Source organism: Urocampus carinirostris, chromosome 7, assembly GCF_059441175.1.
Source record: "Urocampus carinirostris isolate Australia breed hairy pipefish chromosome 7, RoL_Ucar_1.0, whole genome shotgun sequence".
Taxonomy (NCBI): Eukaryota; Metazoa; Chordata; class Actinopteri; order Syngnathiformes; family Syngnathidae; genus Urocampus; species Urocampus carinirostris.
The window spans coordinates 27,922,851-28,056,542 of record NC_142355.1 but is presented as its reverse complement, the minus strand read 5'-3'; the positions used below and the strand labels follow the sequence as shown (position 1 = coordinate 28,056,542).

General features: G+C 40.3%; 1 protein-coding gene and 1 long non-coding RNA gene across 3 annotated transcripts; both read right to left on the bottom strand.

Annotated features, from left to right (window-relative positions):
- Nucleotides 1-6,840: 6,840 nt before the first annotated feature.
- LOC148362863 (uncharacterized) lies at nt 6,841-41,328 on the bottom strand. Of its 2 annotated transcripts, XR_015850828.1 has the most exons (5): nt 41,271-41,328; nt 35,399-35,506; nt 17,428-17,595; nt 16,271-16,308; nt 6,841-6,926 (listed from the first exon to the last, which is right to left on the bottom strand). It is a non-coding gene; the product is annotated as an uncharacterized LOC148362863 (long non-coding RNA). The 2 variants fall into 2 exon arrangements; XR_015850827.1 differs by lacking the exons at nt 6,841-6,926; nt 16,271-16,308; nt 17,428-17,595 and adding an exon at nt 26,117-26,362.
- A 19,335-nt stretch (nt 41,329-60,663) lies between these two features.
- Nucleotides 60,664-118,210, bottom strand: kitlga (kit ligand a). The gene is made up of 10 exons (XM_088340438.1): nt 117,939-118,210; nt 80,168-80,278; nt 78,341-78,397; nt 77,088-77,240; nt 75,806-75,983; nt 72,885-72,944; nt 68,150-68,247; nt 67,881-67,990; nt 67,746-67,799; nt 60,664-62,505 (listed from the first exon to the last, which is right to left on the bottom strand). The coding sequence occupies exons 1-9, from the start codon at nt 117,951-117,953 to the stop codon at nt 67,769-67,771; spliced, it is 813 nt and encodes a 270-aa protein (XP_088196564.1). The 5' UTR covers nt 117,954-118,210; the 3' UTR covers nt 60,664-62,505; nt 67,746-67,768.
- Between the last annotated feature and the right edge of the window lie 15,482 nt (nt 118,211-133,692).

Below are 133,692 nucleotides of genomic sequence, written 5' to 3'. Positions count from 1 at the left end.
GGTTAATCTGAGAAATACTGCAGCCTACTAAGCTTTAAATAGATTAATGCAGTAAAATATCCATCCTTTATCTGCACCGCTTATCCTCAGTATGGCCACGGGGGTGCTGGAGCCCATCCCAGCTATCTTCGGCCAGTGGGCAGGGGACACCCTGAACTGGTTGCCAGTCACAGGGCACACAGAGACGGACAACTCACTCATTCACACCTAAAGACAATTTAGACTGGCCAATTAGCCTGACATGCATATTTTGGGAAGGACAATTAAAACTGAATAAAAATAACATCTTAAGAACTCTATTAAGAAACCAAAGTTAAAGATGCGTAATAATAAGCCTACTAATAATCACAAAGAACTCAAACAAGAAAAAAAAAACACTATCATGTTTAAATAAAAAGCAAGAGCTCAGTGTAATACAATACATTTCAAACATAAGGAAAAAAAATAAAAGTTAACACATTTTTGCGAAACAGAAAATAAAAGCGTTGACTCTGCTGCCTTGCCGATGGTTTGCAAATTGCGGCCTCGTTTCCTGGTCCTAATTCCAGTGAATTTAAGGAAATTAAGTGTCTATCCAGTGTCTATTACCTCACAATTCTGAATATAACCCACAATAAGAGACAAGAGACATTAACATACTGCTCATGAGGAGATGGTCAGTTATCAGCCTAATTCTCATCTGACCAGAACCTCAGCAGCACCTCCTATTTAATTACAAATCACAAAGCGGTTGGGGGAGGAGAGTTTCACATATCAAGGAGACACCATCGTAAAACAAGGAACATCATAAAACCTAGAGTAAAACAAACATGCAAATGCAGCAGTTCTCCTCAGGCAAATAGTTGAGTGGTTGACAAGGTTCTAATATTCTTTGAAGAGAGGAAATACTAAACTGTATGGGTCTCTGTAATGCTCAATACTTGTAGCTACTGCATTATAAATTTACAATGATCTTATTACTCAGACAATAGTTAAAACCGCAATTTCAAAAGCAGGATATTATTAACGCTGTTCAAGTCGCCATGCAGGAACAAGATGGCGTCTACCGAGCAAGGTTTAAGTGACGTTTTCTGCTGATTTATCGCACGATAAAAACTCACTCACTTCTGCTGCTGGTTGCGGGTATGCACAGCACAGATTTTACTAACTTTGCAAATTTGGGGTAAAATGGACAGTTATTTCTCCTGCGTGGATTTAAAGATCATCTTGAGAGCAGCGGTGGATAAAAAAAAAAAAAAAAAAGGGGGGGGGGGGTAGGGAAACAGCGCTGCAGCGAAAAAGAAGCCTGGCCGAAAGCTTGGACTATTGATTGACTGTTCAGGCCTGACCGGTCAGGATTCAGGTTTAAGATCTCACCTCTAAATTGAACTATTAGGTCATTGGTCAGCAAGCTATGGCTATTTTTATGAGTGCATTTTGCTCGGCGATAAAATAAAACCTTTTTACTGTAGCTATTTTTACTGGTGTAGCCGAATGTAGCACGTGCGAGAGAAAACTGAGACAACTCAACGTTTGGTTTAGTTTATTTAATGCACAATCTCAAGTACAGTTTACAGTCAAGGTGTCACACAAACAGACCCTGTTTTGGATGTACATTGATAAATACATATTTTATACGGAAGCTCATTAAACAATTTAGGTTCACTGTTGGGACACTTTTAGATGGAAACCCACAGAACAAACTGGAAACACCTCAAAACTCTAGCAAATTTCATTGGGTGAGCAGTAGGAATAGGCAGAGCTATACCGTATACCCGTTTGTAGTATTTTGTGTTTTTACAAAAGAACTTTGCTTGTACCTTGGTTTGAAACCGTTATTTAGGTCAAAATGAGACTCAACACTCTTAAGATTCAGATCCAGATATACTTTATTGTCATTCTTGTACACGTGTATACAGAACGAAATGTCGATACATCTGACCTGCACAGTTTTCTTGAATGTACAGATATAAATAAATGTTGTTCTGAGTTAGAGTTTTGAAGTACTGATAATATGCTAAATAATTTATAGCTATGTATAGTATTATACAGTAGTGCAAAGAGTGCAAGAGGAGCAGCTAACCAGATGTGCAAAATGGGCAGTCAGGTAAACAAGTCAATATACAATAACAATAACACTGGAGTACGATAGTGCAGAGGAGAACAGATGTGCAAGAGGAGCAGCTAACCAGATGTGCAAAATGGGAAGTTACTGGGGACTAATTTTAATTGCTATATTGATATGGGACACAAGTTCTGGCATTTCTATTATTTTACAGATTTCATCAAACGTCACACAGTGAAATAAAATGAAGAAAAGAATTAGCTTTTGTCTGGGGAGCAGGTTTAGCGGGTTTGTTAAATGTTGTCTTAAAATAAATGGTACTTTGCTTTTGTGGCTTTTTGAGTGAAAAAGTTCCCAACCACTCTATTAGGTTGTGCATTTTGTGAATCTCACTTTTTACTAAACATTTTCTAGATGTGAGAATACGTTTTTCGAACTCTAAGGTGCTCCTAAAACCCCTAAATTGGCCAGAAGTTTAAAATGGTGCCTTATAACCCGATGTGTCTTATATACTGGAAATACAGATAGATACTTTATTCATCCCCGAAGGGAAATTCACATTTCCAGCAGCATCCCTGAGCTTAGAACAATACAATAATAAAGCATAATAATACAATATACAAATACCCAGTGTGACGTGCAAATGCCCACTGTAGCGTGCTATATAGAACAACTAAATAGTGCTACACAGAATACATATTGCAATAAAATTCGGTAATATGCAATGTAGGTGGTGTGGTTTAATGTGGGCTTTTAATCTGCCTGGTAGATTTAAAGAGCCTCATGGTATGAGGAAGAAAAGATCTCTTCAGTCTGTCCGTAGTACAAGACAGTGACAGCAGTCTGTCGCTGAAACTGCTCTTCTGTCTGGAGATAATGCTGTGTAGTGGATGCGATGGATTGTCCATGATTGACCGCAGCTTTTCCAGTGCCCGTCTCTCAGCTACTGTTGTTAGGCTGTCCAGCTCTTTGCCCACAACAAAGCTCGCTTTCCTAGCCAGTTTAGTGAGACGAGAGGCATCCTTCTTCATGACGCTGCCTCCCCAACACGCTGTCGCATAGAAGAGGGCGCTTGCCACTACTGTCTCATGGAATATTTTCAGGAGCTTTTTGCAGATTTTGAAGGAGGCCAGCCTTCTGAGGAAGTCAAGTCGGCTTTGCCCTTTCCTACATAGAGCTTCTGTGTTGGCAGTCCAGTCCAGTTTGTTGTCCAGCTGCACACCCAGGTATTTGTAGGTCTGGACAAATTCTACTCATTCTCCTTTGATGGTTACAGGAACCGGGTGAGTTCTGGTTCTCCTGAAGTCCACCACCATCTCCCTGGTCTTGGTGGTGTTCAGGTGCAGGTGGTTTGCGTCGCTCCATCGGACAAAGTCCTGAAACAATTTCCTGTACTCCTCCTCCTGCCCATTTCTGATACATCCCACGATTGCAGTGTCGTCGGCAAACTTTTGCACATGGCAGGACTCAGAGTTGTACTTAAAGTCCGATTTATATAGAGTGAATAGGAACGGAGAGAGCACGGTCCCCTGCGGAGATCCTGTGCTTCTAACCACAGTGTCCGATGTACAGCCCCCTGTTTCACATACTGGGGTCTGCCTGTCAAGTAGTCAGTAATCCATTCTATAAGGTGTGAGCTAACTCCCATCTCTGTCAGTTTCCTACTCAGTAGCAGGGGCTGTATGGTATATAAGGCACTGGAGAAGTCCAAAAATGTAATCCTCACAGCCCCCTTAGCCCTATCCAGGTGAGAGAGGGATCGGTGTAACATGTATACTATAGCATCCTCCACTCCCACTTTCTCCTGGTAAGCAAATTGCAGTGGGTCGATGGCGTGACGGACCTGTAGCCTCAGGTGGTGCAGCAGCAACCGCTCCATGGTTTTCATCACATGTGATGTCAGGGCGACCGGCCTGAAGTCATTGAGTTCCTCAGGTCTTGATTTCTTTGGGACTGGGATGATGCAGGATGTTTTCCACAGCTGAGGGACCCTCCCCTGTTCAAGGCTCAGGTTGAAGATGCGCTGTAGAGGGTCATTGGAAATGCATTTAGTATTGATTAGTGTGCGTTACTACTCAGGGTTTTAAGGTGTACTATTGTATTCGTGTGATGAAAAATAAAACATTGCTGAACATAATCACAACGGGAATCGGACAAGACTCAGCATTCATAATAGGCACGCTCTGAAGGCTGTGCAATTGGGCGAATACTTCAAAGGGGTGTGTTCAAAAGAATAGCAGTGTGGCAACCAATCTCTGAGTCATCAATTATGGGGAAAAGTCAGAAGCAGGTATGAATAAGGCGTGAATCGGATGGCGCCAGCACAGGCTGAACATGCGTTTAAGGAAAGTGGGTCTGTTCCGAGGAACGGCATTCTTTGATTAAAAAGTTGATTCGAGAGGGAAGAACCAATAAAAATGACAAAACATTGTTATCTCTTCAGGTAAAAAAAAAAGGCACGAGAGTCAAACGGCAAGAAATCATGAATGGAACGAACAAGCTCTTGAGGTTCTGTTGCCATAGCGACAACAGTATTACAGATTTCTGTCCAGGAACAGTAAACGTGTTTACATCTTTGGGTCCATTGCTTTCTATAGGGTAAACGTATTTTCATGTGTTCAATTTGCCACTGAAGCAGACATTTTTGCATGTTTTTGGAATGTGGGAGGAAACTGGAGTGCCTGGAGGAAACCCACGCAAGCACGGGGAGAACACGCAGACTCCACACAGGAGGTGCGATCTCATGACCTCAGAACTATGCCGCACACGCGCTAACCACTGCGCCGCCGTGCTGCCCCTACAAGGCAGTTCAGTCTTAATTTAATGTAGTATGTACTGGTCAGTACTACTATGAACGTCAGCATTGGTTTGGCTTTGCATGCACTACAATAGGCCTGGCTCACTCGTGTTTAGAACATGGAGAAAATTTAAATAGAATCAATTTATTCTCAGGGCCAGACGTACTCATGAAGAGCCACATATGGCCCACGAGCCGTAGGATACCGACGCCTGAGATACACCAAAGAGTTTTGCTTTGTTGCATTTTTTATATCATCCAGGACGATTTTAAGTTTTCTCCATTCTCTAACATTCGTCTCTGGTATTGTGAAAAAGAAATAGTGGGATATTGAGATAAAATCAGATGCTTGTTACAAACAAATATACAGACACTCCGTAAACTTACGACCATTTGACTTAGGTAAATCATTTTTTACGGGATGTCGAAAAATATCCGAACATTGCTGTAAGTTAGATTTTGTATCGTTTGCTTTTTGTGGCGCTTTGAGAGGTCACCCAACATCAACCTGGAAGTAAAAAAAATCTGCTTCCTCTTCCTCGTACATGTGTAAACATTCTATACTCTCTATATCTATACTTTCTCCAGCGTGCAGAGAACTTTGACATTTTTACTGTTTAATATCTCGTGCATCCATTCAATAAGTTTGGTGTAAGGAAGAGGCGAGCAGTTTCATTTGAAATAAAAGTGGAATAAGAAAGCGTGATGAGGTTGAGAAAATGGTTAGGTCGATTTTATTTCAGCCACTTTCCACCACGGGGGAGGAAGCCGCCTAACTCTTGAAGCTCATCTTCCAAAAGTAAGTTCAACTTAACTTTATAGAGCATATTCTATCGTGAAATGTTTATTTTTTTAATACAACACAATACAGGTTACTTATACAGCCTTAAAGATACATATATAAACCTTAAACATACAAAATATAGCACTGAAGCAACATACAAACGAATACAACTTACGAACGATCACCTGGAACCTATCTCGTTCGTAAGTCAGGCAGCGTCTGTATGCGGTATTCCCGCCCATGCAAACTACACTGATTTGAATTCAAACGCATCACTCCAAACGTCCGATTCAATCTGGGGAATCTCACACTAATCCCACCCAACTCCAAAGATTAATCCGCTGCGCCTTATTGTACAGAAAATACGATTGAGTCTTGTTCAAACTAAGGTGAAAACTCAACCTGTTGTTTTCTTCTTTCGTCACAGTGACGGCCAAGTGGGGAGTAATATGAAAGGAATACTTTTTTTGTTATGGTGTGTTTGCCTGGCAACCCCAGGGAGGCCTGATGAAAGGGACATTGAAGGCAGCAGATGGTAAACACGCATCGAGCAACTTTAACAGGACGGCTTTTTCTTTCTGAGCTTTGAGCAAACCTGACCCCTTGAGGTGGCGCCTCGGGAGCCCGGTCGGAGCTCAGGCGCTAAACGTAACGTTGACGCGCCAAAAAGGACGTGGGCCAAAAAGCTGACAAATTGCTACGTTTCGCAGACGGATGACTGCAATATGCTTCGTAGCGCTTTGTTACGAGAGAAAGAAAAAAAAAACGAGGGCCCAGTCGTGAAAAATGAGAGCCCTATATTTGAAAGCGCTAATGCTGTTGACATTCGTGGACGCAGCACCACTGACTCGTTGGCGAACGATACGGCTCTAAAAACCGGCTCTTAGAAGTGAAAAAGGGGAGCTGGCTTCCCACCCTTTAACAGCTGTGTGCTGCCCCTCGATATATGTTCGAATATACTTCAGCAGTACGCTAAGCTCCTTTGTCTCACCAAAACTCTGAGGATTGTGCAGTGTTGGTCCACAGGTTCAATGATTTGAAAAAGGTGTAAAACTACTTGTTTTTACAATCTGTCCTCCATTTGTTTGACTTATTCCTCAATCAATGAGCGCGACACACATACACACAAAATGTGCGACACACAAAATGCATGAAAATACCAATCCCCAAAACACAAACAAAGCAAAAAGGGATTCCATACAGACCTGTAGACGTCTCTGCCCAGTCAGGAGGAAATTGCTGGCCTGCTGCGTATTTACCAAGGACTCCTCTCATTCCAAGCCACCACCTCTTTGCCCAGTCTGGAGAACAATAATGGCTCGGCTTACCGCAACGAAGTCAACAACTTTACTAACAATACTCGGACCACCTCGGCAGACGCTACGCATCCTTGAAAAACAGAACAGGCTCAGAGACCATTTCTAGGGCCATTATAACCCCAAACAAGCACAAAAAAAACAGAAAGGAAAAAAATCCTTCACACGTATGGAACATTTATATACAGCATCACAGTGTGGTATTCTGGCGAAGGGGCAGCAGATAGAATTACCTTACAGAGATCCATGTGCACCGGCCAGAAAATCATCAGCTACTGTCCACCCAGTCTAGACGACTTTGCTGACTGTTTTAGCACAATCTTGCTGCTACCTGTCATAGCCCTTTTCTCATTGTATTAATGATGCTGTCAGGCGGGACGGAAGGAAAACCGAGATCACTTGCACTCGTTTCTTGGTTTTTATTGGAAGGAAGGAATGACAAGACGTGAATCTTCGATCCGTTGTTTGACGGATTGTCGAGACTTGAGAGGCGGGTGAAGGCTTGGCGGGAATGGTCGCGGACAGGCGTAGTCGTCGTGTTGTTGGTTGGGGCTGGAGAAGAAGGGCGTCGTTGTGTTCGGAAGAGAGATCAGGAGTCAGGGGGGCAGGGCAGGTCGTAGGCAAATTCGGAAACGGGTCGGCAACGGAGATCAGGTAGAAAAACAGGAGGCAGGCAAAGAGTCGGAGGTACGGGCTTTCTAAGCGGAATGCAACAGATCGCATAGTACAATCGGATAAAAGTGTTACCGGAAGCTGGGGATTTAAATGTACAGGGTGCACCAATCAGCTGTCCTGGCTGTTGGCGCCAAATCCTGAACACAGGTGTTCCCGATCCGGGTGATTGTGACAGATGCACTTAAAAACATTCACCAAAAACTCACTGCAAAAACATGCACTTTGTTAAGCTGAGCGAAACTGCAAAGCCTGCAAGGCCAACAAAACACATCCATACGATCACTCAAGGCCTTAAGAAAAAGGGCGTTTCAATCAAGTTCCTCAAAGATGTGTCTTAAAAACTAAGCTGACCCTAATTCCGCACCTTGGACCTGCAGGTCCTTGAGTTGAAGAAACCTTCGTGTACCTGTGGTGCAACGTGTTTTCTTTCACATCAGGTTTCACATCAGTTCACATCAGTTTCACATCAGGTTCACACAAGGGAAAGTATTTTTCTTTGGGGCAGAAATGTCAGCGAAGCTCTCAGAGCGATTCACTCTCTGTGTTGTCACACATCTGCAACATTCCAAATGCCAAAAGCGTTCGTTGTGCTCTGACTTGTAGTCCAACTATAGTCTCTTGGCAGTGGGTTTCTTATTGAAGTTCGCTTGATCAATATTAAGGTTGCTTTGTTTTCCTATGAATGTATGATATGGTAACAATCTTGGGGTCGATTCGTACCATTAAACGTTTTGACGGGGTCTTTTTCGAATAGAATACAAAAGAATAGTCTTGATTATCATTGATAGTGAACATTGTTTGCAACCTGATTAAACATGGCACTCCAGGATAACCAAGATAAATATGTAATCAATTATTTTCCTAACAAACACAATTAGAGCAGCTCCCCGGGTTATGAAATTATTCCGTTTCGAGGTATTGCAATGGATGTTGCAATAACAAAACATATATTGTCAAAATAAAAAATCTAGGTTATTCGTGTGTTTTAAGCTTAGATTTAAACATTTCCACTGAGGTTGCAGATCGAATCTCAGCATTCCACAGCACCGGGGCCCGAATGGAGAACGCTCTCGAACCTGCGGATCCCTTCGTGGCACTTGGGATCACGAGTAGACCAGCATTTTCAGAGCGAAGGCTCCGGACCGGAACATAGGGGGGAATTAGATCTGAAAGATATGAGGGAGCAAGTCCATGCATGATTTTGTATACTACCTACAGAACCTTAAAATCACATCTCAAGTTAACAATGTTCTGAACTCACGGTACCCCAGGTAAAAACTTTAAGAACTGTATCCATGTAAAACATCAATAATACAGGTATATACATTGCATCCGGAAAGTATTCACAGCGCTTCACTTTTTCCACATTTTGTTATGTTACAGCCTCATTCCAAATTGTATTAATTTAATCTCTTATCTCAAAATTCTACACAAAATATTCCATTATGACAATGTGAAAAACTTTTATTTTGACTTTTTTTGAATTTATTAAAAATAGAAAACTAAGAAATCACATTTACATAAGTATTCACAGCCTTTGCTTAATACTTTGTTGATCCACCTTTGGCAGCAAATACAGCCTCATGTCTTTTTGAAAATGATCCCACAGGTTTAGCACACCTATCTTTAGGCAGTTTTGCCCATTCTTCTTTGCAATAAGTCTCAAGCTCAGTCAGGTTGGATGGGAGACTTTTGTGCACAGCCATTTTCAGATCTCTCCAGAGATGTTCGATCGGACTCTGGCTGGGCCACTCCAGGACATTCACGGAGTGTTTCTGAAGCCAATCTTTTGAGATCTTGGCTGTGTGCTTTGGGTCGTTGTCCTGCTGAAAAATGAACCTTTGCCCCAGCCTGAGGTCAAGAGTGCTCTGGAGCAGGTTTTCATCCAGGATATCTGTATATATTGCTGCATTGATTTTTCCTTCTATCCTGACTAGTCTGCCAGTTCCTGCTTCTGAAAAACATCCCCACAGCATGATGCTGCCACCACCATGCTTCACTGTAGGGATGGTATTGGCCTGGTGATGAGCGGTGCCTGGTTTCCTCCAAACATGGCGCCTGGCATTCACACCAAAGAGTTCAATCTTTGTCTCATCAGACCAGAGAATTTTGTTTCTCATGGTCTGAGAGTCATTCAGGTGCTTTTTGGCAAATTCCAGACGGGCTTCCATGTTCCTTTTACTAAGCAATGGCTTTCGTCTGGCCGCTCTACCATACAGGCCTGATTGGTGGATTGCTGCAGAGATGGTTGTCCTTCTGGAGGGCTCTCCTCTCTCCACAGAGGAACGCTGGAGCTCTGACAGAGTGACCATCGGGTTCTGACTAAGGCCCTTCTTCCCCGATCGCTCAGTTTAGAAGGGCAGCCAGCTCTAGGAAGAGTCCTGGTGGTTCCAAATGTCTTCCATTTACGAGTAATGGAGGCCACTGTGCTCATTGGGACCTTCAAAGCAGCAGAATTTTTTCTGTATCCTTCCCCAGATTTGTGCCTCAAGACAATCCTGTCTCGCAGGTCTACAGACAGTTCTTTTGACTTCATGCTTGGTGTTTGTGCTCTGACATGCACACTCAACTGTGGGACCTTATATGGACAGGTGTGTGCCTTTCCAAATCATGTCCAATCAACTGAATTTACTGCAGGTGGACTTCAATTAAGCTGTAGAAAGATCTCAAGGATGATCAGTGGAAAAAAGATGCACCTGAGCTCAATTTTGAGCTTCATGGCAAAGGCTGTGAATACTTATGTAAATGTGATTTCTTAGTTTTCTATTTTTAATAAATTCAAAAAAAGTAAAAAAAAAACGTTTTCACATTGTCATAATGGAGTATTTTGTGTAGAATTTAAGAGAGAGAGATTAAATTAATACAATTTGGAATGAGGCTGTAACATAACAAAATGTGGAAAAAGTGAAGCGCTGTGAATACTTTCCGGATGCACTGTATTAAGTATTACATTGGTGTATATAAATATTATAAATATGAGGGGGGAATTAAACTTACATGTGAGGTGCCTTGAGTTGTCATGGTTGTGATGGCGCCCAGCTGGCCCCGCCCCTTGACACCTGCTGACCTGCATTTCCTGATTACTCCTATGGGTACTTAAACTGCCTTTTGGAACTGCCCTGGGCCAGATCGTTGTTTACCCTTGTTGAAAACCTGTTCATGCCTTTTTGATACCTGTTTATTCTTGTTGTGCTTGTTGGACTTTGTTGCACTTCGGTGTAACATTCTGAGAGATTCCTACAAGTTCTGTTTGATCCCATTAAATGCCTAGTCTGTAGTTTTGCCAGCATTTGAGCCTGCTTTGTTTTGTTTTTGGTCCGTTTGCGTGTTGGACAATTTTTTTTTCTCAATTAAAGTGACAGATCATCTACGCAAATGAGTTCCAACTTCCTGCTTCCCGACCCGTTTCGTGACAGAACGATCTGGGCATCAAATGAGAACTCAGAACGATCCCAACACAATTTGGGGGGAGCTGGAGACTCCCTACGCTCTCCAGCAGTTGGACCGGACAGAGGGCACTGTCCGGCGATTGTCCAGTGGCGTCGCCACCCTTCAAATGCTGTCCCAGAAAAATCTACAAAGCATGCGGCGCCAGCAGGAGCAATTAGATCAGCTGATTGAGCTCCTGTAGCGTCAGCTGTAGGCAATGGCCCCGTCTCTCGGGGCTCCTTCTCCTGCCTTGTTGTCATCTTTCCTGCCCACTCTAACCACAGCCCGCACGTCGTGGCAATTGCTGTGCTGCGAATGGGGTTTCCTGAAAGACTTGGCGACGAGCTGTCCGAGGTCCCCGTCGACTTCTACGGCAGCCTGTCTCGACGTCTGTCCGTCCGCCTGCCTTCCCACCGGTCTCGAGGTCCGTCCTTCCGCCTGTCTCGACGGCCGCCCGTCCGCCTGCCAACCCACCAGTCTCGAGATCCGTCCGTCCGCCTGTCCCGATGTCCGCCTGCCATGCCTTACTGATATGGGTGACTATTACAGGTGACTATTACAGTTCCTTGTCTGAACATTGCCAAAATACTGAATAATGGCCTAAATTTTTGGAAAGATAAAATTGGGCAAATTCCAGCGGCACACTAGACAAGGTCTCACGGCACAACAGTGTGCCCCGGCACACTGGTTGAAAAACACTGCTATAACTGACCAATTTATCTTCCACTATTCTTGTTCATCTATCAACTAAAAAAATGAATGTGAGTAAAAAGTGAAAAGGCCTGTAGCCATCCATGACTTCAACGTTTTGCCACAAGAATGAACCAGAATCAACCATTCTTCATTGACAATGAACTACAATCAAAAAACAAGTGCTATGGACAGCTACCATACCATTCATCAATGATATCTTGATATCAAAACTTGAAATAACAGCAGCAAAGCAAAAGGCACGCGCACACACACCCTTCTTAAAAATATTCGCCATCAGTCAATGGTTTTCCGTGCTTTGCTATGCAGTGAGCAATGGCGTTTTTAGCAGTGACAAAGGACTTTAGGGTCCGTGTTTGTTTGCCGTACCTGGACGCTGCACGTTTTAATGTCTCCGCCTTGTCGGACTCATCCTTGAATTCATGTTTACAGGACTGTCTCAGAAAATTAGAATATTGTAATAAAGTTCTTTATTTTCTGTTATGCAATTAAAAAAACAAAAATTTCATACATTCTGGATTCATTACACATCAACTGAACTATTTCAAGCCTTTTATTATTTTAATATTGCTGAATTTGGCTTACAGCTTAAGAAAACTAAAAAATCCTATCTCAAAATATTAGAATATCATGAAAAAGTAAACAAGTAGGCTATTCAACTAATCACCTGAATCATCTAATTAACTCGAAACACCTTGCGAGGGTTTCCTGAGCCTTAAAAACACTCAGCTTGGTTCAGTAAACTAAATCACAAGTATGGGGAAGACTGCTGATCTGACTGCTGTCCAGAGGACCATCATTGATACCCTCCATCAGGAGGGTAAGACACAAAGATACATTTCTCAAAGAGCAGGCTGTTCACAGAGTGCAGTTTCAAAGCATATCCACAAAAAGTCTGTTGGAAGGGAAAAATGTGGCCGGAAACGCAGCACAACCAAGAGAGATGACCGCAGCCTTAACAAAATTGTGAAGAAGAGCCGCTTCCAGAATTTGGGGGAGCTTCAAAGACAGTGGGCTGAAGCTGGAGTCCAGGTATCAAAAGCCACAGTTCACAGACGTGTCCGGGAAATGGGCTACAATAGCCGTATTCCCGTGGTCAAGCCACTTCTGAACTCAAGACAACGGAAGAAGCGTCTGACTTGGGCTATGGAGAAGAAGCACTGAACAGTTGCAGAGTGGTCCAAAGTCCTCTTTTCAGACGAAAGCAAGTTTTGCATTTTATTTGGAAGTCAAGGCGTCAGAGTCTGGAGAAAGGCTGGAGAGGAGCAAAATCCAAGTTGCTTGAAATCCAGTGTGAAGTTCCCACAGTCAGCAATGGTTTGGGGAGCCATGTCAGCTGCTGGTGTTGGTCCACTGTTTTTCATCAAGTCCAGAGTAAATGCAACTGTGTACCAAGAGATTTTAGAGCACTACATGCTTCCATCTGCTGAAAAGCTTTATGGAGATGAGGATTTCATTTTCCAGCATGATCTGGCACCTGCCCACAGTGCCAAAACCACCAGTAACTGGTGCACTGACCATGGCATCACTGTCCTTGATTGGCCTGCTAATTCCCCTGACCTGAACCCCATCGAGAATTTGTGGGGTATAGTTAAGAAGAAGATGAAAGTCACCAGACCTACAAATGCAAATGAGCTGAAGGCCGCTATCGAAGCATCCTGGGCATCAATAACACCTCAGCAATGCCACAGGCTGATTGCCTCCATGCCACGCCGGATTGATGCAGTAATCCGTGCAAAAGGATTCCCAACCGTACTGAGTGCATCAATGGACAAATGTTTGATTTAGTTTTGCTGTCATAAAATTATTTTTTTACTTGGTCTGAGGAAGTATTCTAATATTTTGAGATAGGATTTTTGAGTTTTTTTCAGCTGTAAGCCAAAATCAGCAATATTCAAATAATAAAAGGCTTGAAATAGTTCAGTTGATGTGTAATGAATCCAGAATGTATGACATTTTTGTTTTTTTAATTGCATTACAGAAAATAAAGAACTTTATCACAATATTCTAATTTTCTGAGACAGTCCTGTATGTTTTGTCTCGTAATGACGTTTATCACTTGCTCGAGGTACAACGCTCTCGAGGCATAATGCACGAAACAGCACGGTCATTTTTTGCACAAAGCCTCATTCGTCTGTCCACGCTGGCTGGAAAGAACGAGATGTTTTCGCTCGACGAGCCGTCATGATTCGTTCATTTATCGCGCGCATGTTTCGTTGGCTGGGTTAGAACACGGCTCTCTCCTCTTCTGCGAGGCACGGCGCAGACCCGCACTGACACACGAAGAAGAGGGGCGCGACCGTAAACACGGCACGCAACTGAAAATGTCAAAATTTTAGATAAAAATGCGCATTTTAAAAATATACCTTAATCATTATTACTTTGCCGTGCGCTTGCGTGCCACTGGTTAACTGCTGGCACGTGTGTCATAGGTTGCCGACCCCTGACCTACAGTATATTTCATGTTGACGATGCCAGTGAATTGCAACATCCAGCAGCCTAGTCATCCTAGAAGGGGGATTACCTCAGGTGCCGTCCTTTCTCAAGGTTTCTTCAGTTTCCTCATGCTGAGGTTTCGGGATTTTCCTTGCCCTCACGTAGGTTTTAGATCAGGGGATGGTGCAATAATAGCCTGTACAGCCCTTTGAGACTTCTTGTGATTAAGGGTGTCACAAATAAATGAGACTTGACTCTAAATTGTCTTTCAAGATGACATTTATGATTTAGGTGTTGGATATTATTGAAAGATTTACCCCCAAAAATGTGACTTATACTCTAGGAGCAACTTATTTGTATTTTTCCTTCTTAATTATAGTCCGGAAATAAACGGACCAATTATTTCCCTATTTTCAAAATAAAAAATCATCGTCTGATCGAAAACATTTACCCGGACTACGAGCTGACGTCGGTTGCTACATTCTGCTTGTCATTGCCAGGCCGTCTAATTTTCTCTAACACGAGCTACAGAGACGTTGGGACATGTACAAAAACGTGTTCCAGGGCAAAATGTTTTCAATAGCATTCTTGGGTTCCAATTGTGCGAAGGGGAACGCATTAACACGCCTGCCAAATAAATATTGCTGGTGGCAGCAATTCAGAAAAAAGGAAGTAGCCTCTGCAACGTTTATTTTTTCCCTCGAAGGCATTTCGAAGTTAACGTCACAAGTCTCATAAAACTTTTATGACACGATGGAAACACGTTAATTGCCACTTTTGATAACTATTGTTCAAAAACATTTTGAAAGTTGGGCAGAGTGAGCCCAAACGTGTAATTTTTGGTGCGCACGGTTTATTTGCCAAGTTCAGCCAGAATGTACTAGGATCCTCGCCTACTTGATTTTTGCCAGCAGAGCAACCCGCCACACACAGTAGTGCCTCAAATTTCAACCCAAAATACATTCCTGAGACATGGTCATAAAACCTTTTCAAGGTCCACTAGCACATGTTAACCGGGTCAACTCTTTTGAAAATGACAAATGGAGCGATTTTCGGGTTTTCTCTTCTTTGCTTGAGGTAAAAGAAGTGCTTTCAAAAACAAGTACTTAAATTCCAATGAGTTTTGCTTGAGGTAAAAGAAGTGCTTTCAAAAACAAGTACTTAAATTCCAATGAGTGCTTGTAAAACCGCAAGAAAAACAAAGCTAATAAATAAATCATCACACTAAGTGCAATTATTGGTATATGAACTGTACAGTAGGGGATACGACATTTATCCGTTTTGAGGTGGGGATCGTAAAAGTGAAATTGCCATGTAGAGGGGGATAAAAATCCAAGGTGATTAGAAATAGAATATAGTAAGTACAAATAACTGCATAAATGCTGTAACCCACAACTGTCCGGACCACAACGGAAACAGGACTCACTCGCGTAAAGTTTTATGGAAGGAACGAGGAAGGGGTGCGCCACGATCCGGTGTTCGCTCTCGTACTCGGCTCGTGATCCGAACACGGAAGTGGATCTGCCGTAGCGAGCGATGGCGGTGTCAGGGGCGGAAAACTGGTTGGTAGCCGGGACTGGGAGAACAAGGTGTGGACGGGGTCGGAAATGAGTCGTAAGCCAGGACTGGAGCACAGACGTGGTCGGAATCAAAAAACGGATCGTAATTCGGGATGGGAGAGCAGACGTGGTCGAGATCAAAACAGGTCGTAGCGGGAAACAAACAGGAGTAAAAAAACGGGACAGGCAAGAGTCAGGGTCAAAAAATGGCTTGCCTTGTATCACGGAGATTCGCAGACGGACTGACAACAGGGGACTGACAGGACAGGGTTTAAATAGTAGGGAAGCAGATCTGTCAACAAGCTGCAGCTGGCGCCACACGGGCGGGGCCAATTGGGCGCTATGGCAACCGTGACAACAACACAACACACTTTGTTTACACTCAGCCGCACTTTGGTGCTCATATACAACAACACCAAATATATACGATTTTATTTTCACTATACTTATTTTATCAACATCGATAATCTTGAATCTTAAATAAATATAAACATAAAGGGAAAACAAAATTGTCTTTACCTTTTGTGTGACATGACTTGAGCTGGTACAGTTGAGTACTGGGTAGATGCAGAGGAGGCAGGGGGGTCAGCAACAGCAGATTAAATATGAAACAGATTTTTCAAAACTCCCACTTGCGAGGATTGTCAAGCCCCAAGAACAGACCTGGGCACTCCGGTCCTCAAGGGCCGCATTTTTTTAGGTTTCTCCTCCCCAATGCCGGTGATTCCAATCACCCGGATTGTTAATATGCTCGCTAATAAGATAATAATTTATATCATCTGAGTTGAAGAAAGAGAACCTCCACAGTCATGTAGGAGGTGCAGCAAACAAGGACCGGGGTGCCCAGGTCTGCGTTAGAAATTGTCTTTGCTTTAACCGGCACCTTATTTTCAATAATAGTCCCTGCTGTCGATTGGTTACGGCCATGCAACTTAGCGAGGGTAGCCAGTTGTGTGACTTCTTTGCAGTTCTTGCTAATCGCAAGCTTTGTTTCTCCATCACCGCAACCTTTAGCGCCCATAGTGAATGCAGTATTGGTTCTCATGTCCTTATGAAACATGCCAAATTCGAAACTAAAGGAAGAGAAAGGCATCGTGGGAGGTAGTTCAGCCCATGATGTTTCCACGTTTGAGTGACGCTAAATAATTAGTTGTTGATGTCGAATAGCGAGGAGCAGAAACACATCTCATTCTACAACGTAGAGTGAAAAAATGTAAGGTAGGATCGCCCTACTTTACAAACATGATTTTATTTCTGTGTTGCGTCAAGAGTTTTTTTGACCGGCAGCCATCTCCATTCCACTTGCGGTAGTTGACAGACTTAACCTGGCAGAGCATGCCGTACGGTGTGGTTTGATGGTTTTGCAGCTCTCAGCTGGCTTTTTGGCTTTCTTTTGATTCCCTGCAGATCAGTGCACATTTTCAGGAAGCTCCTGGCTCGCTGCTCAGGAAGTTGCAAAACGTTTGGATTATCTCACTGCGGTTTGATGCATGACAACAATGTTTTGGTCGGACGAGGAAGTCGATTGAGTTAAGAGGGGAAGGAAGATGGAGAAGTGAGTTTTTATTTCGAGCGGGGGTATAAGTAGGAGTTGGAAGTTGAATAAGTGTTTTAATCACTGACTCCTCCCTAAGGGGAGGGGTTATATGGGTCACACAGGCCAAGAGTGTACTCACAGACTGTCTGGTCCCTGTATTTCATCCAAAGAAAGCCTTGACAGAACATAATGGGGCCCCATCAGAACGAGCTAGACACGGAGGGAATGTCTTGGCATCAAGTCGGCAGGCCCTGACACAGAGCCTTTCAGCTTTTGAGACTCAGCAACGTCTACATGCCAAGGAATTCTAAAACACAAGGAGACAATAAGATTTGAATAAGGACAAGAATAAAATAGCCTACTTACAGTATGTTCTAGCCTAGTGATCATCCGCCCTCCTGCCCCCTTCGATGTTGCCTTCAAGTCCTGAAACTGAACACCAAACGATTTAACCTTCTGCTTGCGTAACTTTTAACCAATCCAAAGAGTCGCATTAGAGAACACACAGCCATGTTGAGAGGATGGCCTCAGACGGAAGAACTTTACAGTGAGTCACCGACAGAATGTAAAAAGAAATCATTGGCTAGTCTCTGCCCAATCGAGAGAACATTGCAGTGTTTTGCACAATGCTGCTGCTAATGTCATGGCACTATTATAATTGCATTTTTTTGATGGACTTACAACCTAAGCTAGTCTACATGTCAGGACCAGAACGGAAACAGGACCCAATTGCGTTACGTTTCTAACAAGTTTTATTGAAGGAAAGAGGAAGGGCTGGGCCTACGATCCGGTGTTTGCTGGACGTGGGAAACAAGTCCCTCTCGTACTCGGATTGTGATCCGAACACGGAAGTGGATCTTCCGTAGCGAGCAATGGCGGTGTCAGGGACGGAAAAACTGGTCGGTAGCCGGGACTCTGAGAGCGTGGTCGGGGTCGGAAACGGGTCATAAGCCAGAACGGGAGAGTAGACGTAGTCGGGGACAAAAGAAGTCGTAAGCCGGGACGGGAGAGCAGACGTGGTCAGGATTAAAACAGGTTGTAGCCAGACACAAACGGGAGCAAAAACGGGAGAGGTGGGAGTCAGGGTCGAAAAAGGCTTGTACACTGAGATTTGCAGACGAACTGAGAACAGGGGACTGACAGGACTGGGTTCAAATAGTGACAGGGAGCCAATCAGAACCCGCGACAGTTGGCGCGGGCACAGGTGCTTCACATCAGTAATCATGACACTACAGGCATTGCCTTAGAAATATTGTCTATCATATTTTTAAAAAATATTTTACTACATGTGTAATCTTATAAACTATGTTCATTACATTTTGTCATTGACCATAAAGACCATCCATGCTTAGAGCCCCCCCCCAAAAAATGGATTGAACCAGAGTATAAACATCACTTTGTTTAGAGGTCTGTAGCATATAGCCCAATTAATATGTTCAGAAGCATTAAAGGGGCACCTTGTAAACTTTGACCACTAGATGGCGCTGTATTGTGTAGAACACACAAAGTTCACCAAAGCACAAGGAAGAATACAAACTACAGCGACTCAAAGTGACCAAACTTCATAATTTTTCTACTCATTTTATTGCCTAGCCTTTCACAGGGTCTTTGGGGGTCCCTGTAGCAGCAAGATAATTGACAGGTGAGCCTCATGTTATGTAAAAAATAAAAATTATCTAGAGCTATGAGTATCTAAAAAAATTGCACATCAACATGTTAGTCAACAAAATGACTATTCCAATGAGTATTTTTATTCTTAACAAATAAAGTGTGTTTTTTTTTTACCGCTTGATGGCGCTAAATAATAACGTCCCGTCAAATTATCAGTAAGAAGACGTTGAGAAGTTTAACACAGAAAAAAGAAACACTTGTAAGCTGAAATCTGATTGGACGAAAAACCTATAACCAACAGATGTTAAAAATAACGACGTAACTATATCTTATACATGTATCCAAAGTTGAATTTAAAGGTTTAATCACGTTTAAACCTCCATAATCGGCTTTGAAGGGCCCTAGCAGCAAACAGCGCTCCACTTGGTGCCATTAAAACATCGCCACGGGGTTGCAATACAGTTATTACTCCATACTCCAATGGAGCATTCTTGGGGCTTGTTCTCCAGCAGGAGTCTCCTATATATAAGCAGCAGAAAAACCACAATGTTATCGTTCGCTGCGGTGCCGGGTGCCATAGTTAAAAATTGACATTTGTCAGTTCCACAACACACAGTAAATCTGAAAACGTTTTCTACTGGAGTCCACAGACTCAAAATACTCATAAGTCATTCACTACCCGCACACTAAAAACAGATCCTGGACTTCTATGGCCTAAATATTTACAATTCCTTTCCGAAGACATAGAGAAATGTACACATTTTTACTGCTATTGTGGACAGATTCTGCAACCGCGCCCGTATATCCTGGCGAAAATTTGAGACACTTCACCCCTGATCACTGAAAGAAAAACGTACTTCTTACTTAGATGTTTCCTCAAAAGTATCTTACAATGATTTTTGGTAGAACCAAATCAAATGGAGCGATATTTCAATCGTGTTTCTTTGTGCAAAAACACATTCTTGATGGTCCAAATCTGCTATAAAATCCCTCCCCAGAGCTTTTTCTCAATATTAAATCTTCCAGACCAGGAATCAACATGTACAACACGTAATTTGGCAAGCTATGCGTACGCGTTAAACCGCAATGTTACTGAAGCACAGGTAGAAGAAGCGAAGAGACTGTTTAGCCAATCAGAATGCAGAACACAAACGCAAATCGGTGAAGTAGCAACACTGTGAAAAAAGAACAGCTTTGTAACAAAAGTTCACGGTGAACACATCTATGAGAATAACACCAACAAACAAGATGTGAGACGGCGACAAAGTTTATCAGGTGCTATAGATTCTGTGCCCGATTCAACATGTCTAAATAAAAACATATTAGCGTCATGATTGATACGAGTTAAGCGTTGCGCAGTGACAAACATTGTGTTTTTACATTGTTTGTCGCATGCGGTGCGTATCGTAAAAGACAATTGTCCGTTCCCGTCTTCATTCCTGATGTGCGCCTCTGTCAACAAGTGCTACGAGTTGCGCATGTGTTTGGAATTAGCGTCCTGCTCATCATTTTGATACTGCGTGTTTGTGTTCCATAAAAGATGGTGTCCATGTGGGAAGAAGGCGGCGCTCCCGTATGATTGGACGCAGTGATTGGTTGCCCCTCCGGCATCTGGTCCGGGATTTGCGAGTGCCAGCGAAAGAAAAAAAACATGAGATATGTGAAATATCATTTGAGTCCTTCCCGCCGTCCAAAAATATTTGTCGCTCGCACGCTACATACAATGCTCACTTTATCCCAGTTCAGAAAAGTTCCAGGACTGGCGTGGAAAACTTACCAAGTACAATAGCTCTGAGAACTACACCTTTAGTCTGATGAACATTCCCAGCGTTTTCTACTAGGGGCCGGCAGATCGATCCAAGTATCAATATTATCAATACTAAGCAAGTACCTTGATCGGATAGATTTGATCGTCCTCGGACCAATACCTTACCCCTACACCAGTTTCAAGTCAAGTCTGTTCAAGAGCAGGGCTTGACAGCTTTCACTGGTTTACCCCTGTCGTATCATACAGGTGCCCGCGTCCAAAGATCCCACTATCCTTTCACAACACCTCTCCACTCATTCATATCACCAACAAGAGCTCTAGCTTTGACTACATTTAGACCTCTTTCCTCCAGTGCACTCATCACACCATCCATCCACGTAAATCGCGGTCATGTTTGCATAGCCCTCAATCACAAGGACTCTCAAAGGGCTGCACAGAATACTGCAAACCACAGACTTATGACGCCACCCCCTGATCTAAAACCTACCGAGGGCAAGGGAAAAACTCAACCTCAACATGAGGAAAATGAAGAAACCTTGAGATTTAAATAGCGCAGCCCTTCGCTATCTCACCCAGTACCCTTGGCAACTCTAGTTTATGCTTCTTTGTGTGACTGATGGACCTGACCTGATTGCACGTGGCCTGCTGCTGCATGTTGCCTGTCAGGCAATGGAAAAGGGCCAAGTTTACACGCGGACCTTATCAGAAGCTACATGTGAAATGGGAAGTGCAGCGCAGTGGAGTTTTTAACAACAGAAAAGGACAATACTGGTGTCATGGAGCAGCACGGCGACGCAGAGGTTAGCGCATGTGCAGCACAGTTCTGAGACCTTGAGATCAAACCTCCTATGTGAAGTTTGCATGTTCTCCCCCTGCTTGCGTGGGTTTTCCTCCGGGTATTCCCACATTCCAAAACATGCAGGTTAGGTTAATTGGCAGGTCCAAATCGTCCCTAGGTGTGAATGAGCGAGCGAAATGTCTGTCTCTGTGACCCCTGCGACTGGCTGGTGACCAGTTCAGGGTGTCCCCTGCCCACTGCCTGAAGATAGCTGAGATGGGCTCTAGCACCCCTGCAACCCTACTGAGGATAAGCGGTGCAGATAATGGATGGATGGTGTCATGGATGGCCAAAAATTCTTCGTCTGCGGCAAATTTCATTAACACTTGATAAGACGTTTACCCTATAGAAAGCAATGAGCTGCAACCAAAAATGGAAACATGTTACTGTTCCTGAACAGAAATCTGTAATACCGTTGTCACTATGGCAACAGAGCCTCAAGACCTTGTTCGTTACATTGATGATGTTTTTCCTTTTTTAATATCAAGTTTGTTTAGTCTATTATTTGCATATCTGCACTGCTTATCTTCAGTAGGGTCGTGGGGGTGCTGGAGCCCATCCCAGCTATCTTCGGGCAGTGGGCAGGGGACACCCTCAACTGGTTGCCAGCCAGTCGCAGTATTTGCATGTTATGGTCTTGAAATAATCGAAATGAATTGAAACTCATTCAGTTATGTTCGTGAAATATTGAGGTATTACTGATAAGTTTTCAACAGGTAACTGTATCACATTACATATCCCAAGTAACCCAACCCTGCCGGTATTCCACACAGGCTGTGCAAATTCTTCAAGACAAGTTCTCCGCATTGAATTTCCCAAGACGCGAGTCTCGATCAAGTCACTAGATTTTCCACCGGTTTGGAAAAAGTCGTCTCCTGTAGCCTCGCAATAACCCCATCATGGACCCGCACCGGTTTTCCCTGTGGGTCGGCGTCCGCCGGCCATCACGAGCGGCGTTGCAAACAGAAGTTGATCGCTTCGCTCGCTCGCCTGCAGCTGCTTTCAATGACGCGAGGCAGGCAAACCGGCGTGCAGATGGAAGCCATCAGTGTCGTGAAAGTATATTTTACGCTAATGCCGCTTTTGAAGACGAGTAGTTCTTCTTTGCCTGATTTATCCCCAAACGTGAAAGATACATGAGGCGATGGAGATGCACGCCAGCTACTGTTTGTGCTCCACTTAGCAAATCTGCTGCTTTGTATTTAAGTAAATATGCCTTTTTTTTGGCGGCGGTATTTTCTTTTTGGTCGCTGGGGTTCATCCAAATGCGTTCGATGCATTTTTCAACATGAAAAGACGTTTACATTTACGGACTCTATCATTAATCAATGAAGTACAAAGTATTAATGTCATAATTTAATGGATGCTGATACGGAGCATGTGATCTGCTACAATCTATCATGTGGATAGCTGTGGTTCACATATGATGTCACCACGTTTACAACGTCCATATGTTGAAGTTACAATTTATTATGTGTGTTGTCTGGTTAAAAAAAATGTTTTCACAACGAGTTCCATGCGGCCGCTCTATTCTGGGCAATATTTCGATAAATGCCGCATGTGTGTACAAATAAAGCGGCAAAATCCGCCCCTTTTCCAACCATCGCACCGTCAGCCGAAAATGACATCATAGGTGCTTGCTTTTGGATAATGACCAATCAAGGCTCAGCTCGCACGCGTCACATGACCTACCGAGGGCCATTTAACTCTGGTGTGGCAACATGGCTGACTGAAGTGGACAAGAAAAGTGTATTTTCTATTAACTGTGTATGTAGAACCCCTAGCAAAAAGAATGGAATCACCAGTCTTGGGCAAACCTTCACTGAGACGTTTTATTCTGTAGAAGAAACTCGATCACAAACATGAAACAATTGCAAGGTCGTTCCAAAGTGCAAACATATTGCCATTCAAAAACACTCAAAGAAATTAAGAAAAAACATTGCAATGGTCAGTAAATGTTACTTTTATAGAGCAAGTGCAGGGAAATAAATATGTTGTGACATGACCTATGCTGGTACAGTGGAGTTACCGGGCGAATGCAGAATACACCAGATAAAAAATGAACTAATTTTAAAACTTCCGCTTGAAAAATGTCCTTACTTTAATTTCCTCCTTATTCTTAATATTTGTCCTGATTGTCCATTGGTAATTTCCATATTCCTTAGCGGAGTGATTGGTGTTTTTGTCGTACTTCTTGATGATCGCAAACTTGGTTTCCATGGGACTTGAAGGCATCAAAAATTGTACAGAAGTACAGTATTGTATCGCTGACTAAGTCTTAAGATTTTGAACTGAATTAAGAGGCAGGCATAATGGGAAGTAGTTCAACCAACAGCGCAAATCAATAGCTTCATATGACCAATAGTGGATAGGCCTCCTACAGATGTACTCATCATGCACTAACACTGCAAAGTTTAGAATTTTAATAAGTGAAAACTGTTAGTCGGGGTTGCCGTATCCTAGATTTTATCATCTGAAATGCGTCTAAAGCATTATGTGTTCTAATATTATTGAATTGTTTTGATGCACCATGTGATCTGAACAGCTTAGCCTTATTATAAGTGAACTTGTTTTTGTTGCCTGGGGGTCTTTAACATCACACTGCATAATGACGATCATCATTTTTTCTACTCTCACTTTACAGAGCGGGGCTGTGCTCTTTGATCAACAAAAAAATTATTTTTTCTCACTCTTGCAGCCCGGCCAAATATTTTGATTGAATTAAGACTTGAAAGACACAAATGCGCTATGAATTTCAAACAAAAGAAAACAATGTCAGCAACGATTGGATCAAAGTGTTGAGTGGAATTTAGCTTTTATGCTAGAGTTATTGATAGCTGACTTATAATAAAATAAATGTGACAGGGTTTACTTTTAACAGCGCTTAAATTCTTTCAACATCTTTACACGGAAAAAATGAAACCTTAAGGCACATCAGCCGCAAAACTGTCTGGATCGATAAAGATCTAATAATGATTGTCGCGTCCATAGAAAATAAACAACTAGTCTAAATCCAGAGCAATCTAATCCTCGCTTTTCTGCCCTGATGGTTCAGTCAACTTGAAAATATTTACGTTTACAAAAAAGTGGTAGCAAAGTTCATACGGCAAACCCTCCAGGGATATGTTCTGAGCTAGGGATTGCAAAGTGAACATACCATATGGTAGGGGATGGAAACCTATGGCAACACGTAGCTAACGTGTTCCAAACCCATTCTTGTCATGATTACTCATTGCACTCACCTGTGGCCGCTCGTTTGGTGTCAGCTGCTCCTGGTTACCTGATTGGTTCCCCCTCCTATTTAAGCTCAGTGCTCTCAGTCACCCTTTGTCAGTCTGTCAGCAAACCTCTGATTATGCAAGGCAAGGACTTTGACTCTGGCTCCCGTCGGTCCCGTTTTTTCATCCGTATCCCACTCGTCTGTTCCCGATTTCCCGTTTGTCTCCGGCTACGACCCGTTTTTGACCACCGGCCACGTTCTGATCTCCCGTCCCGGCTACGACCCGTATTTGAATGAACCACGCTAGAATCTCCTGTTCCGGGAGATTCAATCCAACATTCCGAACACGCTCCGATCCCGTGAGCGGCTTGCTTCCCTCGTCCAGCGAGCACCGGATCGCTGGCGTTGGTTTTTTCTCTATATCTCAAACTTGTGAGTAAACGTTATGCATCTGGGTCCTCTTCCTGTTCTGGTCCTGACAATTTTACCCTAGATAAAAACATAAATTTAACTAAAAAATATTGAGTAAGTGCTACTTATGTGTAACATATGTTTATATGATTTAATAATATTATAATTATGCATGCAAAGAAAATTTGAAATGTAATCTAACGTTAGTATGACGTGACTTGAGGTGGTCGAGTGGAGTAACGGGCGGATGCAGAGGTCAAGGGTCAAAGTAAAATATAAATATATTCTCATTTAAAATATTTTAATTATGAAAATAATACGGGGTTTATATTATATAATTGTTATTTATTGTATAAACAGGGAATATTACATTATTTTTCTATTGTTTTATTATTAATTATTATTTTACAAAAAACGTTTAAAACAATAAAAGAAAATACTAACGAAATATGCAAATGTATCTTATATAGGAGATCGTAGATACATTTGATCATTGTAAGAATTTAGAATGAAAACTTATTCTGATTTTAGGTAGTTTTTTTTTTTATTGGACAAGAAAAGGAAAAATATAGTAGTATAAGTTTGAAATATAGTAAATAAGAAAAGTATAAATTTGTATGATTAAAATTGTCTGCCACAGGTGTGTATACTTTATCCATCGACTAGAACTACGTCTCTTCGTCTTTTTATCACCAAAAATCAAAACGTAAAGAGGCCAAGTTATTTCAAATGTTTAAATATCCGATCGACAAACACAAATAACATTACACTTCAAACATGAAAGTTTTCGTAATACCAAAGACAAATGACATCTTTTGAGGAAATTAATTTTGTAAATAACAACTTTAATTAACCAATTTTAAAGACACGGTGCAGCTCATAGTTCTTTTTTTTTTTTTAACACAAAACTTATGTGAGCTTTTTTTACACACATCAAAAGCAGATTTCAGCTAACCCGCTGCCCTTAAAACGACCCGAAGACCGAGCTTTAGAAAAAAGCACTGACAGACATCGGCGACATGCCAAGCGAATTTTCCGCACACTTTGCCGCTCGTCCCGCCGTTGACGGTCGGTCGATCGGCCTCCTCTGATGAACCTTGGCTGAGACGGACCTCGGGGCTCCTGGCAAACCCTGGGGTTTGTGTAGGCCCCTAAGGATTTTCCACAACGGTAGCTGTGGCTAAAGCTAGTTGGGCGCGCTCCTCAAAGCGTGGTCATGCGCTAACCTAGCAAACAAACAAGCGTTCAACTTTTTTTAGTGGTGTGCTGTGAGGGCCTGCAACGCCTGCTCTGATGGCTTAAGAAGATCTGAATCATGTGTTATATTTTGTCCATCAATACTTGTTAATTAATGATTGATACGTTTTTTTTGGTGTGTTGGACCTGAATACAGCCACAAATGATAAATACAGTTATTTCAAATTGTCTGCCTGCTTCCATTTATTGCTCCTCCCCTGCTTACACTGCTTCCAAACGTGTGCTTTCATATCCAAAGCTTTTAACCAATCAAATTTCAGGCTTACTTGTTGCTAGGCTCAGAAATAGGCTCATAGGCCTACGATAATTAAGTTACAGGCGTCCTGCAGCCAAACATACCTGTGATATGGCTGATTGTTTGGATGACCAAATTTTGATATTAGTTCAACTCAGCCTGCTGGAAGGCCCGGAGAAACATTACTGCTTTCACAAACTAGGAGGCAGTAATTCACCAGAATGATTATGCCAACTGTCCGCTGTTAACCCACTGCATAAGTAAATACTGTACACTACATTGTGTTGATTAAACGGTTGGATTGATTCAGACCGGTTTCTCTTGCTTTATTCCATATACCAACAATTATTATATAAAATTATTCATGAAATGACTTGGAAAAAGGGAGAAATCAAGCAAAAAGATAAAAGAAGAAAAATCTAAAAGAAAAAACAGGAAAGGGGAAAACGAAAAAAAAAATAGGTTTTTGGGGGTCTTCTTTATCAGTATACAGTGATAATGTAATATTATGTCATGGCACCTCCAATAAATACCACCAAAATAGTTAAGCATCAGCTTATGTATACAAGTGGCTATATCGCGTTTTTTTCTCGCCGGATTTGACGTACACCGTGTTCTGCATTCTTATTGGCATCAACCTTTTTTAATTTCGAGTCAAAAAACACTCTGGAAACACAAAAGCACCAAGAGGCTGAGAGAGATGTTTTCTATCGCCAACAAATGTGGACTCCTTGACACACTAAAGGAAAGTAAAATCCATTTTCCATAACGTCCACATGATGGCAACAAAATCTGCTCTGAATTAGAAATGTACTGTTGGAAAATCATTTTTGCCCATTAGTGCAATACAGCAACAAGATTATTTTTTCAAACTTATAATTAGACAGTACACACGTTATTGGTAAGTAAATTCAAAAAAGAAATACTTTTAAAAAAATGCTTGAGCCGGTAAATGGGGTTTGTTCTTTGGGTTCACTGTATAATAGAGTATTTTAACAACTAAATAAAGGTTTCTTCTTCACGGATTTTGACTGTCGCAGGGCCTTTATGGAACACATCTGCTGCAAACAACGAGGGAATACTGTACAGTGACATTTTGATTTTGGACCATAACATGTTCAGTATTAGCGTTCAAACTCTGAATTGTTTGGATACCGAAAAACGTTTTCTCGTGCAAAGTCACATTTTTTTTAAGTTACCTTTGAATTCAGAAATATCCGAAATGTTAACAAAACGTGTACTTAAACAAATATTAATACCCAAAATATAAATCAGACCTGTACCTAAAAGACAATAAATCATTTAGAAGGACTGTCTGTATTTTGGCACATCCATCCACCCATCCATCATCTTTCACTTAACCGGGGTCGGTCCACAGGGGAAGCAGCCTCAGCAGGGAAGCCCAGACCTCCCTATTCCCAACCACTTCATCCGACGGAATCCCGAGGCATTCCTAGGACAGCCTAAAGATGTAGTCTCTCCAGCGTGTCCAGGGTTGGGTAAGGTTACTTTAACTTGATTACTTTTGGATTACTCCAATACCAAATATGCTAATAAAAGAAGAAATAAACTAAATATAAATAAAATTAATAAATTTTGTCCAGGCTTGGGGAGTAACGGAATACATGGAACGGCAAAAATGATGTTGACAGGCTGTTTGGATTTATTTTCATTTTGTTTCTGTCGCATTTTATGTTAGTTTTGCCAGAGATCAAAGCCAGGAGAGAAAGCTTACCACGTGAGTCATAATTTTGTTATATTAAGTTTTCTTTTGTCTTTTATTTGCATATTTGGTATTGGAGTAATCCAAAAGTCATTGAAAGTAATCAAGTTAAAGTAACCCTACCCAACCCTGAGCGTGTCCTGGGTCGACCCAGGGACTTCCTGCCATTGGGACATGCCCGAATCGCCTCCTGAGGAAGGCGTCCAGGAGGGATACTTATCAAATGCCCAAGCCACCTCAGCTGGCTCCTCACAACTGGGAGAAGCGGCTCTACACTCGGGAAAACTGAGCTCGTCACCCTCTCTCTAAAAGAAAGCTTATTAAAAATTGTAGATATTGATTTGAATAATTAAAAAAATAACTGCATTTTTTGCCGTAGGTCAAGAAATTTGTATGTATTTCACATAGCATTAACCTCCCCTAGAGGAGGCTGACATAATTGTAATTGACATATCTTGTAAAAACAAAAACCTCACGAAAGGCTGGGCAAAAATTGCTAGTAATACCTGGGGAGCCAAGGGGGCGCCAGCCTGCAAAAATTTGGGAACCATTGATGTAACTTATTTGTTGTTGGTCTGTTGGGATGGGATTTGTACCTTTTGTACTAGTTAATTCCAGGAAGTGGTGAAAAAGTAATTGGACTGTTGGACATGTGAGCAGTTTGTAGGTTTTTTCGATCCATTTCGGTTTTTGTAATCAGCCAACTAAAGGTGGTTTTGATTTTTTTTTTTTTTGTCTATTTGAGATAAATCCGTTTTTCAAAGTCCGGTTTCATGGGTTTGGTTATTCCCTTATTTGAAGTGGACTTGAGTCTAGGAGGGTGGTTGGGAATTTGTCGGTTTTAGTCCGTCACTGTTTTGTGTCGTATCTAGGACAGATGGTTTTATTATAGAAGAAAGTTGCAGTTAGCTTTGCGGTTTTGGTCTTTTTGTTCTTGGAGGCGGCTTTTGGTATGCTGCCAGACATTCTTTCAATTCAACTGGTTGCTTGGTTCTATGAAGGGGGCTTTTGGTTCAAAATGTCGCTTATCATCCTTTGTAGAAAATATTGGTCTGTTACAGGTGCAGTAGAGGATTTCGTAGTTTCTTGGCCGGTTTTAAGGATCTTTTGATCTGAAGCAGATGGTTTTGTCATGCCGTGTTCCAAATCCGAGCATGTGGTAACTTCCAGGCTAGGACAAGCATCCGTGTCAGGCGCCTTAGTGTTTTTCTTGGATTGGCTCAATGTTCCATTTGCATTTTACATTACCTTCAGGGCACGCAATTCACATGTTTGGATTTGCAACAATAAGCATCAGCAGTACATACAAGCACACAAAAACTTGAAGTTACGGTACTACTTCAGATTGCGCATTTTAATAAACATGTGTGGTCTGCTCATTTGAGATGTTTTGGAGGGACACTATTGACTGCTACATTATAGTTTCACGTGGCTTTACATCTTGGTATTTTTGGGTAATAAATAATGTCTGTTGCGGGGAATTTTTTATGATGTTTGGACTGGTTCAGTTGTAAGTAGGTGGTTTTGATCCTAGGTCTGTTGCAAATTGTTTTGTGGTTCCGGTTCCTAGGTTTTGCACATGGTTATCATTAATTTTATTGTTTGGACTCACTGAAGGTGTGTTTGTGTTGTTTTCAGACGTGAGAGGGCTGGGGTACTTATTGGTTTGTCAAGGACTGTGTTAAATTTAGAAAGCTGTTCTGGCCCTTCCGTTGTTTTTTTGTCCTTGGTAAACTTGCAAGTGGGTCTGATCTTAGGCATTTAATGTTAGCCCGTGAGAAGTATTCATTAGACACCCAGCGAAAATTTTGTTTTATGACGACGTAAATAATAAAAGTATTACTGGAATGTGGTAAATATGGGTTGTTGTCAACTGGTTGAGATCATAATCAAGAGAAAAATATTGTTTCGGGTCTGAAGATAAACATTTTAAGGATACCTCAGCAATCTTCTATCCTGGAATGTAATTCCTTTGCTACTTCACACTTTGTACTTTACGCCCTAAGTACATTGCGCATAGAAAAATATTCTTTGATCAATTACGTCCAGCGTTTTGCTACGATTGGGGGCAGGCACAGCACATTTTTCGTCAGGACAGGTACCCTTTTTTTATTGTTCTGTCCTCTAAAAAGTGAACTGCACTCGTGCAGCCGCAATATGATCGTATATTGCTCAAAGTGGAGATCGGCAGAGAGCATTTTTATCGAGCCTGGCATTTCCTTTTTTCTTTTCTGTCCACCAAAAAGTGGACTGCTCTTGTGTGGCCGCGATTTCTTATTCCTGATCCTGTATTGCTGCGAGCGGAGACCGCCCGAGTCCACTTTTGTCTGGCCAGGTGGATTATTCTTTGCCCTTACGGTATTTCCGCCTAAAATTAAATTCATTTGTGTGGCCGCGATCCATTATCTGCAATCTCATACCACGAGCGGGGATAGGAAAAAGGAAGTTTTGCCGGGAGGCTTGGCGTTTTGGCTCCCCTAAAATGAAATGCACTGTTGTGACCGTATTCCATTATTCCCAGTCAGGAGCTAATAATGTTCTGCGTGACACCCGTTTTTTTTTTCCTTCATTCCATCTAAGTTGAACAGCACCCATGCAAACGCGATCAATTATCTCCAAATTCATGATGCAAGTAGGGACAGGTAGAATGCACTTTCGTCTGAAGGCTACTTTGGAAATTATTGCATATCGGTGGAGGGGTTCTGGTCTCCATTAGACCCAATGAAAGAGGGATTACAGAAATTACACTTTAAGCATCTGAACATTAGCTTCTGTCGACATTAACTGAATTTTGATGGCAAAGTAATAATTCATCTAAAATGTATTTTACCACCCGTGGAGCCTTTCCATCACTATAATAATTTCTGTTATAAGAATTATTTTTATAATTTTATATTATCAATATTATTTTCATGATCATTATTATAAGCACTGATAAATCTGGTGTTCCCCATTTTTATTTGCTTGCCCTGAATGATAATTATCATTCGCTGGAAATAAACAAAAGCAAGTTCCTTTACTGATTTTGAGTAGATGGGCTGCATTGTCTTAGTAGTTGCTGGTTGTTTAAATATTTGCAAAGCGATTGAAAGCACTTTTGATTTTATAACCTGAGAAAATTATATTATTATAGTATGACACATCATTATTTATTATACTATTGAATATAAATAATGTACTCCTCCAGTAAACAAGCCCAAATGGAATAAAAAAAAAAATCTGAGCTGATCCGTCTCATAGCAGCAAACAGCAGTGACTATTGGAGGCGCTATCACCACGTTTTCATTTAAATGCAAACGATTTTGATGCTATTTTAGTCCAACACAAAATGCACATCTGTTTCCTGTCATGCTGTAGAGACGCAATAAATTTGATATTCTACACTACAGTGCACTAGTTTGATTCTACTAGGAGACATCCCATAGCATCAGATTAAATGAAGCTCACATAGATACATACATTTTTAGCAGAATGACGTCATAGACAGATAAATACTTTATTCATCCCCGTAGGGAAATTTACATTTCCAGTAGTATCCTTGCGTTAAAAATAAAACAAGAGATATAGAATACAAAAATACCCAATATAACGTGTGGAATCAAGAGCATTTAAGTAGTGTTACGAAAAAAAAGACACTGTAATAAAAATAGGGTAATATGCAAATGTGGGATTGGGGTTTAATTTGGGTTTTTACTCCCCCGGGTGGAGTTAAAGAGCCTCATGGCATAAGGGAGAAATTATCTCCTCGGTCTGTCTGTGGAACAAAACTGTGACAGTCTGTCGCTGAAGCTGCTCTTCTGTCTGGAGATGATGCTGTGTAGTGGATGTAATGAATTGTCCATGATTGACAGTAGAGCTAAGATTCATGGCCCGAGCCCGAACCCGAACCCGAGGCAATTTCGGGCCGGGTCGGGCCTGAAATGTCAGTCATACGGTCGGGTCGGGTCGGGTTCGGTCCTGTTTTTTTTTTTTTTTTTTTAAATTAATTAATAATTATAAATATATGTTCATTAAAAATATATACTTAAACTATGTATGGATACTAGACCAAGGAATACTTGTTATAAAATAAATAATTTGGATAAAACGGAGAAGGAGCTGTAATTGCTTTTAACGGAGCCAGAGCATGCTCTGTGCACGTGACGTGACGTGAAAGCTGTCCTCTTAATAATCTTCCCCTCCGCAAATTCGCGTGATTTTGGCCTGGTATCCCCGATATGGAGTCGGACCAACAAGAAGTTAAGGATAAACTCAAGAGAGGAGAACTGACGAGGAAAACGCACTCTGGTAAGAGTTTTAATAAGCGTTTTATATAGAATACGATCGCTTTTGTCGGAAGTGTACATTGACGTTGGTGACATTTTCATCCGCGTTAAAAAACGCAATTTGCAGAATAAAATCACGCTTTATTGTTTAAATAAATGCGTTATATAGACTAGGATCTCCCAATTATTATAATTAGCTCGCTTTATTGTTTTAATAAGCGTTTTATATAGAATACGATCGGGGGGGGGGGGGGGGGGGGGATTTGCATAGGAGTCGGAAAAGGGCACAACACGTCAACACCCCCTCAATGATAGTGCCGCGCTAAAATCTTAAGGACGTACTACTACTGCTGCTGTGGATTATGGCCCAATGATCAAGTCGTCAAAATGACGGACGCCCTTAAATGTTTTCGCTACCTCAAAAAAAAAAAACCCGTCAATGACAGATTGTCGCTTAATGTAACATCTGCAGTGCAGACACAGAAATATAAAAGATGTAAATGTTTATACAGTTTTATTTAACTTAGGCCTAGATGTTGTAACAAAAGGCAGAGTTTAATTTGTTATCATAAATCACCCCTCTTTATAAATAAAATATGTAATTTCGGGCCCCCTCGGGCCGGGCCAGCAAATCCAGTTAATTAGTCGAGCTCGGTCCGGGTCGGGTTTAATACCCCTCGGGCCTGCGTCGGGCTCGGGTGCTTTTTTTGGGCCCGATCTTACCTCTAATTGACAGCAGCTTGTTCAGTGCCCGTCTCTCAGCTACAGTTGTCAGGCTGTCTAGCTCTATGCCCACAACAGAGCCCGCCTTCCACACCGGTTTATTAAGACGAGAGGCATCCTTCTTTTTAGTGCTGCCTCCCCAACACACTGCCTTATAGAAGAGGGTGCTTGCCACAACAGTCTGATAGAACATCTGCAGCTTTTCGCAGATGAGAAGGATGCCAGCCTTCTGAGGAAGTACTGTCGGCTTTGTCCTTTCCTGCACAGCGCTTCTGTGTTGGCAGTCCAGTCCAGTTTATTGTCCAGCTGCACGCCCAGGTATTTGTTGGTCTGGAGAAACTCTACACATTCTCCTTTGATGGTTCCAGGTTTCAGGTGAGGTTTAGTCCTCCTGAAATCCACCACCATCTCCCTGGTCTTGGTGGTGTTCAGGTGCAGGTGGTTAGCGTCGCTACATTAGACAAAGTCCTGGATCAATTTCCTGTACTCCTCCTCCTGCCCACTTCTGGTAATCCTACGTTAGCAGTGCCATCAGCAAACTCTGCACGTGGCAGGACACAAGAGTTGTACTGAAAGTCCGACGTATACAGGGTGAACAGGACCGGAGAGAGCAATGTCCCCTGCGGCGCTCCCATGCTGCTGACCACAGTGCTCCTGTGCATAGAATCCATTGGTTGTGTCCGACTATTGATGAATTACAGCGCGACTGAGTTCAATTTCAGAACCATAGGAAATCCTTTATGAGTGAAAAGGAGAAAGTAAAAAAATATATCTTCTGAACATAGAAACATTAGAAAACTACACTCCATTTTTCTTGAATATTTTTTCATAATGCAGCAGGTAAATGTCATTGTTTTATTTTTTATTACGCTATTTTCTGATGCACTTACAACTTAGGCCAGTTTACAAGCAATATCTAATTATAATTATATAATTCGGTGGGGAGTTTTACTTGTTTGTTGTATGTTTATCCTGGAGAATTACATTTAATCCTGTGAACTACGTACACTACGCCGATGACAGTAAAGGCTATCCTCTAGTATTTTCAATTTGCAGTACGAACATGATTTCTAAAATAAGTCAGAAAATTTCGTGTAGAGTACCACAAAACAGGTCAACCACAAATTTGTTGTTTGCAGGCAGGTTTTTGCTAATTTTAGATGAATCGCTGTTCTGAGTCCAAAAATCACATTGGTTTTGCTCAGTCAGGTCAAGTCTTTTTAGATATGGTCACATGTCATCTTTTTAGGTTTTGTTTACATGTACACATCAAGGTTCTTGCACTTGTATGGCCAAATTCAAGCACTTTCAAGAACTTTTGAAGCCAGTTTGGCAATTTCTACAGTACCATTCAAAGATGAATTCTTGTGTGAATCATATATTTTGCAGATCCACATGCATATCTGTGATTTACATATGCTATTTTTAATCTTTCTGAAGATCTGGAGTAAACTGCAAATATATTTATGGATCTAACAAATGGGAGGGTGAGTATTTTTGAGAAAAATCTTTCCCATTATAGATGTTGGGTAAAAATTACATCTTCAGTTGCACCAAGTACTTCCCATTACAATTTGCCACTAGAAAACACTACCTTAATTTTTTTGCATGGCCCATTATAAATGTCCTTAATTGATACTTAATCCTTGCACTAATGCACATTTCATAGTACCCTGTTCAGGTGTAGCATTTACATATGCTCTGGGGCGTAACCCCAAGGAGGTTAGGATGCTTCATAGAACAATGCCATACAAACTAATGCCAGCTGCTGTTAATGACGAGGGAAGAAGAAATGTAATGACAAAGCAAAGTCCCCTAAGAGCGGTCTCTGTGTAATTTTTAAACAGACTCGTTGAGAAAAACATGGCAACAATTCCAAGCATGAACAAGCAATTCACCCAAAATCCAATAATTTTCAATCCTTGAAACATTAAAATTCTGACATCTAAGGATTTCAAGCCCCTGTGTACTAACCGTGAAACATGTTTGGAGCATTTTAGAAGAACTTCTGAAGTTTGAACAATGGTGAAACAACATGAAAGTTACTACTTTAACTTACCTATATCAATGTCCAGAGTTCAATAATCGATGTTTCCATCAGGTAAACGTTGTACAGTGGGACCTCGCTACTTAGCGGTTCGACGTTTGCGGCTTCAGAGCTTGCGGTCTGTAATGGTTAAAAAAAAAAAAAATTACCGTATTTTCCGCACTATATGGCGCACCGTGTTATTATAAGGCGCACCTTCAATGAATGATATATTTTAAAACTTTTGCCATACATAAGACGCACCCCATTATAAGGCGCTATAAGTGCATGCTGGTTTAAGATCAGGTAATTGTGCAATTTTGTAATTGTAATCCTGTGCAGTCCTTCGAGACATTTTTGTGATTAAGGGCTATTTACGGTAAATAAATGTGACTTGACTTGACTACAGTAGAGAATGTAGTTACGTTATGCAACCTCTAGATGTTGCCACGCTAAAGGGAATGTCAACAAAACATTCAAAATGGTCAAACTTTATTGTTAACAAACAAGCTTTCCACAACTCCATTCACTCCCAAAATAAATAAACAGCCGTTTTATTATTTTCTCTGAGGTAAAGCATTTTCGTGACACATCTTTAACATCTTTGAACAACATCAAGGCATATCATTTTACTTTTCCTCCATTTAGTCAACACGCAAAAAAAAAACCCGTCTGATACTGTTATTTTAAATGAAACGTTAGTGCAATCGCAATAAAGTGACACTCGTAATGTGCAAAAACAACAAGTGCAAAACAATAACAATAAAGCAATAACATAATAACTGTAAAATGTAAAACGTAAACACACAAAAGAAAAACAAAGATCACTCTATAAGCTCCTCATCGACGAATTCTCGAATTCTTCTTCTGCAGTGTTCGAATTGACCATCTCGGTGAATGGGCCATCCAACACGTCCGGCTCCGTTTCATCAAGGTCGTCATTAATTGAGTCAGTGTCGCTGATGTTGTCTGGCTGTTCGGGGACAATTCCCGTCTTCTTGAAAGCTCGGACCACAGTTGAGACTGATATATCAGCCCATGCATTTACGATCCACTGACAGATGGTGGCGTATGTCGCCCGGCGCTGTCTCCCCGCACGTATGAAAGAGAATCGTTGTTTAATATTTCCCAGTATGCACAGCGCGAAAAATGGAGTCGGCGGCTGTTTCTCGTAGTTGCGAGACCTTGCGAATTTAATATTGAGCCATATATAAGGCGCACTGTGTTATAAGGCGCATGGTCAGCTTTTGAAAAATTTTTAGACTTTTAGGTGCGCCTTATAGTCCGGAAAATACGGTATATATTATATATATTTTTTTTTTAACGGGGGTCGCTACTTCGCAGATTTTCACTTTTTGGGTTTTTTTTCAGCGGAACGTCAGCGGACGCGGGACAAGGCTGGATGGGACGGGACGGTGGGGGTGGGGTCGCGGCGGGGGTCACTCCCGGGCAGCGCGACGGAGCAAGTTCGGCGGATGCGGCGTCACACGGTGCGACGCAAGAAAAGGCGGCGGGCGTGATCGGGCTACCCCTGTTACTGGGGGGAGCCCGCTTGTCCGACGACCCCAGTAGCGCGGTGCGACGACAGGCGGCAGACGTGCGTGGGACCCCCGTAACTGTGTCGGTGTCGTGCGTATCGCGCCCGAAAGTACCCCCGTTGCAGGTTAGGGGCTCGCTCGCAGGAGCGACCGAACGGCACCCGTGGTAAAAACCCTGTGGTGAATTTGTCTCCGATCGTCCCGGGCGGACGTAAAATCGCCCAGCTGTACGACTCTTAGGGCCTGGTCACACAGCCGTTTGCGTCTGTATCGCGGGTAAAATTTTGCGTTATTTTTTTGCCTGTGGTTGCCCGCGATGGAAAATGCGCAAAATTGGCCAACCCGCTGTTCATCGGTGTTATGCCCGCAAAACAGACGCCGGCGACTGTTCCGCTTCCTCATCGCGTCATTTCCGCGTCATTTTCTCGTGTGGACCACGTGTATAAAAGCTCCTGAGCCGGTGTTGTGCCCAAATCCGACACCTACGCAAAATCCCCCCCCCTCGCGTGAACGCGCATTCTGCTGCGATCGCTTTTGTTGGAAGCGTGCATTGACGTTGGTGACTTTTTCATGCGTGTTAACAAACGCATTTTGTAGAATACGATCGCACTTTATTGTTTAAATAAACGCGTTATATGGACTAGGATCTCCCAATTGTTATAATTAGCTCGCTTTATTGTTTTAATAAGCGTTTTATATAGAATACGATCGCTTTTGTTGGAAGCGCAGCAGAATGCGCGTTCACGCGAGGGGGAGGATTTTATATACGGTGTGCATTACCGTTCCATTACGTTCAAAACAAAGACGGAATGCTTTAAGTTGTATTACATTCCCAACAAATGCAAGACGAAGTGGTTTTGGTTATATGTTCGCCATTACATTCCCTAAAAGTGATACAAAAGTGAGATAAAACGAGGTAAAAGTGGTTGTAGTAGCGAGGGGATGCAAATCTCGGCAGGGATGCATTTCTCGGCATAACACCGGGCTGTAGAAATCATAACCGCTCAAGACACAGTCCCGTGAAGATCAAGATTTCAAGCTATGGCACCGAAGAAGCCAATATGTTATTATTGTAATAGTTTTTCATTTTTATTTTATTATCTTGTTATGAAATGAAAATAAATGTCAAGAAATAAAAATGGATTAAGACGAGGTCACTACGGTGACAGGGATCCATTTCCACCCCTTGACGTCTCGAGCACAACTGACGTGTGCTCGGCAAATCGCGCTGTATATACACGGAGAAAGGCGTTTGACCGTCACACGCGTAACACGCTAATTTCACGTAATAACACCGCAATACAGGCGCAGAACATGCTATTACCATGCTCCACCCACGATAATCGGTGAAATTTCCCGTCCTACCCATGTGTAACCACGCCCTGGCCGCGGCCAGAGCACGTCGTTCCGCGTTTTTTCCGCGTCATTACCTCGTGTGCCGCCCACGGTTAACACGTGCTCAAAATTTTGAGCAGCTCAAAACTTTTTCGCGCTGACACCCGCTCGTTAATTTCCGACCGCGAGTTAAGCACTGCTGTATCTCGTCTGTATGGCGGTCTCAAAGCGTCCAATAGCGTCCGCCTCACAGGCAGAAATTTCTGGCCGTGATTCAGCCGCAAACGGCTGTGTGACCGGGCCCTTAGCGGTGGATCACTTGGCTCGTGCGTCGATGAAGAACGCAGCTAGCTGCGAGAACTAATGTGAATTGCAGCTGCGATTGGCTGGCAACCAGTTCAGGGTGTCCCCTGCCCACTGGCTGGGATGGGCTCCAGCCCCCCGCGACCCTAATAAGGATAAGCGGTGCAGATAATGAGATGATATGAGATTTTTCTTTTTTTTTTCTTTTTGAAGGGTCGTCGCTACTTCGCAGATTTTCACTTTTTGCGGGTGGTTTTGTTCCCCATTAACCGGGTCTAAAAAAATAATTATTTAAAAAAAAAAAAAAAATCAGTGATGTCAAAACATCTCCTGAACAGGCGTTTTGTATAATTTTTTGAAAGTTTGGGATGACTTGTTGGTCCAGGGGATGGAGGATAGTGGTGGTGTTGGGTGGGAGGTACAGCACCTTAATAAACAAAAACTCCAGGATATCATCTTCAAGTCTAAGCGGTGGGCAGGAGTATTGTCAAGAATAAGGAGACACTTGTAGGGGAAATAGTTCACTTCGCTGCTCACTTTTCCAAATGGCGTTCTTGGGATCCATCATTAATGTTTCGTAGCGCTAGCATATAGTAGAGTACAGTACTGTTTACAGAGTGGGAATGACACCGGCAGAATAAGCGGTAGACACAAGAGCATGCCGGCGCTCACGCATCTGATCAGGGTTGCCAGGTACTGTACTGCGGAACACTGAAGAGCAGCGCACATGGTACTGTTCTGTTTATTCGTATCCTGAAAAAAGGTTTGTACCTAGAGGTAATTTGTTTGCTCGTAACCTGAAAAATGCATATGTAGAGAAATGACTGCATATAATTTCTTTTGATATACTAATTATCAGCGCATGAGATATCACAGTATATTTAAGAACTTGTTTTGTAAGATTTCACAGGAAGATTTTTTTAACATAGCCTAAATGAAGTAAAAATATCGCTGATCCTATTTAAAAGAAAAAAACATGAAAAAAAATGTGTTTTTTTTTAATCTATCGGCAGGTAATTTTTGCTTATTTTAAATATTATTCATGGGATTTTTTTGCCCTAAAAAAAAAAAAAAAAAAAAAAAAAAAAAAAAAAAAAAAAAAAGATCTGGAAAGACAGGTCTAAAGTATAGCAAAATCCCAAATTACAGCAAATTTATTAACCAAAATATCCAATCTGTACTACCCCTGAGCCACAGAGACCACAAATGATAAAAACCTATGCTGTCAATTGGATTAATAATAAATGAATAATAAATGGACTTGGTTTTCAAACATTTTTGACAGTGTGACTTAAGATTCAATAAAAGGTGGTGTGCGCAACTTTAAATTTTGCTACTCTCCGGGCCATCTCCTGACTTAGAGCCAGCCTATTCTAAGTACTGAAAGAGGCCTTTTCATAATAATAATAATAATAATAATAATAATTTCCTTTGTATTGTCATTCTTTGTAACAATGTACACAGAACGAAATGTCGATACACCTGACCCGTTGTAGCGAGTCGATGCAGCCGCAGCCAACAGAGGGCGCCGCCATTATACCAATTAGGTATGTCTCGGTCGAGGCGCGAACCAGCGACCTCCCAGTCTCAAAGCGGGCACACTACCATCTAGGCTACTGAGCTGGTAATAGTACCATTTTCAGGCTACACTAACAGAAACCTGGAAACGAGCATCAAATCACTCTCCATCCCTCCTCCCAGCTTACTAATGTAACGCGAGTCCTGGAACAACGGTGTTGAAAGTAAAATAAAAGCAGATAGGTGCTGCGGAAAAAAACATTATGAAAGCACTTTAAACTCAGTTAGCTATTTATAACAAATAGTTGATAGAGAAAATATTCTTATCGGCCTGCTATTACAAGATCCCCTGATCTAAAACTTCCATAAGGGCAAGGAAAAACTCAAACCCTTAGCATCAATAAAATAAAAAACCTTGATTAACATGAGTTAATCACCAGGCTGCAATGGATCTAGCAAGGGTATCAACAAACGATACACAGAGATTGTCAACATAAAACATAGGTCATTCATACGTAGTAAGATAAAAGTGTGTTTTAAGCCTGGATTTAAATATCCCACTAAGGTTGCAGATTGAATCTTAGAGGGCAGAGATACTGCTTTTGGAGATACCGTGTCCCATTTTGGGATTTTTGAACTTTGTCATGTATAATATATGACATTAAGACAATTATATTTATGATTATTATTATGACTATTATTATTTACAGCAAAGTTTTGACCATTGTTGGTTCAACTTCAATTTTAAAAGGAGTGGTACGGAATTTTGAACTTGGAGGGAGGTCATTTAGTGTAGAACCGCCATTGGAAGCAACCTACCTTCAAGTTTCTAGTGCTAGGCTAGCGCACCTGTTACTGGCTAGCACCAATCACCTAATGTTAAGCTATAGGATGACATGAAAAAACAACAACAAAACTAACAATAAATTTGAAAGAACTCGTCCCCGATGTCACGCTTATCTAAAGGACGCGGCCCTGCTTTTGTTGGCGTCGCTCTCCCTTTCAACGCTATCATCTTTCTCCTCCATTTTCGACGTGGGAGTGAAAACGGAGGCGGCTTCTTCCGCCATTGAAAAGTGGAGACAAAAAGTGACAATACACCCACGACGACATTAACAACTTCTTTTTCGGTGCTGCCCTTTTATCTTTTTTTTTTTTTATAATGAGGGCTAAGATGAAAGTCACGTAACAAACCCATTTGAGTGACTCACCCGTGAGTGGAGCTGTAGGGGCGACATGACGTTGGGGTGAAAGTGAGCGATGGGTCGTTTGCGAACGAAAGGACTCTGTGAGCTGGTTCTTTGAAGTAAACGACATGAGCCGATGTTCTGACGAGACGTCTTACCAAAGCCTAATGCGCATGCGCAAAAGGCTGATTGCGATCAGTTCTTAGAAATTCCGTTTTGATGTAGTCTTATTTGATTCTTTTACTTCTTCAAAATAGTGTTTGATGACGTAGCTTTTAAACCTGACGTGTTTTTCTGTGGTCGCTTTTTAGCACGGTGTTTGTTGACTCAAGCTAAGTTTCAGTGTTTCTAGATAGATACTTTATTCATCCCAATAGGGAAATTCACACTTTCAGCAGTCTCCCTTGTTGTTTATTAACAGATTAACATGATCCCCTCGGGGTGCTTGTTGTAGTTTAGCGGAGTGGATGACATCACACGCTAGTCCAAAAGTTCGACGTCCCTGCAGCAGATGGAAATCTTTGTGCCCAGGGATACACCACCTCGTGTTAGCGAGTCCACCTCCTCTCCGCTAACCGCAGACTTTCGTGTCTCTAACAGCGCTGAAGCCGGGTTGCTCCGGGTAGCCCCGGGTAGCCCAATGTTAGCGTCCGGGATGCTAGACGTGAGCCACGTTTCCGTAAAACACAGCAAACTGCACTCCCTGTGCGCTTTGATATTTTTCACCAGCACAGCCAGTTCATCTGTCTTATTTGGTATAGAGTTCATATTTACCATGATTATGGACGGTACCAAAGACTTATAACGTCGCTAGCCGCTTAGCTAGCTCCGGCTCTCCATCCACGATAGGGCCCCCTCCTCACGCCGGCACAAGAATTCTTCAGGGCAAGGAGTTGATTCCTCGAATGAACGCATTTTTGTGCGTTAAAACCCATAACGATCGGATAGAAAGTAATCCAAAGTGTAGTTGTCAAACGGGACGAAAAACACCGAAGATAGAAGCAGACAATAAAACAATAAATCACAAAAAGTGCAAGATAACAGGGGAGCTGCTGGAAAGGCTGCCGCTCAGCGACGGTTTTTAAGAAAAAAAATATTTGGCTGTCAGATTAATCCACCCGAGGGACGTCTCAGAGAAGTAGAACACCGGTGTTGTGTCCCGACGTTCAATGTCCCCACTCGCGCAAGCGTTACTAAAACGACTTTGTAAGTAATATTTAGTGGGAATGTAATAGAACAGTAAATATATTGCGCCTTATATTGGTTGGTTGGTTGGTTGGTTGGATCCCACAATTTCCTGTGGCGTGTCTTGGGCAAGTACAGCCTGGTGGTGCCCATCTCTCTCCAGGCCACCATATGATCCACCCGGTCTTGGACCGGGGAGCTTTCGCGTGGTAGGCGATTCATTGTTGGTGGAACACTTTCGAATCACCCTGATTCCCTCTTTCTCTCTCCCTTACTTTCACCCTCTCTTTCTTCCTCTCTATATTTCCCATTTGCTCTATATATATCCCTCTTTTGTTCTCTCTATCCTTCTTTCTCTTCGTTTCCCTTTCTTTTTTTGTCTCTCTTTGTTTCTCTCATGCTTTGTCATCTTTATTTTTTTTTCTCTCTTTCTTCCTCTTCGCCCCTCTCAACTTCTCTATGTTTCTTTCTTTATTTCTTTATTTCTGTCCCCAACCTCTTTCCCTGTGTCTCTCTCCCTCTCTTTCTCTCTCTGTCTCGCTTTCTCTTTCTCCCAGCCCTGTCTCTTTTGGCCCTCTCTCTCCCTCTCACTCTCTCTTTCTCACTCTCTCTGTGTCTATCTCTTTCTCTCCCTCTCATTCTGCCCTGCCTCTCACTCTCTCTCTCTGAATCTCTCTCTCTCTCACTATCTCTTTCTGCCCCCCCTTTCCTTCTCTCTCTCTCTCTCTCTCTCTCTTTCTCTTCCTCTATTTACCTCTCTTTCCTTCTCTTTCTTCCCCCCTCTCTTGCTCTCTCTCTCTCTGGCTCTCTCTCTCTCTCTCTGAGTCTCCCTCTCTTTCTCTCTCTCTCTCTCTCTGAGTCTCCCTCTCTCTCTCTCTCTCTCTCTCTGAGTCTCCCTCTCTCTCTCTCATCCTCTCTCTCTATCCCCCTGTCTCTTTCTACCCCCCTCTCTGTCTCTCTCTCTCTCTCTCTCTCTCTCTCTCTCTCTCTCTCCCTCTTCCTCTCTCTCTATCCCCCTGTGTCTTTCTTCCCCCCCTCTCTGGCTCTCTCTCTCTCTCTGGCTCTCTCTCTCGGAGTGTCCCTCTCTCTCTCTCTTCTTCTCTCTCTATCCCCCTGTCTCTTTCTGCCCTCTTCTCTCTCTCTTTATCTCTCTCTGAGTCTCTCGCCGTCTCTGCACCCCCTCTCCCCCTCTCTCTTTCTGCCTCACTCCTCTCTCTCCCCTTATCTCTCTCTGCTATCCCCCCCCTCTCACTCTATCTCACTGTCTCTGAGTCTATTTCTCTCTCTCTCTCTATTTCTTTCAACCATCTACACCCCCCCTCTCTGACTGATCTATATAAATGGTTGTTTGCTCAGTATAAACAATTTAAAATGGGAAAAAGTTCGCTATTAAAATATAGTAGCCTAACACATGTTCAAAATACAGCGCTTTAGTGCAAAATGTTTCATTATTATTGGTGATGTATCATCGACAAAAGAAGAAATCTGAAGAACCGTTTGAAACGAAATGTCCATTCCGAGTGAGAGTGATTTTTGCGTGAGTGCGTAGGGGAGGGGTTTGGAAAGAAGAGTAGGGGTCCACTTAGTCACGGCTGACCTGGGATCAGATGACCGGCCTCGCGCGCATGCTTGACGGGGTGATTTATCCAAGTGCCACCAGACCCCCAAGGCTCTCCTCCGCTTCCTCCCTTCGCCTTCCTCTCGTCCTCCGCCCGCGCCCCACTCGACCTCCCACGCCGGCGACTTTATGCCCTGCCGCCTGCGTGTTGCCGTCGCTCCTGTTTAAAAGCACAAGAAATCACACCAGTCAATGCAGTCGAGTCCCCGGGATACGACATCAATCTGTTCTAAGGTTGGGATCCCAAATTTAAATTGCTGTATGGAAACCTATGCTAATTAGCCAGGCTAATTTTCCGAACCCCTGGTACTAACATCGTGAAAATTATCACAAAATGGTATTTCGTAAGCATGCAAATAAACATACATATACATAATTTAAAAAAAATGTTACTTTTGGTGTGGCAACTTGAGCTGGTAGAGGGAAGTAGCGGGTGGATGCACAGGGGGTATTGTGCCCGAGTTAAGATGAATTTAAAACTTCCGCTTGCAAGAATTGTCGTGCCCTGAGAACAGTGATTCTTAAACCCTGATAAAGCTACCGAACCCCACCAGTTTCATGTGTACATTCACCAAACCCTACCGTAGTGTACAATAAAATAGACAAAAAAAAAAAAATCCAATACATATAGTTTTTCACCAGGTGGTCAAAATGAACCGTGCGAAAAAACAACAACATAGTGTATGGATTTACAATAAATCACAGAACTGTGAATTAGTGTGACCTCTGCAGTTGCCTTTGAGAGACCATTTCAATACCCTAGCAAAGTCTGTTCCTTTGTTTGATGGGCTTATTTGGCAACACAACCTCAACTTACGAATTCGTTCTGGGAGTAACCTGAAACATTTGTAAGTAGGGACACATTTTGAATGTAAATGAGCTAATCTGTTCCAAGCCCCTCAGAAGAGTGATTTTTTTTTCACAAATCACAAAAGAGCATTAGAAATTTAACAAATACATATTAAATTAGATTACTGCACAATAAACATAAAACAAGAAGTACATCATGTGAAAAACTAAGTATGCAAATTTTTATTTACCTATTAAATGGCCTCTTTGTTTACTGGTCCTCAGCAATGTTTTTTGTCTTGTGTTTCTTGAAAAACTGATCCAGGGACGTCTGCTTTTGCCAGCTTTTGACAATCCGGCAGAAATGTGAATTTTTGCCAAAATTACTTTAGTTTGGGCTAATGGAGTAGTGGCTCCATCCTCCTCCTCCTCGTCTCTGAACTCCTACTGCACAGTGGTGTGTGTCTTCATATCTCTTACATGTATCTCTCTTACCTTTCTATAGTCTCTTCCTATTCTTTTCTCCTTGTCCACTTTTCTACAGTAGTAATACTATGATAGAAAAATATTAATTCAGAAATATTATAAAAGAAATACTACAAAAATAAAACTACAGTAATATTAAAAAAATACCAAAGAAATACTACAAAGACTACTACAAAATACTATGGAAATACTTCAAAATACTTCTGCAAAACTTCTAAAAAATTGCCACGACAGTAACACTATAATACAAAAATACTGCTACATAAATATTACAACTGAAATATTTCAAAAATGCTTCTACAGAAATATTATGATAGAAATACCTCAAAAATATCTCATCTCATCTCATTAGCTGCACCGCTTATCCTCAGTAGGGTCGCGGGGGTGCTGGAGCCCATCCCAGCAATCATCGGGCAGTGGGCAGGGGACACCCTGAACTGGTTGCCAGCCAATCGCAGGGCACACAGGGACAGACAACTCGCTCGCTCATTCACACCTAGGGACAATTTGGACCAGCCAATCCACCTGAAATGCATGTCTTTGGAATGTGGGAGGAAACTGGAGTACCCGGAGGAAACCCACGCAAGCACGGGGGAGAACATACAAACTCCGCACAGGAAGCTGGATTTGAACCCGCACAGGAGGTTCCCAAGACCTTACAACTGTGCCGCACACGCGCTAACCACTGCGCCGCCGTGCGGCCCACCTCAAAAATATATCTACAATAATTCTACAAAAATACAACAGATATTGCAAAAATTGTAGTAATACAAGAATATAAAAATACAACTGTAGAAATACTACAAAATACTTTAAAATAAAGAGTAGAGTAATACTCTAAAACACTACAGAAATACTACAAAAATCTGACTACAAAAATACCACACAAACACAACCAAAGTAATACTATGAAAATACTACAGCTATAATACAAAGATTCTACTATGGAAATACAGCAAAAATACAACTGACAAATTACGACAAAAATAAAACTACAGTAATACTACAGCAAGAATACAAAAATTATGTCTACAGAAATACAACAAAAATACAACTACAGTAATACCAATAAAATTAGACAGATATTACAAACATTAGACTATGAAAATCCTACAAAAATACTACTGTAGAAATACTTTAAAATAAAATTAGAGTAATACGATACTACAAAAATACCACAAAAACACAACAAAAGTAATACTACAGATATACCACCAAGATTGTACTATAAAAATAGCACATAAATACAACTGCAAAAGTACTACAAAAATACTACAAAAATAAAACTGCTGTAATACTAGAGCAATACTACTGTACAAAATTATGATAACAGAAATACCACCAAAATACAACTACAGTAATACCACTAAAATACTACATATACTATAAAAATATACTATAGAAATACTAAAAAAATACTACTGTAGAAAAACTACAAAATACATTAAATTAAAAGTATTATAATACTATAAAATACTAGAGAAATACTGCAGAAATACAACAAAAATACCACAAAAATACGATGAAAGTAATACTACAGATATATGACAAAGATTTTACTATAAAATACCACATAAACACAACTGCCAAAATACTACAAAAATACTACAAAAATAAAACTGCAGTAATACTAGAGCAATGCAATTATGATTAAGAAATACTACAAAACTACAACTACAGTAATACCACAAAAATACTACAGATATAACAAAAAATATACCATGGAAATTCTACAAAAATACTACTGTAGAAATACTACAAAATACTTTAAAATAAAAGTAGAGTAATACTATAAAAATGCTACAGAAATACGACAGAGATCTGACTGCTGAAAACTACAAAAATACCACAAAAATACAACAAAAGTAATACTACAGATATACCGCAAAGATTCTACTATAAAAACACGACATAAATACAACTGCCAAAATACTACAAAAAGAAAACTGCTGTAATACTACAGCAATACTTAAAAAAACAACGACAATAATACCACAGATATATTACAAACAACCTACTTTGGAAGTACTACAACAATACTACTGCTGAAATGCTACGGTGTGATGCGAGGACTCAAATAGACCCAACCATTTCAAGGCGCTGTGCTGTTCACGTTTTTGTTTTGTTTTACTTGTTTTTAATCTTGTGTGCTTCATCATATTGAAATCTTTCCTCTCCTTTCTTAAGCAAAAAAGTTTTGAAAATCTATGGTTGAATTTGGGGGTGCTCAAGCTCCCTCGGAAACTCCGTTCTAAGATTTTGCCATGGAATTGGAACGCCAGGAATGGAAAAGCCTCAACGTCGACTGGAGTCTTTGGGACGGGTTTAGGCTCCCTCCTGCCCGCCAGTGTCACCACTGGGAGGCGGCCTGGCGGGCCTTTCACAGGAGTATTACAGCACAGTCCAACGCGCCGATAAGATTCTTGTTACGGCCTCTCGGGACGGGGGCGGACAGGGTAGGACGGGGGCGGCGTATTCTCCCGTGGCTTGCGGGGAAGAGCAGGATAATGGCCGGGATGCATCATCGCGACGGCAAACTGAGAAGGCCTGACCTGTGACTGCGCTACTGTGCTCATTCCCACACGCCTTCGGCGCAACGCATAATGACACTTTTTGTTAGACGCAAAGAGAGAGACCGAAAGAAAGAGACGGTGAGGGACAGACAGTCTTGTCTTACTTTAATTCGTAAATGAAGATTTGTTTTTCTAAATAAAAGTATAAATAGATATGAAACAAGTCAATGCAGTGAGGAAAACAATGAGTGCAAGGCTTGACTTGCTGTGAGTTTGATATTTTTGCTGCCTTTGACACAGTGCACCAAAATATCATACTTGCCCGGCTGGAAACATGGATTGGTCTACCAGGAACCGTCCTGCTATGGTTCAGATCCTACTTCTCAGATAGGACGCATTGAGTTAAATATGGTGAAATGACATCTGAGCCCTTAAGTGTTACCTGTGGCGTTCCACAGGGCTCAGTACTTGTTCCCCTGCTTTTCAGGATTTATATGCTTCCGTTCGGTGATATTTCTCGCAAGTATGATATCAGTTTCAATTGCTACGCAGATGACACTCAATCATCTCTTCCGATGGAAGAATCTGCCAGACTAAACTGTAGAAATTTGGAGGCCTGCCTCACAGAGATAAAAAGATGGATGTCACTCAACTTATTGCGCTTTAACTCTGAAAAGACTGAAATGTTCGTTATTGGTCCTTTTAAATGCCGTGATTTGTTCTCAAAAAAGAATATTACTAGAACAGCTTTTTTCCATCTTTGCAACATTGCTAAAATTCGCCCTACGCTGTCTCAGTCGGATGCAGAGATTATAATTCATGCGTTTGTTTCCTCCCGTCTCGATTACTGTAATGTACTACTCTCGGCCTCGCAATGTCCAAAATCAAGAGCCTTCAGCTGGTACAAAATGCTGCAGCGAGGCTTTTAATTAAGACAAGAAACTTTGGTCACGTTACTCCTATTTTTAGCTAATCTGCATTGGCTCCCTGTTAGCTCAAGATGTGATTCTAAGGTTCTGTTGGTAGTATACATATCTTTATGGGTCAGAACGGGAGTTGGGCAGAGTAATCAATGTCGGAGCAAACGGGGACTATATTGACATACATCTTCAAAACAGGGCACAACAACAATATTACGTTGCTATCTTTCTAACCAGTAAAAGGGACAGTGCAACTTCAAAACGTGTCCCACTGAAACTCTCTACTCAACAACAGTGTTCCGTGGGGGAATTGATGTAAACCCTTGACAGAATACTGACGAACCATACATACCGCGTTTTTCAGAATATCTGACAATGTTTAAGGTTTCATGTGAAAATATCTTTCTTCTTCATGCCACTCTGATCGTTACAGTAATGTATAATCTATATATTTTCTTCTAACGTCCGGTCCTCTCGACACCTCTTCTTCACCGACGCTTAGCTTAGTCTCCTTCAGTGTTGTTTTGCACGAATAGATCACAACTTGAATCGAAGAACAATGAGATAGTCAGTCAGTGATAACCGTCTAGGGAAGACGTCCCACAAGGACAAAGCCATAGAGAAAAACATTTGTCTATGGACAAAAAGATGGCGTACACTTTCCTGGAAAGTAGCGTCATCCAGCCTTTTCCGAGAAGACGCTGCAAAGACGCCGTGTCGACTTGGAATACGACTCCCGAATAGGCATGGCAGCGCATACAATGGATGCTGCGGCTCGATGCGCTCCAGCAAATCTTGTATTTAGTGCCGTTCTCTTGTCTTTTTTGCTTTCTTTTCTGGACACATGCATGGCCAATAAGACTTACAGTCGGGACGAACTTATTCGATTGGGTGGGCGTTTAAATTTCGACTTTTCGGGCACTTTTTACACCGCCTATGATATCCCGAACGAGCTTCAAAGAGATCGGGCATCTTTGTGGACAACTATTCCTCCTACTAAACGACGACAAAGACGCCGTAAAGACAGGAAACAGAAGCGTGGTTGCCGTGCGGGTAAATGTGTGGAGCGTGCGAAGTCGAAGACCGAAATGTTAGTCATTGGTCCATCTAAATGCCGCGACTTATTCTCAAAAACTGCTGTGAACATTGACAAATGTCACATCACACAGAGTGACTCAGTTAAAAATGTAGGTGTCATATTTGACCCTGATCTATCCTTTGAAACGCATGTAAAGAAAATTACTAGAACCTCTTTCTTCCATCTTCGTAACATTGCTAAAATTCGTCCTATACTGTCTCAGTATGCGGAAATTATAATACATGCGTTTGTTACCTCCCGTCTCGATTACTGTAATGCACGACTCTCCGGTCTCCCGAAGTCCAGAATCAAGTCCCTTCAGCTGGTACAAAATGCCGCAGCGAGGCTTTTAACTCGGACAAAAAAGTCCGATCACATCACACCGATTTTGGCTAACCTGCATTGGCTCCCAGTTAGCCTTAGGTGGGATTTCAAGGTTCTCCTAGTATTATATAAAATCATACATGGACTTGCTCCCTCTTATCTTTCAGATCTGATTTCCGCCTATGTCCCGGGCCGTAGCCTACGTTCTGAGAGTGCCGGTCTTCTGGTGATCCCAAGAGCAAAGAAGTGTTCTGCTGGTTCGGGAGTGTTCTCCATCCGGGCACCGGTGCTGTGGAATGCTGTTCCCCCTGAGATCTGATCTGCAACCTCAGTGGAAATGTTTAAATCTAAGTTTAAAACTCACTTTTACTCTATAGCATATGAATAACCTACTCTTCTCGTCGGCTCCAGAGCAGGGGAATGTATAATAATAATCTGAAAAATAGTCTGTGTAATAACCTGTGAAGCCCTTTGAGACTCTTTGTGATTTAGGGCTATACAAAAATAAAATGACTTGACTTGACTTGACATGGCAAAATGCATAGGAATGGATCGAAAGGACTAGGATTTTGATCAGTATTATAATCTGTAATATGCATGGATTTTTTTTTTGGTAAGAAACACATTAGAAATCATGCAGACCAAACTTTTTATCTGGCTTTTGCGAATATGCGGATAAACCAAATCCAGATTAACTGAATTTTACTGTATTTCCAAGCCTTGAGGATGGGAGTGTAATACCGTGTTTTTACCACTAGCGAGAGGAGCGCTGTAGCACTTTTTTTTACTTTTAATGACACAGTGTATCCTAGTGGTACAAAAAAACTTTCATTCAGTAAGAAAAACAATGACATTGATTTGAATACAGTGGTACCTCTATGTACAAATGGCTCTGTATACAAAAGTTTCAGATTACAAAGTATCTGAACAGGAAAATTGATATTGCCTCTAGTTACAAAGGCGTTTCTGGATACAAAGTCAAAAACACGGTACTTTACGCGCTGCCATTCGCCGCTCTTATAGTTCTACCTGGCAACTGATGCGTATGCGTGAGTTCTGGCAAGCTCTTTGTGTCCCAAAACAAAGTGAAAAGGTAATGATTATGTTTATTATTTCCTTAATTCTTTGTTTTTTACGTTTTGTGCCTTTCGTTTTATGTTTATTGTGCGGTAATCGATTTTTATCATGTATTTGATTAATGTTCTGATTCTCTTTTATGATTTATTAAAAAATATATCATAATTTGGCGGGATGCAGAACGAATTACTGCATTTACACTTATAAGGCGTCTCTACTTACAAATGTTTCAGGTAACAAAGCTACAACCAGAAAGAATTAACTTTTTAAATAGAGTTACAACGCAAAGATACACTAACTATCATACCAATGTTACTTTTTATGAAAAACATAGGTCGAACAATTTCGTAGTGATATCCCTCCAAAAAGTCGCTGCCATGTTTGTCTGGCATCTTTGCTATCACGGCTTTTACAATCGTATTTCCAGTGTGTAAAATCTCACATAAAATTAAACTTTATTAAGTAAAGACAGATATTTCAAAGCCTTATACACTCTTAGTTCCTGATTCTATGGGTAAAATAGCATCCGGTGTTCGTATCAATGACCATCGCGAGTAGTGATACATTAATATACAGAGTATACATTCAGTTTTAGGGCACCTTTTACTTTATTCTTGATCTTTTGGAATACGTAGGAACTTAGAAAAAAAATACTATTACTTCCTATAGAAAAAAACAAACGATTCGGTGTTCAAACACCGATCCCGAGCAGAATATGGTCGTGTACAGATGTACCACTGTCACGGTTGCCATGGCGCCCAATTGGCCCTGCCCGTGTGGTGCCAGCTGCTGCTCGTTGACGGATTGGCTTTCTTTCTATTTAAGATCAGTGCTCTTACGCTTTCTTTGTCAGTCCGTCAACGAACTTCTGCCCCGCAAGACAAGGGTTTCCTGTTGGTATTTCCTGTCCGGTATTTTTCACGTTTATTTTGTCCTGTTTAATATCGGTTTCCAGTTTCGTTCCCCTCTAGTTTGCCCTGTTTAATTTCGATATCCTGTTTTTGTTCTCATTTATTTTGTCCTGTTTAATATTGGTTTCCAGTTTCGTCCCCGTCTAGTTTGTCCTGTTTCATTTCGATATCATGTTTTGTTATCACTCCTGTCTGTCCCGTCCTGTCCGGTATCGACCCCATCCGTCCAATATCTGCTAAGGCAGTTGGTATCGATCTCGTCGGCCTCTGGCTTCCTGTCTTTCCTCGCCAGGCTGCTGCCTAACGTGCATGACTCCCCATTTCCCGTAAAATAAAAGCTTGTGTGAGAAACGTCACGCGTTTGGGTCTTGGGGGGTGGCAGTAGCTCAGGAGGTAGAGCGCTCGTCTTGGGATCAAGGGATCCCAGTTCGAATCCCGGCTCGTCCGTGTCGAAGTGTCCTTGGGTAAGACACTGAACCCCTAATACCCCCAATAAGCAGGTTAGCGCCTTACATGGCTGCAAGGCCGCTATTGGGAAATGTGGAGCACATTGTAAAGCGCTTTGGGAAGTCATTGACTTGAATAGCGCTATATAAATGCAGATCATTTCATTTCATTTCATTGATCCTGTTCCGGTTCATGACAATCACTGTACGTGTTGCTTCCCCTTATCCTGACTGATCATGAAATACGTGCATGGTGCAAGGCTTAGGCTGTAAACTGTCCACTGAAAAATGTCAGCTTCAACCTTTGAAGTGAATCGCAGGCCCTTGAACTGAGATTATACAGACACAGAGAATGATTGTTTTGCAACGCAACACAAAAATCAGGAGTAATCACTAATGATGTCATTACAATTACTGGAATTTTTTTTCCCAAGACATTAACGTCCCACTGCTTTTCGGGAATCTTCTCCCCCAACAGCTTTTGCAAAGCATTTTCATCTCCCTTGGATTGAGCCTGGAACCATTTCATGTCCATCCTACATTAAAAAAAAACAAAAGTAGCAAAATGTCTGAACATCAGTATACAGACGCACAAACGAGATAGGTTCCGGACGATCTTTCGTAAGTTAAGTTTGTTCGTGCTATATTTTGTATGTTTAAGAATTATGTTTATGGCTTGTATAAGTAACCTGTATTGTTTTGTACCAAAAAAATTAACTTTTCATAAAATAATATGCTTCATAAAGATAAATACAGGTAAATTGAACTTACTTTTGGAAGATGAGCTTCAAGTGTTAGGCGACTTCTTCCTCCGTGGTAGAAAGTGGATAAAAAAAAAGCGAGCCAACTATTTTCTCAACCGCATCAAGCTTTCTTATTCCACTATCATTTCAAACAAACGGCTCACCTCTTCTTTAGGGCCCGGTCACACAGCCGTTTGCGTCTGTATCGCGGGTAATATTTTGCGATTGTTTTTTTTGCCTGTGGTTGCCCGCGGTGGAAAATGCGCAAAATTGGCCAACCCGCTGTTCATCCGTGGTATGCCCGCGAAACAGACGCCGGCGGCTGTTCCGCTTCCTCATCGCGTCAGTTCCACGTCCTTTCCGCGTGTGGACCACGGGTATAAAAGCTGCCGAGCCGGGCTGTAGAAATCATAACCGCTCAAGACACAGTCCCGTGAAGATCAAGATTTCAAGCTATGGCACCGAAGAAGCCAATATGTTATTATTGTAATAGTTTTTCATTTATATTTTATTATCTTGTTATGAAATGAAAAGAAATGTCAAGAAATAAAAATGGATTAAGACGAGGTCACTACGGTGACGGGGATCCATGTTCATCCCTTGACGTCTCGAGCACAACTGACGTGTGCTCGGCAAATCGCGCTGTATATACGCGGAGAAAGGCGTTTGACCGTCACACGCGTTACACACGCTAATTCACGTGATTCAGCCGCGATACAGACGCAGAACAAACGTGCTATGACTGTGCTCCACCCGCGATTACCCGCTAAAATTCCGCGTCCTACCCGCGTGTAACCGCGCCCTGGCCGCGGCCGTAGCACGTCGTTCCGCGCCTGTACCGCGTCATATCCGCGTGTGTACCACGTGTGCCGCCCGCGGTTACCCGTGGTCTAAAGTTTTGAGCAGCGCAAAACTTTTTAGCGCGGCCAACCGCGTGTGAATTTCTTGCCGTGTGTAAAGCACGGCTGTATCTCGTCTGTATCGCGATCTCAAAGCGTCCAACAGCGTCTGCTTGACGGGCAGAAATTTCAGGTCGTGATTCAGCCGCGATACAGACGCAAACGGCTGTGTGACCGGGCCCTTACACTTTACCAAAGATATTGAATGGATGCACAAACAATAAACAAATAAAAATAATTAGTGTGCTGGAGTATAGACATAGACAGTAGAATATGTCCACACGAAATAGGAAGAGGAAGTGGATTTCTTCTTTGGGTGGATGCTAGGTGACCTCTCACAGCGCCACCACGTGCCGGTAGCGGCGGAAAGAAGCACAACAGTAATGTCCTGTACTCGGAAAAAGGTGCACAATACAAAATCTAACAGCAATATCCGGATATTTTTGACATCTTTGTAGAGCATATTATTTTTTTAAATGTTTATTTTTAGTACAAAACGCGTTACTTATACAAGCCTTCACGATCATCCGGAACCTCGTTCCTGAGGGGCCGGTCACACAGACATTTGCGGCTGAATCACGGCCAGAAATTTCTGCCTTTGAGGCGGACGCCATTGGACGCACTAAGATCGCCATTCAGACGAGATACAGTGGTGCTCAACACGCAGTCGAAAATTCGCGCGCAGGTGGCAGCGCGAAATTATTTGTCACTGCTCTAATTTTCAGAGCGCGGGCACACAGCCTTTCATGAGCGCACTGAGGCTGAACCTCGGCCAGAAATTTCTAGCCGTGAAGCAGATGCCATTGAGCGCTGTTGGACGTTTAGAGACCGCCATATTGACGAGATAGAGCAGTGCTTTACTCGCGGTCGGAAATGTTCACGTGGTTGGCCGCGTTCAAAACTTTTGAGCTGCTCAAAAGTTTGAGCACGTGTTAAACCGCGTGCCGCACACGCGGTCAACAAGAGGAAATGACGCGGAAATGACGTGCAAACGACGTGCTCTGGCCGCGGCCAGGGCGTGCTTACACATGGGTAGGACGGGAAATTTCAGCAGGTAATCGTGGGTGGAGCATGATAATAGCATGTTTTGCGCCTGTATCGCGGTGTTATTACGTGAAATTAGCGTGTTACGCGTGTGACAGTCAAACGCCTTTCTCCGCGTATAAACAGCGCGAATGCCGAGCATCAGTTGTGCTCGTGACGTCAAGGGGGTGAACATGGATCCCCGTCAGCGTAGTTTCTCTTCATTTCGAATAAATCTTTCGGTGCATTCGCAATGGTCGCAACAAGGCTATGAAGCCTGGACCTTAACTTGGCCTTTTGGCCGAGAGTAACAAGGCTTTAGGGCTAGGACCTTAGCTTAGCCTTTTGGCTGAGAGTAAGTGTCCCGGCTCCTAGGCTTTTTAGCGTATAATGAACTGACCGATAACGGATAATGGATAATGAATAACGAAGATAGAACAATAACCCTTAAAAACCCCAAAACCCCTTTTGGCCGAGAGTAAGAATCCCGGCTCTTAAGCTTTGTAGCGTATTATGAAATGATCGATAATAGATAGTGATTAAAGAAGATAAACCAACTATACCTAGACCTCAGCACCCCCCCCCCCCCACCCGTCAGCGTAGTGTCCTCGTCTTAATCCAATTTCATTTCTTGACATTTCTTTTCAAGATAACAAAATAAAGATGATGCTATTGCCTGAAAACTTGATTATCACGGGACTGTGTCTTGTGTATTATGATTTTTACAGCCCGGTGCTGAGATTTGCATACCCTCGCTACTACAAACACGTTTACCTCGTTTCATCTCACTTTTAGGGAAAGTAAAGGCGAACATAAAACTAAAACCACTTCGTCTTGCATTTGTTGGAAATGAAATACAACTTAAACCATTCCGTTTTTGTTGTGAACGTAATCGAACCATAAATTCTCCCCCCCTTGCATGAACGCGCATTCTGCTGCGCTTCCAACGGAAGCGATCGTATTCTATATGAAACGCTTATTAAAACTATAATGCGAGCTAATTATAACAATTGGGAGATCCTTGTCTATATAACGCGTTTATTTAAACAATAAAGTGCGATCGTATTCTACAAAATGAAAAAGTCACCAACGTCAATGCACGCTTCCAACAGAAGCGATCGCAGCAGAATGCGCGTTCACGCGAGGGGGTGGGGGGGTGGATGTCTTGCGTAGGAGTCGGATTTGGGCACAACACCGGCTCCACACGAGAAAATGACGCAGAAATGACGCGATGAGGAAGCGGAACAGTCGCCGGCGTCTTTTTTCCGGCCATACCACAGATGAACGGCGGGTTGGCCAAATTTGCGCATTTTCCATCCCGGGCAACCACGGGCAAAAAAAAAACGCAAAATTTTAGCCGTGATTCAGCCGCAAATGTCTGTGTGACCGGCCCCTGAGTAGGGCAGTGTCTGTATTGATTTTTTTTTTTTTTAATATTCTGGAGATAGATTGTGTTTCGCGCGTAACCATAGAATGTGCAATAACATCTACTACTTTAAACTGTCAAAATTTTGGCGTTCTATGCGTCAGGAGAGAAACGTATGCACACCACATCAGGATACATGTACTTTATTTATATACTTTATTATATTGAATGTTTACATTTATACAAAATACAGTAGAGTTCTCACCCAGCAACTGGGCATTCATCATCATAATAGTAATAATAATGACCATAATATCACTATCTGCTTTTATTTGTGGGCCCACCAGCACTTCTTCTTTTTACTTACTGGTCTGGATGTTTTTTTAAAAAATGACGTTAAGGACCAGTAGGAACAAGCGCACCACCGCCATGTTTTCATTCATTCACAGCTTTCGGCAAAAGTCAACATTTTATTTTCGGGGGGACGAAAGGGAGGTCAACTCACAGGAATAACCACAAACGTGCCAGGGGTCGGAAAGCAAGCAAGGGGATGGACAAAGAGGTCGGATGTAATTGTCCCTTTGCTCACAATCGCTTGAAACGGGAGTTCAGAACATGATCAGCGTCCGTCCCATCCGACAAAAGGCACGAGGGGGCTTCCATTCAAAGTCACTGAAAGAGAACTTGATCTGTTTGATAACAGAGTGGACACTGTTGGGAGGAAATAAAACTCTTTGCGGTAAAGGGAATGCCTCCATGATACTTTTTTATAAATAAGACCTATTTAGGAATGTTTGAATTGAATGCAACCTGATGTTTTAGAATAATACCTGAGACGAACATGCTCTATTTTGAGTTCAATTATATTTTTTAAACTGTGTTATCACGACTAGAACGAGCAAACAAAAGTACTCCATTTTCTTCTAAATGCGCAGCGCGTCCTGTGTGTGTGTTGTTGTTGTAAGGCTGACGTAGTTGAGAACACTGTGAGAACGTCTAAGGGGGAAGTATGAGCCTGGATCGTACTGTAATACCTCATTTATCACAGAAAATTAGGACCCGAAGCCTATGCGAAATGCGTAAATTCTGCGAAGTAGGCCTATCGCATTCACAGCATACACTCTGCTGGCCCCAACTCACAGCAATAATCAACCAGGGATAATGGACTGCACAGGTGCTGTTCATTATAGGCAGAAATGAGAAAAAAAGAGAGCCGGGCAAAACACAAATTTGCATTCGGTGCCCTCTCTCAGTGATAGTAAACTGGGGATACTGGATCGCAGCCGCACAGCTGAAAAAAAATGGGAAAAAAGAGCCCCCACGCATGACACAAATTTGCTCGGACAGTCTCTACTCTCTGCAATATTCCACCGAGGATAACGGATTGCGGCCACAACGGTACATTTAATTTTAGGCGGGCCACAATTGTAAGATTCAGAGGCCCAAAAAGAAAAAAAGAATTGCACTCTTCCGCCGCTGCTCTCAGCAATAGTCGACCGAGGATAATAGATCATGGCCACACCCATGCATTTCATTTTAGGTGGGCCAGACCGGCACGCCACTGGACCAAAGTGCCTTTTGCCAGACAACGCTTGCAGCAATATTCAACCGGGCATAATGGATCACAGCTGCACAAGTACAGTTCATTTTAGACGGAAAAAATAAGAGCCCCCAGGCATTACACAAATTTGCTCTCTAGGCCGCCCGCTCTCAGCAATAATTGACTGGGTATAACGAATCCCAGCCACAATCTTAGATTTCGTTATAGCTGGTTAAATGGCACGCTTAAGCAGCTTGAGCCGGAAGAAAGGCCCCTGCTTAAGGCAATGGTCGAAACAGGATAATGGATTGAAGTCACGACCAGGCATTTAATTTTAATTGGGCCGGAACAGCACGCCTCCCGTGCCTTTTGCCGGTCTTGGTTCGCAGCAATACGGGATTGAGGATAATGGATTGCAGGCACATGAGTAAAGTTTATTTTAGACAGGAATGACGGCGAGAAAAATCGCCAACAGGACCGACATAAATGTACTGTACTCTGCCTGCCCCCGCTCAAAGAAATGGGTAACCGTGGATATTGGATTGCGGCCAGAGTGCAGTTCATTTTAGAAGGGCCACTTGAGAAAAATGCAATGTGCGATCATGCGTCCAGTCCACTTTGTAAGTGAATAAAGTGAACCTGGCACATTCAATTCGGAAACAAAGGACACGGATTTGGATGGGTCTGATTGATGATTAGCGTTAAAAATAAAAGATTTGTTCCTGTTCCATATTGGTGGCGGTTTTATCTTAGTGTGTCAAAATGCCCATTTATGATTCAGATAAATGTTAGTACTTTGTCACCAGGGAATACTTAAATAAAGAAAAAACAAAGTAAGCCAGTTTTGCTCCTGTGACAAATATTTCTTATCGTTACTGGCCAACTTGCAAAACAAAAAATGATTAAAATCACTATTTTTATTTTGTTTAATTAAACTAAACCAAGTACCTGGCACCATCACGGACCATTTCTTTAGAATATATTTAAATCATTTTCTGTTCAAAGTTATTTACACACAAGTTGAGGTAGCTTATATAGTTACCTTATATGAATCAATTGACGGTAGACACGATCGATATCTTTAGGAACAATTTTGATTTCAAAGTTTTTCGTTGACAATTTCTCTAAATTGTTTCAATTCAAATTTAAATTACGGTGATATCTCGGTATTTGAATATATCTGTATTCAAATAAATCGGTATCGGACTAAAAATTTTGAGTCATTTTTGCTTCGGTATTCGATCGGGACTCAAACAAACGGCCATCTTGGCTACTTTTGCCGGTTCGGTTAGCATTGTTTTGAGAAAGCTCGTCAGTCTGACAATACGGGTTTCGAGTTTAATGTGATTGAGTGTGTTTTATTGCCTTCTAGTAAAGGGTCCCAATAAAATTATTTAAAAGTGGAAGGAAAAGAAGAAAACAGTGAGAACAACGATCGAGTTGAAGGAATTCTTTGCTTCATGAAATTTGTGTATGAGTCTCTACCGTTGAACTTCTGCTCAGACATACAGTAAATGGTTTACAAAATATATTATATTCTTTACCATATAATGTTTCATCTTTATTATCTACACAATCATTCGAATGGTTTAGGTACACGTTTTATTAACGATTTGAGTATTTATAGTAGTTTTCGAATATTTTGATTATTTGGAACGCATAGGAACATATACAAATATTTACTATTTCTTTGTACGGGAGAGACTCCTTCAGAACTTGAACTCTTCGGTGTCTGGACACTGATCCTGAACTAATTATGATGGAGTACTGAGGTATCACTATATCTTTAACCTTATATGACCGATGTAGATGTATAGGTTATACATATATTTGAACCTAAAATGAAATATCAAGTATCTTATGAATATTTCATACACCTGCTTTAATATGTTTGATTGAGTTGAACTGTTTTGCAGCATCGGTGAAGCATTAGCGCATCCTCGTGACAGTGACCCACGCTTTTAGCTTTAGCGCCGTTAGCATAAGGCACATCAAAGCTAAAACAGAGAAGCGGTGAGAAAAAGCAGCCGCCCAGAGCAGACGTTTTATTAGCTGTCACTGGTGCTACGCTAATCGAAATAGCTTTCGACTTTGATTCGAGACAGAAAAATATCAAAATAGATATGATGCAATTAGGGTTGTATTGTGTGTATTCCATTTCTCTTTTGTTTCTCTTATTTTACTGTTGTTGTTTTTTTGCAGTGTACACTATATACAATTTTCATCATCATTAGAAATCCCCAGACTTGATCATGGCACTGTACCAAATTTGTTCGTATCAAACAGATATTTATCGTTACTACACAGTGGCTTCGGATCATTTTAACGGATAAACCCTTGTCTGAAAATATAAAATAAAAAAAAAACGAAAGAGCAGCAGCCATGTAACAGACTATTTGCATTACCGTGAATTCCGGACTACAAGCCGCTACTTTTTTTTCTACATACACGGATGGTCGCAAGGGTGTCGATTTGGTCGCAAGGGTGTCGGTTTGGTCGCAAGGGTGTCGGTTTGGTCGCAAGGGTGTCGGTTTGGCCGCAGCCTATCGGGGCCCCGCAGCTGCGGCGGTTCGCCTCAGTATCTGGCTACTGAACTATTAAGGACCAGTGGAATCCAACAGAGAAATCATCATGATTTCTGCCAAGCGCTCTGAATGTCAAAGAAAACAAACAATGAAACGGTAGGAGTCCCTCTGTCTCCCTTCGGTAGCCAAATGCCTCGTCATCTAATTAATGACGCCCTTGAATAGATGAACAAGATTTCCACTGTCCCTATGGAGTAAGTTTGGGATCTTGGCAGAATCCGCGGGAAAATGACTAGTACAGCAAAAGTAACAGATTAAGCCACAAATAAGACACTTGTTTGCAGACTCTCTCTGTCTCTGTCAATTTAAATCTACAAGCGCAGAAGTCAAAAGAATTGAATTGGTATTAACATCTATGCAGGCGAGAGACAAAAACATGATTAACATGTACTGTACTCACTAAAATTCAAAAGCCCGTACAACCACAACAGCTTGTATACTTGCTATGCCATGCAACTGATTTTAAGTTTTCCTGTGCGCATATGACAAAATGATAGAGGAGACCAAGTATTTTTACTACAACATAAAATAATATTTATACATGACAACACTAGTTACTAACTAAGGAGGGGTACACAACAATTATCCGGCCGACAGTTATTGGTGGATCACAGCCTAATATAAAGTCAAAGTTTTGGGCCAGAATCTACCCAATAATTGGTCACCTGCTACCCCACTAAAATATTCAATCACAATACTCCTTGTGAGAAAAATTTCAAGCGTTTATGTATAATGATTTTTGCCACACTCCTGCGTATTTGTTACTGTCAATTCAATTCATATTAAATACTGAGCTAGTTGATTGAGATTGACAGCTAAGGAAACAGTCTGCATTCAAGTGTTACTTTTCTGTACTGGACATTTCCCCGCTGATTGAAAATAAATTGAGTTTCTTCCTTAAATTTGCGCATGCGACTTTAAATCAGGTGTGCTGTGTCATTCGAAATTTTACGGTATTTCCTATTTCGTTATCTCTTGTACACCTATTAAAAGTAGTTACATTTTTCTTCCCACGCTTATACGACTGTTAAAATATTTTCAAAATTACCTAGAGACGATTATTTACATATTTCCTTTCGGGGATCATTTTTCTTAGAACCTCATATTGGTCAACATCTGTTTTATTCTATATTCTATGATGTTTTTTTTCGGATTCTCTACTTGAGACAAGAAGTCTCTGGATGGTCCCGCTTTCTACCCACGTAGTGGTGCTCTCCTCCCCAAAGTTTGTCATCTTTTCCTGTTGCATGCCTTCAGCCTCCAGTCCGCGAACTCCTCCGGGAAATGCGCGTGATACGCATAAGGTGCTTCTGGAGTGTGGCAATAAATAAATAGAGCTGACGATCCCCACAAGAAGACTAAAATGGAGATGATGATAATTGCTGTGGAATGAGGAATAAGAAGAGAACAGTGAGTCCTAGTGGATTTTTTGGTGTCGTGGTCACCATTTCCGGCATCCTCTTCAGACTCCGGGGGAATACATGCTTCGGAAAGAAGTTTCTAAAAGGGAACAGTTGTCCCATTTTTTCTCTTTTTTCCCCTCCTTAATCCTCAAGAAGGGAGGCGGCCTCAAAGCCGAAAGGAAAAGCGCATCCATGCAGTAGAAGAGTCGACGGTTGTTGGTGAAACGGACGAAAATGGTGGTTGCTGGTGGAGTAGAGCGAGTCGTCCAAGAAGCAGATCTTTTATTTGATTTTTTTTTTCCTTTTCCTTTTTTCTTTGTTGTTGCTCCTCTGTGGAATGTCACTGTCGTCACCTGGGGAACCACACACACGAGCAAAACACGAGGTCGATAAATTTAGTTGAAATAAGACTCTTGTAAAAGTAACATTGGTTTAATTCAAAGTACTGTCTATTCCATAAAACCCTACAATGAGAAAACCTTGAAAGATGCATCCATTGTAATTGTGAAAGTTAAATAACATAACAGTTTTTTTTTTTTTTTTTTTTTTTCAAAAAATCATTCGTTTCAATTATTTTAGTATTTTCATTATGTATTGTATACTGAGTATTTGTCAGGTAAAAGAAAAAAGAAGTACAGTGGTGCCTCGACTTCCTCTCCGAGGTGACCCTTGGTCTAGTTTTGAGAAATTTGCCTTCGCTTTCGATCTAATTTCAGCTTTTAAGTGGCCTGTGTTGATCCGCTAGGGCAGGGGTCGGGAACCTTTTTGACTCAAAGAGCCATAAAGGCAAAAAATATAAATTTTATTTTGGGAAAGAGCCACACCATATATTATGAGACAAATTTACTAAATTGCTAAACCCGCGCTCCAGACAAAAGCTTAGGGGCCGGTCACACAGACATTTGCGGCTGAATCACGGCCAGAAATTTCTGCCTTTGAGGCGGACGCTATTGGACGCATTGAGTTCGCCATTCAGACGAGATACAGCAGTGCTTAACACGAGGTCGGAAATACGCGCGCGGGTGGCAGCGCGAAAAAGTTTTGCGCTGCTCAATTCTTCAGAGCGCGGGTACACAGCCTTTCACGAGCGTATTGAGGCTGAACCACGGCCAGAAATTTCTGGCCGTGAAGCAGATGCCGTTGGGCGCTGTTGGACGTTTTGAGACCGCCATATAGACGAGATAGAGCAGTGCTTTACTCGCAGTCGGAAATGTTCACGTGGTTGGCCGCGTTCAAAACTTTTGAGCTGCTCAAAAGTTTGAGCACGTGTTAAACCGCGTGCCGCACACGTGGTCAACACGAGGTAATGACGCAGAAATGATGCAGAACGACGTGCTCTGGCCGCGGCCAGGGCGTGGTTACACATGGGTAGGACGGGAAATTTCAGCGGGTAATCGTGGGTGGAGCATGGTAATAGCGTGTTCTGCGCCTGTATCGCGGTGTTATTACGTGAAATTAGCATGTTACGCGTGTGACAGTCAAACGCCTTTCTCCGCGTATATACAGCGCGATTTGCCGAGCACACTCAGTTGTGCTCGAGACGTCAAGGGGGTGAACATGGATCCCCGTCAGCGTAGTGACCTCGTCTTAATCCATTTTTATTTCTTGACATTTCTTTTCAAGATAATAAAATAAAAATGATGCCATAGCTTGAAATCTTGATCTTCACTGGACTGTGTCTTGAGCGGTTATGATTTCTACAGCCCGGTGTTACCCGAGAAATGCATCCCTGTCGAGATTCGCATCCCCACTTTTACCTCGTTTTATCTCACTTTTAGGGAATGTAATGGCGAACATATAACCAAAACCACTTCGTCTTGCATTTGTTGGGAATGTAATACAACTTAAACCATTCCGTCTTCGTTTTTGTTGTGAACGTAATCGAACGGTAAATCCCCCCACCCTCGCGTAAACGCGCATTCTGCTGCGCTTCCAACAAAAGCGATCGTATTCTATATAAAAAGCTTATTAAAACAATAAAGTGAGCTAATTATAACAATTGGGAGATCCTAGTCTATATAACGCGTTTATTTAAACAATAAATTGCGATCGTATTCTACAAAATGCGTTTGTTAACGCGGATGAAAAAATCAAAAGCGATCGCAGCAGAATGCGCGTTCACGCGAGGGGTGGGGGGGGGTGGTTGGGGGTGTTGCGTAGGAGTCGGATTTGGGCTTAACACCGGCTCGGGAGCTTTTATACCCGTGGTCCACACGAGAAAATGACGCAGAAATGACGCGATGAGGAAGCGGAACAGTCGCCGGCGTGTTTTGCGGGCATACCACCGATGAACAGCGGGTTGGCCAATTTTGCGCATTTTCCATCGCGGGCAACCACGGGCAAAAAAAACCCGCAAAATTTTAGCCGTGATTCAGCCGCAAATGTCTGTGTGACCGGCCCCTTAGTCTTCAGCACATTTATTTTTGATGATTTGATAAAAATTATGAAAAGAGAATAATGCCAGAGCCCCTGTCCCAAAATCAACAAACATACCACTTTAAACTTGTCTCTTTCTTGCAATTACTCAAGATCGGTTGAACTCATTTTGACCCTTATTTTCATACATATTGGTTTCAAAACCAGATGCAAGCAGTTATTGTGTAAAAACGTCACAACATTCTGCAAATAGGGAGCCTGATGAGCTCACTTTTGGCGCAGACAGCGTAGGGCAAGAGATGGGAGGGAGTGCTTGCCCTTTTTGCATAGCTCCACCCATCCCTCCCACTCACCCAATCAAATGACTAAGTTCTCTTCCGGTGTTTTGGCGTATTTACAGTTCTGTGGATTCATCATAAGGTATCTGAACACTGAACACAGATTATATAGTGAACTTTTATATAAAGGATTCTTTAGCGTTGTACAACCAAAACGAGTTTTTTTTTCCCCCTTTTTTTGTGTGACACCTTGACTGTAAATTGTAGTAAAAAACGTGCCCTATATATACTGCAAAGTAATACCATGTTATTAGCTCTAGTTTGGCTTTGCGTGTATCAGAATAGGATAGACAACTCAAGTTAGAAGCAAGATGGAGAAATTTTGCATGAAATCAAATTTGTCTCTGAGCCACAGATACTCATAGAAAGAGCCATATATGGCTCGCGAGCCATAGGTTCCCGACCCCTGCGCTAGGGCTTTTCTGACGGCCGCGATCAATTAGCCCTGATTGCATATTGCTCAGAGCAGAAAACCAGCAGATGGCACTTCTGTCGGGCATGGAAGATCTATTTTTGTTGTTACTGTTTTGTGCCTTAAATGAACTGCTAACATGCAGACGCAAACCCATATTGCTGCAGACGGGGTGAAGGCACTTCCGTTCTTGTCAGGACCAGAACAGGGACAGGACCTACCTGTGTGCACTTCTCTTAGTTTTATTAGGAATAAGGGAAAGGATAGAACACACAATCCAGAGATCGCTGGTCGCGGGGAGAAGGTTGCTCAAACGCGGAAGTTGTATTTCCGTGACGAGCGATGCCAGTGTCGAGAGCGGAAAAAAAGGTCAGTAGCCGGCACGGGGGAGCAAAAATCGTTGTCGACATCAGAAAAAGGGTCGGAGCCGGGAAACTGACGGGAGCCAGAACAGGAGAGTGTCATGGTCGAAAAGCTTGCCTAGCGTAAGCTAAGGTTCGCACACGGACTGATAACTGATGTCAGGAAGACAGGGGTTTAACAAGTGACAGGGAGCCAATCAACGTCCGAGGCAATTGGCGCCAAAGGAGCAGGCTCAGGTGCCTCAGGTGTAATCATGACAGTTCTAGCCTGCATAAAATGAAATGCACGATTGTGACAACGATCCACTATCGCTAAGGGCAGAGGCCGGCAGAGAGCATTTTTCTCCCAGAACGGGCCTCTCAAGCGAGCCATTGTGGCCAAAACAGCAAACTGCACTGTTTTGGCCATGATGCACGATTTCTGGTCAACTATTGCTGACAAGGAGGACAGAGAATGCACATTTTCGTGACCATTTTTTCTTTTTTTAATTCCATCTAAATTGAACTGCACTTGTGTGGCCACAATCATTACCCCAATTCCAAATTTCTGCAGGCGGGGACTGACTAAAGGCAATTCCATTCTCGCCCGCAAAAAATAAAATATATGAATGTGGCCACAATCCATTATCCCTGTTCAACTATTGCTTAAAGTAGGCCTCGGAAGAGTGCATTTTTTTTCGGGCCGTTGAAGTGTGCCATTGTGCCCCGCCTAAAAGGAATTACACTGCTTTGGCCGCAATTCATTATCACTGGTCGTTTATTTCTGAGAGTGGGGACCGAGAGAACAGATTTGTGTCATGTGTGGCAGCTCTTTATTCAGTTTTTTTACATATTAGTAGCACTCTTGCAGCCACGTTCCATTATCCTCGGTTGACTATTGATGTGAGCGGGGGCTGGCAGAGCACATGTTAAAGAAGGTAAAATACATTGCTGATTTTTTAAACTTATCACAGGGACTTCTGGTCCCCATTAACCGCGATAAACGAGGGATTACTGTATTATCCCACGTGTTGATGTCCGGAAGACGCAAGAAGGTGCACACGGCAGGCTAGAGTGAGAATTGATCAGAGAACTGAAGATCTTTTGATAAAGTACATAAAACTGGACATAACAATATTTTTAAACATTCTTGTGTACGACAGAGAGCAGAATAAATTAAGTACGTGTTTGAATTTGCTCCGTACATCAAGGCCTAAGAATTTGTTCCGAAGCAAGTGTTTAATTGAGATGAGACCGAATTTTATAGAAGAAAATGGCAGCCGATAATTATCTGCACTGCTTATCTTCAGTAGGATCGCGGGGGTGCTGGAGCCCATCCCAGCTATCTTCGGGCAGTGGACAGGGGACACCCTGAACTGGTTGCCAGCCAGAGACAGACAACTCACTCGCTCATTCACACCTAGGTATACTTTGGACCGGCTAATTAACCTGACATGCATGTTTTTGGAAGGTGGGAAGAAACCCCCGCAAGCACGGGGAGAACATACAAACTCTGCACAGGAAGGCTAGTAGCTGTATTTGATCCCATGACCTCAGAACTGGGCCGTGCATGCGCTAACCACTCGACCGCCATGCCGCCACGATAAATTATGAAGGAGGGGGGAAAAAAAGCCAAAACATGTCATTCCCAAGTTATGTCAATTTTACTAAAAGGGTATTCATCTATTCCATTGAAGGTATTATTTGCAATAAATATATATATCAGTATTTTGAACATCTACATGTTAAGGACTTGATTGTGAGATTGTGAGTTTTATTGAAAAAAGTGGACTTAGATAACCATCATTTATTTTTGGAAAAATAAATTAAATCCGAGACCAATTCAGACCTCGATGGCCAAAAGATCAAGTTAAAAACCTGAGGCACCACCGTATTAGTTAAAAACAATCCTCAGGGATTCATTATGCCACAAAATCTCACCAGCTACACAGATAAAAACATTTTTTTCACTGGAAGATACAGTAGACAGTGTTAGTTTTCATCCCAAAACCTTTTGTCTAATCAGTCAACCAAATAATATTTTTATTTCAATACACCTTTCATTGTTTTCTCAAATTAGAATAACCGAAAGGGTGGAAAAAAGCATACAGCTGCAAATGTCTTACCAGCTAAAGCATTTGAGGTTTTATTACACTGTTTCAATCACGTTCAACTTGTTTCTGGAACGCAAAGACAGGAAAGAATGGCATCAGAGATGTCTGGGACAGCGTTCAATTTTTCGACTGAGAAAGAGAGCATACTTTTCTGTGATTTGTGATTCTCGCCGAGATACGCTGCCTTCCGTTCCCGTGAAGAGAGCGTCTTCTCTGGGGGCACGCGGAAGATCTCGGCTGCTCCGTCGCGATCTGAGCTGCTCAAGGGAAGACGGCAAAATCCTTTGAATACTTTGACCGACAGCTTCGACATCTTTTTGACGGCGACTTGAAAGGCTGCCGCCCGCCGCAGTAAATTCCAGGTTAAGATGAAAACGCCGTAGGTGGCTGTAAAGAAGAGAAAAAAACAAACTCACCTTCCACACAAGCAGGAGGATGAGAGCCAGGAACGGAATGAAGAGTAACGACAGTAGACTTCGTTCCACAACCTCCGGAAGCAAACGGGCTTCTTGCTCTGCAGGCGACACAGCAGCAATAAACATTTCTGTTAAACGTATTAATGCTCATTTGACGGTACTTGAATTTGTTAAATGCTTGAGCCTTTAAAAGGGGTTTGTTCTAAGATTTTGATGTTAAGTAGTCAAGTCAAGTCATGTTTATTTTTATAGCCCTTAATCACAAGGAATCGCAAGGGGCTGCACAGACCACAGATGAATGCAAACTACAGACTATTATTACACCATCCCCTGATCTAAAACCTACACGAGGGCGAGGAAAAACTCAAAAACCTCAACATCAGGAAAATGAAGAAACCTTGCCCCACATCAGGTAACCCCCCTTCCAGGATGACCAGGCTGCAACAGATGTTGCAATAACAAACAATACTGTATTGTCAACATGAAGTATAGGTCATTCATAAGCTATATAATATGAGTGTGTTTTAGGAAGATCGAATTGTATTATTGTAAAAAACAAGGGAATTCGCCTATCACGGGTTCTTTTTGGTACGTAGCCCCTGCGATAAACAATAGTTCACTGTATCCCAAAAAAATGAAAACATTTCTCCTAATACCCTTGCTTAAAACACTACCGTGAAAGCCCCTGAATGTGAAAGCTTATTTGAAAAGACAACGCTCATAAAACTGTAGGGAAGTTTCAAACCCAAACCCTGACCAAAAACCCTCAATTAAAACCGTAAACACAAATCACAAGTTTAATTTTGCTCCCGTGCTGGACAGTGCTGTTCTTGATTCGAGACTATATAAGGTTTCAAACAGGCACAGCTAGGTGGTTAGCACACGGCCCCACGGTGCAGAGGTTTAGGGTTCAAGTCCAGCTACCGCAGCCTCCCCGTGTGGAGTTTGCATGTTCTCCCTGTGCCTTCATGGGTTTCCTCCGGGCACTTCGGCTTCCTCCCACATTCCAGAAGCATGCATGTCAGGTTAATTGGCCGGTCCAAATTGTCGCTAGGTGTGAATGTGTGCCCTGCGACTGGCTGGCAACCGGTTCAGTGTGTCCCCTGCTCCAAGGATGGCTGAGATGGGCTTCAGCACACCCGCAAGCCTACTATGGACAGGCGGTGCATATAATGGATGGGTTCAAAAAACTAACTATTATCTGAATTGAAATCGTTTTAAACACAAAACTTTAAACTGATCATTTTGAAGTCTCTCGTTTAACACCCTAATCCAGATATAAAACCGCACTCCAATTCCATAACCATAAACTTACTTGCCTTGACAAAGGCATATTAAAACATTTTTTTCCTGTTTGTTATTTCAATGAGATACATTTTCATTTTAGACTTTTAAAATATCTTGAAATAATTAGTTTGGAAACAATCGAGCGGATTGGATCGTGCAAGCGTGTGTAAAAGAAATGCAGGTTTTGAATAAAACATTGATTACTAACGAACCTGATATGATCTCTTGAGTTCTGTCATTAATGTGCCACAATATTTTCATAGGATGGAGAAGATAATGCTGTGCTTGATTTCTTTCCTGTTTAAAAATGTCCAAAAACAATACCATCCTCGTCAATCACTCAAGAAGCCTGTGTAATATTATTTCCATAAGACTTCCCCTGCGGTTTCAATCAGCCCATGTGAAGTTTTATAAGGGCCATTGTGCAACCCATGGGTTGTGGGTTTGATCTCAGGCCATTGTAACCATGAGCAAAATAGTGAGCGCTGAGCAAACCCATTTTGAGGAACTTGTGAGCTGTAAAAGCGCTATACAAAAGAGCCCTTGGAAAACGCGTTTTCACCTTTTCACTCTACAGTGTGGAATAAAATGTTTTTTTGCCCCCCTTTACGGTAATTTTCCATTCGACATCAAATTATTTTGGGTGACAAAAACATTGAAAAGTTCAAACTTTAGGGTGTGCTTATGACGAGTTACATTTCTAAGATACCCTTCTGGTATTGGTCTTTATAATTTCAAATGCCTTCGTATTATTGGTTTGTTTCAAAATACAAATATGCTGTTGGCTGAAGTACCTCCCACAATGCCTTTCTCTCATTCCCAAAGCAACCAAATGTCGCTGTATTTCCTGAATACCATTTATGAACCAGAGAAATTTGAGGAAACGCTCATACCAATGATATTTTACTTAAAATACAAGTCTCGGACGCACTGTTTAAGTATTATACGATAGCACTCACCTGGACTTAGCCTGTGGCCCTTTGTGTAACCCCAAAGAAACTATATTTTTCATTGCGCTCATGGCCTATATTCAAACAGCTGGACAATTTTTACTTTACTTGCTTATTTAAAAAAAAACTAGTGAAAAAGGGCACATTTTATTATGCTCTTATGTTTAATACAAGTTTATATTTTTAATTAAATATATCTATTTGTATATTTTTAATGTTTCAAAACAAATTGGATAAAATGGCGTAGGTAAATCCAAACGGAAAGAAAATGGATTGGCTTACTTTATCTTTTTCCCTAATGTAATAATGGGGTATCGGATTTAAGACACTGATGTATTGAATTTTGTATATGCTGATGCTATCAGCCATTTTCTCTTCTGCGGCCCGGTTCCTAAGCAAATTCGTTTAACCCAATGTGGGCCGCGGCTGACAGTTTGCGCACCCTTCTGTAACCAATCGACAACTGAGACCTGAATCCTTACGAGCTGAGGTTTTTAAAATCGGTTTCATTTTCAATCCGCCATTCACTCCCCACTATGCATTCACCCGTTACTCCACTCCCATACTTACCATAGGTTTTCATCCCCTGCTGGACGGCAATTTAAGTTTACGATTCCCAGTTCAGAACAGATTAATGTAATATGCCGGGGACCTACTCTGCTCCTGAAGAACCTTTATGAAGGACTTTTTCTATGAAAGTATTTATGCCTACAATTTTTCTAAATTTAGTGAATGGTCAAAAATAGATGTCGACTTGATCATTAGGCGGGCTTATCATCGGCTGAGGTATTTGGAAATTTGATGGACATCGGTATTTATTCAACGAGCCGATTGAATATATTTAAAACTAAGTTATTTTGGCTCATATCCAACCAAGCCCATCCCTTCCACCGTCCCTCTCGCCTTCTGTCTTTGACGCTACCCACTCCGTGCTTTCTAATTGGATAAGCAATCATGGGCAGAACCACTGAAGTGGGAATAATAACGTTAGAGCGGAGTCAACGGCGGCAGCAACATGCCTGTGAATCAAGACTGCTGATAATATTAAGATTTTTAAAAGTCCATGGTAGAAAAGCATTTGTGTGATTAAGGGATACCGTGAATAGTTTAGTTTACTTTATTTAAGGAAGCACGTTCAGGTGGAGATAGACACATTAGCTCTTATCATAACATTAGTCCGTCAGTCAAGCGTGTGAGTTTGTGATTGAAAGAGAGCATAAAAAGTGCGCTTAAATGGTAGGCTAAATGATTAACAGTTACCATAACATTAGTTTGTCAAACTGGCGCTCCAGGAGTGCCCAAATGTTTCAATTTGGCAACTGTTGACATTTTCATGCACTTTTTGTACATAGTTAATTTGGGTCATGATGCTGGTATTGATATTTTTATTTAAAGGGGGTGTCTGTAACTTCACAGTCTACCTCTTCACGCAATCTTCTGGCTGAAATCATCATTGCAGCCTCTGTCAAGCTCCCTGAGTGCCGCATGCACGTATGTGTCTTTCAACGATGCCCTTGAATACACTTTTTCCCCATGTTTTTTAAACTTTGGGTTGGCATCCGGACTGTATTTAAACAGTCCTTTTCTTATTCTCACCATTTTCATCCTTGAAGAAATTAAAACAACCAGCACGTGTGTGCAATCAGTCTCCAAAACCTCCTGCCCTCTCCTCCTTTTGTCCAGCCTAATGTGCTGAGTGGCCGACACACCGATGATAAAAGTAAGATAAAAGCAGATAGGTGCGGTGATAAAAACATACATAAAGGCTCTTTGAATTCAGTGGGGCATTTTTAACACATACTTAGGGTTAGAGAAAATATTACACTTACACTTACACTTTTGAAGGGCACCTCAAACTATGCACCCCACCTTTAAATTATTATGTACAATTATACGAATTGCTGCAAAGCCTAATTTTATTTTTTAGTTTAAGTGAAAGATAAATCATGTTGGTTGTGTTGAAATTCTTATTCTTATTTCAGGGAGCTATTTAAGTTTTCAGGTACCTTTATACAAGTTGCCTGTAAGTCTGATTTTATTTCCTGGACTGTATTGTTAAAGGGACAGATTGGTCAAGTTAATAGTGTTGAAATTCCAATTTATTTATTTCAGAGAGTGATTAAAATATTCTTTGTTTCTTTTTGCAAGATTAAAACTTTCTTAGGCCATTAAGCATTTACACTGAATGATTATTGGATCCAAATATCGGTTATCGGCCTCCACAATACTAATATTCGGTATCGGCCTTGAAAAACCCATAACGATCGATCCTTAGTCAAACGTTTAAAAAAAAATTAAGCCATGAGGATGAAAAGCCCGTCTCAGAGGAGACATTTTGAAGCAAAACGACAGCACCAAATGTTCCTTGAAAATGTGTCCCACACACACACACCAGCTGGACTGGTTTCACAGCCATGCACCACTAACTAGTCACACACGCACTTCAAAGGGACCAACATGCGGACTTGACGTGGGAAGGAGACGAGAAGATGACGTACGTGTTTGGCAGTCTGTGGACAAGTCGCAGTCGGAGCTTTTACTGCTGGACGACGGCAAACCTGAAAAAAAGTACATTTGTTAGTTTGAGATTAAGAAGATGACAAGATCAATTGAGACTGAGATGGATCGATCGGTTCGTTAAACAATGGATTTGTTTTTCATTCTTTAAGGATTTACAAACTGCCAATTGTAATAAAAGATTGATTCTTTCTTTGATAATTGAATCTCAGTCTTAAATTATTGTTCTCCCACATCAAACAGGACTATCTGTCAGAGCCAGAACAAATGGTAGACCCAAACACGTAACGTTGACTCGAAAGTTCATTGGGATATTGAGGAAACAAACGCCAGTGATCCGGTGCTCACTGAACGAGGGAAGTAAGCCGCTCACGGGATCGGAGCGTGATCGGAATGCGGAAGTGGAGTTTGCGGGACGGGAGATCGGAGCGTTGTCAAATGGGCAAAACGGGTTGATAGCCGGAGCGGGGGATCAGGGTGAGGTCGGTGGTCAGAAATGGGTCGTCAGCTGGAACGGGAGATCGGAGCGTGGTCAAATGGGCAAAACCGGTTGATAGCCGGAGACAAACGGGGAATCAGGAACAGACGAGTGGTAAACGGATGAAAACGGGACAGGCGGGAGCCAGAGTCAAAGTGCTTGCCTTGCGTATGCAGAGGTTCTCTGATGGACTGACAAGGAGTGACTGGCAAACTGGGATAAATGGGAGGGGAATCAATCAGGCAACAAGCAGCAGCTTGCGCCAAACGAGCAGGCACAGGTGTGGGCAATAAGTAATCATGTCACTTTCGGGTCGTATTTATTCTTATTAACCGCAAGACCTCAAAAACACTCTAGAATTGTTTCTTTGTTTTCTGGGCACTGTGATAAATGTGAATAGAAGAATGCTGGATGGAACACAGCCACCTCCGCAACAAATCGAGTGATTAGTTTGAATCAGAGCAGTTGAGGTACACAAAGTCAATTCTATTTTATCACGTTATTATGTACGTATTGCCAGTGTTGGGAATAATGTGTCAGAAAGGAACTCGTTCCTAAAATGCAATTACTTTTTACGGTAACAAGTACTGTAACACATTTTGTGACTTAACTGTCGAAGCAACATAGTGTTCTACCCCACTGCTCAATATTATTAAGCAGGTGATGACGTTCTCTGATAACTAATGGTTTGTCCTTCGCTCACGCTATAAGATACAATTGAATAGCTACAGTGGTGGCGTAAAAAGCATGAAAACACTGAATTTCTCCTCGTGGAGATATTCTCCCTACGCATCCACGCCATATTTACAACTATAAAATAGAATACTGAAATAAGGGGGTGAGTTTATATGTAGAAGTATATTTTTATGTGATCTTTTCTATGTGTGTCACCAGTAGCGAATACTAGGACAAACAAAATCAATTAAGCAATTGTGCGCACAGATTTTACTGGGAAGTGCGCAAAATTCGGGTCATTTTCTCTATAAAATCATTCTTGTGATACATCATGCCTGGAGGAAAAAAAAGAAAATGTCTTGGACAGGACACATAAATGGAAAAAGAAATAAATATTCAAGTGGTTTGATGCTCAGAGACAAAATAGAAGAAGTTTTCATTTGCCAGCTCTCACAAATGCGCCAACAAACCAACAATGCATATTGCAATACGACTGCTGTGATGAGAAGTATCCATATATATAAATATTCCTTGTTAAATGGGCGCTTCAAGTGAGGTAGAACCAGTTGTGAAATCAATGACGCATTTGTATCGTTTTGACGTTGAGGTGTTGGAATACCTGCGTGGACAACTGTAAGGTCAACTTTTCTTTTGGCCAAGACTAAAGTTCCAATTGGTTAAAATAACTTTCCCACACAACCGAGAAGAAGCTGCTCAAAGTTCACCACAAAATGCTCCGGAAAAACATGCCTTAAAAGTAAAAATGACAAGAGAAAATATCAAAGGAATGGAGATGATTATTATTTACATTGAATGCTACTGCGAATGGGATTTTTTTCGCTGTTAGCTGTTTGTTTGATCCTTGTGTGTTTCTTTAAAAACTGGATCTGTTGTTGTTTTGTGCGATTTGTTGTGTTCCTTCAGGGACTTCAAATGGAAATCTGAAATTTGTTCCATTTACAGTGGGGAGGATACTGGCACACAGCATCATCGTGTGGTGTGCTGGGTGCATGGCAGCAGACAGAGGGTCGTGGACACTGCCCAGAAAATTATCGGCTGCTTTTTGCCCACTCTGGTGGACATTGCCATCTCGTACTACCGCAGGAGAGCCCAAAAAATTATTAAGAACTCCTCTCACCCTTGTCAACACTTCTTTGACTTGTTGCACTCTGGCAGAAGCTACAGGTCCCTTAAAACAAAGATTAAATTAGCTTGTCACTAACTCTTTTTTGTTCAACACATATGCTGTGCATTGTACCTGTTCAATAAAGAAATTCAAAATTCTATAATACTATCCATCCATCCATCCATCCATTAACTTTACTGCTTATCCTTAGTAGGGTCGCGGGGGTGCTGGAGCCAATCCCAGCTATCTTCGGGCAGTGGGCAGGGGAGACCCTGAACCGGTTGCCAGCCAGTCGCAAGGCACACAGAGGCAGACAGCTCACTTGCTCATTCCCACCTAGGGACAATTTGGGCCGGCCGATTAACCTGACATGCATGTTTTTGGAATGTATGAGGAAACCAGAGTGCCCGGAGGAAACTCACACAAGCACGGCAAGAACATGCAAACTCCACACAGGAAGGTTCGATCTCAGGACCTCAGAACTGTGTTGCACACACACCAACCACTGCTCTACCGTGCTGCCCTCTATAATACTATTCTAGGATAATTAACGTGTACTTTGTTTGATTGACTATAGAAGTTCCATGCAACAGGAATAGGGTAATAATATCTGAAGCACCCACCCTTTAAATATTGTTCTGTTTGCGTAAAGGGCGTGGTGGGACAGGGCGGAGGCTCGCAGTCGTCCAAATCGTCCCTGTGCTGTGCACTGGCGAGGAAATCGGACACAAACTCAAAGTATTGCTGCGTGGGCCACCGTTCTTCGCGGTAATGGCACTCAAAGTCATACATGACTGCCTCCTGCAAACGACAAGGCACACAACAATCCATCATTTTTCCGCACGTCCACCTTTGAGTTTCTGTAGTTCTCCTATACACGGTGAAGAGTGGCTAGCAGATTATTTCAAAATCTAACGTTGGTTGGATTGTGGCATTTCATGCACCAAAACCCGTATCTTCCTTTGACCACTAAAACGTCCATACCTTTCAAATTCTGGATTTTCAATCTTAATGCCAATTAACATATAATTTTTCCTTTCAATTATTTCTAAATATGTCAATCATCAGACCGTATCGTACTTTTATTTTAGTCACTAATGCACCTCTGATGAGACACTTAAGCTTTTAACCAAGACAAGAAAGTTTGATCACATTACCCTATTTTAGATAACTTGCATTGGCTCCCTGTTAGCTAAAAATGTGATTTTAAGGTTGTGTTGGTAGTATACAAAATCATGCATGGACTTGCTTCCTCATATCTTTCAGATTTAATTTACCCCTATGTTCCGGTCCAGAGCCTACTAGTGATCCCAAGAGCCAAGAAGATATCAGGGGATGGTGTCATAATAGTCTGTGGTTTGTAATAATCTGTGGTCTGTGAAGCCCTTTGAGACTCTTTTTGATTAAGGGCTATACAAATAAACATGACATTGACTTAAACCGATTACATCGCGGTTAGCATTAGGTCGCAAGTGATTACCATTACGCCAGCATGGTGTCCACAGACACCATGTAGCCCCATAAGAACACCTGAGTTGCTTGCGAAGGGGATCTGAAAATAGCTCACCGGTGATGGGTCATTGGGATTTCTAACTGTTGAGAGACCATTGACACAACCAGTGGTAAAATTATTTGAAAAAAAAGCAATTTTTATTTACGTAAATCACTCAGTGTCTACCTACAAGGCAGATGTTTTAGTGGTGATCTGAGTCTATGTTATTTCAGAAATGCAAATCAGACTGGCAGCCCTTTGACGCTTACCAGTAGTAGAAAAAAGTAGCTCTCATCTTCATATAAGGTTGGTGACCCGATTTAACGTAAAAAGCAAGTAAATTTAACTAGAAAATGATATAAAATTGCTTATTTTTTGTTTTTTTAGATCACATATCAAATAATCATTCTTACCACAGAGCCCATGTTGAGCCGTAGTTCTTGAAGCATTTGTATAAATATGCTAATGTCTTTTCTGTTTGACGAAATATTTCCAAACTTGTGCCCTAAGTCTTGTAAACTTTCCTCCAGGTAGAAGACGTTGAGCTTTACCCAGCACATTCCTCCCTGAAAAAAAAAAATACATAATCACAGTGTGTGAAACTCACTACAAAAAGTTGGCAGACAACTCTGAAAAGTTGCCCTGCCCAGCCATAAAGTTGCCTGCCCCATTTTTCACAACTTGAAACACAATAAGAGGACTAATTGCAAAAAAAAACATTGTTGCAAAGTATTAAGGATTGATAATCAGAATATACAACAGAACACCACTTTAAAATTAAGTTTACTGTAAATCTACTTATAACATTCATTGCATGTATATGACATCGCTGTTTTCCATCTGCCATCAGTATGTGCCTGTATTTACTCATCTTCATTCGTGCAATATTTGCGTTGCGTCGTCTGCTACAAGCCACGTGAACTCCTCTTTCCAAGATGCTATTAATGTATGTTTACCTTTTGTAGCGTCACAAATTTTGCTAGCTTCTTTTGAATCTTTCTTCTGGGGCTGAGGTTTTGGCTTGATTCCGAACCACTTATCAATTTTTCTTGTGTTCTCTATGCGTCTACTTTGGAAAATGGTATGCAAATGCACGATCTTATAACACTCGGGAAAGTCCGGAAGCACGAAGTTATTTGATGCAGGCTTCCGATTGGCTGCCGAGTATGCAAATTGCCTGACGAACCAAAATTCCCAAATTTCCAAACCAACGAAGATTTTGAAATCGGAATAAAGCGTTTGATTCGGAAAAAATAAAAAATTAAAATTAAAACGAAAGTTTTTTTTTTTTGCTTGAAAAAGTTGTCGGCCACCCGGGCAGAGACGTTGTGTAAGTTGTACGCCCGACGTAAAAGATGCACGCCCCGGGCGTCCAGGCAGATGTTATTTCAGACACTGATAATCAATAAACACAATAAATACATGCTAAAATAAATTGTTCGAACTTGCTGTATTCTAGTCACATGCATTCATTTACATTTTGTGTTTTTAATTTTGCATCTCAAAACATTAGCATCCCAACATGTTTTGTGGACTATTTTTGGAGCATTACAGCTGTGCATACCAAGTGACCTTTTCAAAGCTTTCTGGGTGCATTTCGCATCACTCCCTTGCGACATTTCACACAAAGTTGCCATATGGTTTTACTGGGGTGGAGGGGTCTTACCTGTTCTTTTGGAACGTAATGTACAGGAATTTTGTAGTCTTTGGGGATATTATGTTTCTGTCAAAAGACAACAAAAGAAAACGGATGTCAAAGTTCAACTTCGAAAAGGATGACAAAATAGAAATGAAAAATGAGACGTCAAAGTTAAGTAGGATTCTTGGAAGCGGCAATTGTCAAAGCTTCTGCGGACCCCATGAATTAAAAATATGTCCAGTTTGCTGACTTTAATAATATTACACATTCGGATCTGGATGTTGTCTAGTGCGTAAAATGGAAAAGTAATTGTTTTGTTAAATGTTTGGAGGTAAAGAAACTAAAATAAATATCCGCAATAAATCGTTTGTCATGGTTTCCCCATTGCCCCCAATTGACCCCGCCCGTTTTGCGGCAGCTGCGGCTCTTTGACTGATTGGCTTCCCTCCTATTTGAGCTCAGTGCTCTCACTCATCATTGGTCAGTCCGTCAACAAACCTCTGCACCCGCGAGACCTGTGTTTTGACTCTTTCCAGTATCTATCCCGTCTATCTCGTCCTGTGTGGTATCGGTCGCCAGTCTTCAGTGTCTGGTATCGATCCTGTCTGCCTCGCCCTGTCTGATACCTTGCTACAATTTCCAGTATCGGGTATCGTCCCCGTCTATCTCGTGCTGTTTGATATCGATCTCCAGTGTCTGGTATCGATCCCGTCTGTCTGGTCCTGTCTGATATCTGTCTCCAGTCTCCTATATCTGATATCAATCCTGTCTGTCCCGTCCTGTCCGGCATCTGCTCGTGTAACTGGTATCGATCTCGTCTGCCTCTGGCTTCCTGTTGTTCCACGCCAGACTTCTGCCTTACTTCTTCTGTCCAGCGATCGCCGAATCACTGGTGTTTGTGTTGACGTGCATGACTGCCCAGATCCCGTAAAATAAAGCTTATGTGAGAAACGTTACGCATCTGGGTCATCCTCCTGTTCTGGTTCTGACATCGTTAGCAATTAAAAAGGGAACTTTAATGTAAGGTAAAGAGTAATATTATTATCAAAATGTCATGTTATGAGATTGAAGTAATATTAAAAGAGATAATACCGTAAATTGATCATAAAACTGTATATAACACTGAGAAGTACTAAGCATGAATTTAAATGTTATTATAAAGTCAGAGTTATTATAAAGTATAGGTTGGAATTTAATGTTAAGGAAGAGAGATGATAATCAAAATATGTTATAATGGTAAATAAAGTAGACATATGCTACTGTAGTTTAAGTATGTTCACGCGTCAAAAGTAAAGCATAACATTCTGAGCTATTAGACGTTTTCTAATCCAATTGATATCTAAATGATTGATTATAATAAGTTGTCGATTAACATATTTGATAAACCAAATTAAATATTTACTTTTACCATATTTAGCTTGAAATATTCCCGTTCCCAAAACAAAATCATATAGCTGATGTTATATTTTACTAGTTATTTTGTTGTTGTTTTGTGCTCTGTACAGCGATTTCAGAAATGTTGTAATAAAGGGCTATACAAATAAATATGACTTGACTTGACTTAATATTATGTGTTGATTTTACAAGATAAGTTGTGGAACTTAATAGAGGATAAGGTCATTCTGAGAACAGTGGCACAATATTGTATTTGTATTAAAAGTATTATGATAATCCCGTTGTTGGAAAACTTTGACAATGTAATATTACAACCTACTAATTACTATATTAGACAGACAGTCGTAATATGCCATAATTTGGAAGGTGAAGTATTTAGTAAAATATGTTATGCGAGGAGGCCAACCAGTTAAGAAGAGAATATCCCCCAAAAATTGATAAAGATAACATTGTTCTTACTAAAATTGAGAGTCTCGACACGTCATCTGTCACTGGGTTGACGTCAAATTTACTTGAATGCACCCCGAGCGTGATCAGCAGCAGTAAATGGACACAGACGCGTATCCGAATCTGGAAAAAAACAAAAGCACAAAAGACGATTATAAATTCAATAACAACTCCGTAACAAAGTTAGCGACCAAATAGAATTTTCCAATTATGTGACAGCCAACAATTCTTAGAATTGAAAATGTTATTCACCCAAAAAGTACATAACACAATAAACAGCAGGCCATAATCATTCTGTTACCTAACACTCAACAAGAACATCGTATTTTTATGACAGTCTAACTGAAATATGATTTGTTAAATAAATTGAATGAATAAAACGTTATCCAAGGAAATAGCATAATGACAAAATGTTACAGTAATTACAAGAAAACATAACAGCTATTGTCAGAACACTGCTGTGAAAATGATCTAAAATATTTACTGAAAATGTCATTTTCCACGAGAATCATTGGACAAGTCCAAAAATTATAATGTAGAAATATTAAAGAAAAATGCTCCAGGAATAAAGTTGTTCCTGTTGCTCAAAAGAAATAGCACAAACACTGTCAAGAATCGGAACAGGATCAGGACCCAAATGCGTGACGCTTGTCACACAAGCTTTTTATTTTACAGGAAATGAGGCAGTCATGAACGTTAGGCAGCAGTCTGGCGTGGAATGACAGGGAGCCAGAGGCTGACGAGATCGATACCTATTGCCCCAGCAGATATCGGACAGATGGGGTCGATACCGGACAGGAGGGGACAGACAGGATTGCTATCAAAAATGTATATCGAGATTAAACAGGACAAACTAGACGGGAACGAAACTGGAAACTAATATTAAACAGGACAAAATAAACGGAAACAATCCCGGACGGGTAATACCAACAGGAAACAGGACCGAGTCAAAACCCACGTCTTGCGGGGCAGAGGTTCGTTGACTGACTGACAAAAGGTGAGTGAGAGCACTGAGCTTAAATAGAAGTAAAGCCAATCTGTCAAAGAGCCGCAGCTGGTGCCACACAGGCGGGGCCAATTGGGCGCCATGGCAACCGTGACAAAAACTTAGGAAAAGGTTTGCCACATGATGCTCTTCTTTAAGCTGAAAAAAAGTTAAAACAACAACAAACAATTATTATAAATAGGAGAATAATGTGTCCAGATAAAAAAAATTTGATTTGAAAAAGCTGCACGGTTGCTTAAGTTGTGAATCCATTAGAGTAGGGAAATAAATGTAAGAAAGAAACATAATTTATGAAAATGTGGAAATTCTATCGTACTGTGTCCAAAAAAAACCCCAAGAGTTAAACAATATACATAAAACTAATCATGCATTTATAGAAGTCAGAGGAAACTGTATACAAATTAGATGTCATGATTACCGATGTGAATCACCTGTGCAACTGCCTCGGACTCTGATTGGCTCCCAGTTCCTATTTAAACCTACTCCTATCCGTCCCCTTTTGTCAGTCCGTCTGCGAACCTCAGTGAATACTACGCAAGGCTTTTTCGACTCTGACTCCCGCAGGTCCCGTTTTTGCTCCTGTCTGTCACTGGCTACAACCCGTTTTGATCCTGACTACATCTGCTCTCCCGTCCCGACTGACGAACCGTTTTTGATCCCGACCATGTCTGCTCTCCCGTCCCGGATATCGACCTGTTTTTCCGCCTTCGACACCGCCATCGCTCGCTACGGAAGATCCACTTCCGTGTTCGGATCACAATCCAAGTACAAGTTCCTGCGCCAAGCGAACACCGGATCTTTTCTTTAATAAAACTTGTGAGAAACGTAACGCAATTGGGTCCTGTTTACGTTCTGGCCCTGACAATAGATTTTGTCATTATTATTATTATTTTTATTGTTCATCCCGTTTGAGAAATAATTTAGCACAGGGGGAAAAAATGAAATTAATGAAACATTAAAAACTACAAAGTGAGAATTGAAATAATAGTGTAAAAAAACAAAAAACTTGCTATTTATAAGGTTCATATTCTGTTTTAGCATAAATTTGGCACAATGCTGTGCACAGGATTGATACTTTTAAAAAAGCAGAAAAAACTGCGAAAAAAGATCGTGCCAATGTAAAGAAAGTTTATATTCATATTGCTACAAAATGTTACTAATAAATAAAAAATAGCATTTTCTGATGCACTTAGAACTTAGACCAGTCTACAAGCCCTATAAACATTGTCTATCTATCCAAATATTTTTTGATACTCTTATATTTTTCTGTAATGAACCAGAACAGGATCAGGACACAAACGCGTGACGTTCTCACGCAAGCCTTTTATTTAGGAAAATGGGGAGTCATGCACGTTAGGCAGCGGTCTGGCATGGAAAAGACAGGAAGCCAGAGACCAACACCAATTGCCCGAGCAGATATCGGACAGATTGGGTCAATACCGGACAGGAAGGGACAGACAGGATTGATATTGAAACAGGATATTGAAATTAAACGGGACAAAGTAGACTAGAACGAAAACTGGAAAGAATAATAACCTGGACAAAACTAAAGGGGAACTAAACTGACAAAATAAAACGGGAAAAATAACGTACAGGAAATACCAACAGGGAACAGGACCGAGTCAGAATCCACGTCTTGCGGGGCAGAGGTTCGTTGACGGACTGACCAACGGAGAGTGAGAACACTGAACTTAAATAGAAGGAAATCCAATATGTCAACGAGCCGCAGCTGGCGCCACACGGGCGGGCTAATTGGGCACCATGGCAACCGTAACATTTTCTTTATAAGGGGTTTATTACATGTTTTTTCTGGAGTGCCAAATCCAATCTCGCTGTAAACAATGCACTATAAGGTGCACCAAATTATAAGGCGCACCCCTCAAAAATAGCCTTTTGTCATACTTTTTTCCATGTATAAGGTGCACTGGACTATAAGGCGCATTGAATCAAAACTACAGTAAGAGCTACCGTATTTATCCGTGTATAACCGTACCGCGTTTTACATACTTATGGTATAAAGTATATTAGTGCACCGATTGATCGGTCAAAAAATTTCACTGACATAAATCGCAAAACATTATATGCAACAGGAATTAAACCAAGATCGCTGTGTTGATAGCGCCGAAACGTAGCCACAAGACCACCAGTGGTACAAATGACATAGGAAAAGGCATTTCCAACGTAGGTTCGACAATGGAGAAAATAGAAATCGGCCCAAAAGATAAACGCCAAAAAAAAAGCATGAAAAGGGGAAACAACTCTCTGGTGTATCTGATGAAGGATCGGACATTGCATTTATTTATATCTTTCAGGACAACCTTTTGTTTTGTCCATTCTGGTACTGTGAGTAAAAAGGGGTGATAATGAATAAAATTGAATGCTTTTTTGTATTATTTATATGTCATTGGTGGTCTAGAAGTTAGGTTGCAGCGCTCTCACTGACCCGGCTTTGATTCCGTTGCATATATAGTTATGTGATTATCGTCAGTGAGGTTTTTCGAAAGAAGAATCCTCGCACAAATACAATAGTATATTGTAACGCACACAAATCAACACTGTATGCACTGACAATGTTATCCAGCTTTAGTTTGCGGTACATAATGCGCACCAAGTTATAAGGCGTGCTTTGAAAATTCTGGCCAAACTCAGGTTTTTAGGTGCGCCTTTTCATCTGTAAATTATGTTGTTGTCAATGACAATAAAGACAAGAATTCGTTATTATTCCTCCATTCAAATCAAGTAGAGTTTATTTGTATAGCCCTTAATCACAGGGAGTCTCAAAGGGCTGCACAGACCACAGATTATTGCAAACCACAGACTATTATGACACCATCCCCTGATCTAAAACCTACATGAGGAAAAATAATACACAGATATTGTCAACATAAAATAAAGGTTATTCATATGCTATGGAATAGAAGTGTGTTTTAAGCTTCGATTTAAACATTTCCGCTGAGGTTGCAGATCGAATCTCAGGGGGCAGAGCATTCCACAGCACCGGGGCCCGAATGGAGAACGCTCTCGAACCTGCGGATCTCTTCTTGGCTCTTGGGATCACTAGTCGACCACCATAAAGTACTAGTTCATTTTGTGCTATACCACTTTTCTAGATGGATTATCGCATAGGACCCCCAAAAAGTTGCCAAACAGCAGATTAAAAATGTCAAAAAACTTTATGATAATATGATCTTTGTTTGACAACTGTCTAGTAGATCCAAACCCCCCCCATCTTTTCGTCTTCTTAACTGTCAAGCAGTACTGAGTGCCGGGTTGGCTGTCAGCCTGCAGGTTTCCTCAGACTGGCAGCAACAGACAGAGCGTGGGCAATGTTTTGAGAGAAGTTAACCTAGTTTCACGAACACACGGAGAAAAACAATGTGTGATCTCCATGTTTGATCGTTTTATGCTTTACTTGCGATCCAGATCAGGAAAGGCTTGACTTTTTCTGGGGGATTTCTGAGAAAAACAATAATGTGCGTACAGGGATTTTTGCAAATGTATCTCTTGGTGGGGGGAAAAAAAGAGTGTATTATTTACAACCACAAAATCAGAATGACGTTTGAGGTCAACTCAAGCGCTTAGTTTGGCAATGTTAAGATAACTTCATCATAGGGCTAGGGAGTAGAACCAAAATATAAAATCGAACGTTTATCAGTCCCAACATTTATGATTTTTTTTAATTGTTTTATAAAATATAACTTCCAACACAAACTTTTATATTACATATTTATATCAACAAAATATATATCTCAGTAAATGATATACATTAACTATGGATAGAAAAATGGATATTCATATTTGGTTTCCTTTTTCTTGCAACGAAAAAAACGATACCGAGATAGAGGCTACCGCGACGAACTCGTTTGACTTGATTGATTTGCCTTTTGGTGTATACCGGATGGTACCCATAATTGACAAACTTGCGTTTTTTCGTACGGATTTTCTTACGTCGTACACGTCTTAAAATGCATAATAAACGTACTTTGTGTGGCAAAAACGTACAGGTTGACAGGTATGAGATGATAATGACCTGGATGAATTTGCGTGCATAGTGTTTTTTTTTCGCTCTTGTTTATTTCTTTTTTTGAAAATACAGTAAACCCTCGCTATTACGCAGTTGACTTTACACGGTCTTGTTACTTCACAAATTTTCATCGTGCATTTTGATCTGAATTCCTATTGCCGTCTTCTCTACCTGTACATCAATACGATTGTGGTCTAATACATACAAGTATGTAAAACAGCATGAAAAAATACTAATACTGGAAAGTACTTTTACTAGTTAAATAAATGCTTGGCTTTGTCCTTGGGTTTCAGTGTATAGTAGTGTATTTTTTTGTATCGATCTATCTATTTACCCTGGTCATATCCCTCGAGAGGGGTGGCCGACAGCAAGATAAACACATACACAAAAACAAATAAAATAAAAAGGGAAAAAGTAGCAAAAAACACACATACATTTAAAAAAGGTTTTTTAGACCATGGCCAAACCAAATGCCCAAACACCTAAACAAGTTAAGCACCCAAGTTGGTCATGCTTTAAACCCTCCAAATGAAACGGGACACAAGAAAGCGGCCGTGTCACTCGGGTCAGGGTGACACAACACACTCTTTTGTTCAACAGCAGGGACCAAAAGCTTTCACTGGTTTACCCCTGCCGTTTCATACAGGCGACCACGTCCAAACATCCCACTATCCTTTTAAAACACCTCTCCACTCATTCCTACTACCGACAAGAGTTCTAGCTTCCACTACATTTAGACCTCTTTCCTCCAGTGCACTCATAACACCATCCATCCAAATTAATCGCGGCCTTCCTCTTGGTCTCCTTCCTGGTTTTAGTGTATAATGTATCTGTATAATAATACTAAAATTAATGTCTAGCATTGCCGCTGGTCCATAAAGCTGCAGCAGGATTTTAAGATTCCATTGGTAACATACACAATTTTTTATGAACTTTCCTCATCACATCTTTCAGATTTAATTGCCCGCTATGTTTCTGATAAGATTTTGCTCAGAAAACGCTGGTCTACTAGTGATTCTAAGAGCCATGAAGATATCCGCAGGTTCAAGAGCGCTCTCCATTCGGGCCCTTGTGCAGTGATATGCTCTGCTCTCAGAGAAAAGACCTGCAACCTTAGTGGAAGTGTTTCCATCTACACACTTTATTCTAAAGACTATGAGTGATGTTGACGTCATACTATTGTCTTCTTGTCCTTGAGGGAGGAGGTTGAGCCTAGATGCACGCTGCATGCATTTTGAGCCATCATACAGGCACTTGGACCTGATGTACGCCATCATCTAGAACTTGCTGCATCGGTCAAGATTTTGGGGCAGGAAGCTGTCAACTGAGCATTCTATTAATACCTACTGAAATGTTTATAATTTCTGAGTATTGTCTGTTGAAGCCCTTGCATCATCCATTGCAGCCTGGTCATCCTGGAATGGGGATTACCTCATGTCGGCCCCTTCTCAAGGTCTCTTCATTTTCCTCATACTAGGTTTTTTAGATTTTACTTGCCCTCCTGTAGGTGTCAGATCAGGGGATGTTGTAATGGAGGTCAACCATTAAAGACTTTTTGTGATTAAGGTATATTCAAATAAACATAACTTGACTAAATAAACTACAGTTATCTACTGATAAACACGGGTTCGTTGAGGTCCATTTTCATACACAATGTTACCCTAGTTTTCTGAAAAAAAAAAAAGTAAAAAAAAAAAAAAAAAAGCAAAACAAATAAAATACTCCACACCGGAAAGCTGGAGCCAATATGAAAATCCAGAGCGTCAGCATTGCAAGACACAAGTGCTAACCACTTGTGCACCCTGCTGCTTTAGCAAGAATTCCCTCATTTAAACGTTGGAAGATATCAACAGGGATTAATAGCTACAACTATGCCTCCAAGCAGACTCGTCTTTCCAATCGCCCAGCAGGCTTCGAGCACATCAATCTATCCAAGTTGACACCAAAACGCTAGCGGCTGCTTGGTTTCGTTCCATTTAGAAAGTATTTCCAGACCACCGGCAGTGGGGCTCTCAGACGGCTTTCAGCATCCAAAGGATTGCAACATAAAAGCGACAGCTATCAGATGACAGGGTGGATTTAAGGGCGTGGCAGTCTTTATGCAAATACTGCTTTGTCACAGCGGAAGCCAGTGAAAGTCTTGCCCAAAGACGGCGTACTGTGAACATTAGACGAAACGCTCAGTGTCTTGACAAGCGGGTTGAAGGATGTCTTCCTAAATATGACATTTCGAAAGGGAGAATTATTTATCACCTTATGAGTGTGATTCTTTGTTGTTGTAAGCACGCACATGTTCTGCTCTTAATGACATGGAACGCTGAACTGTTTATTTTGCACAAAAGACGTGTGTTAGGGATTTTATTTGGAGACAGTACACATGCGGCGGAGAGTGACAACTTGATTTTCATGTTCGCTTAAGGCTTGCTTTGCTTGTTTTCTGTGCAATAGTGGTTTGTGGCCATTGTGGGTGGGACACTTTCAGATTCTTTGCTGCATCTTGATTCTGACGTAAAAGAACCTGAATCGATTTATGAACATGCAAATTTTGAATATGAAAATCTGTCAATTAACGTGGAACTATGAAGCACGATTATGTTTCCGCACGGGCATGTGCGCTTGCACAGGCCTAAGTAAACAGCTTCAAAACATGCATCCAAGTTTGCTTTCTGCAATGTCAACGGCGGAACACAAGCAAACAAAAACAAAACATGCAAGCTGTGATTGAACGCAAGCAGGTTTTTGCAGAAAATTTAACATGCTTCATTTTCTGATACACGCGACTTATAAGGATTAAATCCCCAAACCCTGAGAAAAGTGTTTATAGAAACCGAAATAAAAACAATAAAAATGTTTAAGGCTTCATTTACATTCGGACTTTAGTGTGTGCATAAACTGTAGTGGATATTCAAGTCAATTCATATGTATTTGTAAAGTTATTAATCACAAAAAGTCTCAAAGGGCTGCACCGACCATCTTTACAATATCCCGTGATCTGAAACCTACACGAGGGCAAGGAACAACTAAAAGAAAACGTTCTCAGCAATATTAAGAAACCTTAAAAAGTCATAGCACATGAGGTAATCATCTTCCAGGATGACAAGTCTGCAATGGATAATTCAAAGGGCTTTGCTTGGTTACAAATGCAGGTTTGTCAAAACCTACAAATGTTTAAAGCATAGCGAGGAGAGGAATATTGAAACATAAAATAATTTAATAATCATTTCATAATCATAGTGGGGATCCGATTGTGAGTTACCCAAACGTCCCTGCCTCTCGGGACAATATGGTGGCTGTAATTATCGACTACAACTAGTACCATGTTTATCAGTCAAAAGAGGACCCATATTATAGTAGAAAATGCTTTTTGATGAACTGAATTGGAAAGTAAATAAAAAAAAAATAAGTCTGGTGGAAATCAGAATTCTTTGGAACAATCGTAAAATAAATCTGACATCAACAATGATGAGATTATTGCAATCAATCCCTACATTGTATATTCAAATACATTTCGATTTCACAGATATGTGCTGATTAATCCAAGAGCAATATTGGAATATGTTACGTTGCTTGTGATTCCCCAAATTCCTGCATGGATTCCTGCAGATAAACTTTATTCCTCCATGCTGATTGTAACGCCGATCACAGTCAAGTTGTTGTTGATTAGCTTCATTTTTAAAGACAACATGGCATTAGGTGAACTAAACAAAAAAACTAACAGGTGCTATTAAAATAAATACTTATTGTTTCTTCAAAGGTGTCGTTGGAGCTCACGTCGTGTAGAAACCCTTTTCACGTGTGTTAAGATGTAACTTTAAGTAAAGTTGTTTGATTTTTCATTCCTGCATTTGGCTGGCGACCTATCCTGATCGTACCCTCGCCATTGTGCTGCAGCACAACGTGAACCTTAGTAAGGATAAGTGGTTAGAGGAGACAAAGACCGAATGAATAGTCTACCGTCATGCCCTTAATTGTAATGAGCGATTAAAAAAACTCAATTGTGTCAATGTTTGCAAACGTCTCCGAAAACATGTCTTGCTTGAATGCAATGGCCATTTTTTCAGAAGCGGCGAGCACCGCGGGGAATGTTTTCTCAGCAGTGAAATCACATTTATGAAGACATAAACATGTTCTTGCAGTCAACCGTTGCGCTGTATGGTAGCCAAAAAAGATAAATAACCATGCTGTCAAACTCCGTTTACAACAAAACGCAATGACAGCAAAAAGAAGTAGCCAGAAAGGGAAAATTCCCAATTGCTACTCGGAACTCCAAAAATATGTACAAATCCCCCTTGCCAACAATTGAAAGAAAGTTTATAAAAAAAAAAAAAAAAAAAACATAACACTTGAAGGATTTTTGTTCCCTCCCTATTTTGCCTCTAAACTATTAAAACTGCAATTTCGGATTTCGTCAGCAAAATCTATAATCTTTGCATTTTAAGCATAACAACCTTCATGTACGTCAACTAGCTGTTGACATAGCCAAACATTCCCAAGCTTAAAGCTTCCAATATCCTTTGAAACTCACTGTAACCTTAAAACACAATTCTGATTAGCACATACTTTAATACCTGTGGATGTGATAACCTTTCATGTTTCATAATTATGAGTTAGGTAATGCATTCTGAACAGAAGGTGTGGCATCATTTCTTATAATAAAAATGTAGCATGCTAGCTGATGAATGCCAGCTTGAGAACACCGGTCCATTGTTGTTTTTGCATGAGAGAAGAAAGACAGGTGACACTTCTAACAGGGAGATATAAAAATGTTGTAACATCCAGATTACAAGTGAACCACTTTGTCAACCCAGTCAGTGTCTTTCCCATGATGTACTGCAGGGGTGTACTTGATCAAAACCCCCAAGTGTGCTGAATAATAATAATAAAACACCAACAATCAAACAAATGGATTTCGGCAAGTTTGGTCTCGTTAAGGATGTTCATTTTGGATCGCTACGCTGTTCTTGCAGCAACTTGTTGCAGTCTGTGCGAAAAACGCTTACATACACTGTTCACGTCGCTAACAACAGGAAGAACGGCGAGCTGCGGTCGTGTCCAAAGCGGCAGGAAGGGCGCGAAAAAAGCAGAGAAAACAAAATTAAGGAGCAGGCGGGATGTTATTCAATTTCTAATTGTCGTCCCAAGCGTTGTTTTATGCATGCCTTAAAAGACGGAAATCCATGGTTAACAGCTAAAACTGCAAGATAAATACTCTTGCTTGAATGTTTGGAAAAGATCCAAAGCACACTGGGTCTTTGGAACAAAGATTATTATTCTGCTGAAATCCCTACAAGGCTGCTAAAAAGAAAGCTTAAGGATGATGATGTACACTCAAATCATCCAATAAAGCCACCTTTTGGACAATTTCTTGCAACAGGTACAGATACAGATAGATTATAAAAGGTATACAAGGTCTGTTTTAAAGGAGAGGCATCAAATAGAGTGCAACAATCTCAATTTTCTGGCTGATCACTGAATTGGGATTGGTGCCAACGCAGATTTTTGTCATAACATGTAACGCAAACCTTTCTAATTTTGTTTTATAATTAAACAATGGCTGCGAGAAAATCAAAGAATTTGTTAATTGGCATATGTAGTTTTTCTCTCAAACACAAAGGACAAATTTAAAACGGAAGAGTTTGGCTAACTTCTGGTGAAAAAAAGCGATCACCGGATCGGGTGTGCAATCCTTTCCCTTCTTCCCAATAAAACTGTGAGAAACGCTACGCAAGACGGTCCTGTTTCCATTCTGGTCGTGACATTATGAGGAGATAATTAGAATAGAATTATCTTAATTGTCATTAATAACAACGTAGTAAACATTGTTTGCGACAAGATTGGACAAGTAAAAACAATTGTAATTTGCTGCCACCTACTGATAAGGATTCATGTTAGAATTACTTGCTTGATCAATGGAAGAAAAAAGATGCTGAACGATGAAATGCTTTTTAAGCAATTAGGGCAATTGGCCACGCTGGATGATAAAAATCTATATTAATATTCATTCATTCCCTGTTAAATGTTAATTTGATTTCTAAAATATTCTGCGCTCCTGGCAACCTTTGTTTCATGACATATGTACTATAAATTAATAATATCCGGTAAGTAATATGAAAGCAATACAATAAAAAAGAGAAAGGAAAAATAACAGAAACTTATGCAAGAAGCATGAAAATATTGAAGAGTTGCATAAGGGCTTTCATATTCGATTATATCAAATCTCATTTTGAAACATTTTTGCTTTTGCAGATAATAAATGGGTTGTGTCCGGTCATGTGCATTATTTAAAAAAAACAAAAACATGGTTACATATTAATTCTGAAGGAAAGAGAGAGAGCAAAAGGGAAGCAAAAATGAGAAAAACTGAAAAAAAGAAAGAAACAGAAAAGAGAAAGAGAGAGAAAGAAAATAATAAGAGAGAAAGCGGGAAAAAGAGAATTAGGAGTAAGGGATAGGAACAGAGAAAACAAATAGAGGAATAAAGAGAGAGAAAATGTGGGGTCCCTCTCAAGGATTCTTCATTTTCCTCATGTTGAGGTTTTTGAGCTTTTCCTCGCCCTTATGTAGGTTTTAGATCAGGGGATGGTGTAATAATAGTCTGTAGTTTGCAATCATCTGTGGTCTGTGCAGCCCTTTGATGCTCCTTGTGACTTGACAATTACTTTTAATTTGATCGTGTTGTATTTAGTATTGTGGGTATTTTAATTGTAGGATACTCAAGAAGTCTAATACCGTATCTTTGTTTTTCAGATTGATATTGGGAAGTACTTAATTCTTGAATTTTCACCGATAAAATCACCATGTGTCAATACTACATGTTTAATACATAAAAGTACCATTGGAAAACATAAAAGATCATTTTAAAGAAGGGTTAGGGCAGTTGTTCTCAAATGGTGGGGCGGGCCCCCCTGGGGACAGCACGGCTCTGTCAAGGGGAGCACAGGCAGGTTTTTTCTTTTAACATTCCAGGGAATCAATTGCAATTGCACCTCCACTACATTAGGGGGCAGTGGCACTCTTTTTAGCAGTGTTTTGTTTACATTTAACATTAGCACTGAGTATGAAGTGTAGATATGAAGCCGAACACACACTCAAAGTACCCAATGAAAAAATAATTAACAGGAGGAGACATACTTTTGGGAAAAACGGTGAGGATTTCTTCTTCAGAGGGGGGCGTGACAGAAAATAATTGATAAGCAATGGGTTAGGGGTTTCTGCCTTCGAAAACTTGTCGGTAATGGCCAGTTCTATGAGGATATATAATGAAGAGCACGAATACAAGCACACATGCACAAAGGAAAAAAAAGAAAAAAGGAGTGATGATGCTGTGGGAAATGATCCTGAGTCAAATCTCCTAGACAATTAAAGATGGACCTATAATCAATATTTATAGAAATCATGGCAAGGGTTTATTCGTCTATTTTTTTCTTGATTATTAAAAAGGCCACTAGGGAATAGCTGGTTCTGTGAGTATCAATAGCTTAGAACTTGATAATGATTCCTGGCATGAGGTTCTGCTTGGGAAAATGTTTTAAAAAGTCATGTCAACTTGTTCCTGGCTTATAAGAGAGACAAGAATATCTGAAGGTTTTGTGGTTTGGAATCACAAAGCCATTATTTTTCTCTAGTTTTTGAAAGATCAGACAAGAGAACAGATGTTGGCGTTGCCCCCCACTGTTTACTCTCATAATATGTTTTCTTTCATAATACTAAGTTATTATTTACTTTTGTAACAATGATTGACTCCTTTATTATGAAATAAAAAACTGCACTCTAATTAGTGCGGTGGGCTTTATTGCCATTCATTTCATTCCTGCCTCCCAACAACTTTGATTCATTTCTTGTTCCTGTAACCTTTCATGATTTTTAACATTTTGTGTCATGTTCATTGTTACTACTACACAGGCTCAGAGACAGTTTCTTCCCCAGGGCCATCACCACCCTAAACAAGCGCTAAAAACTGTGAAACCACATCATGCGACTTATTTGGGGTTTTTTCTTTTTTGCTAAAGGTTAACTGAAAATATATACTTTTGACTATATTTGTTGATTTTGTTGCCTCCAAATGTTATTGCACTTTTGTCTGTTGCACGATTGTTACAATGCACGATTTAATTTTCACTCAAAAACATTGCACTATTATTAGAAATTCGGCCAGTCTCTAAGCACTTCTTTGTAAATATATTTTTTTCTGCCCTTTATCCTGATACTCTTATCTTTTTGTCACGTTTTAATTCTTTATTACATGTTTACCCGAGTCTTATCTTGTTGCATACAACGTGTACTATTGTCGCGGTTGCCATGGCACCCAATTGGCCCTGCCTGTGTGGCCCCAGCTGCGGCTATTTGACAGATTGGCTTTCCGTCTATTTAAGCTCGGTGCTCTCACTCTTCCTTTGTCAGGCCGTCAACCAAACTCTGCCCCGCAAGACGTGGGTTTTGACTCGATCCTGTTTCCTGTTGGTATTTCCTGTCCGGTATTGTTCCCGTTTATTTTGTCCTGTTTAATATCCGTTTCCAGTTTTGTTCCTGTCTAGTTTGGCCTGTTTAATTTCGATATCCTGTTTTGATATCAATCCTGTCGGTCTCATTGTTAAATATCGGTTTTCAGTTTTATTCCTGTCTAGTTTGTCTTGCTTATTTTCGATGTGCTTATTTAAAATAAATCCTGTCTGTCACGTTCTGTCCGGTATCGACCCCATTTGTCCGGTATCTGCTTGGGCAATTGGTATCGATCTTGTCGGCCCCTGGCTTCCTATCATTCCATTCCATACTGCTGCCTAACGTGCATGACTCCCCATTTCCCGTAAAATAAAAGGCTTGTGTGACAAACGTCACGCATTTGGGTCCTGATCCTCTTCCGGTTCTTGACAACTACTTTGTTATCAATGACAATAAAGACAATTCAGTTTGATACAATAAGTAGCTGGATAGAAAATAGTATTCAAAATAAAATTAAAAAAATGGTCAATATTATAATCAATAAGATGTCAAATTATTTCGACAAATATTACGACTTGTATGTTATTTTATTAAATTTAGTTTGATACTGACAATAAGGTCCCTGAAAGAATATTACATAAAAAAATTTTTTTTTTTTTACATTTCTGAGGTTGAAAAATAAGGTCATGTTGTTTTCGAGTCCCGAAAGCCAAAAAAGGCCGTGCTATGCAACTTTTATCGTGAAAGTATCACACTGGTATGCAAACCTATTATAGCCGCTTTGATTTCTTGGAAGACGCTTAATTGGAAAACACCGCCCGGGCCAAGATAATAGATGTACAGACCTAAAATTACCCAGCAAGTCACAAGTTCAAGAAGTTCAAAGAGTCTTGAGCCATGTGAATTTCGGGTTTTAATCATATCAATGATTGATTTGATTTGCAATGAAATGCAACATGCGTGTGCACCTCATGGGATTCCTATTATCAACTTGATCCTTTTTCGATGTATTTATTTGGTAACATCGGATAAACAATGCACATCTGGATGTTATGTATACATTTTCTGCTGTTGAACAAAATTATGATTCTTATCTTAAGGGCACATAACCAGGAATAACAATGCAACTCTGCCAAAAAAATTCCACAGCACAGACATTCATGTATATTATGTATATAAAGCTCCCAAAGCTATTTGGACTGTTTTGGTATCATTCAAGCCTGACATACACATGCCTCAGTATTGTTTATCATGTTTTGCTTAAGTCGTGATATATTGGGTTTATGTTGAGGTTGTGAATGGAGTGAAACAAATCTTTAGGACCTTGATTGAAAACAATGCTGGAATTTGATATGCATTACAAGAGAAGACCAACGGCAAAAAAAAAACCCTCCATGTACACAGTAATACATGCACAACAGAGCTTTCAAATATGAAATGCGTCTTCCTGACCGAAAGCTTTCTATTAGAGCTCAGTGGTTTTAAAAGTCGGGTCATTTAGCCTCACGTATAAATATCAAAGTTGGCAACTGTTTTTGCTTTTGCAGTCTCGCCTTTGTTTTCGCAGCCATGTTATTAGTCCAAGCAGTGATCCTCAGAGGGAATAAGCTTTGGACTAACTTAAACAAAGATCAGATTTTAGATAAAACACAACCAGACACGTATACAACAGTATTGTTAGCAGGACCTCTCTCGGTACAATATCAAGTGAGGTGTAACCATTCCTGTTTCGTCAATAATGTTTGAAGTTTAATACAAACAAAAACATTCTATGACAACAGCCCCTAGCTTGCCTTCATTACTTTGTTCTCTTTTCATTAACCAACAAAACCAAATCGATGAAGACCTGCAAACCCTCTGAGAATAGGCTTGCGGACAATGAATGAAATTGAGGGAGTATTTTATATTTAACATGTATGACAAAAGTTTATCATTAACACACATAACTTGGAAGTCTGAAAACTAAAATAAAAATCTGGTCAAAATCATATTATTTGATTCTTAATTTTGACAAAAATGTCAAAATGTCCCAGTGTTCCTACACAGTGGAGATATTTTGGGTCTAACACTTTAAAACAAAAGCTCCCAGGCAGCTATAGAGGTACTGTACATCACTAGTTTGTACAGCACTGAATAGAAATGCTTATCGGGTCAACTGGTGTTTCCCAGGTTTTAAGGCAAACATGAAGAAGGAGATCCAAAGAAGCTCTTAGTGGTTGGATACGTCGCCTTGAAAGGACACAGTTGCGGGGAAAAGTACAATACACTTTAAGTTTAAATGTGTTACATTAGCGACTTGACAACTATATTTGTGGAATAAAAAAGGGGAAAATACTTTAAAAACATGTTTATGTTTTTGACTCATTGTACTGCACACAATATGTTTTTCTTACTCTTAGCTCTTCATTGTTGGAATTTAAAACAATGATGCAGTAATAATTACTGAGGATAAGAATGTAAATGCAAAACAATAAAAACAAAACAAAGACAAATGTACAATTTATCAGAACCTTGAGCAATTTGACAACGCCTGGAACCAACACTTCAACTTTCTGTGTTTCCACACACGGATTTCTTAGGGCACAAGCACTCTTCAGGCAACAAAAACGTCTGTGATGGATGCGTGGTTTGGACTAAAACTAAAAAGGAGAACAAGTTTCTGCAATTACTGCAAAACCAAGCCAGGGTTGCCTGTAGATGGGAACCAACCCACTATCCCTAGTTATGGTTAAGAAATATGCTTAAGTGAATACTCATGTGTGCTTCTCAGGCTATCACAAAGTAGTACCTATGCTAAAGTTTTGTCTCAGTCTGTTCAATCACAACTTTACGTTGGAGAGCCATGATCTTGTTGTGCACTTTTCAGCTTATCTCGTGCGAGGTAGAGCTTCTCTTGCTAAATTATGTTGAATTAATCCCAAGTGCTTAAAAATGACATGGTTAAACGGATTACAGAAGACCAATTTTTTCAGTTTGGTACAGAATGAGTAGTGTTCCTCTCCACAATCATGCCGATATGTTCTAAAATATTCCACACACCATGGGAATCGAGCAATTAATTCTCAAAGTTGAAAGTTTAAACTCATAACCCCATAGAGGTGTCATGTCACCTGATGACAACAAGAACTCAAAACATGTTGGGCGTGCTTTGATCATCAAAAGCTGTGTGGGGTAATTTCACCTCCTGTTGTGTACAGTGTGCGTTCCTTATTCATCTTCCCTTCCTTTTAGTTATGTGATTGTGAGTTTTCCTTTATGGTTTTTCGCCGCGTGTCTTACAATTACTATAATATTGTCCAGAAAGCTCCCGGTCATCCTCGCTGCATACTGCATGCTTTTGGTTGGCCAGTCTCCTGCTTTTCTGTGGATCCGTCCCCAGTTGACCCTTTCTAGCAGGGGAATAAATGCCTTGTCACCTGCGGGTTGAACCCATGTTAGCTCTCTGTTATTTTTGCCAGTTTGCCCCATTTTGCCTGCTCGCTATGTGTTGAACCATTGCACACCCACCTGCAACACATCGCCTAAGCTATCTCCACAAAAACTACCAAAACTTTGCTTGAAACACTCAATAACTTTTCAACTAATTAACAGGTAAACCAATAGAGTGACTGGCTTGCTAGGGTGCTGGTGTTCTTTACATAACGTCACAGCTCGGAAAGTCAAAGACAAGATGTTTTCAAAATACATTATCTTGGAAAATAATTGGAATATATCAATGACATATGTATAGACAGTTTGCAAAAAAACATGAACTATTTTCTTAAATTTCGTATGTTTTAGAATTTAAAGCGATGTAAATATTCTGGGGAATGACAATGAAACCATGAGACGAGTGTGACCGTTTTTTTCTTTTTGAATAACGATCCACAATCAGTGCCAGCGGAGCAGCCTTTATTTTTGTAGTTGTGCCCGACGACAGACCTAGGACAGCAACAAAAACATTGGGACAACGTTCATTGTGATGCATATTTCAACGTATTGTTGTTTGTAAACAAAACTGCAGAATGGATAAAATAAGTCAGCAGCAAGTCAGAAAAGAGCGTGAAAACAGCTCACCAATCAGGTTGGCCAGCTCAGAGTGACACGCCCTCTGTGATCGGCTGGAGGGGGACAAATTCATTACCTCACATTAACAGATCATTTGTATGTCCAATGTATTTTTTGAAAAAGAAAAAAAAAAGAAAAAAATACACAATAACTTGTAAGATAGTATGATGTTCAAACAACAAATTTTGACAAACTCGAACTTCTGAACGATAAGAAGCGTTTTTATCGGTATCAATACGCACAAAGTGTCCCTCCTGCCTGTTTTAGGATCAGAAATTGCAGAGAGGAAAGTACCAGAATGGAAAAATAGCTGTTTATTTTCTGACGTTTTATGTAAAATAATTCTCCTGGCATGGTTTTGGAGGTTAAAGTTCTGGTGGTATTGCAGTTGGTCAAAATAAAGGGCTGAGTATTTGAACTATACTGTTTAAATTAAATTTCCATTAAATATTGGCAAGCCATTTTGTTATTTACAAAGGTTGTTGGCATCAGCTCGAATATTATGCTATCTAATTTAGGAGCATTTAAAACCCCATAATCAATAAAAAGTAGGTTTCAGATAGGGGGATGTTGTAATGGTGGTCTGTGCAGCCCTTTTTATGTTTTTTTTGTGATTAAGGGTTATTCAAATAAATGTGATTTAGTTGAGTTAAAATACAAAATAAGAATATATATGGTAATTATTTTTACATTTTATTAACGTTTTGGAAAAACTAAAAATGTTTCAATGTATGTATTGTATAAAAGAGCATCATTATAAAATTATATCGTAAGAAATGTAAATCAGTTATAATTAAAATACTATTGTCTGAAAACTGTCAGGAATGTTAATCGAGAACAAGCAAATCACCATTATATATATATATTTTTTAAAAGATAAAGTAATATACCTCAAAGTGTTTTTTTTATGTACCCAATTGTGGTGGTATACTGTATTTGGACAAGAGAACAAAAGTATGAGGTCTACACAACTCATAAGCTTTAGAATATAAGTGTGTCTAAAGCCTAGATTTAAAGAACTTCCATTGAGGTTGCAGATCGTATCTCAGAACGCTTGACTTGAAATAGTCATTGATTAATCTCATTTCATGTATAGCTATTGTTTGTAGATTTAGCAGAGTCAATTTTTTTAACAATGAGCATATTAATTGTGTTGCATTTTCCCAAAGTTTTCGACTGAGTTCCATTGTAAAGCAGGAAATATAGCCTGCGTGATGATCCGTAGCCAACGGCCAAGTTGACCCGTTCCCCGTCACCACTAAGATGTATCATTAGCTGGCTATAATCCCATGAAGCGGAACAGGCAGAGCCTTGCATGACACGGGTTCCGTGATTTCACCCTAATCTCCGTCATTGTTTTGAGATACGTTTCATGGCGGGGATTAGTGGTTCAAATGATTAAAGCTGCCCGGGGGCCATCCAGATGTTGATTTTCAAACAATTGTTATTTGGTTGCAGAAGTTTGCTTTGTAGGTCGAAGATTGGCTGCTGTTATCAAAATACAATTGTTATAAGGCGACGTAGCAACATCATTTGGTAGGCAGGCCTGTTTGATTTGGCACACACTTTTAAAGACGGTTAAGATGAAAGTACACAAGGCCTGCCAAATTTTATTTGAAGTGGACATTTCATTAACTTGTCTTTAGCTCAAGTTCTAACCAGACCCCAAATTTTGCCAAAGTCGGACCTAAAATGTCAATCATTACGTTTGGGTCAGGCCAGGCTTTTCTCTTGATGACTCTGAGGCGCTTCCAGGCCGTGAGTAGTTTGGACCACGAGAGATCATGGTCCGAAAAAAAAACAGGTACTGTACTTAACTCTTGCAATGTCAATTGAAAGGACTTCTTCCTGCCACTGTCTACTATCCACTCGGCATTGTTCTTCTTTGTCTCTATTCTTCTCTCTCGCTTAGAATGCCACGCTACATTCATAAGGACCTACTGCTGCTGTGGTTCATGGCCCGATTTTCAACCAGTCAAAATTACGGAAGAACTTAAAATTTTCCCGTCAACTCTTAAAAAAAATAATCAGACAATGATGGAAAAGTTTTGATTCATGTATTCTCTGCAGACACAGAAATGGAAAATATGTAATTGGTCGGGCTCGGGCTGGGTCATGTTTTAATACAGTCGGGCCTGGGTCAGGCTATATCTGTTTAGGCCCGATCTTACCTCAAATTCTGGTCCATTTTGGCTATTTTCAGGAGTTCTTTAACCCCTTAAGACCTAGTGTACACATGCGTGAACATCAATGCATATCAAACAAGAGTTCTCAAGAGGTTTCAAAAGTCAACATCAAAAATGAAAAGCAGCCACAGTTTATGCAAAATTGATTTTGATTTCATCATAGCATGTGAGCAAAACATCACAGCAAAGTTTCATGACTCGTCACCAGTCCGGATTTGCCTCAGGTTTTGGAAAACTCTCCCCCCTGTAACTCTGAACTTAGCAAACGGACACTTGGTTGGCACGTCTAACTCATGGGTAGTTGCCGTAAGCCGTACTTAAAAAAGAGAGAAGACCACATGACTGAGGTTTTGTCTTTCGACACGTGACTCAGTCTTAGTGCTTGATGGTAGCAACACTGGAGCTTTTTTTGGTTATCACGGGTTAAGAAGAGGTTACAGTACTTATGGATATGTTTGGTCCTTGAATGCACCCCTTCACACAGTGAGTCTTATACTCTCCATTTCACGGAATGAAAATTGAAGCACGTACACTAGGCAAATTCAGCGTACTATAATTTTTCATGCGGGGGTGACTTTCCCCTTTAACAGTGATAGGCAAAATCGTGTAAGTACAAACCTTTCTTTTTTTTTTTTACAATTATTATAAACTTAGAGACTTTATTTTACTCTAAAACAAAAAACAAACCTTTTTACAGGCTCTAGCATTTGTTTCGCATCTAAAAGTACTGTATAAACCATTTTAAACAAATAATTACCCTACTGTTAAATAATAATTTGAAACATCAATGTGATCAACATGGCGGCATAGAGACCTTTTAGCCAATCAGAATGCATAACACAATGAACAATGTGAAAAGTGAACAATTTAGTGAGGCTTCACTTGTATCAGACACTAGATATTTTTGTTGTTGTAGTTGATGATTGTTGCACATTGGCTGAAGGGGAAGTTATTAGTGCTTCTTAAGAGTTTTGCCTCTAAAGACAATCCTTAAAAATGAGCACATATAAATTTTGTTTAGAAGTAAGTATTTAATGATAATTGCAGCACATATCCATGGCTTGAAATAAAACACAAAGGTATAAAAGTTTCTTTTGGCAACATGCAATTTGGTAGGCATGGTTAGACATGCCTCAAGAAACAAGACAATGACTATTTTAGCAGCAGGGAATAGTCCGACTGGGATCAGAAGTCAGATTTTTGGAGCAATCCGAATGAATACTTTACATGTCTAGAAATTAAACGAATAATCTTGTATACATGGTGTTTGCAAGTACTCTATTCTGATTACAAAACCAAAGCGACATCAGTACACAAATAAATGTTTCCACATTTATCTTTTGACATTAAGTAAAGGATGAATTGATTCATGCCCCTCACCAAATTAAACAAAGTACAGTACTTGTTTCCGTCGAACTCCAAAATTTAGTTCAATTGCTGTCTGTTTACAAGCAGTGCTCGTATGTGGCTTGACAAAAACAAAGATTTACACTATATATACATATATACAACTGTGACATCCACTATAGATGCAGTGGAGCATATTCGCTGTAGGGAAAGATAATGAAACAGAATTATCCTGGAGAAATTAACCAATACACGAGAGGCGTTTTTAGCGAGTCAGAGGAGTTTGTGTGTATCTTTCTACCAGAGTGCTTTGCGCCAAAATACATCCTCAAATGTGTATACATGCACAACTAATTAAATAAATGAAAGGACTAACCGAACAATTACAATCAAAATACTCAAAGTCAGACTCAGACCGTAATCGGATTTCTGTGCCGGACCACCTGGCTTTACACAACCGTAATAGTGGCATTATCAGTTTCAATTGGTACTATTGCCGACATGTAAACGTAGCCATTGTGTCCGCATATTCAAACTTCTGACAAATTCCAAGCATGTAAGAGTTTCTTAAATATGTTTTGCTTGGATCATTCCATGAGAGTAGTACCCTGCTCTGCTTTTGACGGTTTGCCTTTAACAAAGTCATCTACTAATACTACGATTCTCTTTGAACCTCACATAAAACCATCAAGTTGTCCGTCCCACTCGCAGCTAGCACTAAAATCATATAGATAAAGAAAATCCTGACCGCCACTGAAGTTTTTATACAGCTCTTGAATCATTATCACTGAACATTTTCATAAAAATAAGACAACTGAGCTGTGTATGAAAAAATGAGGAATACCGAGGTAGGCATGAAAACAGGAAGCATCCGCGTTCTCCCAGCTGATGGACTCTCGCTCACTGCCCTTCATCTGCTAATTGATTTAGCCTTTGAGCTCTGCCCGTCTGCAAAGGAGCACTTAAAGCGCTCGATCTAATACGGATGAAGAAGAACAGACGTTAGACAGACAAACAGGAGACACTTGGCTGGAGAGTTTTCTACTACTAATTCGACAGGCAACTCAATGCCTGCTGTGTAGTTTGGGGTGTTATCCGCTCTTCTATTTGAACATGTTCATATTTTTTAGTTTTTCACAAGCAAGAGGACAAATCTGACTGGAAATATTAATGTATTGAACTTTCAAACCCAAAACGATAATTCTGACAACCATCTAAAAGTCAAACCGATGCTTGAAATAATGACTGACGTCCATTATGTGAAATCTCACCGCACCATAACCAAATCCAAATTTGTAATATCATTATTTCAAAATGAGTACAGGCTTGAAACTATGACCCAAATTGCAATGTGAAGCAGAATAAAGTTCAAGACCACAGTAAATTCTAACCTCGGCTTAAAACATTCCTTTGCAATATTGCCTTTAAACCCTGACTCTGGTACCAAATGTAAAACCCAAACAAGGTGTCATTTTGGAACCCTCAAATTTCAGAATCACACAACTAGGTCATTCCAAACCCAACTTGCATTGACTTGAACTAAACTTAATGGGACTATTTGCTGGAAACAGAGTGTGCATTGCACATACATATCTTTGCTCTGGGAAGTCAGTGCTTTTTGCATTGAGGAGCTAAAAAAAACAATATAATCAAAACTCACTACTTGCTGTTTGTTTTACCCTATGCAAAAAGGGAGGTTATTTAAGGGAAGCGTAAGCCGATAACACACCCGGCAGCTAATCGGGGGTGTGGGATTTATTTGAGCGATGACCCTTTTTTGAGGTCACGCTAAAAACAACAATGTATGACATGACAATTGATCCCCTGCCTACTAATCACCTATGACTGGCACTTGATTTGCTCAAACTTTATTCTATAACAATATTCCAAATTCAAATTCTAAGTACTATGTGTGAACAGACATCATTGCACATTGTAATGAAGCATTTTCTCTATGTACATTCTGTTAGAAATCAAACTAAATCCATTCAGGGAAAAAAGAACACTACAAATGACTTGTAACATTCCTAAAAAAGGTATAACCTTCCAGCTGTGTGTTTCTCTCCTTCAGGGCATCCTGATCCCACAGTAAATACATCACAGTTTTAAATGTTTTCCAAGCAGATCCAATCCATTTCGTCAGTCTGATGAGCGATAGACCTGGTGACTTGTCATTTGAGACCATTACTGTCACTTATTGTGACACAAACCAAGCATGATTCTCTCGTTAATGTGTTTTCTGAATGGTTAGGGTCACATCACAAACATAGGAATGTGTTTTTTTGGACACTAGATAAACCATGGATGATGCAGCATGTGATGTGTCATAAGAATAAAATAACAATTTTTAATACGTTTTCCAGGTTCCTGCAAATATCAGAAAGTTGAGTGTAATATATTTTAATACAATTCAAATATATTTTACTGTCCAGGTCCTACATGCAAACTGGGAAACTTTTTTTTACAGAATAGTTTTATCAGTCATAAAATGTATCATCATAATTAATTGTAATGCTTTAATCGCGATTCATTGCAAATCAATGGCACATGTTAAATTTTCAATTTTATCACATCACTTGTTAATCAACATAACTATGGACAAATATGGTTACTAAATACTAATGTGGTTATATTTTTAGTGAACGTAAATACATCTCCCTGGAGAGGATCATGTGCGAAGCACTGGAGTAACAGGAAGGTGGTATTGGGGGACACAACATCACTAACCTCTGTTTTGCTGATGATATTGCTGCGTTGGCAGGAGACGAACAGGAACTCAGAGATCTGGTCAATCGCCTGGACAAAGCATCAAGCCAGTATGGCATGGAAATTAGCACAGAAAAAAACAAAAGTAACGGCCAATAATCCCCAAGGTATCATTACAAACATCACCATCAACCAAAGAGATCTAGCACGAAATTTAAATATCTTGGAACTGTCATATCACAACTGGAAAATCATGACCAGAATAGCTCAAACCACAGCACTTGCCAGTCTTAAAACCATCTGGAAGGACAAGAACATAACAGTGAAATCAAAGATCAGACTCATCCAAGCCCTGGTTACTTCCATCTTCCTATACGCCTTGTGAGACATGGACTCTCACAGCAAAACTGGAAAAGAAAATCCAGGCCATGGAGATACGATGCTACTGGAATTTTCGAAACATCAGCCACTTAGCCCATGTGACAAACGAAACGATGCGCAACACCATCAGAAGGCACATTGGACCCTCGAAAGAACTGTTGTCAACTGCGCAGACGGAAACTTCAGTGGTATGGTCACGTCGCAAGGTCATCAGGACTGACCAAGATAAGTCGCCAGGGCACAGTTTAAGGAGGCAGGAGGAGACAAAGACTGAAAAAGAACTGGGTCGACAACAATAAGGAATGGTCTGGTGCCAACTTTGCCACGACCAAAAACAGGCCAAGAACCTTCAACAGTGGAGAGATAATCTTGGATGTTGCCAAATTCTAATGTGGTTACATCTTTTAGTTAATTTAAAAATTCCAGTAATGTTTTGTATTGTATTTTTAAGCTAGAATTAGAATAGGTATTTCAAAACTAAATAGAATACACTAAGCAGTTGTGAGGAGTGTGAAATGTGGAATAAGTTTGTGTCTAAGTAATTTACTGCTTCTAGATGTCATTAGTATTCATTCAGAACTCATTTCTAGCGCAATTTGTATGCAAAACCAGACAAAGCTCAATTACTTGTTCTCATTCTAAATCAGTAATCAGCATATACTGTATGTATATGTATAAACTGTATTTTTTTGTATATAACGCACACTCGTGGATAACGCAAAACCTCAAATGATGTCAATTTTTTTTCACTTCTCAGGTCAGAATAAGCATTGTATGTTACAGATGTTGTTGAGTGTGTGCGCACATGATTTGAAAATATATACATATATATATATATATATATATATATATATGATTGAAATAATTTATTGACAACATAAACACAATACCAACATAGAATATAGAATGTACTGTATTTATTTAATGACCTTCAAAGTCGGATTCTTGACCTAATACACCAAAAAGTTGTTTCCCTTGTCGTGTTTTGCGTTTATTTATATCTTACGACGACTTTCTGTTTCCTCTGTTCCTTAACACTCCTTTCTGGTACAATGAATAAAAATAGTATAATGAGATACAATAATGAAATGCCTTTTTGTGTGTGACATCTATAGCACTGGTCCAGTGGTTAATATTCAGTGCTATCACAGCTTGACCTGGGTTTGATTCCCGTTGCATCCGATGTGTTGCAATTGTGGTCAGCGATATTTTTCAACTGATCAATCATTGCTCAAATACCGTAATATACTACCTTAAATCCTAAAACCTGAGGAAACACACACCCCAAATTTAAAGTTTTTTTTTTAGGTAAAAAGAAGTGTGTTATACATGTTGGATTACATTACTGACTACTACCAAAATTCAGACTTAATTATGTTTCAGTGACTTATACACTAAGTTCTCTACACAAAAAACAGTAAAGCATCAACTGTATTGCATTTAATATAACATTTAAGGGCTTAATGCCAGAGCAATCCATTTAATGCTATTTGATGCTTGTTAATGAACTTAAGACATCCTGATTAAACGCTAAATCCTGCAGAAACCCTTATAATGGGCAGACTCAGAACAATTTATCCCAGAGTTTTTGTAATACTGCTTTAAACTCATTTTCATCTTTTCACAAGTCCGAGTTTGTGGGACATGGCCAAAGTGGAATCCATAACCGACAAATGTATTTCCTCTCGGGCGTTATGCTACAATTGGTTCACGGAGGAAGTCAGTGCCGAGTTACTACAAATTGGTCCGCTATTACTACGCTAATGCCATTAGCCGCTCGTGGGCTGACCAACTGATCGGGACCATGCACTAGGATTGATCTACACAACAAAATCCCTTTGGGTATTACGTTGTGGCTAATCAGTTAGTGAGCTAATGAGCTTGTTTGACTAACCAGAGGGTCGTCATAGACATAAGTGCCTCATCTCACCTCAGCATAACTTAGCCATTTTCTGTCTTCTTTTTTCCAAACCACATACGACAAATAAACTTCCCAATTCTTTAATATGAGGCAAAAAAAAAAATACACAGGGCATATACAGCGTAGTTTTTACCGCTTACTTACACACTAAAAACATTCATTGTTATTGCCTTCAACTCAAAGAGCAAAACAGACCAAATTTTCCCACGGTACCATGAACACAAGATCAGCCACACACTTTTTGCGAGTACAGTCACACAATGATTTGTGAAGCGCTAAACACACCTGTATTTATTGAAATGATCCCACTTCCTTGCAATTCAAAAATACTGACATCTCATCACACGCATTGTTTAAAAAGTTGTAATGCAAAAATGCAGTGGGCGAGTTCACCTTCTTTCGACCAAAATGAAAGTCCGAGGAAAGAGAGTGAGATGAGTGACAAACGGAATTAGTTCGTTTTATTTTTCACTATATTTCTGGTGAGAGGAGGGAAATTACAATGTTATATATCTGCAACCTCTCTTTGTACTATACTTGGAGTAGCCAAATCACTCAGAGGTAAAAAAAAACAAACTTTGAGCGTTTAAAGATAAACATTGCATTGTAAAGCTTGTTCAAACAGGACTACGTTTTATAAATAAGGTTTGTGTTTCCAATGGTAGCATATGTGTTGAGAGTTTACATAATACAGTACTGTTTCAACAAGAGTTTCTCATTTTGCACAGCATGGAACATGTTCTGTATAATGCAGGCGGTCATGCTAATTATGTGTAACCTTACCAAATTCCATGCTCGTTATCTAAATTGTGCCTGCAATGCGCTGCGAACCTTTGCCGTGCACTGTAAGGGTGATGGTACAACAACGCAATGATTGACGCCACCCAAAAAAATAATTGAACTAGCCCAACTCATTCAACCAGTTCCTTTTGTACTGAGGAAATTCAATCAACCACACGGGCTGTTCTGTTTGGTTGTATGGTTTGGATGTTGTGCTTCTCATTCAAGCATGCTTTATCAATTAGTAACCACCGGTGTCAGATTTAAAACCCACATGCCAGATCTGCATCATTTTATGTGGCCCTTGCCTTTGTTTTAAAACTCAGAAAGAAAATAAAAAAAACAAACAACCAGGGTGGTTCACATTTTAGAACAATTCATGAGCAACACGGCTGGCCTGCAGACGTCTTAAACTCTGTTGTTACGCGCAGAACAAGCCTCACAACATTTTTAATGGGATTTTTATTAAGAAATATGCCGTTCATTGGATGTATAATGAAACATTATCTAAGGTAACGTAAAACCAATAAATGAGGTAATATCAGTGACATCAAAAACAACAGTCTGTTTGGCCATGATCATATAAACTGGTGCAGCTAACAATACTTCACTTGAGTGATGACGTTTAAATAGGATTGCTCATAACTCAAATTATTGCTCAAAGAACAAAGCTTAAAACTAAATATGAAAATTAATCCAATTCGAGGACTCGTAACCTGAAAGACCTACAGCAATATCTGTAAGTGAATGATGTACGGTGGAGGTAAGATCGGGCCTAAAAAATCCTGCCAGACCCGACACGGGCCCCATGGTATTAAAGCCCTGCCTAGCCGAGCCCCACGAATTAACTTAATTTGAAATACCGAGCCTAAAGTAAACCGAAAATTTTCTATTGTATTTGTGAGAACTCGGGAGGAGTGCGCCACTGAAAAGAGCAACGAGTGCGCCAACAAGTGCGCCAACAAATCGCAAGAGGAGGACAGAGTTCATCGGAGAGGAAAAAAAACTACAATGACCAATGGATAATTTTTTAAAAAGTCAGCACGAGAGAAGCCCAACCCGACCCAAACATAATAATTGACATTTTGGGCCGAACTTGTTTTGCATCAAAGGTTCACTGCGGTCAAGATTGCCATGTTTTTAACCAAGATGTACTATAAATATTAAAGTCCTGCTGGTTCTTTACAACCCAAAAAAATATCTACTTTACACAAAAGTTATTTGGCAACACACTAATGCGCCAGTAACTGAAAATAATTACAATTGTACCGCCCAAGATATTGGCAGACGCTGATGTCAAATGACAAATCACAAATTGTTCAAGGTTGTACTACAGTAGCAAATGTTTTTTACAGCACACTTCAGTGCTTTAGGTTCACTAAGATGAGCAAAACAGACATGAGAAATAGCTTGAATGTTAACTAATGGAATACAAGGTTATAGAATGCCAACAGTTTAGACTGTGAAGTCACAACACAACCACCTTTGAAGTCAAGTTTGTGTAGTTCATCTGCTGTTTTTGTGGGAAATAGCGATTACAGTACACAACTTGTGAGGTAAAAACAAAAATCTCACAAATTTCTAGACTACTACACAGTGGAATAGATGAATACATTTTTCAATATATGTAAAATGCAGAAGAAATCAATCAATGGAAATATATAAAAGTAAAAATGAAACAAAAAATATTTAGAATAAAAATTGTTAGTTAAAAATCAAAAATTGATTCTGCATTGAATCACAAACCCCCCAAAACCCCAGAAATGAATGACAGTCAGATTTGACTTGGTACAACAAAGTGTAGACAATAAATCCAGGATATTGTCATATTCTCACACAGCAAGACAGCGACCCACAATGCGATAACCTAAGCTTGATAAAATCACAGATTTTCTACAACGCAACAGGCCGGAAGACGGGACTTTGACAATGTCCTTCCAACTTCGTTTTTAGATAAGGAAATGTATTCCTAGTAGCATTTAAGATTGGTATTTTTATGTTGAAAGTGGTTCTTTGACAATGTTAAATAACTGCAAACCAAAAGTAGCGATTTTTAATAGATTTATTGAAAAAAATTATATATAAATATAACTGCATCGACATTTCGTTCTGTATACACGTGTACTAGAATGACAATAAAGTAGATCTGAATCTGAATCTGAATCTGAATCTGAACTGTTAATATTTGTAACAATGAATGTTTGCAATACAAGAATAAATAATGTGTGTTTTTCTTACAGTTTTTATAGTTCTTTTTCATAGAAAACATCTCGTAATTTGCAGGGTTTTTAGACCTTTTTCATGGCCAAATTCCATCCGTTTTTAAGGACTTTCAGAGCCATTTTTACAAGTTCTCCAGTACCATTAAAGGAAGAAATCTGGCATGAATCATGTATTTTGCAGAGCCACAATGAATAATCTATTCATCCATCCATTATCTGCACCGCTTATCCTCAGTAGGGTAGCGGGGGTGGTGGAGCCCATCCCAGTAATCTTCTGGTAGTGGGTAGGGGACACTTTGAACTGGTTGCCAGCCAGTCGCATGGCACACAGAGACAGACAATTCACCCGTTCATTCACACCTAGGGACAATTTCAACCAACCAATTATCCTGACATCCATGTTTTTGGAATGTGGGAGGAAACCGGCATGCCCGGAGAAAACCCACGTAAGCACGGGGATAGCATGCAAACTCCACATAGGAAGATCTCATCTCATGACCTCAGAACTGTGCTGCACATGTGCTAACCCCTGCCCTGCCATGCTGCCCCACAGTTAAAAATATATCTGCGATTTACATATACTTTTTTAAGACAGATAATTGCGAGATTTTGAGCAAATCACAAATCTATTTGTTTCTGAGACAAATCACTCCCCATATAGGCGTTGGGTAAAAATTATCATTTGTAGCTCACATTTTCAGTTGCAGAAAGTTCTTCCCATTACAACTTACCACTGGGAAATTCTACCCTGACTTTTTGCATGACCCATAATATATGTCGTATAACTGATTCGTAATCCCTGCACTAATACTCAACTCTTAGTGCACTGTTTAGGTGTAGCATGCACCTGTCCTCTTGTGCTCTTAAGAAAATGCCGTACAAACTAATCCCAGTTCCGTTTAATCGTGAGAAGAGAAATGCAATGGCAAAGGGAAGCCACCAGAGAGCATTGTCTGAGTCATTTTGAGGCTGAGACTCACTGAGAAACATGGCAACAATTTCAAGCATTTACAACTAGCACTTCACTCAAAATTCAGGCACTTTTTGATCCCCCAAAACATTACACTGAAATTCAAGGATTTTCAAGGATTTGAAGGGCTCATATGAACCCAGTTAACTGCCGTAGTAAACTACATAAGACTTAGTATTTAGTAGCTCTGCAGATAGCAAAAATATCTGAAATGATCTTTGGGGAATGTCTTTAACACACAGGACTGTGAAAATGGGTTAAATCCCCATTCTTCCTTTCCCTGATTTCCTTTCACACATTAAAAATAGCAAGCCAATATTATGCAGCAATTTATAGCAAGCGATTGCAATCGACGAAACAGGGTGATGGGATCTTTAATGTATCCCTTTGTTCTAAATCCCTCACCCATCCTTACACAGCTTCTAAAAAGAGCCTGGATACAATAAAAACTTTTTAACCTTAAACATATTTATAAAAAAAAACAACAACGAGTGAATGTCAATTCACCAAGCATATGAATTGTGACATGGAAAAAAAATGAAAGACAAGCTGCCCTTTGAGAAATCTGCCACTTCAAAGGACAGGAACCCCATGAGGACTGAGTAAATGTTTAAAACAAATAAGCCTTGAAATTAATTCCCATCGGGAAATACGTAATAGGCGAGTCCTCACTGTTTCATCTGGCTTTTTCTGTCCTTGTTATTTCATTTTAAAAGTGAAGCTGTGGTCAGTTGCCCACTTTCTTGTGAAGTTCCCGTGGAAAAACAAAGTTTCGCGGAATTTTGTCATAGAGATTTGAAAAGTACAATGCCAGATATCCACAAAATCAAATTGGCCTGCTCAGCACAATAACCAGTATCGTAACATTGTGGTTTAAAAGAAAAAGAAAACCTAAACGATGACCCTTGCTGCACGCTGAAATTGATGCAAACAAAACTATGTCTAAATTGCTCCCTTCTCCAACTAGTCAAGTCAAGTCATGTTTATTTGTATAGCCCTTAATCTCAAGGAGTCTTGAAGGGCTGCACAGACCACAGTTAGAACGGAGAGCCCCAGAATAAGGTCAGTCCTCACTGCTAAATTTCTCTAACTTGCCTCAGCACCCTCTCCACATCAGTGGCGTTTCGTTGCAAACCTTCCATTTTGTCGAATTTCAAAAATGATCCTGTTTTGAGAAACTAGCCACATATGCCATAAATATTATGACCAATGTTCTTTTTGAAGAACTAGAATATGAATAAGTAGTTTGGTGGAAGGCCAGAAGAATGTAAAATAGTTGATCAACTTGATTTTGGTTTTAGGTTTTGAATATTTTTCATAATGATTTGGTTGCCACACTTGGAATGGATGATGCTCACTTTTATTCCAAGTGACGCTCACAGACTTTTTATGGTTGCTGAGACCCGTGCAAGCTCAGAGGGAACATTGATTGTGACATGTTGGAGCAGTCTGACAGTTTAAGACAACAACAAAAACTAGCATCAAAGAGCAGCTGGCAACGGACAAACTTCAAGCCGAATTGCAAATTTTATAACAGTAACCATCTAGAGGAGAAGACATGCTTAGAAATATTGCAAAGCATATGTTGTGTTGTTTTGCCAGCCTCAGGTCTACCCAAATGATACCCAAAAAAATAAAAATAGAACTCTATAAAGTACGGGTGGGCAAACTACAGCCTGCGGACCTGTCAGACTTTTCAATCCAGCTCGTCAAAGGACAATAGTAAAAATATAATATATCAAAAATATCAAAATAAAGTAACACTAATAAGCTATTGCTGTTTTTGTGTCACTCCCAAGTTTCTCTTTGTGTACCCCCTCATGAAAAAACGTTTTTTTTTTTTCATAAGCATTAATTAACATGTACTCCATTCTAGGCCACTATTAAAATAGCTGGCTACATTTTTCTGTACTTGCATTTTTTTTTAAAACATATTTATTTTATTTATTGATATAGCTATCAAACGTCAACAAGGAAAAAAAAATTCTGAGCTGGCCTTACCACATTTGCAGTGCTTAAAAACATGGACATAATAATGTAATCTATTTTCATTTAATTCTGATTGTTTCAAAATCTATTGATAAACAAATATAAAATGAAACATAACATGTAAATATAGATATCTGCATTAGAGCTAAGATTCATGGCCCGAGCCCGAACCCGAACCCGAACCCGAGGCAATTTCGGGCCGGGTCGGGCCTGAAATGTCAGTCATACGGTCGGGTCGGGTCGGGTTCGGTCCTGCTTTTTTTTTTTTTTTTTTTTTTTTTTTTTTTTTTTTTTAATTAATTAATAATTATAAATATATGTTCATTAAAAATATATACTTAAACTATGTATGGATACTAGACCAAGGAATACTTGTTATAAAATAAATAATTTGGATAAAACGGAGAAGGAGCTGTAATTGCTTTTAACGGAGCCAGAGCATGCTCTGTGCACGTGACGTGACGTGAATGCTGTCCTCTTAATAATCTTCCCCTCCGCAAATTCGCGTGATTTTGGCCTGGTATCCCCGATATGGAGTCGGACCAACAAGAAGTTAAGGATAAACTCAAGAGAGGAGAACTGACGAGGAAAACGCACCCTGGTAAGAGTTTTAATAAGCGTTTTCTATAGAATACGATCGCTTTTGTCGGAAGTGTACATTGACGTTGGTGACATTTTCATCCGCGTTAAAAAACGCAATTTGCAGAATAAAATCACGCTTTATTGTTTAAATAAACGCGTTATATAGACTAGGATCTCCCAATTATTATAATTAGCTCGCTTTATTGTTTTAATAAGCGTTTTATATAGAATACGATCAGGGGGGGGGGGATTTGCATAGGAGTCGGAAAAGGGCACAACACGTCAACACCCCCTCAATGATAGTGCCGCGCTAAAATCTTAAGGACGTACTACTACTGCTGCTGTGGATTATGGCCCAATGATCAAGTCGTCAAAATGACGGACGCCCTTAAATGTTTTCGCTACCTCAAAAAAAAAAAACCGTCAATGACAGATTGTCGCTTAATGTAACATCTGCAGTGCAGACACAGAAATATAAAAGATGTAAATGTTTATACAGTTTTATTTCACTTAGGCCTAGATGTTGTAACAAAAGGCAGAGTTTAATTTGTTATCATAAATCACCCCTTCTTATAAATAAAATATGTAATTTCGGGCCCCCTCGGGCCGGGCCAGCAAATCCAGTTAATTAGTCGGGCTCGGTCCGGGTCGGGTTTAATACCCCTCGGGCCTGCGTCGGGCTCGGGTGCTTTTTTTGGGCCCGATCTTACCTCTAATCTGCATGCATATTTAGTCATAGTTGCAAAAGATAAGAATTTTATAAGTCTACATGATCTTTTGTACCTCGTGTATTGCATGTGTATCGGATTGAAGACTATCGACAGATACAAAAAAAATATCATTTTTTTCTTTCTGGCCCACTCCCTCTGCCAAATTTTTTAACCTAATGTGGCAGCCTAGAACCAGAATAAATTGCCCATCCTGTTATGAAGTTTTCTTTTACGATAGACACACTACACTTTGTTTGTTGGTTAGTTGGATTCCTTCACCACGAGGATCATAGGGGCACCATTTCCTGTGGTGTGACTTGGACAAGTACAGCCTGGTAGCACCCCTCCCAGGCCAACATATGTTTTCACCCGGTCCTGAACCTGGGACCTTTCGAGTGTTAGGCGAATGAGCTATAATTTGAAAAAATATCCTGACTTAATGAATAAAAAAGTGCATTATAGCCCATTGTCTTGTAAATCGCACCTCAATCAGAATTTGTAAAACTGTTAGGTTCATCGAAAACTCCCACCAATTTGCCCCACAGGCAGATTTAAACTGTAAAACCGTTGCAGAATTTATAATTTGCAGACCAAGAGGCAGTTTCTCCGCGGGGAAGAACTTGTCAATCGCTATCTTTTCGTTCATCCCATGTGGGGCTCGGGGGGGCCATAAATAATAGGTAACGGCTTTTATTGGGTGAACTCTTTAGCCCTTATTTTCACATGACAGGAGGGCGCGGGAAATTGAGTAAAAAAAATAAACCAAAGTTACACCTGCGAGCCACATGAACAGCCATCTATTTCTCTATTTGCCGAGCCTTGTAACTGGATCTTGTGACTTTTACAGCAAGAGAAGCGGCATAAATCCTGGACCGATCGCTGTCCGGACGATTGACTGTTTTATTACTAGCCCAGACTTTTGGCAATGGAGAAAGAATCAGCTCTAAATTGGTAGATAGCCAATCTCACATTTTCCTTGTTCTGTACCCACTCACACCAAAGAATAATTTGCAAATTTGAAGTGTATATCTACTTTTTTAAGTGATGAGGTTAAAAATTGTATCAGTCGATTTTCAAAAAAAAAACTAATTGCTTCTATAACTAATTACAGAGTTTTTTGTTTAAACAAAGGAGTTAACATAAAGGGAAAAAAACAATTGTCCCGCAGAAACGAGCTGGTGAAAAGGAGACTGAAAAAGAAAGGCAGACGATTGAAGAACGCCCACTCCTCGCAGAGACAAGTCAGCTCTAAACTTGCACTGAACAAGCTTAAGGATAATGACGGTGGATCCCATCCAAACTTTACGGGAGTAGTGTCAAAACTGTTGGGACTGGTTAAACTTGTCTCGGCGCATATTCAGGCTAGCTCCATTAACAAATGACTAATCAGTGAGCAGTGTGAGTGTAAAGTAAACCGATTATTGCAGGAAATGTGATTACAAGAGAAACCTAATCTGATTGAATAATGGCTTGGATCAGCGATTCTTATACAAACTCCCATTCATTGGTCATTCTTTGATACGTACATTACATCAAAGATAACAACGTTGGTTACGGGCCAACTGAACAGTACCTTAGGGAAATGAGTATTCATAGACTGAGTCAAAAAGCTGAATTATGTTTCATTAACAGTAGGGAAGACCAAATCAATGAATTGTGATGCAATAATCGCTTAGTCTGTCAAGTCGTACCCACATTCCTAAATAAAGTAGGAGTGAACAAGCTGCTATCCAGTGAACTGTGCATATGGGTACATTTGCTGTCGCAGTTGGTTTGAAATAAGAAGTGTGGATTATCTGATATGATTGGTTTGTTATAGCTGTTTGATCAAATTAGAAATGTGCATGATGGGGCTACAGGTTAACCAACAGTAAAACCTTTTTAAATTGATGTGAATCCTGGATGCAAAAGTTTCAATGGTAAATCTACAACGACGGCATGTTGTCTAGCAAAAATTGTTCTTGTAATTTGAGGAAAAAACATTGGTCATCAGATCTTGAAAACAACTGTGGCAATGTGGGGTTGGTGTATTAAGTTTATATTTGCATTTTTAATGAATATCGCTGCTTGGATTGACTCACATATTAAACCACACTACAGTAGCACAAATTTTCCGTGTTTTTTCTGGTGACTTAAAGTGAGATATTTTTAGCTGTTAAAGATGCTGGGACTTTATTAAGGCAAGCGAAGCGAGGAAGACTGAAAACCAGCTCATAGTCTGTGGTTTCACACGCAATATTATATGCCAACAGCTCGTATAATACTGTGAAGGTTTTGCGCTTGGAAAGTGAAACAGACAAACACTGCAAGGGTACAGATAATAAATCCATCACTTCAATGTTTTTGGTAAGCCAGTAAACTTATGAAAACCATGTTTTGTTCTATTTAAGAAAAAAAAAACTTCAGCCTGGTTTCTACTTAGCAAAATTCGGTGGAAAAAAACAAGTTCCTATCAGACATGTAATGAGTCTCATGTCAGTACTTGCCGAATCACTTGTCCAGTGTTATGCCCCACACGTGAATATAAAAGTTGAAATCGTAGTAGTAAAAACAACAAAAGGAGTATTTGAATCCAAAGTCAAGAACAAGAAGTTGAACAGCCAAGAACCTCTTGACTGCGAGGCAGGCGCGCAAACAGCCCGCTCAGTATACCCGCCACAAATGGACATAATAATAAAGATCAGAAGAAAAGGTATTCATCATTAAACATCATTATGGCAATACAATATGTTTCATGAAAATGTTACGGCAGTAAAAATTAGATCGACAGATGTCGTCAATTAGCATTATATTAAGTTGAGGCCTTGCAACACAGGACTAAAAATGTATTTAAAAAACACACACGCATACAGTGTATATCATATATAAGATCATATCGTTGCTGTCATGTGAAAAAAACACATCACTGAATATGTTTTGTTGCTCTATCAACTTTAAATAGATTATCAAAGCAACATTTAAAACAGTAATTATTTTCTAAAGCGGTCAATATGTAAATGTATTGTTGGTTTCAGGTTAAATAAACATTGAGAGGAATAGTGAGGATTTTTCATCCTCCTGAAAATAAAAAACAAATGTTATAGACAAGGTTGCTTCACATGACAGCGCCGATAGCTTCAGGAGGAATGTTGCATTTATACGGGTTACGTAAATCAAAAGGGTTTGAACTTGAGGTGGCTTGACATAAAGCAGACGTGGTGCATTCAGATAGTGCAAAATCACCTCAGAAAAAAAATCTATTAGGATTGTTGAGAACAATTGAGGAAGTATAATGATTACAAAACACAAAAGCTGCTCAGTCAAGCTCGGGCGGTCAATTCACAAACCGTGTCACACATAATCTTCTCCACGAAGCATTTAAAGTAAGTGGTCAAGAACGACGCATCTATCGAGGAATCCAGATGATACACATGTATTTCAGGACCATGTCTTATCACAGAACCTACTCACATTACATTCACAAATCAATTCCACACTATATGCTCAGTTATATCTGTATTTAAAAAACTTCTTTCAAATGAGGAAAAGACTACTCATTTTAAGTAGCGGTGTTTTCAAGGACTACATCAATTCACAACCCCTACAGGTTATTTTTGTAATTTATACCTTGCAAGTGACCAAACAACCCTTAAGCAATAGTGTATTCGAACACCGTATTATCCCAGAAGAATATTCGCCAATAAATTAAGAAGTGACACTGAATTATTATGTCCTAAGGCAGTGTTTTTCAACCTTTTTTGACATTGGAATCATTTTGCGGCACACCACTAACCAAAAATGTTATAAAATGACACTTAACAGTATGTTTATTCCATTATAATTTACAATACCCCCAGTTTTTACAGCACAGGCACTTGACAATGACATAATATTTTCAGAAAATGATTCATAAATGTTTTATAAAATTTTCAATTTTAAAAAGTGACATTGGATGATTTCTCACGGCACACCAGACGATCTCTCACGGCACACTAGTGTGTCGCGACACAGAGGTTGAAAATCACTGTCCTAAGGGTTGTGGTGCATTTAGTGGCAAATTAAAGAAATCAAATAAATAAGCTATATGACAACTTTCGTCAAAAATGCACATATGGTAACAAAAAAAACAATAATAACAAGTAAGATTTCTTTAACATGTACTTAACCATTAATTATTATTATGTGCTACAGATATCACAGCTATTGACCACCATCGTTATTATTATTAATAATAGATTCATTATTATTAACATCGCTAGTGAAATAATGAATCGTTATGGTCACTTCACGATTCTAATTAAAAGCTATTTGGATTCGTTCAGGGGTACCCACTTCAAGTGAAGTAACTGTTAACCCCCGCATGCACAAATATTGACCCTCGTTGGGCGCAAGAAAAGCCTCACACTTACTGTACTTGCAAAAGTATCACACGCATCAAAACACAAATTGCAATAAAACTTGCATGCATTCATCCCAAAACAACGTCACACTTACTTTTGGCTTCTTCATATGGAACGACAGGGGACAAGCTTGAGTGTGCGAAAGCCTATTTTATTTTACTTCTACGGGCAGGAAAGGGGTTGTCATCATCTTGTGTGCACATATCCAACGCGTCAAAATTAGTATCCGAGAAAAGAAGACCCTCCTCAAAAAAATTAAAAAATAAAAATCTCCCCAAAAATTAGGGATGAGTGGTGATCTCTGCGCGACTCAAGTCATTGAGTGAGTGAACGAGTGCTTAATTTTGCAGGCGGCGTGCAAAAAAAAAAAAAAAAAAAAAAAAAAAAGTCCGAACGGCGCGCGTACATCCAGAAGGCTTCCGCGCAAGAAGGGCGCAACGCTTTATAATAAGGAGTGCAAACTGCATCCAGAGCAAGGGACGAGCTCTGGAGAAAGAGAGGGAGAGAGAGAGGACATAGAGAAAGTAAGAGAGAGAGAGAAACAGAGAGAGAGAGAGAGAGACGCCTCCTCTACCTCCCTCTGCAACCACCGCGCGCGCGCTCCTCAAGCAACAGCTTCTATTTGTCATAATATTCGATTAACCTTGAGTAATGCTGTTCACTCACTGTTCAATGTATTATGGTAAATTTCATTCAGTCCCTTTGTTTTTATTTATTTCAGGCAATTTCATCCTTTGTGAACACGCGTAAATATAAATTGGATCATAACAGAATAGCTGAAAGGGAATGGGACGAAGAAAACGTAAATAATCCCACCCCGTACTTCAGGGGTCGGGAACCTATGGCTATTTTCATGAGTTCCCAAGGCTTGGAGACCAAATTGGTTCCATGAAAACTTCTCCCTAGTTAGTTAGTTAGTTAGATCGATAGTTAGATAGTTAGATACTTAGATACTTAGTTAGATACTTAGATAGATAGATAGATAGATAGATAGATAGATAGATAGATAGATAGATAGATAGATAGATAGATAGATAGATAGATAGATAGATAGATAGATAGATAGATAGATAGATAGATAGATAGATAGATAGATAGATAGATAGATAGATAGATAGATAGATAGATAGATAGATAGATAGATAGATAGATAGATAGATAGATAGATAGATAGATACTTAGGGCAAATTTCATGATCCTCATGATCCTTGGGGGTTCGTCATCGCCGGGCCGTGGCCCTCCACTTCTCTGAGTCCCAGTTTGTCATGGAGATTTTTCCCCGCATCCCTGGTGTAGCCCGTTTCCCTCCCTTCCTTCATTCAGCCTGATCAATTTGACGTTATTACGCCGGTCACAATTTTCATAGTCGTCTACCTGGCTCCACAGTTGCTTGATTTTGTTGCATGGGTCGTCATTTTCACTGGCCAAATCAATTCAAGTCAAGTCAAGTCATGTTTCTTTGTGATGCCCTTAATCACAAAGAGTTTCAAAGGGCTGCACAGATCAAAGAATATTGCAAACTACAGACTATCATGACACCATCCCCTCACCTAAAACCTACACAAGGGCAAATAATACACATATTATCAACATAAAATATAGGTTATTCATATGCTATAGAATAGAAGTGTGTTTTAAGCTTAGATTTAAACATTTCCACTGAGGTTGCAGATCGAATCTCAGGGGGAAGAGCATTCCACAGCACCGGGGCCCGAATAGAGAATGCTCTCGAACCTGCGGATCTCTTCTTGGCTCTCGGGATCACTAGTAAACCAGCGTTTTCAGAGGGAAGGCTCCAGACCGGAACATAGGGGGGAAATTAAATCTGAAAGATATGAGGGAGCAAGTCTATGCATGATTTTGTATAATACACGGCGGCGCAGTGGTTAGCGCTTGTGCGGCACAGTTCATGTCATGGGAACCTGTCGTGGGTTCAAATCCAGCTCCAGACTTCCTGTGCGGAGTTTGTATGTTCTCCCCGTGCTTGCGTGGGTTTCCTCCGGGCACTCCGGTTTCCTCCCACGTTCCAAAAACATGCATTTCAGGTGAATTGGCGGGTCCAAATTGTCCCTAGGTGTGAATGAGCGAATGAGTTGTCTGTCCCTGTGTGCCCTGCGATTGGCTGGCAACCAGTTCAGGGTGTCCCCTGCCCACTGCCCGGAGATGGCTGGGATGGGCTCCAGCCCCCCCGCGACCCTAATGAGGATAAGCGGTACGGCTGATGAGATGAGACAAACAGAACCTTAAAATCACATCTTAAGCTAACAGGGAGCCAATGCAGGTCAGCTAAAATGGGGGTAATGTGATCAAACTTTCTTGTCTTAGTTAAAAGCCTCGCTGCAGCATTTTGTACCAGCTGAAGGCTCTTGATTTTGGACTTAGGGAGACCAGAGAGGAGTGCATTACAGTAATGGAGATGGGAAGTAACAAACGCTTGAATTATAATCCCCGCATCTGACAAAGAGAGCATAGGACGAATTTTAGCAATGTTGCGAAGATGGAAGAAAGCTGTTCCAGTAATATTCTTCACGTGTGTTTGAAGGGACACATCTGGGTTAAATATGACACCTAAATCTTTGACTGAGTCACTATGGGTGATAATACATTTGTCCATGTTCAGAGCAGTTTTTGAGAACAAGTCACGGCATTTAGATGGACCAATAACTAACATTTCGGTCTTTTCAGAGTTAAGGCGCAAGAAGTTGAGTGACATCTTCTGCGTTCGAAACGCGGGTTTCAATTCCGACGAGTTTGCAAAGCACGCACTGCACTTTTCAGGTCCTTTTCAAATTAACATCACAACATCCTCTACATTGGTCAAAGTTGCACTTATCTTCAAGATTTCTGCAAGGAGTTCCCCGTCGCCATGCTTAGCGCTAGCGAGGTTGGCTTCATGGCCTAGTTCCATGGCTCGTTCGTACTGCTGGGTCCAAACAGACTTTGATCATCCCAATCGGTGAGTGTTTGCAGACAGTTGATATTTCAGGGCTTGAATTTGCAGACTTCAGACCAAAACACGGCCAGTGTGATGCCATTGCAAGCTTCCTTTAATTTGGCGACATCTTATGGTAAAAACAGATTTAATTTGGATTTGAAATCTGCTATTTGGTGGAAATCGTAGGACCTTCTGGATACCATTAACTGCGATAAAAAGTATCTGGGTTTCGCCATGCTCAACATGCGTAAACAAACTTTACCTGTCTCTTTCTTTGGTGTGAAAACATGGCTGGCAATTTGCAGGGCAATATCACAATCTGTTAAGGAGTGTAACTGACCCTCGGTTATTTTTGTTTTCTCAGTAGCTTTTTACCAACGCAAAGGCCCACAAACGACTGAAAATGGGTCCGCCACCCACGTTTGGGTCCCGACACACCATTTGATAAACACTTCCTTAAACCACTTTACAGCCTTCAATAAAATAATTCAATTTTGATTTGGGATGTTGACCCCCCTCTATGGTTGGCACCAAATAGTTTAGTTTTTTAAATAGATACAATAACCACATACGTTTGTTTGTTGCATCAAAGCTTCTTGACTTTGGCAGGAATGTCTTTTTTAACAAAATCAACAAAAAAAACACATTAAAAAAAATCTCATTAAAATTGTTAGGACCCGGCTACAAAAACAAAATTCTGAAACACGAGCTACAGGTAAAACTAAAATCACGCAGTGCCTTGCATATTGACATATTTGAGGCTTCAAACTTATAGATGAAAAAAGATTTAACAACATGTGAGACAGGATCGTGAAAAGAAAACCACATTTATCTAACACTTTATATTGTGCGAAAAAATAAAAAATTGAAAAGTAAACGTTGCAAAATAATCAGCTCCCTATGGGTTAATATTTGGCACAACCTCCTTTTGCTGCGATCACAGAGACAAGTCATTTTGGGTATGTCTCTATAAGTTTTGAACATCTTGAAAAGGAAATATTTTTTCATTCTTCCTTAGAAAACAGCTCAAGTTCCTTAAGGTTTGATGGTGATTGTTTGCGCACAGCTCTCGTCCGACCAGACCACCTTGTTTCCCATGTTATTTGTGTCTCCCATGTGGCTTCTTGAAAACACCAAATGGGCCTTTTTATGGTATTCTTTTAGAAAAGGCTTTCTGGCCAGAGGGCAGATTTTATGCATACTACGACTAACTTGTCTTATGCACAGATTGCCCCACATCAGTTTGTGTATGCGTCCAGGTTGTCTAATGTGACCATGGCCTCTTGGTTGCATTTCTGATTATTCGTCCCTTGTTTGGGCGAAAGATTTAGAGGGGCGGCCATTTCTAGGTAAGTTTGCAGTGGTTTTATGCTCTCTAAATTTGAACATTATTGCTCGTACAGTGCTCGGGGGGATTTTTAAATGTTGTGAAATCTTCTTGCATCCCATTCCTGTTTTTAACTTTTCCACAACTTTAACTTTACCCTGCCTGGTTCTTCATAACGTTGTCTGTGCTACAGTGTCTTCTTTCACAGACCTCTGAGCCCATTACAGAGAAGATGCATTTAAACTGAAAATGTATGTTCTTGTTAGTCATTACGTCAACATTGAATTGTTCAGAAGTCATCAGGGAACTGCTAATACTTTTGGTAGGCACTATAAGTGGACTGGAAGAATTGTGAAAATGTGCATCAACTGCAAGCAATATCTCTGCAAAGAAGACTATAAAGGTCTCATCCCCCACCCCCCCCCCCCCAATCTAACTTAAATATACCTGCATACACAGGTATCTTTTTGCACACAGACTTTTACTCTATATTTGTTATTTATATGGTTTTGAACGAGTATTTGATCTTGGCCCTCCTTGGCTCTCTTTTGTTTGGTCTCGCAAATCTATATTTTGTCATTTGACTTTTGCTTTTTATTGTTTATCTGTATTATAATATAATATTATGGTTACTAACATTTATCAAAATTTAAATAGGGGTATTCAGTATACTGGCAGAGAAAAGACCCAGACACCCACAACAAAAATAGAAAAACAATATTTTCATGAAAAAAGAAGCCCAACAAGGGAACCAAGAGAGGAGGAAAAATGTATTGTTTTTTGTATATATATATATATATATATATATATATATATATATATATATATAAAACATACTCATATATATATATATATATATAAAACATACTCATATATATATTTGTATTTAACAGCTGATTTACGGCACAAGTCGCCACCAACCTTCTAATATGGGGCGTGTTACCTGAAAACTAACACAAAGAGAAAGTTAAGCATTAAAGTTTTAAGAATTATTAATCACCCCCCCAAAAAATAGTTCATAGTTTACGAAAATGATTAGCATTATCATCTAAAAACTATATTTAAAGGGACAGTCTGCAATATTTGACCACTAGATGTCGCTGTGTTGTATAGTGCAAATGAAAACAAGTGTTTAAAAGCACAAGGAAAAATAAAAACTACGACGACTCAGAGTGACCACACTACACGTTTTTGTTTTTTAATTTTTTACCCTGCCTTTCACTAGCTTTTTCCACCTACAGTGGAACCTCAGTTCTCGACCATATTCCGTTCCATTTCTTTGTACGAAAACCGATTTGTACAATCACCGAGGTCGTTTTTTCCCAATTAAAGTAATGTAAAATTGTTTTAATCCGTTCCAACACCCTAAATGTTTACCACGAAAGTAAACATGAAGCTAACCCACGCTAATCGTACGTTCGCATTAGCGTAATCTTTCGTATGGAAGATTAACATGAATGTGTAAAAATAAAAAAATCAGGTCGTTTACACGTCATTTAGCACCCGGGTCTCCACAACAAGTGGTGAGCGGTTAAAGGATAAAGAAAATAATTATGAGTAGGATTTCTTACCTTGGCGGTTGTCTGCAGAAGCCATGCTGTATTCCTGAAAGAAGGGAAACTCGCACACCTTCTTCATATTTTGCTATTATTTCTTTCTTAAATGCAATAGTTGTACGCAGTACTCCTCTTTTTTCACCTGTAGCAACTTTGCTGCTTGCACCAACCTTCTTGCGAGGCATAATTAGGAGTTAAAACACTCCCTTCACCGCTTTTGAAAAACGAAAGCATAGAAGGAGTGCGCGTTGCCGTGACAACAGTTCTTCACGAGGGGTGGGGGCAATCTAAACTCGTACGCCGCTCAGCATCGCCCCTAGCGTACCGGCGTTCGAACGATTTTTTGAACGAAAAGCGAAGCAACAATTTTTGGTCGAGAACCGATTTGTTCGAACTGAGAGGCGTTCGAAAACCGAGGTTCCACTGTACTACTATCTATCTGTATTATCTGACCATGAGATGTCACTGTATGTTGTTATGCAATCAGAAGTGTTCACTAAAAAGCACAAAAAAAACCGACTTTCAAACTATGTGGACTGAAAGTGAATTAAACGCACCTTTTTACTGATCACTTGTTTTACCCAGCCTGTTCAAGGTTTTCTTGGTACAGGTAGCAGAAAGATGGCGGACAAGGATGTCAACTTGTGTGTCTTTTTGATAAAATAAATAAATAAATAAATAAACTTGAGCAAAATGTAGGGGAAAAAGACGTTTTCCCCGAAAAGGATGCACAGTATGCAAAACTCAAGTCATGTTTATTTGTATAGCCCTTAATCAGAGAGTCTCAAAAGGCTGCAGAGACCACAGATTATTGCAAACCACAGAATGTTATGACACCATCCCCTGATCTAGAACCTACATGAGGGCAAAGAAAAACTCTGGAAAATGAAGAAACCTTGAGAAGGGACCGCACATTAGGTAATCCTCCATCCAGGATGTCCAGGCTGCAACGGATGTTGCAATAACAAAGAATAAACAGATATTGTCAACATAAAATATAGGTCATTCATATGCTATAGAATAGAAGTGTGTTTTAAGCTTCGATTTAAACATTTCCGCTGAGGTTGCAGATCAAATCTCAGGGGGAAGAGCATTCCACAGCACCGGGGCCCGAATGGAGAACGCTCTCGAACCTGCGGATATCTTCTTAGCTCTTGGGATCACTAGTAGACCAATCCATTTAAAATATAATATTTCTTTTAAAGTGAGTCGAGGTTCCAGTCTGTACTCGAAAGGGAGTGTGGGGTGTATTCTTAGCAAAGGGATTCACTCTACACTATGGAGACTCAAAGAGACAAAATTGCACCATTTGACTCTTTATATTTATTTTTTGCCCAGCCTCTTTGAAGTTTTTGTGACCCATACTAGCAAGATGACGGATAATTATGTCAGCTACCTTTGCATGTAATGTTATGGAAAATAAATGCTAATATCTCGACAAACAAGTATTTTAAGAAATGCATACCTATATGGTAGGTCATGTATTTTTGCTTTATATTCGAACCATGCAACACGGCGGCGCAGTGGTTAGCGCGTGTGCGGCACAGTTCTGAGCTCATGAGATCGAACATTCTGTGTGGAGTTTGCATGTTCTCCGTGCTTGTGTGGGTTTCCTCCGGGCACTCCGGTTTCCTCCCACATTCCAAAAACATTCATGTCAGGTTTATTGCCAGTCCAAATTGTCCCTTGGAGTGAATGAGAGCGAATTGTCTGTCTCTGTGTGCCCTGCGACTGGCTGGCAACCAGTTCGGGGTGTCCCCTGCCCACTGCCTAAAGACAACTGGGATGGGCTCCAGCACCCCTGTGATCCTACTGAGGATAAGCGGTGCAAATAAAAGATGGATTTGAACCATGATTGTTTCTTTTTTAATAAATAATGTTGTTTTTTTAACTAAGGGGTGCTAAATGGTAAAGGTTTATATGACAGTTCATGTATGCTTGCTTATTTATTCAAATCGGTATTCTTTTTTTCTTAGATCAATGAAGGAGGCGCTTATTAATACACAATGTCCTTTTCAAGGCAAACAAAGAGCTATTTAGCTAAAAAACATTCGACCTTCATGATTTGAATTCACCTGACTCCTGACCGTTTTTATTATGTTCAGTTTATGAACAATATGTAAGGAAATAAGCTCGAGCTAAATTGCAAGTAATTTTGATTAGCTTTAGCAAGGTAGCCATTACCAATGTAATCTCTCAAACAATGTTCATTACGTTGTTATTAATGACAATCAAGACAACGAACATAATCAAACGCTGTCCATTCATCCATCCATTATCTGCACCGCTTATCCTCAGTAGGGTCGCGGGGGTGCTGGAGCCCATCCCAGCTATCTTCGGGCAGTGGGCAGGGGACACCCTGAACTGGTTGCCAGCCAATCGCAGGGCACACAGCGATAGACAACTCATTCGCTCATAGTTCAAGTGTACGTCATAATTCCAAAAGCATGTACTTACAGAATTTGAACTCTTGGTATTAGTTACTTTAATAACTTTTTCCAATAGAGTTCCAAAAGAGCTTTAAGGTAGATATTTTTAGCCCACTTATATTTACAGGGGGAACCTGATTCCTGCATGATTTTGCTAGCTTCTCCATCTATTCACTTGTTGGCAACTAATGCTAGTTCTTGCCAACCAGTTTTGGCCGTGGTGCACATCGTTCTGCTTTCCAGGTTACTTTCCTTCACATGGTCTCTTTCCGACTAATACTTGGTAGTCCAGTAATTGGAGTAAAGATACAATAATGCTCTTTTTAGTCTCCGATGTGGTTGACAAGTAATCACTATAGGCGGGAGTTCCCCATGGGCCTCTCATCACAGTCAGCAGTTGCAGACCAGGCTTCCCCCTTCAATGCCCCCAACCCCAAGAGTACACGGCCACCGAAAAGGATAATGGATTCACTATTTCCTGCCTGCAAAGCTGCATTAGCACTTTTTTAGGAAATGCATCATGTGTTTATGTATAGCTGCATCGAGTGGGTCAAACAATAACCGTGGAAATTGTCCTTTGGTTCTGACCTGGATAATCATTATTCACACCCATGTCTCAAAAGCATATGAGTCTGAACAAGTAAGCCCTGAAAAGAATGTTTTTGTTTTTTTTTCAATTTGGCTGGTACTATACCCTCCTTCTCTTGTGAAAATAAACTGCAAGAAATCGACTAATACATGCTATCAGAAGCAAATTACATTTTTGGCTAAGGAGAATCTTGATTATAGAAATAATCAGCATCAGGTTAACATATGGGACATTTTTCATTTCCAGTAGCTGAAATTGCTGTTAAAACAAAGACAAATGTGTCAATTTTGAGTAATGAGAACATTTCTTATATATTGAACCCACACTATAAAGGGGTTCACATTTCAAATTGGCCATGTCACTGATTTGTGTTCTGCATTCCGATTGGCTAAACAAAATGCTCCTTCTCTGTCAATAAAGTTGTGGTCTAATATGTACATGTACGTCAAACAGCTTGCCAAATGTATGTTACAGTAAATTTCGGACTATAGTGTTCACCTGATTATAAGCTGCACCCAGTACATTTTCAAAGGATACGCCATTTTGTACATACACAAGCCGCACCTGACTAAAAGAGCATATGCCCAGATCGAAAGAGTTTTAATATTATACGATACCGTAACCCGTTAACGTTCCGACGGTCCGCCGGACTCTTGATAAACAAATACGTGTCTGTATAACATCACCAGTCACTGAAATACATATCATGCCACATATCACTGGAAAGATAAAACTCTTGTGATTCATGTTTATACTCAATATACTCATCAGAGAAACATCACGATTTAGTCTGAAACAAGATAACTGAAAACTATAAAGCCGGTGTAACTCACTATTACGTCCCCTCGCTATCTACACCTTCTTTGAATGTCCGCAAAAATGGCTTTGTTACATCAAGCACAATCCATGGAATCCAACCGTGTAAATTATTTACTCCAAAACACACGCTAATGTTGACAGATAAATAGGAATTTGCCTGAAAGGTTTCTGCTTTGTTGGATGTTGCTTCTTGTAATCCGTTTTTTGCACATTATTAACATTATTCCCAATACGGTAGTTAGTCCACCCCTTTCGATTAACGCCTCTTCTATGATGAGGGTCTGTTCATGCTAGTTTAATATCAAGTTTCTCTGAAACGTTCTGAATTGTATTTAATTTATTATATTGTAAAAAATAAAGGTTTCTACAACGGATTTCACCTATCACGGATTCTTTTTGGAACGTAATCCCTACGACAAACAAAGGTTCACTGTTTAATAAATATTCATTTACTATTTGATGTAAAACTATCTCCTCTCCTTACCCGACGTTTGTTTAAACTCTATTTCATGTCTCTGGTGGCTTTGTAGAATTCCTTATTCTTACATTAGAAACTTAAAAATTGCTTTTTAAAGTCAATTAGTCTCCAATTTAATGTGTGGTTCAAGTAACAACCAAAATCTTAACCTCACAGAAGGCCAAATTGTACTTTTGTGTTGATAAATAATTAATATTACAAAAAACAATGCGTGGTAAAAGTCGCTTCCAATTGCAAAAGGGATGATACTTTCCGTAAAGGATACAAATCCCAGTTAACCCTAGCATTCGGATTGATAAAATGGAGCCAGTTGAAAACTGTAGGCGTAAGGTTTATTACCGCAAATTCCGGACTATAGAGCGCACCTGATTATAAGCCGCACTCACCACATTTTAGGAGGAAAACCGATTTTGTACTTACACAAACCACACCTGTCTATAAGCCGCATGCGCCCACATTAATAAAATGTAACACAAAACCCAAAATTAACCGAAACCCGACTTTAAGTCCCGCGATTGAAACTGAATTGAGGTTTGAACAATTTTATTGACACTATTAACAGCAAATAAACAATGTGAGGTTTGAACAATTTTTCTCAACAATGTCCTTCATTAAAGTACACAGTCCAAAAATCACAGCCGGCAAAGTGAACGGAAAATGATACTAGTACTTAAGGTTTGATGCAGACCTGCAGAGTCCGGGTCCCGTTGAAAGTAATCCACGGAAAAAAGTGCATATTTCCAAAGGTAAGGGTGGGAAAAATATATATCCACTATTGTCCGCCGCGTCCACAAACAGGTGTCACCTTTACCCCACTGCCCGTCACCTCCCATTTGTTCCGCCCCCCCTTTTTTTAAGTCTCTTAAATAAATACATTACAAAAATATACAGTTGCAAATACATATTATACATGGTTACACATATTTACAAAGAAAGACGGTACACCGAGATAGTTTTCAAAGCTTTAATAATAATAATATAACTTTCAGCCCAAACGGTGCCTGTGACAGGGCAGTTAATGGTAGCAACAAGCTAGCAAAACGCTCGCAACACAGTAAATGGTTCTGTTAAAAAAACATACCGTACCTGTAAAAATCACGGTAAACCGTACTCATCTTCCTCCTTAGAACTGAAGCCATCAAAGTCGTCTTCCTCAGTGTCGGAAATAAACTTTGTCATATAGACGTCGTCCCATGCTCCCGCAGCCTCACTCGCGCTGTCACTGTCGCTGGAACTCCCATCCACTCCTGATTCTGTGCCCTCCTCTCCGCAGCAGACCGGCTTTTCGGAACCCGTTGGTAATGGTGGATTCCTTGATGTGCCTTTCTTTTTGCATTTTGCATAATAAGGGTAAGTTTACGCTAATTTAATTTATGCAAAAGCCAAGAAGTTGCAGTCTTCCTCGGCGCATATATTAAACCGGTCTAAATCTTACCTTTTGTACTCGAGCGCCTGCGGCCGTTAGAGAAATTACATAAATTGGCCGCATCACTGAATAAGCCGCAGGGGTTGAACGTTTGGGAAAAAAGTAGCGGCTTATAGTCCGGAATTTACGGTAATAAAAAGGGTCCGGATCACAAGCCTCTTTATAACTACAACAGACGGCCTCGTGAAATTCCACGATCCGAAATTTTGTTTCAGTATCAAAACATGTGACGGTAGACATTCTTGTGTTTTTTTCTCGGCTATTATTTCTTTATAAGCACACTCATGACTGAGGCTCGTGACACATGCGGAGCAGTTAGAACAATCTTGGCTGATGGCATTTTCTTGGGGTCACCACGGGATAAACTGTAATGGGTCTGCAAATATTACGGTTATACCCCACGGCCGTTAACACAGTGGGCCACATTGTCTAATTTATGTCAAAGTAATGTAAAACAAAGTTTTTCTCAGGGATGTGTGGGTCAAAATTAAATTGGTTTCTTAAAGAATCAATCAAAACATCCGCCGGTTTGTGAAATACAAATCTCCCCTCCCTTGCATTCCACTCGAAAAACAGAATTTAGGTGCCGCATGTGTTTAATCCATCTACTGGCCCGAGTGAAGTTGAGAAAAAAACACCAACTTTCCACAAAGTGCTTTTAACTTGGCATCGGAGAATTTATGTGATGTCAACAATATGAAGTTCCTCATACTCCACAGATGACTGAAGCTAGATACGCTGAACCTTGTTTATTGTGGGAGTTACACTCTTTAAAATAACTCGTGATAAGTGAAATCTGTGATAACAAAAATCTTCATTTTTTTTAACAATTATTGTACAATTAAATACCGTATTTTTCAGATTATAAGGCGCACCTAAATATCCCAAAATGGCCATTACCGTATTTTCCGCACCATAAGGCGCACCGGGTTACAGGGCGCACCCCCAAAAAATAGTTTTTGGTCCTATATTTTCCATACATAAGGCGCACCCGATTATAAGGCGCTACAATGGGAACGTCGACAAAACAGTCAGATAGTTCAGTCAAAATTATTACCCCCTTAACATTCTGAAAGCTTGCAAAGATGCAAATACGTGTCTCAGACATGTACGGAAACAGTGTCTGTACGATGTCACCAATCACTCAAATGCATCGTTCCAAATATCATTCGGAAGGTTAAAGTCTTGGGATTCAAGAAATGGCAAAAATTTCTTAGTTTCCATTTTATTTTTTGCTGGCAACTGTGTGGGCAGCAAAGTAAGAATTTTATTGTGCAGGGAAACGGGGTTCTTTACTGTGCATTTGACAAAAAAGCACTTTGAATTGAATTTAGATTAAAAATAGAGTCATCACAGAAACATCAAGATCGTTCTAAAACAAGATACCGGGAAAATATAAAGCCGCATAGCTCAACTAAGTTCTCTTGCAGCCATCACGTTCAATAATGATACGTAACCATGGTCTTCTTACAACCGTGAGTGTATTAAATCCAGGAGAGTAAAATATTTACAAATACAGAACAGTAAAAAAAAATTTCTCTATGCCATAGTGCAACCCAACGTGTGATTCACATTCATCTTTTTTGGCCAATTGCAGGCTTTGTTTCGCCCCTTTAGCCTATGCGAGCCTGTAAATGATAAAAAAGATTCGCCCCCTTTACCTCCGAATAACTTTAGCCAATAGTGACTGATTCAAATGATGATTGACACATTGGTTAGGAAATGAAACGCCGGAATATAAATCCCAGCATACACCGCAGATTTCGGGGGAAAATCTAGTCGGCGGCTGCTTGCCTTAGTTGCAAGACTTTGCGACTTAATATTGATCCATATATAAGGCGCACTGTATTATAAGGCGCATGGTCAGCTTTTGAAAAAAAATAAAGGCTTTTAGGTGCACCTTATAGTGCGGAAAATACGGTAATTTGAAAGTGCACCTTATATATCAGAACAGACGGTATGGTTACAATTAAATGATACTGTTCTTAACTGATAAACAGAGAGGCCTGTGAGTACTCTTGTGGTTACCATGTTAATGGTTTGTTGAAAGAAAAGATAAGCACAGAACTTCAACGACAGCTCAGCCACCAAGTTTCGAATGCTCACTGCAAATCCTCTTTTGTTGTTGCTTATCGACAAATGTATTGTAATTAGGAGAATGAAGATTTTTGTTTATGTTTTCTCCAAAATAACATACTCGTTTGATTTGTTGTCAGCATGTCTTAGCTTAGCTTAGCTTAGTTTAGCTTAGAATGTACCTGTATTGTTAGCAAGGCAACGGGACGTTTTTGTGCATTGTTTATAGTTTCACTGCGACCTTATAAGGGTAATGGTCGGGGCCGTGGTCCAAAAAGCAGCAATTAAGGAAAATAAGTTTTGTTATTCAGAAAGTAATTCACCACCCATCAGCTGGCGAAAAAGTCAAGTCAAGTTTGTGTAGCCCTTGATCACAAGGAATCTCAAAGGGCTGCACAAACTATTTAAGACGACAGACTATGATTACACCATCCCCTGATCTAAAATCTAAGTGAGAGCAAGGAAAAACTTAAAAACCTTAGCATGAGGAAAATGAAACCCTGAGAAGGGATCGCACATGAGATAATCCCCTTTCCAGGATGACCAGGCTGCAATGGAATGGAATGAAAAAGGGAAAATTTCGGAGTGAGGACAGCACAATGACCATTAACTAATTAACTTTAGTGGTGAGATGTTATAATGTTAATTTATGTTTCATGAAATAAATAACTTGAATTTAAATGTATTTATTTATTTTTTATGCAACCCTACTGTAGTTTTGATTCCATGTGTTTTATATAGTCAAGTGCACCTTTTATTTGAAAACTATAACACAAAAGACAATTTTTGAGGGTGCCTGATAATCCAGTTCGACTTATAATGCGGAAAATACTGTATCTTATCCGTATCTTACTATATTTTATACAGGCTTGAACATTTGTTTCACAAAAAAGTAATGTATAAACCTTTTGTTTTGATTTTTACAACTACTGTACTGTCAAATAATAATAAGGGGAGAGACTGTTTTGCTCATCAGAATCCAGAACACAATGCAAATCTGTGAAGTAGGAAGGCAGTGAAAGGTAAACAGCGTTATAGCAAGGGCCTAATGTAATAGGACTTTTTTATTTTACACACATCATGACTCAAAGTATGAGTATGATTTTCTATCTAACATAACTCAAACTCCTCATTTAAAACATTGTTTTGAGTGGCCTGGCTCTGTCTCTATCTACACACATCTGCTCCAGCAAATTGCAGTAAGTTATAGTGTTACTAAACCCCATGCACTCCCGGAACGCACCAAAGGACTTGTCGAAATTAATTTGATTCTTGTGCACTTTAACACATTTGAATTTATTTAAATCCCCGCCAGCCGAGGAGAAAAAGAATAGTTATTTTCATTCACGTTTATAATGTGGCTTTTCTAACACAGATCAGTGTCTTAAGTCTGTCCATAATTGAGAGAAATGACCTTTTTGAGGACAACTATTCGTGATGACTTTTTATCACGTGCAAGCTCATATACTTGACCTGCTCTTACTTGGTGCATCAAAGCCGCTTGTTTGTTATCTAAGACACAGCAGACTTTCTATGAAGAAATTCTAAGAAGCTTTTTGTGAGCTACAGACGTAAGTAAAACCTTTGTACTATGATTTTCAATGTCCATGATTGACCTGAACAAAAACAAGTCCCTTGTTGTTTTAACTTACAAAACAAAGGGGCCTCTGGTTCTAAAAAATGTAAAAATGTTCAGATTCCAACAGAAACCGAGACAAATTCATGAAAGTCATCTCTGTCCATCCAACTGTTTCCGCTTTTTTCTGCTCTGCCATTATGCTTTGTGCAAAATGACAAGGCAAAAGGGGAACCTTTCAGATGAAAGGATTTCCTCATTTGACAAGAAAATGAACAACAGCTGCTAATAACTGACCTGCCCTACCCGGAACCAATTGACCTTACCTTGATGGGCTTCTGACATCTTCACTTGCGGTGGACCTCTGACAGCTAGGATGCACACCAGAGCTGTGATAGCGAAGACCCAAGAGTGACTCCAACTGGTGCGCAATTTTTTCATGTCTCATAGGCCAATTTCTTAACACTTGGTTGTAAGTATTTTTGCCCATTTACTCTGGGAACAGAAGCCACTGGTCTCGTTCTACAGAGCCAGAGTGGAGAGCATACAGCAGCAGGGTGTGTGGTATGCTGTAAGCATGGCAACTGACAGAATAATCTTACCCAGTCCAGGATATTATCAACTGCTCTCTGCCCAG

Excerpts from the sequence above, each read along its gene's own strand:
- kitlga (XM_088340438.1), bottom strand. Across the intron at positions 77,241-78,340 it reads ATTACGTTCCAAAAGAACAG|GGAGGAATGTGCTGGGTAAA; the intron begins GTAAGACCCCTC and ends TTTTTTTTTCAG. Across the intron at positions 67,991-68,149 it reads TCCTCCTGCTTGTGTGGAAG|CTCAGATCGCGACGGAGCAG; the intron begins GTGAGTTTGTTT and ends TCCCTTGAGCAG.